At 43.2% G+C, this 121,896-nt stretch overlaps 1 protein-coding gene across 1 annotated transcript; it reads left to right on the top strand.

Annotated features, from left to right (window-relative positions):
* The first annotated feature begins 5,705 nt into the window (after nucleotides 1-5,705).
* MAPRE2 (microtubule associated protein RP/EB family member 2) lies at nucleotides 5,706-101,980 on the top strand. The gene is made up of 7 exons (XM_032311553.1): nucleotides 5,706-6,004; nucleotides 36,726-36,853; nucleotides 64,588-64,733; nucleotides 67,552-67,765; nucleotides 90,563-90,702; nucleotides 94,839-94,997; nucleotides 100,502-101,980. Exons 1-7 carry the CDS (start codon nucleotides 5,886-5,888, stop codon nucleotides 100,574-100,576), a joined length of 981 nt encoding a protein of 326 aa, XP_032167444.1. The 5' UTR covers nucleotides 5,706-5,885; the 3' UTR covers nucleotides 100,577-101,980.
* Nucleotides 101,981-121,896: the final 19,916 nt, after the last annotated feature.

The raw sequence follows: 121,896 nt of genomic DNA, 5'->3' as shown, positions 1-121,896 counted from the left end.
ATCCAAGACAATACAAAATCCCTGTCCTAGATGAACTTCACATGTTGGAGCAATAGAGAGACAATGACTTTGGTGGTGCTCACTGACTGAAGTCTCCAGAGAAATGTGATTGTGCTATAGCCTAGAAAGTCTGAAAATTAGAATCTGTGTTGGTACCTAGTTCTGTCCTCCTTGAGTCAACCTGTGTGTTGAGACTTCTGATGGTTTCCCTTTTTTCCTTGTTGTTCTCATAGTTCTGTATCCTCTGGGTCTGCTCTCCAAGCAATCCTGCTCTCCAAGCATGCATTTTAAATATTTGAAAACCAATAGTGGTGGTGGGGGGTCAATAGACCCACTAGAATGGGAGCTCAGAAGAAGGGTCAGTTCATCTGGTGCCTAACAGGTGCTCATTAATGAACATATTGAAGGGATATTTCTGGGAACTTTTTTTCCCAGTGCAATAAGTGCAAATACTTATTCTGGGTAGTTGCCAATACTGTATATGAACCTTGATTTAATATCTCCTCCTTCCTCAAAGATCTTAGATGAGTTGGAATATGAGTGATTTTGCAGAGAATTTCAGTTCTCCCTACTTGAATAATTTATTTATTTTCTTCAGAAATCATTGATGGGATCTGATCTGAAATCCAACCTCTTAAAAAATATATTTGAAAAAAATATATATTTGAGAACACCTCTCTAAATCCAGGAAACCCTCCTCTGACCTTATATGATTCAAACTTTATGACATTTGGCCTGAGAGACTTTCTCTCTGAAACTTCTTTGTCCCTTGGGCAGAGCGAAACTATTCTTTGATTTGCCCCACCAGGCAAAAATCCTCCTCAGTAGTTCTTTGCAGGCTTGTTTTGTATCCCTAAGCTTCTAAAGAGTTCCATGGCAAGCTTTTTCTCTCTGAGGGCACGAACACCCACCACTTCAGTTATCACCTGTGAGATAATTTCCTTCAAATCCTGTGTACCTCTAAGTCAAACACAACAAATAAATTCAAGGACCCATATATTCCCTTAGTCAACAAATACTTAATGAACATCTACTATATGTGAAGCCCAGTAACTGCTCATTCTCACCACTCAGATATTCTAGAAGTACTTTTTTTTTTTTTTTTTTATGTCCAAACACATTGAGAACCTTTCTTCCAGAAGGGCAATTCAATCTGTATTTCCTAGCTTGATAAATGATACCATTATTCACTTGGCCACCCAAGCCATAAACTTGGGATTCATTTGAAATGTCTTTCTTTACCACCCACCCATAACTTCCATTAATGATGGTGCCTACATCCAGTAAGTAAAAACATCCTAGCCGTTACACCCTCAGAACTCAGATCTGTGCTTTCTTCTATAGCCCCTTGGCCACTGTTTGAATTTAGGCCTTCATCACTGATTAATTTTAGACTTCTCTGATATATTCTCCACACTACTGGCATCAGACCTTGGTGATAAGCAAATTTCACCATTAATTTCTCTCCCTAAAGTACTTCTTGGTTCTAAAACACCTTCCAAATTAAGGTCAAGCTCCTTAGCAGAGCCATGGCACTCTTCTGTCCCTGGTCCTTGCCTGATCTCCTGTCACTCTGTAACCTGCTCTTGGTCCATACCAAACATATTGCTGTTTCCCAGAGACCCCACATCCTAGCCTACCTCTGTACCGAAGTATAGCTGCTTGAGAAATCTTTTATCTTCCCCCCACACTACCATTTCTATTTCAAATACCATACAGCCTAATGGATGAGCATCAGAACTTTGGGGCCAAGAAAACCTGATGTCCAATACTAGACAAGTTGCTTTTCTTTTTGCCTCAATTTTGTCATTCGGGGTTTTGTGAGAATCAAGTTAGGTATTTGTTGAATAACTGAATGAATGGTGTGTTCATTTAGTGCCTGCTGGCTTCCAGGCTCCATTTTAAGAGCTGCGGAGATAGCAGTGAACAAAATAGTTGGATCTCCTTCCCTAAAGGATCTTATATTCTAGCTTGCACAGAGGAAGTGAAAAAAATAGTTATAATTATTACTCATTAGGCTTCGGTGATAGTTCCTTGGGGTAACTTTTCGGACCCACTTCCTAATTTTCTTCCTGAATTGGGTGTTCCTCCTCTGTGGGCCTATGTCACCCTATATGGTGCTATGATTACAGCATGACGTATCATAATTGCTGGTATTTTTATCTTGCTCGCTACAATCCTATGAGTTCCTCAAGGATCAAGCCTAGGACTTCTCTTTTTATTGTACCAGCTTCTGATACACAAGACTATACCTTAAAATAACATTTACCACTAAAGAGCATTTGTCATATGCTGGACACTGTGTTAGCTACCTTAAATATATTCTGTAACTTAACCTCCCAGCAACCATATGAAACCAGTGTCATTACACCTCCTTTCTAGGTGAGGAAAGTGAAGAAACCAAATCTTGCAGATGCAAAGTAACTCGCTCAGGTCACACAGCCAGTGTGTAGTGAAACCCAGCGGGGGACTCCAGTAGGCTCTATAGCCCCAGTTTTAATCATGATGCTTGATGCTTGATGAGAAGAGCCATTTCTCCATAGGGCAGTTGGAGATTTATTGTCTGCATGTATTTTATTTTAGAAACACTTATGCACATAGGACAAAACCTCAATCCAGACTTGGATATTCATAGATGCTTTAGCAAAGGTATTCTTTTTTCTTTTTTTTTTTTTAAAGATTTTATTTATTTATTTATTTGACAGAGAGAAATCACAAGTAGACAGAGAGGCAGGCAGAGAGAGAGAGAGAGAGGGAAGCAGGCTCCCTGCTGAGCAGAGAGCCCGATGCGGGACTCGATCCCAGGACCCTGAGATCATGACCTGAGCCGAAGGCAGCGGCTTAACCCACTGAGCCACCCAGGCGCCCTAGCAAAGGTATTCTTTTCTATAATTGATCTATGTGACTGTCCTCACCCTACTGAGAGGTGGGGAAACAAATGGTTTTAAACTTGCCAATTCATAGAATTATAGTCTCTTGCAATTTTGACTGACTTTGAGTAGTTCCAACTCTTGGGTAATGGTCCAGTTTTTTAACTATCCTTGCCTCTCCCTAACCCTTCTGCCAAGCCATACCAAGCCACTGATTTTAGTCTTTGTTGTGCTGGAGCTAACCTTGCCCAGTTGGGGAGGGAGGTGATGGGGAGACACTCCTTGAGGTGTTATTTCTCAGAGTCTCAAATGGGAAAGGAGGTCAGAGTAAGTCCGCAAGCCTGCGAACAAAGCTAAACCTCTCTTAACATCTCCCTTGGAGACCTGCTTTTTCCACCTTTCATCTTCTTCCTACACTCAGTCGGATTTGGAAGGGGTAGACTCTTTCCTCCCCCTTCTTGCCTTTTCTGCATTTTCCCTGTGTCCTACATCCTCGTTCCCAAAGTGGAATTTGCCCTCTCCTTTTCCCTAGGGCTAAACAGGAGAATGGCTGCCAGCCTACTTGATTTATGGGAAAAGGAATGAAAACACATCTGTTTAGTATTTTCAAATTATTACCCCGGTTACCCAGTGTCTCAGAGGGTCATCACAGGTCTCTGGAGCTCTCTGGGTCCCTCCATAGTAACATGGCTCATGGCAGTCCTAGAGAAAGATTTACAGGAGCTCTTAGATCCCTCTTTCACCTGACTCACTGCCCTTCACCTCAACCCAAGTTCTTGGCCATAGTCCTCTCTCTTCATGAGCAACTTAGACACGGTGGGAGTACTGTCTCCACAAAATAATTTGATATAGCCAATGAGCTATACATTCAAATTCTGACAAATTTAGTCCCTATGATAATATCAGTTTTGTCATATGTATTACTTAACTATGAGATCATGGAGAAGTAAGCTGTACTAAAGAACACAAAATGAGAGGATGTACTCTGAAAACATTAAATACTTCATTTGTAGACTGCTTTTCACCTTCAGACTATCCTAAAGAAAGGGGAAGCTTTTGTGAAAGGGAACAAATTAGTAAGGAAATTGACAACCATGGGACCAGTAACAGAAATAGAGGAACTGTAATCTTTGTAGTGATGACTCTTTAGTTCAGCGTGCAATGTATCTTTTACTTACATTTGTCTGTATATCTTGCAAGTCTTAGGTCTGAAGTAGATTCTTACTGTATGAGGGGGGAAAGTCTCAGGTATGCTGAGATATAGATTTTAAAAAATCAACTTGTACACTATGAGTTCACTGGAAAGACAGAAAAATAAAACTAAGATGCCCAAAAGAAGAATATGAAATAGGAAAAAAAGATCCCCTTGTTTGATATTATCATTACCATCTGGGTTGTGAACTCTCTGATTCTAATTCTAGAAAGTTGATGCCAGAAATAACTTATTACCAGGGAGATAGGCTGGAGAATTGTCGGGAATGACAAGGTTGTTTTTTGTTTGGTTTTTTAAAAATATCTATACCACAAAATGATAAAGCTGATAAACCACACAATGATGTGAAGAGATGAGCCCATATAGCCTTGTACTTTCTTTTATACCCCAGTTCTTCCCTTCTCACCCAACAGAAGGTCAGAGACCACTTTTGATAAGCAGAGAATCCTTTAAACTCTCTTCTCTCTGGAGGAAAGAAATGGATGCATCTGGGGTCTTTTGAGAGTTTATAATCTAATCCATCGACGTTGCCTAGTACTAGCAATTCTGTTCACAGCTCTTTTCACAGTGGTCATGTTGGGAGTGTACATAAAGTACTTGATTCTTACCTTGATCTATATTTATGAGCTCACATTAAATATAGATCAGTACTGTCCAATCACATTGAAAAAAGCATGTCATTTTGATGTTCCAGTTCACCACTTCCTGGCTCTGTGACCTTGAGCAAGTTACTTAATCTCACCAGTTTACTCATTTTAAAATAGGGACGATGCTAATAGTACCTGCCTCATGTCCAGTGTATTTGAAAACTACACTGCAAGGATATAGAACAGCTAGAATGTTGAGAGCTTCCAAATACTAATTGAATTTGGGCTGGTTTAATTCAAATGAAAATAAAATAAATGGCAAGGAGTTAATTATCTGTATCAAGAGGCAATTTAAGAATTTGAATGGGAAGTCTTGGGTAACCACCATCATGTTCTAAAATGGTGGCTATTTTTTATTTATTTTTTTAAAAACCCTTTGAGGATTCTTTTCTGCAGAAAATCTCATTTGCAATCTTTAATCTTCACATAATTAAAGTAAAGCCTGCACTGATTCGAAGGAAATACAGTTTCCTCTTAGGTCTTCAGGTTTGGGGCTTTTTTTGGGGAAGAGGATGCTGCTGTTGAGGGGATGGGGAGGAAGCTGGAAATCTGAACCCCCTTAGTCTGGTACATTTTCTGGAGCAGCCCACCAGGTCTTTGTATATTTTTTTGCGACCAGACCGAGTTTAATTTGAATGCTGTAAGAACTTGGTATTGAAGGAGTTAAAGGGTCTCCCACACCCCTCTGCCTGAATCGTTCTTTTGTGTACACAGCTGCAGTTGGAGCACGGGTCGAAAAGGAAATGGTTAGAGGAAGAGCTGGTTTTCAGACGAGGCAAGTCTGTAAGGGGGGCCTGGGGTGGCCTGGGGTTTTACATGCCAGATGTAGGCCTGCACCGGTGCCTGCCTGGAGCTGCTGGCATGGTCACGCCTCGGCCCTGTGCGGATTGAGGCGAGGTGATGAGTTAGCGGGTTGCTATGGTGACGGGGCCCGACCACGTGACCCGGGGCTGCTGCCGGCGCTTTGACGTCAGCAGCCGGGAGGGCGGGACGCAGGAGGGCGGGGCGGGAGCCGAGCTGGGAGAAGGGAGCCAGCGAGCAGGCGGCAGGCAGGCACGGTCAGCGCGAGGAGCAGGCGAGCGGGAAGACGAGACGCAGCCACCTTCCTCACCAGCCAGCCCTCCGCGGTTTGTTCCCTTCCTCGGGAGTGCGCCAATGCCTGGTCCGACCCAAACCCTGTCCCCAAATGGCGAGAACAACAACGACATCATCCAGGATAACGGGACCATCATTCCTTTCCGGAAGCACACAGTGCGCGGGGAGCGTTCCTACAGGTAATGGGGCTGGCACCGGGCGCGGCGCCGGGCGGGGGAGCTCGGCGGGGGCGCGCGGAAGTCCGGCCCGTTATATAATGGAGCGGACACTGCGCCCGGACCGGGCTGCAGACGTGCGTTCGCCCCGGCGCTTGTGATCATTTGCTGTCTGTTTCCATGTGTCATGTTGGCTATGCGCTGAGGCTTCACCAAGGCAGATGGAGAGCATTTTGTGAATAGGTTTGCTGCCTCCGAGGGGTCTCCTTCCATCTCCTTCCTTCCACGCTGATAAAAATGCAAGCAATTTCCCCCCCATCTCCAAAGGGAGACAGGCTGTAGCACTTCCTTTCCTCCTTTCCTTTAGATTTTAAAGGAACCATTGGATAGGCTGTGCCGAGAGGCAGGGAACAGGAGGATGGCGAGAAAAATGTTTGAGCTTGCCCTGGTGTGTGTGCAGGAAAGATGGAATCCTCTAGATTAAGCTGCAGTCTGTGATGTTAAACCGCCAGATTGATGGAGCTTTGTAAGAATTCTGCTCGCTGATTGGTGCAAGGATTGACAGCAGAGGTCACGGTGTCAGACATTCGCCAAAATTTTCTCCATAGAACCCATGGTTTATTAGAAAGAGACTGGACTGCAGTGGACCTGAGGAAACCCGGGTGCCGTTATGCATTTTCTTAGGAGTTTATAGCGTCCGCATGGGTGGGGGAGCCCGCCCTTCTTTAAACAGTGGGAAGGTAATTCCTGCTATTTTGCCGAGGTCTGATTTGAGGATGGGACTGATCTGGTCATTGTATTGTGAGCTTTTTGATTAATGAGTGGGTCTGTATGGTTGGCATCATTTTTACATTAGCATATCTGGCAATATGTTCTAGTAGATAAGCTCATTAAAATTGTTTGCATTGTTTGATAAGGATAACAATGTAATGGAGAATGCAGCTAGAGTCTAATGCAGCTCAAGGCCAGACTTGAAGGGAGACTGATAGCTTCCCTCATATTTCCTCTGAAGTTCTTTTGTACTGGGGTAGTTATTTTTAAATGTTACCTTGATAACCACTAACAATGCTTTTGCTTCAAGGCAGAGCACACATACCTCTAGAGCGCATCCTCTCAGTGAGCAACAGGAAATAACTCTTTTTTTTTCTTTTTTTCTTTTTTTTAATGCCTTCATCTAAACGCTCCAGTGGTATTGTGGGTAGAATATTCAGTGTGGGTAAATATGACATATTTGTAAAATGGGACCCAAAGCACCCCACTTCCTCTCTCTTTGACCAAAAAAACCCTATTTGCTGACTCAAAAAGAAAAATTTATAAGCAACCTTTGCCCTGCCATCTCCGGCAGTTATATAAATACTTGGAGTTAATTTTGGCTGTGCCCATGAGGTCACCAAAATCTCATGCCTTATGGTTCCAACTAATATGTTGACATGGCATCCTTACAGAGTCCAAGCGCTTGTTATTAATATGAACCAAAATTGGTCCACAACGTCTGGGACTCTCCTCTTGGAGATCCTTGTAATTGGAACATTGGGTCCCTTCTCTCCCTTACTCATCCACCTTTCCCTGTGAACATTCCAAAGCCTAAAATAGAATTTAAAAACAAAAACCCCGAGTTGCTTTTAAACCTCACTTAGTTCAACTGTCCATATAGGTAATATGATTTGAAGTCTTCATTTTGTCAGTGATTTTATCTCTGCCACATAAGTAGCAGTTGTTTTTAAGACGGAGTTCGAATTTTACCACATAGGCCAAAGGAAGTTGCTTAGTTGGGTTTTATTAGTCATATGAACAAACTTGAAATGGCGGTGGAAAATGACGTGGTTGGAAAGGTTAAATGCTACCTTTTGGTGATAAAATATTGCTTTAAAGTAAAAGCTTAGTTATCTTTTCAATTCAATCTAAGTTATTTTCATTTCCTAAATTATATCCAGTTTGTTTTCTGAGTCCCTGTAATGGTACCTGAAGTTATATGAAAGGGAAAAAAAACTGAATTTAAAGAAAAGACCTGACTGGAGAAATTCTTAAGTCAGTAAGAGCATTATTTCATTTGTATTTTATGTAACAGGATTACTGGACACCATAGTGAGAGGTGTCATAGGTTAAATGAAGAAGGAATCCTCCAAAGTTTTATTGGTATTGTATTACACAAAGGGTGTATGCTGAGACAGACACACCTTGTGTTTTCTTTGGTCTGCTCTGCTTTCAAAGTGCATGGCCAACGTAGTATAACTACCACTTATTTTTTTGAAGGGGCGTGGGGAAAGGAAAAATGTGAGACCTGTTTCTATCCAGGAAGTGTTCCATAATTATTTTGACAGCCTGAGGCTGGAATAATATTGCCATTTAATTGCTGAGGAAACTTGGAAGGTACTGTGAAAGCCCAAATAGAGAGATTTAACCAAATAAATTTTGCTTAGGTGGTGGGTCCATTATAACCCTCAAAAATGACATGTGCTGAAGAGTTCGGTTTGAGTTCCTTGGAGGGGACAACCCAGAGCCCTGGGATGATCGGAGGGAACTCTCTTCCTGATTCCTTCGCTGTGTTGTAGGTAGGCCTCAAGCGGGTCTTTACCTTTGGCCTTATTTTCTACAGTTGCTCATGGCATGTAAGATTATCTCCTTGCATTCTTACAGAGTCACTGTGAGGTTAGCTTCAAACATTTAAAACAAAGACTTTCATAAACGATCTACATAGATACAAGAAGAATGCTGTTATTACTCTTCCAGGAGGTAACAGGTGAGGAGAGGAGAGGACACCTAGGGAACAGTACTGTTCTTTCTAGTAATGTCAGGTGACCACTCGTCCCAGCAAAAGACCTTCTTGTCATGCCATTTGCACTAGATTGTTCATGGATAAGGGTCAAATATGGTTCATGACCATATGGTTCACATATCTCACTCCAGGTATCTCTTTGTGTAAACTAAGTCCATTTGTATAGTCTGGACCAGAGAGGGTGGTTCACCATTATCAAAACCCATGCTTACTTTGATTAGAAGAGCAAGTTACCTTTAGGAAATTATCCTTCTAGTAGTAATTTCAGTCAAAGGAGGCCAGTGCAAAAATGGCTCGGCAGAGCCATGTGGATATTTCTACTGTGTGATTGCCTTCTTGGACCCAGCTTCCTCATTGCATTTATGAGCACTGGAAATCCATATATTTTAAGAGGTGCTTAAAAAACAAATGTGGCTTGGGCCATCTGAGGTGATAGTGTTTAATTCACAGAACGAATGAGTCGGGCTCTGGCTCTCCCTGGAGAAGCTACTCCCTATAGCTCTGTTTCATGCAGATGCTTGTAGGAAATGAGATTTATTAACTGGCCCTCTGCCCAGTGCATCCTTGTTTGCATACTCCAGTCTCTTAAGAATGAATGTATAAGTCCAGGGGACTATTTCCACATGGGTGTTTGAACATGCAATACAGTAGAATATGTTTCTGAATACTAAAAACAAAAACAAAAACAAAAAACAAAAACAAAACCCCAAACCAACTTGGCCCCAGGAAATGGACTGTAAAGAAAGGCAAAACTAAAACTTAAGCCTAAGACATTGGCTCTCCCACCCAGCTTGGCCAGTTTTGAAAAATGAACTCTTAAGAAAAACAAAAAGAAATACTGTGTGTGTATAAAAGACATTTGTGAAAGTCTGTCCCATTTAACAGAGGCTGTTGTAAGGTGGCTTACTGTGATGAGAGTGTAGATTTCAGATCCCTTGCTCCCCAGGTCAGCAGCTGCAGATGGGGGGAAGTCTAGCTTCACTTGTATGTTGCCTACATATTAGTATCATCTAGGTTTGCTGCTGTCATAGAAGTTACTAAAAATGGTGATTTTTTTTTTTTAAGATTTTATTTATTTATTTGTCAGAGAGAGAGGGAGAGCGAGCACAAGCACAAGCAGACAGAGTGGCAGGCAGAGTTAGAGGGAGAAGCAGGCTCCCTGCAGAGCAAGGAGCCAGATGTGGGACTCGATCCCAGGACACTGGGATCATGACCTGAGCCGAAGGCAGCTGCTTAACCAACTGAGCCACCCAGGTGTCCCTAAAAATGGTGATCTTGTCCTTAATATTTTTCTTTGTATTTGTAAAAATCAAAGGATTATCTGATGCTCATTAGGTGCCTATTTTTTTTTTTTTAAAGATTTTATTTATTTATTTGACAGACAGAGATCACAAGTAGGCAGAGAAGCAGGCAGAGAGAGAAGAGGAAGCAGGCTCCCTGCTGAGCAGGGAGCCCGATGTGGAGCTCAATCCCAGAACCCTGGGATCATGACCTGAGCCGAAGGCAGAGGCTTTAACCCACTGAGCCACCCAGGCGCCCCTAGGTGCCTAATTTTTAACTTCTTCTCGGGGTCCTTTGTCAGAACTTCTGTTAAGGGGTTGGTCTTCTGGGCACATGTGCTGAGATGCTCACCCCTACTCAGCAGTGGTTGTCACTGGTTATATCTTTTTACAGTGGGTTATCTTAGCATAATGGTGGCTTGAGATGGTTCTCTCAATTTAGGAGGTTGATTTCCATCAGCCTTATCTTTTCTGTATTGATAGGGGACTCCCTAGAGCTGCAGTGAGTTATCACTTAGATTAACAGAGGGGGAAATATAGAGGCTAATCTAAATATTCCATTTGGTTTAGAGAATTGGACCAATTTTCAAAAGCGTACTCTGAGGGCGCCTGGGTGGCTCAGGGGGTTAAGCCTCTGTCTTCAGCTCAGGTCATGATCCCAGCGTCTTGGTATCGAGCCCCACATCTGGCTCTCTGCTCAGCAGGGAGTGTGCTTCCTCCTCTCTCTCTGTCTCTCTCTCTGCCTACTTGTGATCTCTGTCTGTCAAATAAATAAATAAAATCTTAAAAAAAAAAAAAAAAAGAAAGCGGACTCTGGCCAAGGTCTGTACTAGATGCCCCATAAGGCCCTTGAGTTCCGGCGAAGTCAGATGTATAAGCAACTCCTTTTGTAACAGATTTACCTTGTTGTATTTGGCTTGGCCTAGGAGTAAAAGTGGTTTGCATTTCCTTAGTCCACAGTGGCTCAAAGAAAAGAAGATACCCCCAAGGCCATTATGCTATAGGAAGCTAAACAATGCAGAAAACCAAAAATTTTGGTCTAAAGAGTATAGGCTTTAGAATCAGAATTTTCACTGGCCTAGCAAGGTACATACTGAGCAGGAGTGGAAAATAAAGCAGGGGCATTGGGAGGCAGGCAGGGTAGTCAGAACTTGGAAATTGAAGGCCACTGAAAGTTTGTTAATTGAAAAATAGCATAATAAGAACAGAAGTGCATGCTGGAGTTTATCTCCTGTCTCAGAATAGGCGTTGAGAGGAAAATGAGGGTCCTCCAGTGCCCGACCCTAGAGGGCCGGAATTCCTGGAGAATACTTGATTTGCCATGAGAGAATCCTCCAGCCTTACTCTGGAGATCTAGGCATATGTTCCCGCCTTGAGTCTTCTCTCCCTGAGCAGAAGCCATCAGCGCAGCTTCGCCCCATGACAGGACTTCGGTCAGCCGGTGGCTTCCGTATTTGCAGGAGCCCACTTCGTAGTCAGCTACAGAGCCTCAGGAGGTGGCTGGTGCCTGGAGCTTACGCTCTTCCAGTCCTTCCAACTCAGAAGCCGGGGTATGATACTTCATTGTGAAGGATCCTTCTGAGTCACTTAATGCCATAAAATGTGCAGACGTAACTGAGGAAGCTTCCCGGAGCGCCCCGTGTGGTGTGGTGCCAGTTCTTTATACGGCCAGAAGGTGATCCCCTCCATGGCAGGTTCTGGAGAAGACTGAGAGTTGAATCTGGATTGAGTCGATTTGTTTACTTTGAAATTTTGTCCATTTCACTTCAAAGGAAAAATTGGCTTATTCCTCTCCTGTGAAAACTACCTTTTTTCATAATGAAATGTTAGAATATGTATATGTTAGAGTATATGAATATCTCATAATGAAATATATATTAAGTGAATATAATGTATGAAATATATAAAATTACATAATAAAATGTTAGAAAAAATATATATAGTTAGGAGAGTTTCATTCTTCCTGACTTTATTAGGCTGTGTTTCCACTCTCAGCCTCTGTGATACTGAATTGGCTGTGTCCTACTTCTCTGGAATCTTACACACTATTCCGGCAGCTCTTCTTATAACACTCCTCACATATCCCTATCAGCATCTTGTGAACCTTCTTTCTTTATTTTGTTTTTTTAGATTTTCTTTTCTTTCTTTTTTTTTTTTTTTTAAAGATTTTATTTATTTATTTATTTGAGAGAGTGATAGCATGAGAAGTGAGAAGGTCAGAGGGAGAAGCAGACTCCCTGTGGAGCTGGGAGCCTGATGTGGAATGTGATCCAGGGACTCCGGGATCACGACCTGAGCTGAAGGCAGTGGCTTAACCAACTGAGCCACGCAGGCGCCCTAGATTTTGTTTATTTATCTGACCGAGAGAGAGCAGTAGCAGAGGGAGAGGGAGAAGCAGATTCCCCGCTGAGCAGGGAGCCCAATTCAGGACTCGATCCCAGAACCCTGGGATCATAACCTGAGCTGAAGGCACACGCTTAACTGACCGAGCTACCCAGGTGCCCTGAACCTTGTTTCTTAGTTCATTTTGAAATTCTGATTGTTTATCTCAGTATTTGTACTGTACCCCTTAGAATTTATATTTTTGTTGTTGAGAGGATTCTTTCAAAATGGAAACCTATAATTCACATAGGCAAAAACTGAAATTACACACCTTTTTACCCTATAGCATAATCAAAGAAATTTCTCCTAAATGTGTTTTTGTTAAAAAGCGTCCCCGAAGGTGATTGTTTATTTTAGAGAAAATAAATAGTGGGGTAAAGGTTAAACAGAGTTTTATAGGCCACCAAGAAATAATTTCTTAGTAGGTTACGTTAAAAAAAAAAAAAAAAAAAAAAACTTGTACGTTTTCAGTGTCAGATCTCCCCTGGCTAATTAGAATTTTGCTCACTTGAACCAGGACAGACTTTCTTCTTCAGGCATGATTTTTTTGTTTCTAAAAGAGCAGAAGGTGGTGGTAATGTTTACATAGGATAGTGAAGTTGATGGTTCCTATTAGTAATGCTGTCCTTTGTGTAGTTTATCCGGTAAAGAAAATGCAGCTAGAGCTCAGTCTTTGTTATGTCCAGACCTGACTTGGTTCAGGATGGAAAGTATGTCAAAAGAATCAGATTTTAGCCATGACTTGGAGCAAAAGAGGAAAAGGGCAAGAGATTTGAGAGCGGGAAGTAGGAGTTAAAAATACGTAGTGTGCATTGATAGAAATCTATAAAATTGTGATGTATTGTAGAGAATTGGTCCTGGAGTTTATGGCCAGTGTCGTTGTTGCATAAGCCTGAAATTCTCTTCCAGTGCTCTTCCTCAGATTTCTGCGATCTTTTTTTGGTCTTTTTTTAAAAGTACTGTTTGGTTTGGTTTTGCTTCGCTTTAGAGACATTAATTTTTTATCTAGTGTCAGCCTATCCCAGAAAAGCCCTGAGTGGTGTGGTGCCAGTTCTTTATACGGCCAGAAGGTGATCCCCTCCATGGCAGGTTACCTCCCTGAGAGGTAACTTGTCAAAATTGTCAGAGGCATGAACATGACAGGCAAGTTCTCTCAGGGTCACAGTTTTACTTTGCTTATAAATACTGGTATCCCTTTATTAAGAGCCCCCATTCCCTTCATTCCTTGCAGGGTTTGTATTTGGTGGTCAACAGATCAGGAGAAAGGGAAGCTACCGGAGTGGGCTCCACCCACCCCCCACATCTGTTTCCTTTTTGTCGTTTTGAAATAACAAAACATGTTTTCAAGTTGTTGCTAATGTAGCTTTTTAAATTCCCACTTCTGGATTTTACACAATAATGGAGATTTAAGCCCAAATTCCCACAGTCCTTTAAGATTTCTATCCTTTCAGCAACCTTACTGAGTTCCTTCTCTATGCCATGCCCCACTGCTGGGCCCCCAGAGGGCAGAGATAAATAATGCCCAGCCCCTCCTGGAAAAGCCTCTGGGGTACTTGACAGGAGGCATCTGAAAGGGGGGAGACCCACACCTGACCCTGAGAAAGTAACTTTGTTCATTGATCATTTGATCATTGTCCTAATACCCCAGCAGGGCTGCAGTGATTAGTCCTGTAATTTTCAGAAGCTTTCAGAAGTGGAGCATGTACCAGAAAACTGAACCTGTGTGTCCTCTGAGTATAAGTTCTCACGCAGCCACAAGGCACAGGTTGCAGCATTGCTGAGTGGCCTGCATGGTCAAGTTCCTTCACCCTGACAGGAAGGCCCTTGAGAAGAGTAAAAGGCTCATCTGTTGTGATCCCCAGATTTTTATGATCTTTGGATTGACCATCACTAGTTAAAAATAGTACATATGCTATTATGCAAAACGGAAAATGAGAATATATATTCCCATTTACTTGATGTGCACAGAGAAACTAAGGATATAAACTAGTAATGGTGGGAACTAGACAGATAAGTCCGTGTATACCTTTTTGTTTTGTTTTGTTTTGTTTAAACTGACATTATGTAAGTGGATTGCCTAGTCAGTGGTGGTTCATTTAACACTTTAATAGCACGAATTTTAAAAATCAGATGAGTTTGAAGTTTAACCATGAGGTTTCCATGCTCAGGTATGTTGGAAAGCATCTCCACATATCCACGGACTGACTGAAGTCAGAGAGATGATTCTAAAGTTCGGCCTAGGGGCGCCTGGGTGGCTCAGTGGGTTAAACCTCTGCCTTCGGCTCAGGTCATGATCTCAGGGTCCTGGGATCAAGCCCCACATCAGGCTCTCTGCTCAACGGGGAGCCTGCTTCCCCCTCTCTCTGCCTGCCTCTCTGCCTGCTTGTGATTTCTCTCTCTCAGTCAAATAAATTAATAAAATATATCTTTAAAGCTCGGCCTAGTGCGGGTACTACTCTCAGATTGAAACAACATCATGGGCACAAGTAAAATGTGCCCCTCCAGCAGCTGCCCCAAGAGGCGCACACACAGCAACCCTCAGTCCGGATTTTGTTTCATTTTCTCCCGGGTGCACTGGAACCGCTGCCTGTGTTGATCTGTGATGTGTCCAGCCTGCTCAGTATGCTCCCTGAATATTGCACTAAGTGCAAAATAATCCTCTGAGATTTCTTTCTTGATGCCCTTTTTGAATTTTTGTTTCCTTCTCCTTGTTGGAGCACCGGCCCTGCGCATCAAGTGTGGGGCAGACCCTAAAGCTGCAGGTTACATGTCCGGGCCGTCACTGCCATGGTCCTCCAGCCATCCCGGCTCTTCGTCCAGCCTCCCCCCTTCTGGAAATTATTGAGCAGTATCTGGCCTTAACGTGACCCCTGCGATAGTGCCACGCGGGCAGGAAACAGCCATCTGCATCCACAGTCCCCCCCTGCCCTGGGCCCTCACCCGCCAGTCTGGGTGAGGGCTCCGGGAATCCCCATGGAGACTGACCAATTAAGAATAAACAAAAGGGGAGCTTTGAATGCATTATCCCAGCTATAGGGACCTGCTCACCATCAATAACCATGAAATAGAAAGCTTGTGGGGCGTGTGGGCTCAATGTCTTGCTAGCAAAGGAGGATACGGGAGAGGGGGTATTTAGCCCATGTGGTGGGGAGGGGTGCAAACCAGGCGCAGGGGGAGGGCTTCCCAGGTGGCTGTGCTAACCTCCTTGCTCCCTCTCGTCTCTCCTTGCTCCCAGTTCCAGCTACCCTGTCACCCTTTGTCTGTAATCCTCTATGACCCTTGTGGCCTCAGCCCCCGGCACGATACCTGGCATGCAGCGGATGTTAGTTAAATGTCCAAATGGAATGTGGAAAGAACTTCAGACAGATGATACTATAGCCTTCCCCCTTTATCAGCCTGATGATTTAGCTTACATACAGTCAGCTGCATCCTTTTAGCGAGGTTTGGCCGTGTATATGCTCTTGAAGCCTTCGCTCCCAGAAGACGCCGGTTCTGTTTGTCCATTGCCTCAGGCAACCACTGCTTCACTTCGTCTCACATGGTGGTGGTAATCGCGTGCATGGTCACCATACAGTAGGTCACACTGGACATAAATGGAACCATCCAGACTGTGTTCTTCAGGGTCTGACTTCTTTTACTCAGCATCATTTGGAGATTCATCCGGACTGGGTTGATCAGCAGTTTGTCCCTCTTTGCTGTGAAGTAGTCAGCCATTATCTGGCTACCCCGTGTTTGGTGTATCATTCACCAGTTGATGAACATTTGGGTGGTTTCCAGTTCTTAGCAATTAGGAATAAAACTTTCGTGAATTTTCACATACTAGTCTTTGTGGGAATATATGTTTTCATTTCTCTGGAGTCGATACTGGAAGGAGACTGGTGGCGTCCTAGTCCTAGAGTCCTACTTGAGCAACTACAAATGGCCAGCGTGGTTGTGCCGTTTCACGTTCCTGCCCGCGGTGTGTGAAAGTTGCTTCACATTCCTGGCAACACTTGGTATTGTCAGTGTTCTAGATTTGGGCCATCCTCCTTACAGATGTATGGAAGTAGCACACTGAGATTTTGATTCACGTTTTCCTGGTGATGAAGGATGTTAAGTATCTTATCTTAGGTGCTTATTGGCCTTTTGTGTGTCTTGAGTGAAGTGTCTGTAGGCAGTTGCCTATTTCTTAAAATTACATGTTTTATCCTATTGTTATTAAGAGGATTGTAAAAAATTCCGGATACTGTAATCTAGTCTTAGATTTTAAGGGTTGTGGGTCTTGTGTTCTTCTTAACCTCCTTATAAACTCTTCAAGAAAAAGACTATTTGAGAGACCTGGTCCTTGTCTACAGTGCCTTTCAAGCAGTTAGTTTCAGCTCCCCATGAGTGCATACTCGGTGATTCTATTAAAACAGATTGTTAAAAAGTAAAATAACAGGATCATTCTTCTAGTTTAGGGGGAAAGAACAACCACTATACGTACTTTAAAAGTTGCATATGAACGAGTTAACAAGTTAATAAGAGAGCTTGGTTTTCTTTGGCATTTTGATAGCTAGGGGACGCTTTTTTAATTCTGTGGAGAAGAACCCAATAATTACGTGGATACTTTTTTCTTTATATTGCATGTCCCCTTAATGCTGGATCAAATTTTCCACTCCTGTGTTTGAGGAAAATGTATGTTGAAATGTTTTCTTCTTCAAAGGTAGCAAGGGACAATTTTCATACTTAAAGATTTTTGCCCAGAGTAGTGTGTGTGTGTGTGTGTGTGTGTGTGTGTGTGTGTGTGTGTGTGTTTGAGAGAGAGAGAGGGAATTTTGGAGGCAGACATCCCCCAATTCTTCCTCAATGCATTCTCATTCTAATTTGGCAGCTTTGTGTTGCCAGTCTGACTCCTAACTTCTGGAAACCCCTAAGGAATAAATGCCTTAAGTAGAACTGAGAAACTGGGAAGCTAATTCCTGATTTCAGGTTTACCTGAAAGGGTCAGCTGAGGGCCTTGTGATTTTTGAGAGAGTGGGGATGCTTAACTTCCAGAATCGTGGCTGATGAAAGCCAAACTTCTTAACCATGTATGTTTCAAATCCAAAGATACTCCAAAATAGAAGGTCGTTGATGATTTCAGAAATTCCCTAGGTCTACTAGTAGATTTTGTGAGTTTAACTTATCTCATCTGTCATTTATTCATCTCATTGCAAAACCTTTGGGCCAATTTCCAGTGGAGTCGAGGCTTCCATGATGGCAGTAACGTCTTGCAATCTAGGTTACAGATGATTATTTTCTGTGTGCTGGTTGGGACTGAGCGGGTCACAGCCACTCAGATATCACTGGAGAGTTGAGTGTGTTCTTTTCACTTTAATTGAGGTTGTTCCATGAAAGGAAGCCAAATACCATTAGACAGGACATCCTGTGATTCCCTTAGTTTACGATGGCCAGGGCCAAGGACAGGATTTTTTTTTTTTTAATATAAGATGATTTCTTATTTCCTTTTCTGTTAAAGTGGGAGAACCAGTGATGTTCATCTGTCTGTGAGAAGTCTAACAAACAACTGAACCTCTGCCAAAAATTACTTGAAGAGTTCTAGAACGTGAAAAAGTGTCTATGACTTTTTATGTGAGCCAACAATGACTTGGTCATTATTAGCATTTAAGTGACCACCAGTTCTGTTGTCCTAAAATAATAATTAACTGAAAAAGAGGAAATGGCCACATTAGAATTCTTGCAATTAAACATGCTACTGTAAGATTTGTGGTATCGGGTACATTGTGTCACCTCCCTATACAATGAGACGTAGTACAACTCTTACCCAGGAAGAAATAGCAAAATGTTCACAGGGGCGCCTGGGTGGCTCAGTTGGTTAAACGTCTGCCTTCTGCTCAGGTCATGATCCTGGGGTCCTGGGATCCAGCCCCACGTTGGGCTTCTGCTCAGCAAGGAATCTGCTTCTCCCCTCCCTCTGTGCTCACTCTCTCTCACATAAATAAACAAAATCTTAAAAAGAAAGAAAGATGTTCACAATATGTTAAGAGAAACAAGCTGACCAATACCAAAGTATATATGTATTGTATTGGTTTTCCAGGGCTGCTAAAAACACTATTGCCACAAACTAGGCAGCTTGAGATTTATTCCCTCAAAGTTATGAAGTCTAGAAGTCTGAAATGGTGTTGGAAAGGCTATGCTCCCTCTCGAGGCTCTGAAGGGGAATCATTCTTTGCCTCTTCCTGTCCAGTGGCCTGTGTGTTCCCTGTAGCTACCTCACTCCAGTCTCTGTCTCTGTTACCACATGACCTCCTTCCCTTTGTGTCTGTGTGTCTGTTTCCACATGTTCTTCTTAGAAGGATGCTAGCCATTGGATTTAGGGCCCTAATCCTGTATAACTTCCAACTAATTACATCTGCAAAGACTGTTCCCCAATAAGGCCATATACTAAGATTTCAAGTGGACATGAATTCTTGGGGTGGGGGTGTCACTATTCAACGTATCGTGTGTGTGTATGTGTACATATACACCATTTTTATAAGTCTGTAGAAAATTCATACACCTACTCCATACTCCTTTATAAAAGAGGTCTTTAATTTTATTTCTTTGTACTTTTTCTATAGTGAAAAACATTTAATATAAAAGTATTTTTTGAAATAGCACTTTGACATCTACCTTTAAAAAGTTTTTTTTTTAACTAAGCTATTTTGAGCTTGTTTTCTTTACCTCATCAAACTAAGAGACACTTAATCTCAAAATAATCTTGTAGCATATGTACACACATAAATATGTATGTGAGTCAGTATTATATGGTATTGGGTTTTTTATGCTTAGTATACTCTAACAATAGCTAACATTGAAATAATGTAATGATTTGAGTAAACCAGTCTAATACTTGGTGTCTGAGTTAAGTCTGAGGAGGCAAGGAAAAAAAAGTTATACTCAATTGTTGAATTCAAATCTAATTTCTTAAATGTTTTAAAGTCTCTAAATCAAATTAATCCTAGAAACTAAATCTAGGAACTAGGCATGGGGACAGGACGGAGAGGGACTTGACCAAATTTCATTTGTTCACGTTGGCTCAAATACCAGGTACCTCCTGGCACACACATCTACTCTAGACCTCTCTTCATCCTCCCTTCTTATTCTTAAGACTTTTTTGTCTGTAGTAGTAACTCTAGTTATTTAGCCAAATGGTTCAGAAGGGCTTCTCCTAAGTAATTTCCTTTCCCTTAGTTAGGGCTGAATGCTCATTCATCACGTTATTTTTCTGTCTGTGAGCATCTCAAGTTTAACAAAACATTCTAAACTCAGTAGAGCTCGTGATCCCCCACCTGTGTTAGATGACAACAGTATATTAAATTTTGTCATTTGTTCCTATAAGTCCTCTCATGCCATAGAACTGCAGAATCAGAACGGGAGGCTTCAATTCAAGAAACTTCCTCGCTTCCACTCTTGACCAAACCCAAGGATTTTACCATGTATCTGATCCTGTTATTTCCGTACCTGATTCAGTTTGGACATTGTGCAGTTTTTTTATTCAGTCTTGACTCAAATGCTCACTATCTGTACTTCCCTTGGAGAATCATAGTGTCAACACACTGATGCGAGAAATGTTTTGACTTTTGACCTGTTAAAAAGCAGTAGACAGGGAGGTGGAGGGGTATTGCGAGGTGTGTATGTAAACTGATTTTTGCTGGGTACCTAATGATTAAAAAAAAAAAAGTCCGTTGGTTTCTTCATTACAATAAATAAATGGTAGATGAATTCATTAATTTAAAAGCAAAACAAGGGGGATGCCTGGGTGTCTCAGTTGGTTAAGTAGCTGCCTTCGGCTCAGGTCATGATCCCAGCGTCCTGGGATCGAGTCCCACATCGGGCTCCTTGCTCGGCAGGAAGCCTGCTTCCTCCTCTGCCTCTGCCTGCCATTCTGTCTGCCTGTGCTCGCTCTTTCTCCCTCTCTCTCTCTGACAAATAAATAAATAAAATCTTAAAAAAAAAAAAAAAAGGCAAAACAAGGGACACCTGGGTGGCTCAGTCAGTTAAGTGGCTGCCTTTGGCTCAGGTCATGATCTTGGGGACCTGGGCTCGAGCCCCATGTGGGGCTTCCTGCTCAGTAGGGAGTCTGTTTCTCCCTCTGCCCTTCCCTCCCTACCCCCACCCGTCCCCCGCTCATGTTTGCATGCATGTGCTCTCTCTCCAGTAAATAAATCTTAAAAAAAAAAAAAAAAAAAAAAGCAAAGCACAATAACATGTACCTCTTCTACTCCAGTATACAAGGAGGATAGGGTTGGTGTCTAGTTGCTGAAAGGGTCATTAGGGAGGAGGAGAGAAGGAGGCGCTGTGACTCTGCGATGGAACTGCAGGAAGATGGGGGAAATCCATTCTGACCAAAATGAATCCTTTCACCTGGGAAAGGAAGTTTTGGGGACGATGGCCTGGAGAACTGGTGACAAAATAGTGTGCCTCGTTTTGGTAGCATTCCCCTATTGTAACACCAGTTTGGCTGAATATTACTAATTTAAGGTCAAAATGACTGATATTTACATGTCCTGTTCTAATATGCAGCCGTCTTCTATGTAATTCACAGGTTGTTCTCTAGCATGGGGAGTAGGTTTGATATAGAAGCTCACTAGTACCTCGTCGTTATTTATGTAGTATTTATGGAGTTGAATGTCATGCTGTTCCCCCAGTTGGGCCATGTTGGTTCTGTGTAAGTCTACTGTGAAAAGAATTAAAAGGAAATAGCATGAACAGGGCTGGAAGGATGTGGATGTACATTACCCATTTTGGAGTCAGAGTCACCAAAATCTATTTTAACACTGGCCTGCACATTGCTCTTCCTTTTAGGCTTAATTTTATTGGTATTTCACTTTCCATTTCAAAACATGCTCATGAGCTTAAAAATGAATTTTAGGGGCTCTTAGGTGGCTCAGTTGGTTAAGTGTCTACCTTCAGCTCAGGTCATGATCTCAGTATTCTGGGATTGAGCCCCGTATCAGGCTCCCTGCTCAGTGGGGAGCCTCTTTCTCCCTCTTCCTCACCTGCCACTCTCCCCTGCTTGTGCTCACTTGCTCTCTCTTACTCTCTGTTTGATAAACAAGTAAAATCTTTAAAAAAATAAAAATGATATTTACTATAATACAGACCTTTGGATAGGCACTAACCTCAAAGAATGAGATCGCAAGAGATTATTTTTTAAAAAAGATTTCTCTAGGGGCGCCTGGGTGGCTCAGTGGGTTAAGCCGCTGCCTTCGGCTCAGGTCATGATCCCAGCGTCCTGGGATCGAGTCCCACATCGGGCTCTCTGCTCAGCGGGGAGCCTGCTTCCTCCTCTCTCTCTGCCTGCCTCTCCGTCTACTTGTGATTTCTGTCTGTCAAATAAATAAATAAATAAATCTTTAAAAAAAAAAAGATTTCTCTAGACATATAGTCAAGATTCCCATTTTATTTCTTTTATTAGAGTTAAAAGAATTACAAGCAGTAATGTATGTATGTGGTCTCTGTGTATTTTGACTAATATGAAAGCCTATTGAGAAACCGGAGTCCAAAATAAGTAGTAACTAGAAATGTAGAATATGGTGATTCCTAAAATATTAGTATTGCCTGTATGTTATAGCTGGCAGGTTTTTGAGCCAAAATTCATTCCCAGCAATAAACTAAGTAGTCACCCGAATCTCTACATTTCAGACTCTTCTTCAGGAAAACTCATTGGGTTGAAGTGAAAATGTACAATGAGGCCTTGGTAGAACTATAGAAAGGAAAAAGGGTTTTATTGAAGAGCACAATTGTGTCCCATTTCGAGTTCTTTTTTCTTCCCACTTACTCTAATGACATAGTAGAGTAGAAAGGGGCTTTGTTGAGAGAATCAAGAATCCTAGAATCAGCCGTAGCTCCAAATCCCAGTTCTTCCACTCAGTTGTGCCTGGGTGCAGGTCATTCGCTAGACCTGAGTCTGTGTCTTTTCCCACATAACTGCACAAAAGCAGTAGCTATTGCATAGAGGAAATGAAAAACTGTTGTTACCTACTTCCATGAAGAAAAGGATGTTCAAGGAGGTGAGGCACATGTGTCCAAGTTTACGAATCCGGCTGAGAGTTGCTCTGATTCCTAGATTAGTGCTCTCATGAAGCTGCAGTATAGTTCCTGAGCTTTTCATGTCCGTGTTGGGAGACCTAAAAATTGGCACATTTCTCTACGTGATTCTTGTTTAGACCTAAAAGAGGTCTTGAATCTATTCAGCCCTAATGTGTTCCCTCCAAACTATGACATACTGGGCGAGAGGCCTACATAGGCTCCTGGTTACATGGTATGATTTCAGGCACCTCGTGAATTTCCCCTCCCCATGAAACTCTCCCCCACATACATCCGTTGGGCATTTTTTATTGTGCACCCACTTCATGCCAGGGACTGCGTTAGACAAAGGAGAGGCAGCAGGTAACAATATATATTCCATAAAGTTTCTGCCTTCATAGAGCTTACATTCTGGGGGCAGCAGGTGGTGTCAGACAACAAAGAAGTGAGATAAGAATGGACTGTGTTAGGAGCACAAAGAGGGAGAAGAGTGTGATGTGATAATAACGGAGGAGGCCACTTCAGAGGGTGGACAGGGAGGGCTTGCCGGGGAGTTAGCATTCGGACTGAACCTGAAGCATGAGGTGCAGCCAGCGGTGCCAAGTGCTGGGAGAAACCTCCTCACCTGCGGCCTTGCTGGAGTAACCTTGAAGCTATCATCCCTTATTTGTTTTCTTGCTGTGACAACGTTTTGAGAAGGCAGACAGCTAAACATGCTAAGTACCTGGTGAGGAATCCGCACTACCGAGAGCAACAGTCGCTCAGAATCAGGATGGGGTGCGGAGGTGGGCGCTTCCAAAAAAAACTCACCTACTGCACAGCTTGGCCTAGTGTTGCCATGTTCATTGGGCCATCACATCCTCTCCTGCTTTATCTTATGCACCTAATTTATGCATGATGGGTTAACTACCGAGCATGATTGGGTGTAACACCTATGCCCTGAAAGGTTGACCTGGGGTCCTGCTGGGGGTGCAGAGGCTTGGAGCCTGACTGGAAATGACTTGGATCATGGGAGAGAGCTAAGGTCAGGGTGAGAGGGAACAGAGCCAAGTAGGACTGGGAAAATAAACAGAAGGCATATGGTCAAGAACGAGTGGATGTACTGGGAGCCAAGTTGGGGGGCGGGGGGAGGGCACTGACAAAAGTTGGTGCCCTGAGGAGACCAGCCAAGCCTTGTGGCATGGGAATGAGCTCTGGGTCATGGAAATTATTTTCAGAGCATGGATTGAGCCACCCACTGTTTGAAACAGATGGACGTTTAAGCAAATATCATCAGCTATAATCAGCTGCATTTCTGACCATAAGAAGAAATGTATGCCTCTGTGTGTGTGTGTGTGTGTGTGTGTTTATGGCCTTAGCCTTTACTCTTCCGTTATATGCATCTGAGTTTCATATCAGTGAACACTACAAATGCCACCAAGAACTGTTTTAGAATTCAAAAATTTCTTCATTCTTGGGATAAAAGCCAAGTTTCCAAGTCATTTCAGGGCCATCACTATTGACTCATTAATTCCGAGTTTGAAAAAATCAAAACCTATGTATGTTGTTTTGGAAGTTGCATTTGTTTTTTCTCCTTACCGTATTGTGGGCAGGCCAGCTAAGGAAGCACCTTCTGGAAAGTACCCGACAGGACTGACACAGAATGACGAGGATGTTAAAATAGAGGTAGATCTTCAAGGCTAGCTCTAGAACCTCCTTTTGCAGGTGGTTGGAGAAATCTGTGTTTTCATCTTCTTGTTTTTAAAAATAGTACTTGGAATACATGGTGGTACGGCCAGAGCAAATTTAATCTTTTTTAAAAAATAGATTTTATTTATTTATTTGACAGATAGAACACACAAGCAGGGGGAGCAGCAGAGGGGGAGAGAGAAGCAGATTCTCTGAGCAGGGAGTCCGATGCGGGGCTCAATCCCAGGACCCTGGGATCATGACCTGAGCCAAAGGCAGACGCTTAACTGACTGAGCCACCAAGGCACCCCAAATTTAATCTGTTTTTAAAAGTAGCAGTTAATGGTAAAAGAGATGAGCACCTTGGACAAATATTTTTGGTTGATTCCCTCTGAGAGAGAAATCTCTCTCTCCTTAGCTGGAATTAGGACTTTGGATTGTCACACTAAATGAAACTTCGGATGCATGTTAAAAGCATTATCATTAAGCAGTGACTGATATACCGAAGAGCACATTAATAATTGCAGTGGTTCACAACATCTATTTTGACAAAATAGACATGTTTTGTCATTGTGGCCATGTCCTGCTGTCTCTGCTGTCCCTCTCTGAGGTCAGTCCTGCTTTCAGCTCTGCTACCCAAGGAGGCCCTTCCGCTGGCCGGTGGTGTTCTCCAGGGAGGGTCCGTGGCTGGAGGAGTGAGTCTTTCGTTGTCTAATCCCATAGCAGAGTCACAGAGCCCTGTAAAAATAAAACAGATGCATGTCTGCGCACAGCAGCTTAAGTGTGTTCTTATTACCTGAAGACAATAAGTGACCTCTTAAATTCTCATCCCGGCCCTACAATCCATGCATACATCAATTATTCCACAAGTTAAACGGAAGCCTTAATACCCAATTTTAAATGAAACTCAATATGGTTTCTGTGATGTCTCTCCAGGGAGATTTCATCCCGTCACAGTTTGTCTTTCAGAGATACCCACTTTAACTCTGGCTTCACTGGGTCCTGATCCCCCTCCTCAAACTAATACTGCCCCCCCCCCCCATTTCAGGTCACAAGTAAAGAGAAAGTGATGAATTGAGAATTATCTGGAGATAGTCTTTCCTTGGTGAAATGTTTAAATCCCACCCCTCACGGTATTGAATCTAGAGAATGAATTATGCACAGCTGAAAAGCAGGGAAGTTTCTGGTTCAGGGGACACATTGACTTGTCACTCCCTGCTGATGCCCAGTTCATTATGAGGAACCACCACAGGAGACTTCACATCCGCCTTTTGTTAGGGAGGGAGCCAGGAAGGAGGCACTCAGGCAGAATCTAGTCGTGTTGTTTCAAGGCTTTTCAAAGGAAAACTCCCTCGTTTAAGTGACTGTCTGCTGTGGGACCGAATCTCTTCTGTGCCCCTCAGATGGAGTGGATAACCTAGTTTCCAACGCAGAAGTCATCTTGGAGAACAACTTTCGGGGTTTCTTCCTTTGGCTCGGTATTTGATCTGCTGCTGCTTCAAAATATTGATCGGTTATTTTAGAAAGATGCCGCTTATAAGAGAAGGAAATATTCAGTGTTATACCTATGTTATACCTAAATCTCTTTTAAAAATCTTAAGAGTTGTGACTGATTAGAAGTATTTGCAAAATGTCCATTTCTGTTAAAATGGCAAAAAATTATTTCTAGGGAAAAAGCTATGTTTGCAAGTCTGTTTGAAATAGTGCCCCCCTCCCCCAACCCCTGCTTCATCTGGTAGGTAGCATAGGTAGGTAGGTAGGCAGGCCAACCTTGACAATCCTAAAAAACTTAAGGCAAGCAACACCATGTGAGACAGGAACTAAAAGTGAGGCCTTGACCTGGACCAAGTGTAAATCCAATGACTGGTAAAGGAAAGGTGTTCTTCTGGCTCACGGGTGTTTTTTCCTACCTTGGCATGTATGGACACGTGGTACATACAACTTCTGAGATATTCTGAAAGGAATGCTAACACCTGATCAGCAGGACATAACTTCCTATGAAACACTGTTATCTTGAAATATTACTGAAGAAACCACCCGGGCCATGGATTATTATAAGGGCTTCAGAAATCCTTCATGTGCCTCGACTCACGTCCGTTTCTCAGGTGAAAGAGAAATTGCATTATTCTTTGGATGACTTTTCCAGGCGGCTCTTTGTTTTCATCTGTGAGAAATTGGGTGAAGGGTGGACTGCATATATTTATCTTAAGACTGGGAGAGGGATATTCTCCCGTGATGGGGGAACATGTGGAGAAGAGGGACCTGTTAATGAGAGCGAAGACAGAGAGCCACAAATATGGGTATAGCTGTCAGATGTCGGGGTAAAATGTGTGAATGGAATGCACTGGCACAGGGCAGGTCGAATTTTCAGAACGTTTTGTGTCGAATGTTTCCAGTTGCATCCAGGCTCCTTTAGGGAGTGGCATAAAGAAGGTAACTTACGTCAGGAAGGTATTTTAACAGTTCAGCTTCAGAATGGGTTTGGGGTAAATTTAAGCCAAATGGGGCCTTCCTACAGAGCCGCAGACAGTAGTCAACCACTTCGGGCTGTACTTCCGCAGATGGTCGTGTCTAAACTTGGGAAGCCTGGCAAACTGAAACGTTAGTTGTAAGGGGAAGAAATCAAAATGAAAATAAGTTCCACATGCCTCATTCCCAAAATTAATTTCTCAGACTCCTCTTCTTATAGCCACACACCCAAAACAGGACCGGAGCCAGGATCCTGCGACACCTGGCCTGTCGTGAGCCTCACTGAAAGAAACCGTTTCTTTCAAAAGGAGTGATCAAAGTGTGAAGAGAGGAAATGAGAAGTAGCTGCCTCCCCAGACCCCATGTATGGCTGTGATTTATTTGTAAGGGTTAGGGTGGGGCAGAGAAACAAAATGAGTTCCTTAAGAAAGAATTTCAGTTGAGGGCCACACATGATGCTTTACTAGCTAGGATAGCTTATATATTTGTCAAATTTTGGAGAGACACTCCAGAAGAGTGTCTCTCCAAATTCACAAACTTGGCCAAATTTGTTCTTGGACATCAAAATTGCAGAATATTTTGTAATTGGTTTAGAGGCCCATGCCTTGGAAGGTGATGAATTCATCCTTCGGTTTCCGTGGTTTGGGGCTTGCCAAGTCTTTATCCGGGCTTTGCTCAGTAGGCAAACTCCAGTCTGTCGCATAAAAATTCCTTTTGTTTTGGTAAGCAGAAGTGCACTTTCTAATTTATATGGCTAACTGCTGCAGAGCTTAAACTGGCTGAACCTCTCCCCTTCCCACCGCCACATGTTGATTACGGAGACAAAATCGACACATGGGCCCCCAGCCTGAGGCTGTCCTTTTTTCTGAAGTCACTATCCATAGAAAAGTCAGAGTCGTGACTTTGCTTGCTGGAGGTATGAAGGGATTTTTGTTTTTCTGTTCTTTCTCCTGTTTGCAAAATATCTATATAGCCGGCTTTTCAGAAAGACATGCAGATACTCATGATAACCGTGTATAAATATATTGGTGTTACTGGTATATTTTTAAGTGGTAACAGTGAATGCAAATTCATTTGAAAATAAAATTTAAGAGGCACCCGAGTGGCTCAGTGGGTTAAGCGTCCAACTCCTGATTTCAGCTCAGGTCATGATCTGTGGGTCCTACGCTCTGTGGGGAGTCTTCTTGAGGATTCTCTCCCTCTTCTTCTGCCTCTCCCCCTGTTCAGCTTGCAAAAAAATAAAATAAAATAAAATAAAATAAAATAAAATAAAATAAAATAAAATAAAATAAAATAAATACTGTGTCAAAATACAGTGGCCCAGAGACCTCATGATGGGGAGTTGTCCTTAATCTTCTTTCAGTGTTGCCGTACTTATCAGGTCTTAAACACCTACGATCTGGTTAAAAATCTGGCAGAAAGCTGAAAATTAGAGGGCAATGCTTTGACTTCCTTTTTTTACAAAGGTGGCACTGAGAGAAGTGTTTATGGCCCAGAAACGGGACTGCAGGTTATAGCAGAATAAGCTGTTGTTTCCATGGAAAAGACATGCTGAAGATCCAGAGTGAACTTTGCACAGTGTGTTCCCTGTGTTTTTATTCTGTAGAACTTGCTGTTACTTACCTTTCTCAGCCATTCATTCTTCTTGGCTGAGTCTTTGGAAATTAATAAACTTAAAAGTTAGTATTTTGAGGGGTGCCTGGCTGGTTCAGTGGGTGGAACGTGTGACTCTTGATCTCAGGGCTGTGGATTCGAAAACTATTTTGGGTGTAGAGATTATTTAAAGATAAACTCTTAAAAAACTAGTATTTTGAAGTTTTCTTAATGGAAGCATAATTGACATGCAATATTCTACTGGCTTCATGTGTACAACATGGTGCTTTGACACGCACTGTGAACTGATCATAATAAATCTAGTTACTATGTCACCATACAGAGTTAATACAACACTATTGACTATATTCCCCATGCTGTGCATTATATCGCCCAGACTTACTTTATAACTGGAAATTTGTATCCCCCCTCCCCCTTGCCCCTCTAGCAATTGCCACTGTATTTTCTCTATCTAGGAATCTGGGTTTTGTTTTTTTAGATTCCACTTATAAGTGAAATCATGTGCTACTTGTCTTTCTCTGTCTAGCTTCACTTAGTGCAAAATTCTCATAGTCCATCTATGTTGTCCCATGTCACAAATAACAAGATTTCCTTCTTACGGCTGAGTAGCTCTGGTGTGTGTGTGTGTGTGTGCACGCGTGTGTGCGTGTGCGTGTATCACATCATCTTTATCCATTCATTGTTCATGCATGCTTAAGTTGCTCTGTATCTTGGCTACTATAAATAATGCTGCACTGAGCGTAGGGGTGCATATATCTTTTCAAATTAGTGTTTTTGTATTCTTTGGATAAATACCCAGAGGTGGAATTGCTGGATTATATGGTAGTTCTATTTTTAATTTTTTGAGGAACTCAATATTCTTATCCACGTTGGCTGCACCAATTTACATTCCCACCAAAAGTGCGTGAGGATCCCTTTTCTCGACTTCCTCACCAGCACTGTTGTTTCTTGTCTTTTTGATGCTGGCCATTCCAACAGGTGTTCAGTGATACCTCACTGTGGTTTTAATTTAAATTTCTCTGATTCATGATGCTGGGCACCTTTTCATGGGCCTGTTTGTCTTTTGTATGTCTTGGGGAAAAATGTATTCAGATCCTCTGTCCTTTTTTTTTTTTTTTAGATTTTATTTATTTATTTGACAGAGATCACAAGTAGGCAGAGAGGCAGGCAGAGGGGGAGAGAAGAGGAAGCTGGCTTGCCGCTGAGCAGAAAGCCTGATGTGGGGCTCGATCCCAGGACCCCGAGACCATGACCTGAGCCGAAGGCAGAGGCCTTAACCCACTGAGCCACCCAGGTGCCCCACTCTGTCCTTTTTTTAATTGGATTACTTTATGACTGATTTGTATGAGCTCTGGATGTATTTTGGATGTTAACCTATTGGTTATATGATTCGCAAATGTCTTCTCCCAGTTCTTATTTTGTTGATGGTTTGCTTTGTTGCGCAGAGGCTTTTTAATTTTATGTAGCTACACTTAGATATCTTTGCTTTTGTGACCCTTGCCTTTGACGTCCGATCTGAAAAAACATTCAGACCAGTGTTGAGGAGTTTATCACCTGTGTTGGAGTTTCATGCTTTCACATCTTAAATTCAAGTCTGTTATCCGTTTTAAGGTAATTTTTGTATATGGATAAGTTAGTGGTCTAGTTTCATTCTTTTGCAAGTTGCTATCCAGTTCTCCCATCACTATATATGGATGAGATGGTCTTTTCCCCATTGTATATTCTTGCCTCTGTTGTCTTAATTGATCATACATACATGTGTGGGTTTATTTCTGGGCTCTCTATTCTGTTCCATTGATTTATGTGTCTGGTTTTTTTGCTAATACCATACTGTTGTGATTACTATAGCTTTGTAATATAGTTTGAAATCAGGGGGCATGAGACCTCTGGCATTATTCTTTTTTGTCAAGATTGCTTTGGTTATTTGGGGTCTTCTGTGGATCCATACAAATTTTTATATTCTAGTTCTAAAAAAAAAAAAAAAAAGCCATTGGAATTGCACTAAATTTGTAGATTGCTTTGGGTAGTGTGGATATCTTAATATTCTTCCAATCCATAATCACAGAATATCTCTCCATTTATTTGCGTGTCTTTCAGTTTCTTAGATTGATGTCTTATATGAATTATTTTAATTCCTCCCCTCCTTTCCTCACAAGATTCTTTCAAGGATCAAAATGGAAGCATGAAATCACTTTAAAATAAAAGAAAAAGTCCTTGTGTTATCCAAACATTTCTGAATAAGCGGAGGCTGGTACTTTTCTATTGTAAGCTATATTGGCACCAAGAAATTATAATGAAATTTTAGGATTTTAGAATGTTTCCACAGAAAAGCAAAGATTGTTAAAATATTCTTTTACCAGCCCTGAGTTTAACTTTTGAAAAAGATCAGTTTTCTTCTGGGAACCATTTAGTCACCTGAATGCTTTAAGCTTGAATAGATTGGAGTTGCCCTGGTACAAAAAGTGGGAGTTGAAGGATTGGGGAAGATAAAAGCATGGATGGCAGATCAGGAATAGAATTCTTTTTTTTTTTTTTTTTAATAATTTTTATTAACATATAATGTATTATTTGCCCCATGGGTACAGGTGTGTGGCTTATCAGGCTTACACATTTCACAGCACTCACCATAGCACATACCTTCCACAATGTCCATAACCCAATCACCTAGGAATAGAATTCTTCTTTTGCTTTGGCTTAACCTGACTTCCTAGAGGTTAGGAAGAGCACCAGCCCTTCCCAGAGAAGGGCCCAAGACCCAGTGCTCTCTGTCTAAAATCAGAAGGCGTTGTGCATTTGGATGGGAAACTAATAAAGAAAGCAAGGGACAGTCACAAAGTGAAAGACTTGCAAGTACCTTGGTGAAATTTAGAGGAAGGTTGATAAGAATATTCTAATCAGCATGAATTATAATTAGAAATTAACTATACTGGTTCCATTGCTATTAGTGCAAAGTAGGTATGGAAATCTATTTAATGTGTTGTTGTTTTATTTTAGAAAACGTAAGAAACTAGGGGCACCTGCTGGCTCAGTCAATAGAGCATGATCTTGGGTTCATGAGTTCAAACCCCACATCGGGTGTAGAGCTTACTTAAAAAAAGAAAGAAAGAAAGAAAGAAAGAAACTTAAAATATTCCTAACCTTCTTCATTCACTCACCCTCCTCTTGGTATGCCCTCCATTCTGGTTTTCCCACAGGTCCCCTAAAGCAGGTTACTCTTATTGCTGGGGTTTCTGGGGACTGCAGCTGCGTTGGGTAGAGAAGGGTTGTGGTAGAGGTTAGAGGGGTGAGTCTCGTAACTAATTAACTGGAATTTTTCTAAAGCAAAAATCAGGTGCTATTTCATTGTTTCCTGGTCTTCCTAATGAGCTCCTTCAAGGCACATAGTGCTTTACCTGCCTTTGTGAGCTGAATGTCTGTTTGGATATGGAAAGATTGTTGACCTTAGGGGGTGTTATCAGTAAAGACCAGAGGAGAGTGTGGTTCATTGGCGGACCCTCCAGCAAAGGAATGACTAGCTTCTCTGTCCTCATGGATTTCTTGAAAGCCATTGTAACCTGTGCCTTGGTTGCACACTTTTTCTATTAGGAAACCACAGAACATCTCTACTCACTTGTAATGGGATTATCTTTCTAAATCACAGACCTGATTGGATCTCTTCTGCTCTGTGGTTAGTTGTCTTTAAATCATCTGGACAAAAAATTTCATTACAATTTGGCTGAACGTCATGTAGCACATCTCTGGGCCTTGCGCCTTATCCTGCAATGATGCTTGGTAGAGCAGAGCTTTCCAGAATTGCCTGAGGAAGAAACCATCAGAAGATTACTTCAACTGCCAAAAGTTAGACCAGCAAGTGAAAATTACTTCAAGCATTTCAAAATGTTCTAAGTCTTGAATTATCTTTATCAAGATTTTATATCATTTCCATAGTCACACAAAGTTTGATTAGGTATTAAAAACAAATGGTTTTGTTTAATAAATGATGGCTGAAGAAGACAGTGCATGTTATTAACCAGATATTCAAAAAGCTCTAATAGTGTTGTAGAAAAGAAGCGAGAATGGTGCCATTATCTGAAATGCCAGTACTAGGAGGGTTTTGTTTTTGTTTTTGTTTTTAGGTCTTCAGGGGAAAAGAACTTAGAGATAAGGGTGCTCTTAGGGATAGATGGATATTTATTTTATATTTATAAAAAACTTCGGGGTACCTGGGTGGTTCAGTCAAGCATAGGATTTCAGCTCAGGTCATGATCTCAGGATGTTGGGATCCCCGCCAAGCGAGGTGTCTGCTTCTCCTTCTCCTTCTGCCCCTCCCCTCCTCATACTCTGTCTCTCTCTCAGACAAATAAAATCTTTTTTTAAAAAATCTTCATTTAGCACGGGAGGTAGAAAGCAGATTTTTATTGCTATAGACATAATAAACATTCCAAACCTAACTCTCTTACAAATATGTAGATTTTTGTGTAAAACAAGATTTTTCTGTCCTATATAGCCATGCTTAAAAATATTTATTTCTAAATACTATTTGTGACTAAAGAAGTAAGGAACCTATGGAGAAATAACCGTTTTTATGTCTAAGGCAGGAAATGTTCAGGTTGGGCCTGGAACATTTTGTCATACCAGAAAGCAAGGAAAAGATCAAAGACTACTGGGACCTTGTCAGAAGAACTCAAAAAACAGCTTGAATAAGTTCTTGCAAGCTCACACCAGTAAAGATTTAAACTGTGGTTGGTTGAGACGTGGATTGAAACATACTTGCTATGAGTTCATAATTCTGCTTCAAAAAAAAACCTCATTACTCATGTTTGGAGAATAGTAGAGAACTACCTCATTATTTTGAAAAATGGTAAAGAAAGCAAATCAGGCATCTATCCTGTCTTTGTTACATGACGAGTACCTCACAGGGGAAATTTCTCTTTGTAAACTAGTCTTGGCTCAAAAATGAATGATAGACTATGACTCTGAGGTCTAAAGAATTGGTGGCTCTGAACAAATAGTTAATAGCTAACAATAACCCAAAAGGAGTCAGACAGGATGTGTCTCCTGATGGAAGTTCTAACACTGCAAGGTAATCCTGTCTCCAAACCCTCAATTAGAACTTGAATCCTATCTGGCCTGTGGATCAAATGATCCATTTGTAGGAACCCAGGAGATAGAGGAATATGTCAGACCACACCCATGGGATGCAGTGAGCAAAATCCAGATTGTAGTAACTGTCTAAGAAACAACCCAGTTTCTCCAACAATTAAAAAAAAAAAAAAGAAAAAAAATATAGATTGCAAAGAAAATATTAGAAATGAAGAAGAAATCTAAAGATAGAAAATATTTAAAGTACACATCAAAGAAGCACAATGTATGAATCTTATTTGTCCAGATTCAAACAAACTGAAAAAATTAACATTATAATGCCTGAATTATTTTTATTTTCAGATGTGGTAATGCTATTTGAGTTTTTTAATGTCCTTATCGTTCAGACACACATGCTGAAATACCTATAGGCAAAATGATGAGATGCTTGGCGCTTATTTCAAAATAAACTGGCTTCGGGAGCAGAGGGTAGAATCTGGGACAGAGTATGGACTAGTATAAATGGAACAGGATTGGCCAATATTGACAACTGTTGAAGCCAATAAACACAACTGGTTTTCTTTACGTATCAAAAACTTTCAAAATAAGTTTTATATATATAAAATTTGGGGGGTGCCTGGGTGGCTCAGTCAGTTAAGTGTCTGCCTTCAGCTCAGGTCTTTATCCCAGAATCCTGGGATCGATCTCTCTGCTCAGCACCGGGCCTGCTGCTCCCTCTCCCTCTGTCTGCTGTTCCCCCTGCTTGTGTGTGTGCTCTCTCTCTGTCAAATAAATAAAAACCTTAAAAAAAATTTTTTTAAATAAAAGTTGAAACATTTTACATAAAAATATGTAAGTAGGGGCACATGAGTGTCTCAGTCTGTTGAGTGTTTGACTCTTGATTTTGGCTCAGATCATGATCTCCTCTTCGTGGGAGAAGAGAAGCTCAGGGCGATGCCGCACTGAGCACAGAGCCAGCCGTGGGGCTCCTTGAGCTTCTCTCCCTTTCCCTCTGCCCCCTCTCCCCTGCATATTCTCTCTTTCTTATGTATTTATAAACAAATACATACTTTTTAAAAAGATTCAAGTATTTTATGTTGCACAGAACTAGTAAAATTACAAAGTTTCAACCAGGTTTAAATGTTTAAAAAAATTTTTTTTTTTACTAGTGTGTACCTGTTAGAATGGCCAAAATGCAAAACACAGACAAAACCAAATGCTGGTGAGGATATGGAGCACCAGAAACTCATTCATTGCTGGTGGGACTGCAGAATGGGTACAGCCACTTCGGACAGACACCAAAGACAGTTTAATAACTTCTTACAAAATTCAACATACTCTTATCATACAAGCCACCAATAGTGCTCTTTGGTATTTACCCAAATGAATCAAAAACTCACATCCACACAAAAACCTGCACATGGATGTTTGTAGCCGTCTTATTCATAATTGCCAAAACTTGGAAGCAACCAAGATGCCCTTCATTAGCTGAGCGGTGCATTCAGACAGTGGAATAGTCAGTGCTAAGAAGATAAGCCATGAAACGATTTGGGGGAAGCTTCACTGCACAGTATTCAATGAAAGAAGCCAACCTGAAAAGGCTCTATGCTGTAGGATTCCCCGCATGGCATTCTGGGGAAGGCAGAACCATGGAACAGTACAAAGATCCGTGGTTGCGAGGGATTGCTGGGAGGAAGATATGAAGCAGCGGAGCAGAGAGGATTTTTAGAGCAATGAAACTACGCCGTATGACACTACAGTGGTGGCTTCCTGCCATCGTGTATTTGTGACAACTCGTAGAATGTGTGACACCAAGAGGGAACCCTACTGTAAACCATGGACTTGAGGTGGCAGAGCATCAGTGTGGGTTCATTGATTACAACAAATGTACCAGCTGGTAGGGATGTGTATAGGGCAGAGCATGGAAGTGGGGAAAAGGGGAAGGGTCTATGGGAAAACTCTGCTTCCATTCAATTTTGCTGTGAACAGCTCTAAAAAATAAAGTTTATTAAAATAAAAAAAGGAAACCAGTTACACAGAGCTTCAGATAACAAAATATTTAAGCAAAACTTTTTCTGTGTATATCACTCTGGTGAAAAGTTGGTGAAAGGTGTCATGAAATGCTCAGAAGGAGTATATTAATTAAAGGGAAGGCTCATGCAATTAGTACGTGTCTTTCAGATTATTCAGATGTTTTTATATATTTTTTATAAAAGCTCTGTCCAGAGCTGTTAGAAGTAGAGAATACCAGGTTAAGGATTTCTTTTTTTTTCAAGAGAACGTAAATGAAGCCCATTTCTAAAGTGGATTTTCTCCAAAGCTGATTAAGTAAAAGTGCGAAGCTTACCTAGCTTATCACTGCCCTGCTTACCTTACATGGAAGGGGGTGGGGGAGCACACGTCTCTTGCGGCATTTTATTGAGAGCCTACTCTATGTCTGGAACTGAACTAGACACCAGGGATATACAAGAATAAAATGGACAAAATCCCTTTCCCCATGGAGCTTCTCTCCTAGGTCTGTGAAGAGGGAAAGAAAGAGATAAGGCTTCCTTGATGAAGGAGATGAGGGCATGCCCCTTAAAACTGGGTCAGGGTCCAAAGTGAAGCCACAGCAGTGCAAAGGCCTTGAAGAGGAGGTGAGCTGGAGGAGTTCCAGAAACAGCCGGGGGGCTGTTCTGACGGCCTGCAGTGAGGGGGCGGGTAGTAAGGAAAGGTGTCAGAATATATCAGGCTGCCTAAAGCTTGGCAAGAACTTTGGATTTTACTGGGGGATGAGCCACCCTTGGAGAGTTTTAAACTACAGAGAGAGAGCATCTGATTTTTGTCTTTGCCTGCTGTGTTGAGAATACATGGTGGGGGGCAAGGGTGCACCTTGCGTGACCCAGGAAAAGACTAATATTGCAGAGCACCAGGTGAGCACTGATCAAAGTTGGAAAATACTTTGACAGTAGAGCCAGTAGAATTTGCTGGATCATATGTGGCGGTGAGGGAAACAGAGGAGGCAAGAGTGGGCATGGTGTTTTTTAGCCTGAGCAGCTGGATACAACGCAGCTCCCTTTCCTATCTCCAAGCAGTGTGCAAGGGGGAGCTGTTGGCAAGTGATGGAAGTATGACGAAGTTATGTAGAAAGATGAAAGGTGACCCCAGTGCACACGTGACAACTTTTTAATACCACACATAGATTTAAGGATGAGAGTGAGACCGAGTTACATGAGAAAATAGGTATCTTAGAACCTAAAAACCTTGGGAGGACAGCAGAGGGAGACGTGAAGTGGTCCTGCATGAACAATACGTGGCATTTCATTGTATCTAAGCAAATACATGGAAGAGGGAGGAAAGAAGAGAAAAGGCTCAGCCGAAACAGTCCTTTTCCATCCCATTAGGGTTCTGCCCAGGGTCCTGATCTTGAATAGGTATCTTTTATGCTCTGGAGTTAATTTTTTCCTTACTTGTCTTTTTCTAGTTGGGGAATGGCGGTCAATGTGTATTCTACCTCGATAACCCAAGAGACTATGAGCAGACATGACATCATCGCATGGGTTAATGACATAGTATCTTTAAACTACACAAAAGTGGAACAGCTTTGTTCAGGTAAGAGATTCTTTTTTAAGAATGTGTTTACCTAAATGTTTACTGCATATCATGTGGAATGTTATTTTATGAACCGCAGATGATGTATCTTGGGTAGGAAAAAATACTTATCGGTATTGATCTATAATTAAAGAGGGAAAACTCAGATACAACTAAAGAACCTGCAGAGAGAAATGATCGTGGGCATCTAAAAGCATAGAACAGTCCCAACACATATTATGAACAGTCTCCATAATGCTGCCTTATTGGTCTTCTCAGTCATCCCGTCAGCCATCGCCCTTCTGTTCCTAAAACACAGATTGGGTCTTGCAACCCCTTCTTAAAAAACCTCCCAGACTCCACCTTGTCCTTCCTACAGGATAAAGTTCATTCTTTTTCATGGCTGATAAAGTTTTTTCTGTTTTTGCTGCGTTGTTCCTCCTCAGTTTCTACATCTCTCCCTGCACCTCCCTGTGCCTCAGTCCCACAAAATCCTCTGTTCCCCACAGACTGCCTTTTGCATTCCATAACTTGTTTCATGCTCCTCTTGCTAAAAATGTCTTTCTTCTTTTCATTTGTGTTATAATCTCTTTCACACTTAAAAATCTGACTCCGTTGTCGCCCCTCTGAAGAGTTCCCCAGATCTCCCAAAACACTGTGCCCACTCTTCCAGAGTAAGACTTGACCACGCTGTGCTAGAAGGTCCAACTCCTTCTCGTCTGAAGGCCCCAGAAGTCCTTGAAGACAGGACTGTGTTTTATTCTTCATCAGATGCCCAGGGTGGCACCACGCCTGATATCAAGTAGGTTTGTGGGGAATGCATGTTGAGTTAAAAAAAAAAAAAAAAAATGAAGATTTGATCAGTGATAAAGTAGGAGCATGTTTTAAAAACATGCCACTGGTAAAGTAATTCATCTTTAAAGTGTTTATCACAGAAGGTCTTCCTTTGGATGTAGGAAGTATTTTCTTCTTGTGAATTATGGGTAAGAGTTTTCCTCTCTGGCTCAGACATGAAAATGGTAGTAGGGAATATTCCTGAAGTGTGTTTGCATGAAATTCCACAAGACATGACAGATAGAAGGGAGTTAGCAGATTCAGCTGGCACAGCGGGTACACCTCCTGTCTTCCCTAGGGGAGGCCTGTGTGAAGAGATTTCATGAGGCGTCATCAGAATTTGGAAAGCCCCAGGAGACCCCTCAGTCCAGCACCCACCAGTGACTGTTTTCTTCTTTGCCTAGGTCAAGATTTAAGAACAGATTCTAGAGGACAGATTTTCACTTCTCCTGACACCTTTTCTCCCATGATAGTTTGTCTCCCAAGGAACAGACTGGGGTTGGCTAAAACTGAGGCATTACCTCACTCACCTTCCTTGCGCCCAGACCTCAAACACAAGTCCTGTGATTTGTGAGGTCAGTAATAGATGCTCACCAGCCAGTTCTTTGCCCTTGAGTACAAGCTACAGAAAAGCTGGCATAGACTGGCATAGACTGGCATAGACATGCGAAGCCTATATTGTTGGCCTATTGCAATGACTCCAGTAGTCACTGTCGGAAACAGTCACTGTTGCATCTCATTCAACTATAGATTCTACACAGTCACATTTTATGGTACTGTTCTTGCTATGCATTCTAGAGCACTCTAGTATTTTACTTTGCCTGGGGGAGAAACCCAGAGTTTTCTGTTGTTAGCAATTCCCTTGTTAAGGCGCATATCCCTTCAATATCATAATTTTTGGTAATTCCATTTCTCCACCGCACCCTACACATACTCTTCCCTCAGAGATCCTTGTTGCTGGGTGAATGAAAATCCGCTTGCAACTGCTAGGGGCAAAGACAGAAAGTGTATCTTACTCTCAAAGTGGGTGTTTGCACCTGCAGATAAGGGGACTGGGGCTGGTTATCAAGAAAAGAGATGGGAAGAAGGAGTTCAGTGGTGGATGAGCCCATGAAGAGCTTTCTCGGTAATAAGCATGGAGAGTTTTTGCTAGCGAATGCAGTGAGAAGGCAATTAGGATTTTTAGATAGAGTAGTAATAGATGTAATAAATGTTCGGATGATAAATGTAATTTTTTTTTGCCGATCTTTCATGTTTCTAATAAGGCAAATTCAACAAAATTTTCAGCGACCTTTGTGAAACATTCTTGTACCGTTCTCTTAAAGCATTGGTATGCATTTTACAGCTGCTTGCAGCTGGATGAAACCTGCTAGAAACCATTCTGGTCACTACTGAACAGATAATTTTTGTTAAGATAACTCATTGGCTGCCTAAAGTTACAAGGTTGGTGATTCAGAAGAATAAGGTTCCTTTCCGCTCTGAAACAGTTTTTTGCTCAAAAATACTGTAGTACAGAGGTTAACTTTTTTTTTTTTTTTTTTTTTTGGCCTAAATCATGTTAATCCATGTAGTACAAAAACAGGTCTTTAATTTTAGACAGTGGTTTCCTCAAACTGTAGACCGTATGCATTGATAATCTATGGGGCTCCTTACAAATGCACGTTCTTCGGATCCTTGAGCTTCTAAATCCGTTTCTCTGGATGTGAAGCCTAAAAACTGTATTTTAACAAGCACCCCGGGTACCTTATGCCATAGCCAAGACCTTGCAGTGCATTTTAGAGAAACCCCAAACCACTAGAAATGAAGTTAAAATATCCAAAACCTATCGGGCATAGTTTCCTTATTCATAATTTAGTCTGTGACTCCTCTCCTCAGCAATGGCATTTCACAGGAAGATGCCATCTTTCTATTTATTTATTTATGAGTTTATTTATTTATATCATTCACTGTTCTAGAAGGCATTTAAGGCAGCTAGGACAGTGCTATTAGGATAAGAACAAATCACTAAGGGATTTCTCCTCCTCATACTTACAGGTAGTCAAATTCTTGGATAATACTTTTTTCCTTCAGCTTTTATTTTTTTTAAGATTTTATTTATTTGTCAGAGGGAGACAGAGAGAGAAAGAGCACAAGCAGGGGGAACAGCAGGCAGAGGAAGAAGCAGGCTCTCCACCTAGCAAGGATCCTGATGTGGGACTTAATCCCAGGACCCTGAGATCATGACCTGAGAACAGAGGCAGCCACTCACTGAGCCACCCAGGTGTTACTCAGCTTTTATTTTAATTTTATTTTAATGACTTCAGTTTACTGTGTGATTGTATTTTAGTATGCTGTGGGAAAACACACAAAATAACTTCACGTATTTATTTATTTAGCTTCACATATTTAAACTGATTTTTTCCTTATTTAATAAAATTCTTTTTGCTAAAGACTTAGGCTCTAATTCTGGCAGTTCCCCTTTGGCATTTTCCCCTCAGTTGCATTATTTTCTTTTTTTATTTCCAGCCAAGAGATCTCCATCCAGCTAATACTAAACCTGACGTCAGCTTTTCTTCATAGCTCATAGAGGAGTGACCTACTGCTTCACATTTGTCTTCCTTTTTCTTCAGAATTCTCTGCCTTTATATGACATTCACTTGTATAGAAGCATTTTTTTTTAAGATTTTATTTATTTATTTGACAGACAGAGATCACAAGTAGGCAGAGAGGCAGGCAGAGAGAGAGAGAGAGAGAGAGGAGGAAGCAGGCTCCCCACTGAACAGAGAGCCCAATGCGGGGCTCGATCCCAGGACCCCGGCGGGATCATGACCTGAGCCAAAGGCAGAGGCTTAACCACTGAGCCACCCAGGCACCCCTGTATAGAAGCATCTTAAAAGAGAGGTGGTGTGAGAAGACCTAACACTTGGAGATAGATTGCAGTGAGTTGCAAAACAATGAAAATGACTCACTCTTACCTCCTGGTATTTTATCCCAAGAATGTAACCTTATGAAAATCTCCTTTGAACAGTAAATCTGGGCCATAGAATCCTAGGCATATTTAGTGTGCATTCATTTCTTGTGAAAAGCAGCCTTTACGTTTCAGGTGAAAGATGGGGTTGGTAAATGGAAAGCAGTTTAACAGGGATGGGCACATGCCCCTGTAATCACAGGACACTGTATAGCTCACCTGAATCTGTTGCAAAAATGTGCAGTATCTGTGGATTTCCCACGGTTGAAGTAGGGGATTGAACCCCATGAGGCACCAGACCGATTCAGCTTCAAAATACTAAGTTATAGTTCAGTTGCTTCCTAAAATTCCCATGGCTTTTTGTGGGGTCAGATACTTTGTTTTTGCTCCTGGACCAGTCCAAACCGGTGAATATTCTGTAAGGTACTCAGAGGACGGATGGACAGCATGGTGCTAAAAATCCGGGAAAGGAAAAAAAAAAAAAAAAGAAAACAAAACAGATTTAACAACTTGAGATACCATGTTGGAGATGATAGGAAAGGTAGCAGACTATGTGGAGAGGAACGGAAAGAAATGGGAAGAGGAATTTGATGGGGGTGGAAGAAATGTCCTTTTCCTTTTCCTCTGCACCCTGCTTCCTGTTCCAATACGCCACATCTCCTTTGAAACTTTCAGCACCCATTTTTGTGTCCTCACCCTCTCCTGCTGGCCCGGATCTGAGCAGCAAAGCCACTGGGTCTGCTGCTGAGTCACTGCGGGGGCTTGGCCAGCGACCTCACTAGCAGCCTCAGCACCAGCGGCCCTCCCATTCTCCAAAGCCTAGCGCAGCCTGCCTGTCCTCTCTGTGCAACCTTCCCTTCCTCCTTCCCACCCACTCCGCAGGACAGGCCAACTGGGGACTTTATACACCTTCAGAGATACAAATTGTGTGTCGGGGTGGCAGGTGGGGCACTGCCTGGACTATCCTGTGCTGGCTGACAGCTCAGTTACCTTCCTGAGCATTTTAGTATTTTAGTAAAATTTAATTGGAATTAAACTATTTTTTCAGATGGAAAATCTAGGTATTTTCTTCACTAGCTTAGAAAGAAAGAAACATGATCAGTATTTGATTCAGTTTCAATATGTGCTTCTCCAAATTGTTTCAAGCTCTGTCTTGGATCAAGTTTCTGGTATTGTTTTTTTTGTTTTTTTTTTTTTTTTTTCTTCCGGGAAAGCTTCTAGATTCAGCTGGTCCTAATGCAATCACTGTGGTCACATTTACAATTCTGGGGCCTTGATGGCTCTCCGGAAAGGAACTAGGTTTCACAGAAACACTCTTGGGTTCACAAAGGTGTGGCTATCTGCCATGCCCCGGGGCCTGGACAGGTGCTATGAGCCCCGCAGAATATTCTTTGTGACCATTTCTGGCTGCAGTCTGTGCCTCGTAACTAGGTTAATCCCGTCCTAGTGTGTTGTCCCTGTGCCGTTTTTCTTCTGTCCGCAGAGACCTCTTTCAGGACAGGTTAGTGATGAAATCAGCTCAGTGTCTAAATTTAGCAGACGTTCTCCTGTTGGCTCTCTTGAACTGAAACCAAGTAAGGATGTTTCATCTGTGTCTGTCCGCTCAAGAGCTTACTTAGCTTTATAAAATCACACTGTTATTTGTTATAAGAAAGTTAAGATCTCTTGGGTTGTGTTGCTATGGTTATAGATGTAATCGTATTACAGTGGAATATTATTCAAGTTTGTGACCTATTATGAAGAGAGGTAGGTTTTTGTTTGTTTGGTTTGGTTTTTTTTTTGGGGGGGGGGGGTTTGGGGTTTTCTTTGGTGACTTTTTTTTTTTTTCTCAAGTTTTATTTTAAAATCCATTTACTTGTCTTAGTATACCGACTAATTGAAGGGCAGGAGGCCAAAAAGTCGGTTGGGTAATGAAGGGAGTGGTCCAGCCTCAGATTCAGTCACTGCACTGGGCAGTATACTCCTGTGTCCCAACTAATGCACAAGATGAAAGGGAGTTTCTTTCTTGAGCAGCACATGGAATACAGTAGGTTTTTTTTTCCCCCTTCTAAATTTATTTACGTATATCTTTTTTAATTCTTTATTTAAATTCAATGTAATTGACATGTCCTGTATTACCAGTTTCAGAGGTAGAATTCAGTGATTCATCAGTTGCATGTAACACCCAGTGCTCATTGCCTCAGGTGTCCTCCTTCATGCCCGTCGCCCAGTTACCACATCCCCCCTCCAGCTCCCCTCTGGCAACCTTGTTTCCGAGAGTTCAGCATCTCTTATGGTTTGTCTTCTTATTTTCATCTTATTTTATTTTTCCTTTCCTTCCCCTCTGTTCATCTGTGTTTCTATCCCTTGTGCTTTGTTTCTTAAATTCCACATATGAGTGAGATCATATGGTATTTGTCGTTTTCTGACTTATTTCGCTTAGCGTAATACCCTCTAGTTCCATCCACATCGTTGCAAATGGCAAGATTCATTCTTTTTGGTGGCTGAGAAATACTCTAGTGTGTGTTTGTGTGTGTGTGTGTGTGTACATACACACTGCATCTTCTTTAGCCATTCGTCTGTTGATGGACATCTGGGCTCTTTCCATAGTTTGGCTATTGTGGACATTGCTGCTATAAATATTGGGGTGCAGGTGTCCCTTTGAATCACTATATTTGCATCCTTTGGATAAATACCTAGTAGTGCGATTGCTGGGTCGTATGGTAGCTGTTTTCAACTTTCTGAGGAACCTCCGTGCTGTTTTCCAGAGTGGCTGCACCAGCTTGCATTCCCACCAACAGTGTAGGAGGGTTCCCCTTCCTCCGCATCCTCCCCAACATCTGTCATTTCCTGACTTGTCAATTTTAGCCATTCTGACTGGTGTGAGGTGGTTTCTCATTGTGGTTTTGATTTGTATTTCCCTGATGCTGAGTGATGTGGAGCACTTTTTCATGTGTCTGTTGGCCATCTGGATGTCTTGTTTGCAGAAATGTCTGTTAATGTCTTCTGCCCATTTCTTGACTGGATTATTTGTTTTTTGGGTCTTGAGTTTGGTAAATTCTTTACAGATTTTGGACACTAGCCCTTTATCTGATAAGCCGTTTGCAAATATCTTCTCCCATTAGGGAGGTAGGTTGCCTTTTAGTTTTGTTGACTGTTCCTTTGTTGTGCAATACTGAAAGTAAACATAAGTTGGTGCTTTGTGGTTTTTTTGCGGGGGGGGGGGGGGGGGGGGGGGGTTGTTTACTGCATTTTGTAATCCTAAATACCCTAATGGGAAAAAAATATGTATGTATTCACTTCATTGATCAAACTGGCCCTGTAAAATTGGTTTTTATGTATATGGATAATACATCTTTGAAAGCAATCAGCCACATCTTCCTCTAAACTCACTACTGTATTCAGTTCTGATAATCAATTTAGTTTTATTTGGCACACATGTTTCCCTTGGGCAGGGCCCTGGGAACCCAGATAAATAAAACACAAGTCAATCAGACGAAGACAATCACTGTATGATTTCACTCATATGTAGAACTGAAGAAACCAAAAAAGGATCATGGAGGAAGGGAGGGAAAAATAAAATAAGACAAAATCAGAGAGGGAGACAAATCATAAGAGAGACTCTTAACTATAGGAAGCAAACTGAGGATTGCTGGGGTGAAGTTAGGGGTGAGGGTAACTGGGTGATGGGCATTAAGAGGACACATGATGTAATGAGCACTGGGTATTATGTGCAACTGACGAATCACTGAACTCTACCTCTGAAATTAATAAGATGCTATATGTTAACTGAATTTAAATAAAATAAAATTTTTTTAAAAAGACATGGCCATTGTCCTCTAGGAGCTCAGTGCAGCATGGTTCTGTCCTTGCAAAAGACCAGAGACTGTGCTGCTTTGGAAGAGCTTTGGATATACTAAGGAAGGAGGGGATGGGATCATGGAGAGTCTGCAGAAAAGGACCTTCCTTCTGGTTCTTCGGGAGTTGGGTGGGTGCTGCCTCAATAACTTAGAATGGCCGTAGCTTGGGAAAGACCTTGGAAATCCTCCCTCTTGAGTCAGATGATGTGACCAATATGTAAGATAATATGTGTTTTATTAGGGACAGCCCTGAAATACATGAAGCATGTTGTTTTCTATAACAGAAAGACAGTTTTTCCTCATGATCTCATCATATAAGTATGTGAAGATTGATTTTACTCTATTTGAAGCAACTGTGCATACATGGGATATCATCAGGAAACCATAGAATTGCTCATTTCTTTTTGAAAAATGCAACAAACTTTTTTTTAAGTTTTATATATTTAAGTAATCTTGAACTCATGACCCCGAGATCAGGAGCTGCATGCCCTTCTTACTGAGCCAGCCAGGTGCCCCACAACAAATATTTTTAAATTCCATAAAACCAGTCCTCCGTGATAACTGCTCAGGTCCCTAACTAGATAAGTATCATGTGACTCCATTAATTTTTTTCACAGGTACACATCTACAGATGCGTCCTTTCTATTCTTACTCATTTCTATTGGAGTCCTTCGTAGGTAATGGTGAACACCATAAAATAGGGGAGATAGGCTAGGAAAATATATCACCTAGAGTGTGATTATTTTATTGAAGACTGGCAGTATTTATACTTAATAAAAAACCAAGGAACATGTAATCACAAAGAACTAAATATAATAATAGTACCTTAACAGAAACAAAGCTAATTAATGACATATTATTAGAAACTCAAATTAATACCTTTGAGAATTCTCCATAAAATCACAAAAACTGATAATAATTGTATGAATTTGTACAAAGCAATCCCTTCAATTCTAGAGTTTAGTTATGTTCCCTTATCTGGGAAAATTCACAAATGTCACAAATGAATGCCATTTTCAGGGTTCTAAGTAGAACACTAATTCAGAAATCCATTATCACACTTTTTGGGGTTCAGTTTCTTTTTTTTTCTAATCTATAGCAAGACCCTGCTGAGTTTTACTGGCTCAGAAACCATGAATGGGGTCCATGGCTGTGGGTCCCGAGGTGAGCACTGTTGTACTGTGGTGGGTCTAGGTGATGAGGCTCAAAGCAGAAGTATAGGGCCGAGGCTAGAATGCACTTGAGAAGCCCCAGCATTGACTCCACCAGCTTTGCTGCCTGGAGTCCTGACTCCATGGTCCAACGAATTTTGGTGAAGAGTTGGGGAGACATCAGGCTAGAGCCCAAGGACATGGTGGATTTTAAGACTCATTTGTTGTTTAAAATTCTAATTTCAGAAACTGTTAGAGCCCCTTCTCTCACTTTCTCTTTTATAAGCTGCTTACTTTTAAAGCATATATGTTTATTTTGAAATTATTCACCAAGACCTATAAAAACAAGTATCTGAAGGGGAAATAAAAGGGTGTTCCAATATATTGAGTTGTTTGGATTTTTCTAAAGCTGTCATTTACTTTACACTGTGGATTTCTTTCTTATAAAACATTACTTTGTATTCATATTGCTTTTTCTTTCCCTTTTCAGTTTAAATCATCTAAAGACTTTAACAGGAAGAGTATAAAATTGGGAGAAAAGAGCCATTTCCTTTCATAAATGAACTTGTGATTACTTAAGCACCTCACATGTTTATCTGGGGAAAGACTTGAGGCCTGGAGAAGCCCTCAGATGTTTTTCAGTAGATAAATCGGAGGATCTCAGGAATGTACTCACAGCCTTTCTCTGCTAGTGGGAGACCAAGGACCTCCTTTTGTTCTTTGCTTCTTTGCCCTTTGAATCTAAAACATGCATTTTGGAGATTCATATTTCATATCTGAAACAATCCAGTTCAATCCTGTTCATTCTTACAGCTCTGATTCTTTTAACCAGGCACATGGGACATATCCTCCTACTTGAGGGGCATAAAAATGATGTCATAAGGACTCAGCTTCTATTTATTGCTCTTTACCATTTCCATTCTGCTTTTATGTGTATTTACTTTAATTCTTATAACAGCCATGTATGGAAGACTAGGAGTTTTTAATTTGTATTTTATTTAAGAGGATAAAAGCTCAGGGAAGCCAAATGTTCACTGCTGACAGTAGAACTGGCGTCTCCTTGGGTCACAGCCTTACGCCCCTCTTGCTTCAATGTATGGCAGCTGTGGGTGTGGCAGACCGCTCCCCGTGTGCACACGTGTGTGTTGGATTTTTTTCCATACCCGTTAATCAGGAACCCACTGAACATCTCCAGCATGTTAGAAGAGGAGGAGCTAGAAGTCTGTATCCTCATCCTTTCCATTACATTGAAGAAATGAGATGTATCTGGTCATTCTTTTGATGACAAGGGTGTGTGACCCAGTGGTCTCATCGAGGCCTCTCTTAGCAGAGGTGGTGAGACACTAAGAGAAAGACACAGGCACTTGCTCCCGGTCTTAGGATGATTTTTCCCTGCTCTACTTATGGTGAGGATGGCGTAGAGAAAAAGCCTTTCCTCTCCGCCTGTTCCATTTGTTCCCTCTCCTGCTCTGAATGCTTTCCCTCTAAGCAAGACAAGGTGGCTCTGCGATTTCGCCCTCCTTGGAAGAGCTGTTCAGCTGTCTCCAAATGATTCTTGGCCAGGGAAGCTATAGCCAGGATAATGCCTCCTTTAGAGACAGACTTAAGCACGTGGGTGCCCTGTCCACTGTTTGAATCTCAAGACTGTAGAGCTTTCCCCACGTTGAATCCAGGCTTGCTTTAACAAGCTTGTGTCTGAGAGGCTTCATATCCTCCTTTCCAGCTTTATGTGCTCTTGAGGAAAAGTAACATCCTGAATCATTTAACAAGTCTGGTCCCCCCAAAGGGTATCAAGGTATCACTGTTTCCTGGTTATTTCTTTCAGTTCAGTAAACCCAGTGGCAGTAGCTGTGCCAAGACCTCTATTGGTCCTTGTCCAACCCCTTCAGCATGAAAAGTTGCTTTTCTTAGCCTCCTGGGAAGGACATGCTAGTGCAATATTAAAGAGAATTCACCCATTTCCCATCCAGTTCTGTCCCCTGATTCCCATATCTGTTTCCCAACTCCAGCCAGATACAAACTCTGGAGCCATGAGTGTGGTCATTTTAGTGGACACTGTGCTAACACAGTGGAGAGGTGGGTCGGGTACCACCTCCAGTCTCAAATGGGTTACCAGTCAACTAGGAGAGAGACAGCTAATTAAAATACAAGGCAGCCCACTTCTGGGCCTCCATACCCATTAGCTTGAAATAGCTAATTCTGTACAAAGAATAGAGAAACATCATAGAGGAAGTGCTATTGGACTAACCTTTAAAGAACGAGAATTCTCTACTCAAGTGTAAGTGTCAAAAGGACATTTTAGGCAGAAAATGTTTGCTGAAAGCAGAGAGAAGATGCAATGTTTTATGCATGTACATGTGTGCGTAAGACTGGGACGTACATCAAGATTCAAGGCGGCAGAAGAGGGACATTAATGTTTCAAATAATAAATGCTGTAGTATTCAAAGAAAGATTATTTTAGTCTAGAAAAGGTTCTTGTCTTAGCCTTACTTGGATCTTTGGCCAAACAGCCATGCAGATTTAGTGGACGGTGAATAAATATTTATAAAGCATAATTTAATTGAAATGCTATTCAAACTGGATTTTTTAATGTGGTTAAGATTCAGGCCAAGAAGGGGAAGATGGAGATTTTGGATAAAGGTACCGTTCAGATGTCCTTCTGATGTTGTATGATGTCTGTAGATACTATTTAGGGCCTACTGTGTGTCCAGTGATGGGCTAGGAGCTGGGGATGCAGTTACATAATAACAGATCATACCCAGTGGACACCTGTTCATGCCTTTACTACTGAAGTTCTCCTCGATCCTTGGATCCAGATCATTCAGATTCCTTTTCCTCTGGCTTCCCTAAATACAAAGCAGAGGTGAAACATGGTCCCTGCACGTAAGTAGATGTCCAGCTGATCTCCCCATTCGGGTGGCCTCTAACACTAACAGGCACTTTGTGCATAGGAATATCGGAAACATTAACAGGCCATCTAGTTTTCCGACAGTTAAGATAATCAAGCCTGTGGGGTGCCTGGCAGAGATCCAACTCTTGATCTCAGCTCAGGTCTTGATCTCAGAGTCATGAGTTGAAGCCCCATGCTGGACTCCTACCTTAAAAAAAAAAAAAAAAGTTATTAAAAAAAAAAAATCCAGGTGCCTGGGTGGCTCCATTGGTTGAGCAACTGCCTTTGGCTCAGGTCATGATCCTGGAGTCCTGGGATTGAGCCCCTGTCAGACTCCTTGCTCAGCGGGAAGTCAGCTTCTCCCTCTCTCTCCGCTTACCACTCCCCCTGCATGTGCACTCTCTCTCTGTCAAATAAATAAAAATAAAGTCTTTAAAAAAAAAAAAAAGATCAAGCCAAGCAGCTTTAAATTTTCCTGTTCTTCAAAGGAAAGTACTGTTTCTAACTTTTTTTTCTGAATTATGTTCTTGAATATACAGTTTATCAGCCATGTAGACACTATAAAAGAGGAGTGTCAGAAGTCACTGTCAAATGCTTGGTCATGTCAGAATTGTATACCTGGAAAAAATAATTGAAGTACTTGGCAACTCTACACCATGGCTCTGCAGGTTGGGTTTTTTCCACCCTGTAACCATTACGTAATTCAGACAGATTGCAAATTACCTCTGTGTTTGTTCCCTCCCTTCCAAAGGTTTGATCTTGCCCAAGTATTAATACTCATAAACTTTTATGACCAAATTATTTGACAGTAAGAAGCATGTAAATAGGAAGCTTATGCCAACATGATTTCCTGCAGTTTCTGTTCTCCCTAAGATCATTCTCCACTTTGATTTCTTCTAGATTACATTGTCTGACAATTCGTAGAAGAACATTAGGAGACCAAATAAGGCACCACATTTTCATGAAAATGTGTATGTCAACTCTAAAATTATATGTAATTGTGTTTACATCTAATGTTCAAAAAAACTCTTTTCCTGTTTTTTTTTTTTAATTCCTTTTTTTTTTTTTCCCCATTTCCCCTAGGGTCATATAATTGAATCCCTGAAGTAAATACTCATCCATTCATCATACTAATTTAGATTTCTCCTAATACTAGAGTCATGCTGAGAAAAGCAACATGTTCTGGGATTACCCTGTGAAATATAAAGAAAACGGTTCATTATGGAAGAATATTCTCTCATGTGTCACCGCCTGCATGCATGTCAAATGGTGGTTCTTCCCAAAGTGTTGGGGACTTTTTTGGATACCACCTCTGGCCTTCTGGGCTTTTTCTGGCCCCCAGACCTCTTCTCTGGGAGGTGTGGGGAAGAGAGCGCTCTGGCAGGTAGAGGGTGTTACTGGCATTGGTGAGAGCGGGTGGACTGCATGTGAGGGGGAGCGGTGATAAGTAAGGAGCTGTCACCTGTAAGCCTTGGAGAACAGGTGAAGTAACATGGATCTAGAAGAGCCCCCAGTTCCAAAGACTGTGACCTCAGCCACAAAAAGATCAGCTGTAGAGAGAGGTCCACTGCATAAAAGTGGACTGTGGGTTTGTTCTGGGCAGTTCATACCACTATATCTTGCACTGTGTGAAGAGCTTCTTCGTCAGCTAGAATACCAAGAGTTTACATAGTGGCCTAGCATGGCCTGTTGGTAGAGTGATACAGTAGACATTCCTTAAGAAACTGGGAGGAGTGCATAGGCTTTAGGTCTCTTGCCATTATCTCATTTTCCCTTAAAATAGATATATCCTAAAAATTGGAGCTTCAAAATGGTATACTTTAGGGGCACCTGCGTGGCTCTGTTGGTTATGCTTCCAATTCATGATTTCATTGCAGGTCATGATCTCAGGGTCATGGGTTCAAGCCCTAAACAGAGGGTGGTGTCTGTGCTCAGCAGGGAGTCTGCTTGAGATTCTCTTCCTCTGCCCCTCCCCCCACTCATAAGCTCACATTCTCTCTCTCAAAAGAATCAATCTTTTTAAAAAATGGCATACTTTAGGCATTTTTCTATAAAGACACTTGTGCCCAGAAATAAGCATATTTATTAATAAGCAAATAACCAAATTAATTTGCCTCTCTTCTTGGCTTATAAAGCTTTGAGCAGTTACTGCAACCAGTCTTTCCAGCATCATTTCCATGACCCACTGCCCTTAGCCTACATTTGCCCTAAATCATTGTTCACCAAATGTCCTAATTCCCTCTTTGCTTGGAATGCCTTCTCTGAAGGCCATCTCCAATGCCAGCTTCCTTCCTTTCTTCCAGATGTGAGCTCTCCCTGTTCTCAAAGTTCAGATTTCTAAAAAGTCTTAAGGTCGTTAAGTACCTAAAATCTCAACATCAGAGGTTATGAAGCTCCTTGAGGAGCAGAAATGACCATGCAAGTTGAACTTGAGTTAATCTGTTTGAGAATATTGCTTATTCTTTTTTGGCATTTTCTTGGGCAGAATGTTGAACATTAATGCCTTTAGATTTATGTGTCTCTGCCATATCCTTGTGCGCTTCTAGTTTTGTGTGTTTGCTGATTTTCCTATTTCTCTGAGCTCTCAAAACTAAGTTACTTATTTAAAATCCAATTCCTCAATAAGTACTGGTGGTTTATTGGTTTTTCATTGATTAATAAAGGGACATCCTTATATGTCTCCTTCAGACAGGCATTTCTTTAGCATAACCAAAAAATTAGAAACAATCCTTTTTTTTTTTTCCAGAATCTTGCCACCTCCTTAAGCTTTCTGTGATGAAAATACTCCCTTTTTACCTAGTCTTGTAACTTCAACACTTAAAACAAAATTGTTCGTTGGAGTAGAGAAGGTAATACAAAACAGTGGGAAAACACCAAGTGCAAATGTGAAAAGACTTTGTTCCCTGATGTCACAGCTTTATAGAAGCTGGTGCTGATGAACGAAATAAGAAAACTGACTCCTTCAGACTGAGCTTCATATATACCTCTCTAACTTGTTTTTCATTTGTAAGAAAAGCTTTTTGTGCTTTTTTTTTTCTCCTCTTTCTGGAATGCCAGATTCTAACTTTAGTTCTATTCTGGGAGTCAAGCCTTTGGGACATCTCACTGCCAGTTTCGGTATCAGACTCTCTGGAAGCCAGTGACCTTTTGTCCTGCACACCACGCCTGCCTGTGCTCCAAGTGCTTCTACTTCCTTCATTCCTGATGCCCTTGTAGAAGTCAGATCTTTCTGTACGAAGCTGGTTAGCTTGTACAAGACAGCTTGTTGTGGTAAAATTGGAGCCCATTACTCTAAAGGACATCACTGGTGTTAGAAGCTAGAAGTCAAACCAGGCTCCCAGCACTGGATTGTCCATTAGCAGATGTAAAGAAGTTTTTTTGTTTTTTTGTATTGTTTTGTTTTGTTTTTAAGATTTATTTATTTTAGCACACATGTGGGTGCATGCAAGATGGGGAGAAGCAGAGGCAGGGGAAGAGAAAGAATATCCTCAAGCAGACTCCACACCGAGCACGGAGCCCAGGACTGGGCTCGATCTCATGACCTTGAGATCATGACCTGAGCCGAAATCAGGAGTTGGATGCGTAACAGACTGAGCCACCCAGGTACCCCTGAAAAGAAGTAGTTCAGACCAACAAGATAACTCTTCACCTTCCACTTCTTTTAATTGGTTGAATCTTTTTCTGTATCAATAGGCAGATTTGAAGTTTTGTATTGTTTCCTAAAAGCATTAAAATAGAAGATGACAAGTTATAGGGTTACTTGCCATTTAGTTGGAAAAAACAAAACCAACTAGAAGTAGTCTGGTTATACTTCAGTTTTATATTCTTGTTTTCAACTGAGAGAAAAGTTTCTATAAAAATTTCCACAAATACCTCTAGTAAGATACCAGCTCTCTTCTGTGTATTATAGATTTCTATCCGTTATAATCTCTAATTATTGCTCTAAAATTTACCTTTTATCTGAGAACACTGATACCTAAATCTTTTTTTTTATTTTATTTTTTATTTTTTTTCTTTATTTATCTGACAGAGATCACACGTAGGCAGAGAGGCAGGCAGAGAGAGAGGAGGAAGCAGGCTCCCTGCAGAGCAGAGAGCCCGATGTGGGGCTCGATCCCAGGACCCTGGGATCATGACCTGAGCCGAAGGCAGAGGCTTAACCCACTGAGCCACCCAGGTGCCCCCTGATACCTAAATCTTAAGGGCTATTTCACATGTAAATTTTTGCTACATTGACATTCCTTTTGAAAAATATTCTTTAATCTTCCATGATTTTTTAGAAGCACCTTTAAATCAACTCAGTACACCAATCTTACTATCTGATCAGTTTTTTCTTAATGGCAGATCTCACTTTTAACACTGTTCTGCAATTTTCTTAGTTAAAAACCCAATTTAAGGGTAACATTACCTTTCTAAAAGCATTCTTGCTTCATGGGGTACCTGACAGGCTCAGTCGTTTAAGCGTTTTACTCTTAATTTCGGCTCAGGTCATGATCTTGGGGTCATGAGATGGAGCCCTGCGTCAGGCTCTGTGCTCAGCAGGAAGTCTGCTGAAGATTCTCTCTCTCCCTCTCCCTCTGCCGCTACTCCTGCTCACACGCACTCTCTTTCTAAAATAAATCTTTAATAAAAATGAAGAGTATTCTAGTTTCTTAACGGCAGGTTATAAGCACAGAATGTTAGTGCCTTTAGCTACAATTTGCTGCAGAGTTACATGATTTTAATTTTTTATTTTTATTGAATTCTACAGTATTATTTTCAGGCATACAACATAGTGACCAACAGTTATGTACATTATGAAATGCTCACCATGGTAAGTGTAGTTCATCTGTTACCATACAAATATTACTCTTGGTATTTCTTATACTGCACTTGTCATTTCTATTACTTATTTCATAATTAGAAGTTATAGGATGCTTCAAAAGGTTTTATATCCTCTGAATTAATAAAAACCTGAGTGTGCATATCAGATGAGAGCCCAGCCACATGGTTTGGCAAGGCCTTATAATATATCTGCTGCTACTCTTCAAAATCCGTCTGCCTGAATAGTGATTGCTGGCACATTTCTTTCTCTGTAAAGGAGGAGATGAAAATGTCCTGTGACAGCTTGCTCTTTATGTGGGAAAGGGAAAGGATGGGGTGCTTTTCAGCACCCTGCACCATTCACCTGAGCCTGCTCTGTCTATGTCTGTGGGAGCTGAAATCTTCCTGCTGGTTATTACTCCTTTTCCTCTTTCTAAAATCAGTTTGAAAGTTACTTGTCTTTGGGACTTGTTTAAAATATGAATAAAAAGTTTGACATAACTCCAAACAGTGGGAAGGAGCAGGAAGCTGAGTGGAGGACCGTGGGAATTCCAGAGAACAAGTTCCATGGAAGCTAGATTTCTGCACTCTGGATCTTTCTTTCTGCACTTGTGACTCGGGGCCGGTGAAACAGACAGCGTCCTAAGTTCACTCTAACGGCGGGAAATAATACCGTGGTAACCAGAGCTAGCAAGCTGCTGTTCATGCCAGGAATGTGGGACATGCCCGTAAAAACAAAAACAGAGCTACTACTAACTTAATCATATTTTTGTTGGATTAGGAAGATGCAGCTGAACTTGAGGATTTTTAAATTCCTATAAGATGTTAATGTTTCAAAGCATTATTTCACAGTGGCCATTAAACTCAAGCCTTGCATTTGTGTAGGGAGGGAGAGTTCTGCTGATGTCCTGGAAATCTGTGACCCTGTGTTCTGCAGCCTCAATTCCCTTGATAAGAAGCCCTGACTTCCCAGAGGGGAATAGGATGCTGCCTTCAGCTAGCGGTGAGAGCTTCAGTTACAAACTGAAGTCACACCAGATTAAGGAATGACAGGGCCGAATGCAAAAATAGAGCTGGAATGATCCTGATTATTGTGTAAAACAATATTCCAATAGGAAAGATCTTTACTAAGTCAACCGTGGAAGGTGCCAGAACATGGAGTTCTGTTGCTGAGTATGTAAATGTCCAGAGCTCCTGGAGGAATACACGGGAGAGCCGTAATCCAGAAGGGGCGTGTGTGCCCCCACCTTCCAGGAGCACGAGTCCAGACGCAGCCGTGCCCCTAGTGTCTCTTCCAGCAGCTAGGACAAGAGATGGTGATGGCTAGAAGCAAGAGTGCTGGCAAAGTCTTAGTCATTTGAGAACGAAGCATTATTGTCTCCTGATTAGCAGAAGTATCAAGTATCCTTGAAAAGAGACATCGTGGCAGAGAATTAGAGAATCATCTAATTTTAGAGCTTATAGTTGTATCCAAACCTGACGTTTTGCAGATAGGAATATTGCTGGCTTAGAAAGGTTTGACCTGTCACAGTCCGTTCAGGATGATTAAGGCTTAGATCCAAGGACCAAAAATTCAGTTCTCTGTTCTCCTCTGCCTACTTCCTGGGCAAGAGACACTACAAGAGAGACTAAGGGTAGCTTGAGAGAAGAAGCTTTGCCACAAATCATTCACCTGCAAAGAAAGATATAATTGTGTGGATATGTCTGGCAAATTAAAGTTGTCATTCTTCCGACCCTTCATCAGTACCACTTAAGATGGTAGAAAGTTGTAATTGAATCCAGTGATACAGACATTTCTGTGTAATTGTTCCTTGGTGTGTGAGAACATCAGGTGGGCAAATTGAGTAGCTCTTTTGTGGCAAAACCCAATATAGCGGGGCACCTGGGTGGCTCAGTGGGTTGGGCCTCTACCTTCGGCTCAGGTCATGATCCCAGGGGCCTGGGATCGAGTCCCGCATAGGGCTCTCTGCTCAGCAGGGAGCCTGCTTCTCCTCATCTCTCTCTCTGTCTGTCTCTCTGCCTATTTGTGATCTCTCTCTCTGTCAAATAAATAAATAAAATCTTTAAAAAAAACAAAACAAAACCCAATATAGCTTAATGTCTTCAGCACAGATGATGTCACATTCCCGGGAAAGGGCTTAGAGATTTTGGCAACAATAATACATATGTATTAACTTTATATATATACACATCACATAAATAGATAAAACTAAATTCTTACCTGTGTACATATACTGGAATACACGGGAACAAACAAATGAGCCACCCATCCAGATTGTCCCAAGATTGTCCTGTGACGAGGAAAGGGATCATTGACACTCCACCCCTGACATCACCTTGAAAGGTTCATGGGGTCTCTTGCAGTTTATTTTGTGACTTCTTATTGAATTATAATCTAGAAAAATTTCTGAACCTTGAGATTTCAGTTATCATTTCCTAGAAGCAGCATATGAGAAGAGGAAATATTTAGGAAATAGAAGTTCAGATCAGAGTATAAATTCCACTTCTGTTATTTTTATTAGATGGATGACTTTCTGAACTTTGTTCCCAAATCTCTAAAATAGGGTGGTGGTGATGAAAATACCCGGTGAGGGTCCAGATGTTAAAAATAGATGTGAAACCTTTAACAGATTTCACATAAACATGGGTATTTTCATTTCTTACCTCTTTGCATAATCTATAAACTAATATTTCCTTTTTCATTTTCTGGACATTTCCCTTTAAAAATATCAATTTATCCTGATATTAATGTCATGTCAAATCCTGGAATCTGGTAGAAATGAGCTTATCTTCTCATGCTTTTCATGATTCCATGACTTAAATCCTATGGCCTTGAATCTTTTGAGTATAAGAAGTCATTTTTGAGTTCTGGCTTCATACCATGCCTCATCTAGTCATTTTGGATCCTGTCCCCAAACTTTTTAGCTCCACTAGGTTCCTTCTGATGTTTAACAACTGAAACCATTCTCATGGCTGTAGGTACAAGCATAGCATAGCACTCTACAAAGAATATTTTCCTTTTTTCTATTTCCTCATCATTTTCAAAACTTGTTGACCTTCATGACTGCAGAATACCTTGAGTTCATAGGCTCAGAGCATGACCCCTCAATCTTGTTAATAAGCACAATATCCTAAATTTGGATTGCTTCTCCCAGATGTATCATATTTAGCCTTTTGAAGCTTGTCTTTCCCCTTTCTGCAAACTTGGGTTCCAGAGTGCTTTTTGTTTAGGCTGCTTGTTAATTTTTTACCCTGTCAGTTATTAAAATATATAGCAACTCTCCCTGTACTCTTATTCGGGACTTTGGTAACATTAGAATTTTACCATCAGCCAGCCCTTGCTGCGGCTGAACTGCTGTAACCTGTAAACCTTGATTTGTTGACCAGATAGTTAAGTCCACCCCGTACCAGGGACTGTATTAAAGGCTTGTATACAGAAGGAAGCTAGACAGATGAAGAGTTAGCACTCTTGAAACTTACATAGCAGTGAAGGGAAGGGAAACCACAGACCAATATAAGAATTAGTAAAATAGACCTAAAATAAGATGACATGGTGGAGAGTCACTTCAAATAAAGTCAGATGGAACTAGAGCATAGAGAAATTGACACTGCAAGAGAGACTAAGGGCAGTTGGAGCCACGACTTCAGTGAGAAGGTGAGAGGAGATGCAGAGCTGGAGGATTCGCGTTGGATAGATGGCAGAATACAACAGCCTTGTTCAAGTTATGCCTTGGTTATAGTTTCCTACCCCAACAGGAAGTCTTGACCATGTTCTTAGTAGCAACAATTCACTTCAAAGTATTCTTTCATGATGGTTCTTGGGCACTACAGATTTGGGGAACTGGATGTTGAAAATACCTAGACGGATATACCCAGGGGCAATCACAACAAATCTTAAGCATAGTCCCCAAAGTCAGTAAGCTATTTCTTTAAAATTTTCAGGGGTTCCTTTGACTCTAAAGAATATGACCTATGATAGAATACCTTAAGTGATCAACTAATGTACCATTTACTGGAGATGCTCATATGATCTACTCTTTCTGCATTGCTTGTTGGATAAAAATGACCCTGCTTGTTTGATGCTCATGTGATTCTGAAAGCATAGAGGTAGAAAAAGCTGAGGATATAAAGAGAGTAAACTGTGCCATTGGCAATCTAATAATTTTTTTTTTTTACTTTAGTGCACAAGCTTTTAGACACTCAAAAATAGGAAAATGTTCCCAACATATTTTTTAAATTTAAAAAATCATAAATAGGACAAAAGCTCACAAAGTTTCAGCCTCATGAGTATAGATGCAAATATCATAAAGCCTTTGTGAGTCTAAACCAGCACTGTAATAAAAACTTAGTAAACATTCCCACGTAGGACTTATACCAAGAATGCAAAGATGATTCAACTTTAGGAAATGGAGAATGTGATTGATCAGTTAATAGATCAAAGGAGAAAACATTTTTATTGTCTCTGTGGTTGCTGAAAAGGTAGATATCGGGACCCTTTCCTCATACAGCTATTGGTAAAACTCAGAAAAATATTTACATAGTATTAGAAATCAGTGGCCAATGACAGACTTAAAGGAAGAAGAAGAGATATTCTCACTAAAGAAAAAAAGTGTATATATAAACAAATATACACACATAAAAATATATTACAAAATATCATTTTATGTCTTATTTGTCTCTAGGAAACTGAAGGGAAACAACTGTATTAGAACTCATGAGTTGGAAAATGAATATTTAAAAACCAAATAGCCTAGATAAAATGGTTAAACACCTAGAATGACATAACTACTGAAACTTAAAATAGAAATTCTTAATGGACCTATATAATAGGAAATGGAATTAGTAATTTTTAAAGAATCCCAGAAAGAAAAGCCAGAGCACAGATGACTTCAATTGTGAATTCTACCAAGTGTTTAAAAAAAAAAAAATTAACACCAATCCTTCCCAAATCCTTTTAAAACACAAGAGGAAGAAACACTTTCTAACTTATTCTTTGAGGGCTAGTATCAACCCAAACCAAAGCTATAACAAGAAAACTACAGACCAGCGTCTCTTATGAATAGACATAATTTCTCAACAAAGTACTAGCAAAGTGGATCTGGCAACATGTAAAGAGGATTATGTGCCATAATCAAATGAGATTAATGCAAGGTTGGATCAAATGGGAGTAAAGAAACCAATGTAAAACATCATTTAATAGAATAAAGGACAAAAGCCATGTGATAATAGATGCAGAAAAAGCATTTGACAAAATTCAACAACCTTTTGTTTTAAAAAATACTAAAGGAGGGGTGCCTAGGTGGCTCAGTGGGTTACGCCGCTGCCTTCGGCTCAGGTCATGATCTCAGGGTCCTGGGATCGAGTCCCGCATCGGGCTCTCTGCTTGGCAGGGAGCCTGCTTCCCTTCCTCTCTCTCTGCCTGCCTCTCTGCTTACTTGTGATCTCTCTCTGTCAAATAAATACATAAAATCTTTAAAAAAAAATACTCAAGAAGAAACAGAAGGGAACTTCCTCATTCTGATAATGCCATCTATGAGAAACTTGAAGCTAACATCCTACTTAGTGGTGAAGAGCTGGATGCTCCCCCTACCCTCAAGACCAGACCAGGATGTTCGCTGTCAGCACTTTTTTTGACATTATGCTAAAGGTTCAAGCCATGGCAATTGGGCAAGAAAAATAAGCATTGAGTTTAGAAAGAAAATAAAATTGTCTCTGTTTATGGATGTCATGATCTTGTATGGGGAAAAAAAACTCCTAAGCACCAAGCACCAAGAAACTATTATAACTGAAAAATGAGTTAAGCAAGGTTGCAGGCTATATAAGATCAATACCTGAAAATCAATTGTATTTCTTTCATATTAACAATGAACAATCCAAAAACAGAATTAAGAATACAATTCCACCTACAATAGCATTTTAAAAAATAAAAATTTAAAAGTGGAAGGCTTATATACTAAAAACTAGAAAATATTATTGAAAGAAATTAAGTGGAAAGACATCCCATGTTCATGGATTGGAAGACTAACTCTTGTTTGGGCAATATTTTTCAAATCTCTAGATTCAGTCCAATCCCTATCAAAGTCTTAGCTGCCTTTTTACAGAAATTGATGAACTGATCCTAAAACTAATAAGGAAATGCAAGGAAACCGGAATACCTGTTTGGAAAAGAAAAGCAAAGTTGTAGGACTTCTGCTTTTGGTTTAAAAACTGAGTACAAAGCAACAGTAATCAAGACTATTACTGCATAAGGATAGATATATAAATAGAATTAGGAGCCCAGAAATATACCCATACATTGATAGCTAATTGATATTCAAACAGATGCCAAGGCAATTGAAAGTATAGTCTTTTCAACAAATGGTGCCAGGACAACTATCACATGCAAAATTATGAAGTTAGACCCAAATGTTACACCTATATATACAAGAAATAATTCAAAATGGATCATTGACATAAATGTATGAACTAAAACTACAACTTTTAGAGCAAAATGTAGGTGGAAATCATTACGCTCTTGGGTTAGGCAGTGGTTTGTTGGAAATGACAAAGGCCCAAGTGACACACACACCCCAAATTGTGCTTCATCAAAAGTAAAAGAAAAAAGTAAAAAGTAAAAAAAAGTGTGTTGTGTGCCTGGGTGACTCCATTGGTCAGGCATCCAGCCCTGTGATTTCAGCTAGGGTCATGATCTCAAGGCTGTGGGATTGAGTCCCATGACTGCTCCATGGTAAATGAGGAGTCTGCTTGAGATTCTCTCTCTTCCTGTCCTACCCCGTTTGCAAACTTGCACTCTCTCTCTCTATCATAAATAATAAAATCTTAGAGCAAAAGTAAAAATGTGTGTGCTTCAAAAGATACTATCAAGGGCACCTGGGTGGCTCAGTCAGTTAAGCGTCTGCCTTCGGCTCAGGTCATGATCTCTGGGTCCTGGGGTCAAGCCCCACGTGGGTCTTCCTGCTTAGCGGCAAGTCTGCTTCTCTCTCTCCCCCTCAGCCCCTCCCCACTGCCCATTCTCTCACTCGCTCTCTCTCTCTCTCTCTTTCTCTCAAATAAATAAATAAAATCTTTTTTAAAAAAAGATACTATCAAGAAAGTAAAGACTATCCACAGAAAGGAGGAATTATTTGCAAATTAGATACCTGATAAGAGACTTGACCCTAAAATGTAGAAAAAACTTTCATTGATAAAAGGAAAAATAACCCACTTTATAAATGAGCAAAGCATTTTGCATAAACATTTCTCCAAAGAAGATCTATAAATGGCCAAAAAGCACATGAAAAAGATGTTTAACATTATTAGTCTTCAGGGAAATCAAATCAAAATTTAAACCAACTAGGATGACTAGAATCAAAAACACAATTATGATTGGTGAAGATGTGGAGAAACTGGAACCCTCATACATTGCTGGTGGGAATGTAAAACACAAAACAGTTTGGCAGTTCCTCAGATGTTAAATATAGAGAGAAATGTACCACAGCCCAAGAGAACTGAAAACTTAAGTCTACACAAAATCTTGTACATGAGAGTTCATCATAGCTTTGCTCATAATAGGCCAAAAGTGAAAACCCAAATGTTCATCAGCTGATAATAAATCAATAAAATGTGGTATATGCACACAATAGAATATTTTTAAGCCATAGAAAGGAATATAAAGTTCTGATACACACCACAACACGGATGAACCTTGAAAAGATTTTGCTAAGTTAAACCAGACACAAAGGCCGCAAGTTTTATGATTCATTTATATGAAATGTCCGGAATAGGCAGAACCATAGAGACAGAAAATAGATTAGTGGTTGGTTACCAGGATCCGGGAGTAGGGGAGAGAGTGGCTGCTAATGGATATGAAGTTTATTCTGGTGATAATGAAAACCTTCTGGAATTAAATAGTAGCGATGGGTGCATGATTTTGTGAATAACTTCAGTGCCACAGAATTGTATATAATTGACCCTTGAACAACATGGGTTTGAACTGTCCCTTTCCATTGATATGTGGATTTTTTAAAAGATAAGTACAGTACAGTTTCAGAAATATAGTTTCTCCTGTGGTTTTCTTAACATTTTCTCTAGCTTGCTTTATTATAAGAATATAGTATTTGGATAGAATACATGTACACATACAAAACGTTTTGACTGTTATTGGTAAGGCTTCTAGTCAACAGTAGGCTCTTAGTAGTTCAGTTTTTTGGAAGTCAAAAGTTACCTGCAGATTTTCAACTGTGTGGGAAGGTCAGCACCCCTACACTCATGTTGTTCAAGGGTCAACTGTACTTTAAAAAGCTGGACTTTGATATGTGAGTTATATCTCAAAGAGCTGATATTTAGTAAATTTCTACTTTTTTAAAGAAAATTTATTTTCTGTATGCCATGAATGACAAATATAAAAATAGAAAGGCAAGAGTAAATGGATGATGAAATCTAAGACAATTAAATTTTGAGAAAAAGGGAAATTATACTGCAGATAATAGTATATATTATAGTATTTGATTAACAGAGTATGAACTTAACCACTGGGACAGACCAAAATAAATCTAGAAAGAGACCTAAATGCATGTATTAGGAAACCAATATATAGTAAAACTAATGCTTTTCCTCAGTGGGAAAAATACAGTTTATTCATGAAATGTTGACATTCAACACCTAGCTGACTTAACAGTTGGCATTTGCCGTTGAAAATAGCAAAAAATAATCCTGGCAAGCTTAGGCAGAGACACATTTACAGGAAGAATATTTGGTAGCTCAGTCAATAGGAAATCAGGCTAGAAGCTGGGAACAGAGCCTCCCTTGTGCCACTCGCCTAGGATGCCACTGTGTTGCTGTCACAGGACTCTAAATCCCACCCATGCCACCATGACTAAATTCTAATAGTCCCTGTCTGTGTATGTCTGCCACTATTTAGACTGCGAGACCTACGCGGAGCCCAGGACATAGCCCCGCATCTTTCCTGCTGGGGATGTTGAAAAGGATATGTGCTCACCATCAGTACTGTGGTGGGACGCAAGGCACTGTCGCATCAACCCAGACAGGAAGGTGCCCAAATGCTGGTGAGCCAAAAATGACGGATTTCTACTAACATTTGGAGTAACTAAAATTAGAGCCATCCTTTATGATATGGACCAAAATAAATTCTACATGAATTCAGAATGTAAATGTGAATCTTGAGACCATAAAATACTTGAAGAAAATATATGTGAATATTTATCTAATCTTGGGTTGAGAAAGTTACTTAGCATGAAAAAAAATCAACCATTAAACATGTCAGTAGAGAAGGGAATCAGTCTGTTAGATTAAAGAGGGGGAAAAATGGTATATACCAGAACATTAACAGTGGTTCTCTCTCTTTTTTTTTTTAAGATTTTATTTTATTTATCTGATAGAGATCACAAGTAGGCAGAGGCAGGCAGATGGAGAGGGGGAAGCAGGCTCCCTGCTGAGCCGAGAGCCCAAGACGGGCTCATCCCAGGACCCTGAGATCATTACCTGAGCTGAAGGCAGAGGCTTAACCCACTGAGCCACCCAGGTGCCCCAGAGTGGCTCTCTTTAGGTGAACTAGAAATTGTTTCTCCTTTTTTCCTGTTTCAAGTTTCAAACCTGAAGCTACTTTTTAAATTTGGGAAGTGAGTGAGTTGGTTGATTGCTTTGTAAGAATACATAGGTGTCTGGATCTTTAGAAGTACATTTCATGCTAAACACCACTGAAGGAAGAATAACACTTCCAAAAGTGGGTAATGAGACAGTTATGTTTAGACATCCCATCTCTTGTTTAAAAAAAAAAAATGTTCAAATGGCTATTGAAATTTGTTCCATGTGGGGGCACTTCAAAAGGAAGTCCTGAATAATTGAATTATGACTGTAAGAATGCCCAAGATCATGATGTTTCTCTTACCTCCTCCAGTGTTTGTTTTTAAGGGAGCCCATTTGCTTGCATAGGAATATACTAGTTTGTCCTCAGGGTATTGGAGTCTAAGGGGAAACCTCACAGATGCCAAGATTCTGGAGGTGGTATTTACTGTGGTCTATATTTCATTACCTTATACTCTTACCTACAAACAATGAGCTGCCTCACCATTTCCCATTGAGGCAGCTGTTAGATCCCCAGTACCTTGTTCAATCTTGGATTCCTGTCTCAGTAAAGGATGCTTAGTATCTTTGGCCTAAGAGATGAGTTGGTTTCTCCCAATGTGAAGGTGTATCTCCTGAATGGAATAAAGAGCTTCTCACAGAAACCTTGATACCAGAGCATGAGGGGAGCCTTTCATGTTCCAGAAAGGCCATCCCTGGCACATTATAGAGACAGACCAAGAGATCTGGAGTAGGAAAGAGAACACAGAAATGCCAGCTTGTTCCCCTTCTTGCCACTCAATTGCTTTTCCTCCTTGTAAAAGAAAAATAATCATTCTGGCTTTGAATATCCTTTGTAAATGCCTATAGCCTTAACTATTAAGAAGATGTGAATCAGTAAACATGATCTCTCTGGGATTTTTTAGTGGAAATTGTCATGATGTAAGAGTTCTTCATAAATATATATATATATATGTCTTACTAATCCTTTTTTCTAGAGCCATTTCCTCAGGGGGCTTATTGAACATTTCTGTTCTTTTTATTCCTCGGTCATAAACAGCATGACTCTCAGCTTCTGTAAGTTTCAAAGTCTCCATGTCTTCATCCTTCATGTGAATATAGGACCCCATCGCCCTGGCCTGAAATTAAATCAGGATACAACTGTTTTTGGCATTAGATGGTTTAGTTATCCAGTTTCACCTCATTTTGCAAGGTGGATCTAAAACAGCTTGGGCATATTTGTATTTTCATGTGTATTTTTATGAGCTACGCCTTTCATGAGAAGTTTAGCAGTTTTCTTGTGTTTAAACTTTGTCTTTCTCTTACATCTATATATTTGGATGCCTTGGAGCAGGAGCATCTAGATGGAAGAACAAAATGTTTCTTTTTTTATGATAGAAGCGAAGAACAGTTATTCTGACCCTGATTTCCTTGGCATTAATGTATTTCTGTCCACTGTTCATGAATGTGGTCATGCTCTGGTGAATCCAGTGTCAGTACCACAGTGGTTAGGAATGGGGAGAGTGGCAGGGGCTGCCTGGAGTCATGGCCCTGCACCCCGCCCATCCCCCTGCACTCCCCTGCCCCCACCCCCCATGCCCCGCCTGGATGAATGAGGGAGGTGCAGCACACTGAGGGGAGCACACAGATCCCTCCAGCCTGCCCAGCAGTCCTCAGTCACACCTGGCTACAGTCAGACTGACACCAGCATTTCTCTCCTCTCTTTTCAGGAGCTGCCTATTGCCAGTTTATGGACATGCTCTTTCCGGGCTGCATTAGTTTGAAGAAAGTAAAATTTCAAGCAAAGTTGGAGCATGAGTATATTCACAATTTTAAACTTCTGCAAGCATCGTTTAAGCGAATGAATGTTGATAAGGTAGGAAACTAACTTAGACCTCCATAAAATGCATGGTCTTTCCTCAAAATTGTTTTTGTGCCACGATGCAGAAATGCAAAGATGTATCCATGGTGTATATATCTTGATCTTGTCAAAGTAGTTTGGGGTCTGTGCCTAGCATAAAGTATCAACCCTCACTTCCCTTATTTGTAGGAGGCTTTCATTGAAGGAAGTCTCTAAACTTAAAGCTGAAGAATATGGCTGAAGTCCACTCAGTCTCCGCCTACTTCCTGTTATGCAAATAGGCGCATAAGCCATAGTCCGCATCTGCATGCTTTCTGTTACGCAAATACACACATAAGCCATATTCTGTATCTAGGATCTATTTCTTAGAGGGAATAGTTTGGGAAAAAAGGAATTTTGAATAAGGGGAAAGAGAAAAAAAAAAAGAATAAACAGAAAACTTCTTGGCATCAACAGTAGCTATAACTAGGCCATGGAAATCAAAAATGTAAATACTGTTACAAGAGACAGGTTAAAGGAAAAGAGAAAAGTTTTCTAAACCGTATATGTTTTTAATGTAATATCTTCCTAAACCAAAGCATTCTTACCAAATATTAAAATCTTTGCCTCTGGTTTTCTCATAATTTTTTTTTTTCAAGAGACTTACCTCTAACAGCTCAACCTTTTGGAGTCATTTCAACTATGTCCTTTGCTGTGGTTAATTTCCAGTTAGCTCCTTCCATATGCATTGGAAACCAAGCTACATAGGTTCTCCTTACTTATTAACAGTATTACTTCTCCATACATGCTCCTAGATCATAAAGGAAAACACTCACTCATAAATAGCTATGCAACAAATTAGGGCGTTCTACTTTCTGTGGAAGCGTAGACAGAGTGGCTGAGCCATTGTTAAGAATGTTGAAGATAAAATTCTGGCACAGGGAGACTGGCCTTGATCACCTTTGTTAGCCTCTCTAGCTTAATATGCTATGATTCCACCCAAGGGTCCTTGGAGAGGCAGTCGTCCCTGTGAATGCTTGACAGCAGGTGGGAAGTGTCTGTGTGAAGATTTGCTTGCCACCCCAGATTTTGAACTTTTGCCCCCCAGAACTTATATTTGGATAGGGAATGTGAAATTAAGGCAATAGAAGTGAGTGCCTACTTGGAACAGTTAAGGTAGTAGTCTTGCCATCATCTAAAACTGGTTCTAAATGTTCACGTTTGGCAGAAAACAAAATATAGTAGCATGTTAATTAAAGGGCCGTATTCCCTAAGGAGGTATTTAAAAATGATTAACTGGCATAAACAAAAGTTATAAATCAGAAAACATGAAAATCCTCAGCACAATAAAAAGTCAGCTACTAAGTGCATGTGTGGAAGGAATTCTTCCGTGTGGGCGGGATTCATTGAAGCTTGGGAGGAGAGAGATCCGCATCCAAGTCTTCCTCACTGAAGAGTCTTCATGAAAAATGTGCCCCTCTCCCAAAGTTTGTTTCTCTTTATTTTGCTCCATAACTTGAGTTCTTTTCAGTTTTAGCTTCAACAAACATTTTGGAAAAATCCATTGCTAATGATTTAGTTTAATGGGTGGCCTAAAATGCTTCAGGTGTTTTTTTCCTTACCATGGTCTTTGATATTTGAGGTCTTTCTCTATTTTTAAGTGGTCCTGATCATCCATTTTAGGATATCTGTGGTATCCAGCCCCTGAGGTGGCAAAGCCTTGCTGAAAATTTAATTTATATGGCTTCTGTTCATATTATTACTTTGTGAAGCTGTGTGCTTTGAATGCTGGGTTTGTGTCTGAATCGTGTAGCTGTGATCGGACTCACTCCCCAGCTTCATAGCTCTCGTGGCCTACATTCAGCTAGGATTCCCACTCAAAAATGAGAAAGTCAGAACCTGGTAATGGCACAATTTGCATAACTAAGTCCTTTTTTTCCATTTTCCTTCAAAAATAGCTGCCCATCAAAGTAAAGCTAATGAGTCACCCCACATTTCATCCTGTCCATAATCCTAAAAGTTCCTGCACAACTTCTAAAGGGAATACCTATTAGCTATCTAGGTTGCCAGTAGAGTTCCTCCATGAAGAGCCAAGATCTGTCTCAGAAGCTGAGTTGATTATAGTGCAGAATGCCTTCAGTGACTCCCCCAGTCAGACCCCATTTCTGTCCTTCTGTTCCTCCATGGCACATTAGCTGTGCGCCTATGTAGCCGATCTCACAACCTAGAGATTGTGACCTGAGCCGAAATCAAGAGTCGGACGCTTAACCGACTGAGCTACCCAGGGGCCCTGCAGGCAGTTGTTTTTAATGCCCTGTATCGTGTAAAAAACAAAACAACAACAACAACAACCAGGAAAGTTTCTTTTGCTTCATATGAACCATTCCATAAGCTTATGTTTGCACTGATTTAAGCCTTATTCACTCTGCCTGGTAGCTATAATCCTTACAGGAGTTCGTTCCAGCACTGCTAGATCAAGTGTTTGCAAGAAATATGGAAAGCCCATCAATCTTGAAACAGCAGAACATCCCAGGCCCATTTTTGCAGGGAGATGCTTGAGTAATTAAATACATGATGAGGAGGATCAGCCCCTCTTGACAGCTAAGGGTATTCCTTGTTTCGTCTCATTTGTTCAGAAGTGTGAAATAATTCAAAAGAACCACTTAGAGCATTTTAGTTTAACTTTTCTTTAATATGATGGGGAAAAAAAAAAGGTGAATTCTAGAACGTAGCTAGCCAAGAAGCTGTGGGGAGACCAGTAGTAATTGTGGACATGTACGAAATAGTTATAGGGAGCTCCTTGGTTGTGGTAAATACACACAAGGTCATGAGTCACGGCGATTTTGTATTGCAGGTGATCCCAGTGGAGAAGCTGGTGAAAGGGCGTTTCCAGGACAACCTGGATTTCATTCAGTGGTTTAAGAAGTTCTATGATGCTAACTACGATGGGAAGGAGTATGATCCTGTGGAAGCGCGGCAAGGGCAAGACGCAATCCCTCCCCCTGACCCTGGCGAACAGATCTTCAACCTGCCCAAAAAGTCTCACCACGCAAACTCCCCCACTGCAGGTATGGGGACAGGGAAGTCCAACAGTTGCTTTCCTTTTGGGAAATGGCTCTGGTTCATCTGCGCTCTCCTGTGTTGGGTGGATTCTTCCCAGCAGGCTCTTTATGCCTCTGGATTTGACCACATTATCTTCCCAGCAGTGCCTTATCTGTAGTAAGTCTAATGATCGTGATTTAAACTACTAAAAAGGCAGAGTTACTCACTCTTTATCTGTCAAGCTGCATGTTAGGATCATACTCCAGGGGTCGATTTCATTTTCTTGGTATGTTTTTCTGAAAAATATCAAGTGTCTGTTTAGATTTCAACTGAAATATTTTTATGACTTAATTGCTGGCTGTAGAAACCAGGATGTGAACCAATTTATGCTTTTAAATATGAATATACTCTTTCAAAGGAAAGTCATGAAATATGCATCCTATCTCCTGTATGGCTGGTGCCAATTTTTGTGTGATAATATTCAGCAAGACCTCATTGTATCCAGCTTGGTCCAAAAGTGAAGTCATTGGGGATGGATACCTAGAAATTTAAAATCTTTTAAACTTCTGTGGATAAAATCTTTCAAAGATATAAACATCCTTCCATAAAAAATAGACTTTATCAAGCAGGAGGGTGTTCTTGTACAAATTGAGATCATTATTACACAAGTTGCAGTCCTGGACAGTTAAACGATGAAATGCTCAGAAACTACTTGTTCCATCCTAAAAACCAGTGTTCATGCTTGTTAAACCAATAACCTTAATTTGGTAAACAGTACAAATTCCTTATTTATGCCCAATCAGAATGGATAAGAGGTGGCCGGAAAAATACTAATACTGAACAATACAGGCATCTTGTAGAGGCCAGAGGAGGTCCCTCTGTGAGCCTCCCACATGTCCATGTCATCGAGGCTGGCAGTGTGCCCTCAGTGGGAAGGGGGGAGACTGGTTTGAAGAATGCTAGCATTTCGTGTTTGGGCAGACAAGGAAGGGTTTGCACAAGAGGAGGGAAGATGCCAAAAAGATTAAAGGAAATGAAGGAATGACTTGTCAAGGAAGCAGAAGGAAGGGAACAGAATGGCCAACAATGTCTCAGTTTGTGGAGGAGTCAAGTAAAATGAGGATGGGAAGAGTCCATTGGATTTCTCAACTTAGGGGTCACTCAGTGGAATGATGGGACCCAGATTGGTAGAGGACTCAAGGAAGGAGATTAAGATAGCATAAAAGTCCAACTTTGGAGCCATAGAGTGAATGAGTTTATATAAAATAAACTAAGCTAAGCACAGATCTTCTGGAAAAGGGAAAAAAGGAAGCTGAGAAAAAAAGACATGAACATCAGGGAGAAAACTAGGAAGACTCGGCATCAGAGAATGAACAGTAGGACATTTCTGGAAAGAGGGATCACCAGCAATGCAGAATATTAATTGTGGAGAGATCAAATAGGATGAAGCCTGAAAAGAGGCCAAAGATCCCGGGCTCCCAGGAGGTGAGGAATAATCCTTGAGGGAACAGGTCTGTTAAGACGCTGAGTGCATAAACCTAAATCCCAGGAGACTGGATAGGAGCGTGGCCTCACTCACAAATGGTAAAGTCACGCAGTAAGAGTAGACTCCGCCTTCACCAAATTTGTCAGGAAAAAAAGTTGAAAAACGTTGAGTTGTTGTGGGAAAAGCTGACAGTCTCAAGAGGTGAGATTGGAAGGAGCATGGTGTTGTCCTTGCTCTGTTTTCGTTTGCTTTCAGGACAAGGCACAACGGGCAGTTTTGTAAAGTGAGAGAAAGTTCCATGGGAGGAGAAATATTTGATGATAAGGAAAAGGCAAAATTTGTGGAGCCAGGACCCATAAACCAGAGGGAGAAGATGAGGTCAAATGTGTTGATACAAACTTAGAAAGGAAGGGGAATTTTATTTTTATTTTAACAAGTGCTGGGGAGAGAGCGGTTGGGTGAAGCCACAAGGAGTTTGGGGGAACAAAAATTTACGGTGGTTCAAATTGGACTTCAAGTTTGGTCTCAGAAACTTGATCAGTACAATAGATGTGGGTAGAGAAGAAGATGGTGTGTTTTGTCCAGCGTGGGGGATTTGGTGGCAAATGGAATAGGAGGACATGGGCAGGAGGGGAGACTCAGGGCACCTGGCATTTCTCATCTTAGGGTCTTTTTCTAGAGCTCTTAATGGTGTACAGATCCATCTTAAAACTCCACTGCCACTTTTTTTCCCCCCACGTTTTTTAGTAGTGAAATCAGACAGGCTTCAGAAATTTATTTTTCTTCCACAATCACAGCGTGTCCTTGGATTGGCACCACTGCTCCTGCTCCCCCAGCCCCACCGCCCGTGCTGCTGCCTTGGCCTTATTCTCTAGCAGCTCCCCCATTGGTCTTTCTCAGAAGCCGCAGAGAAGTGTGTGCTGTTTTGATAGAATGTCCGTGAACCTGAAACAGAAATACATTTCTTCCAGAGCTTAACCTCTCCAGTGACAAAGCTCAGGAAACACATTAAAGTCAACAGGTAATAAATAGGGTTTTTAATGTTCCAGAAGGCAGTAGTTCTTACGACTTATGTTCCTAATACCTTGACCATGTGCACCTCATTGGTCTTAATCAGGAGGAAAGGGTATTTTCTTTCTTTCTTTTCTTTTTTTTTTTAAAGATTTTATTTATTTATCAGAGAGGAGGGGGGAGAGAGCGAGCACAGGCAGACAGAATGGCAGGCAGAGGTAGAGGGAGAAGCAGGCTCCCCACCGAGCAAGGAGCCCGATGCGGGACTCGATCCCAGGACGCTGGGATCATGACCCGAGCCGAAGGCAGCTGCTTAGCCAACTGAGCCACCCAGGCGTCCCAGAAAGGGTATTTTCAAAAGTCAAACCAATCATAACCTTTTTATTAAAATGGGTTCTGTCTCTTGGACATTGTGGGATGGAAAAACTATAGTGTGGAAAAAATTATAGCAAGGTATACACCACATGTAGAACATTGTTTTAAAAGCTATAGTAAGTGAAAGGCTCTTATAAAAACAGTAAGATCTCATTTTTCTTGAGGTCATGTATCCAACTCTTGGGAATACAGCCAAGAAAATGTAAGTCAACATGTCTTCCAAGAGTCAGAATAGGTATTGTCAAATCTGTGATGTAAAATGTATAATTATGGGACACCTGGGTGGCTCAGTTGGTTAAACGACTGCCTTCAGCTCAGGTCATGATCCCAGCATCCTGGGATCGAATCCCACATTGGGCTCCTTGCTCAGCAGGGAGACTGCTTCTCTCTCTGTCTCATCCTGCCACTCTGTCTGCATGTGCTCGCTCGCTCGCTCTCTCTCTGACAAATAAATAAATAAAATCTTTTAAAAAAATGTATAATTATAACAAACATGGGGGTATGGTTTCTCCACACATCACGTGTCAGGGCAGGGAGGCCACTGATAGCAATAGAAAATGTAAGCATCAGTAAAGGAAGAGCCGAAAGACTTCAGAAAGCTTGCTCAACAGCCCAACAGCCCGAATGCCTTATTAGAGAATCACATAGCTCCACACCTCTCCGTAGCCCTCAGGGTCGGTGGGACACCAGCATGTACTAATTGATACACTCAGAGCCCCCCCTTCTAATTCTTTTTTTTTTTTTTTTTAAGATTTTATTTATTTATTTGACAGACAGAGATCACAAGTAGGCAGAGAGGCAGGCAGAGAGAGAGAGAGAGAGAGAATTAGGCTCCCCACTGAGCAGAGAGCCCTATGCGGGGTTCGATCCCAGGACCCTGGGACCATGACCTGAGCTGAAGGCAGAGGCTTTAACTCACCGAGCCACCCAGATGTGCCCCCCTCTTCCAATTCTTAAGATTCTGTTTAACTTTCTGTTAATCATCTCTGCCATGAACGACTTACAGTCTCTAAAGTGGCCTCCTGCCTCTGGTCTGAAACCATTCAGGGCCATCTTCTCTGTACACAAGTCTGATTTGGTCCATCCGAAGTTGAAGACAATGTGCGTGATGCTGAGGTGAGGGTCCTCTCCCTGGGAATTCTCCAATCCACGTCACAGTGATGCCGTGTCGGGGACGTTCAGAAGTCATTTCTGTCCCGCCTCTAAACCTTGTCCTTTCTCAACCATCCGCATTAGTGGAAGTAAGCAATGGCTGCTATAATCAAAAGCAGACGATCACCCTTGTCTTTTTGTTTTGCTTTGGGATTCTTCATTTCGCAGTAGATCTTTCTCCCCAGATACCTCCTTAGGCCGATATTAAAAGTAACTTGCATGTCCTGACTGTAATCCACGAGGAGCAGGAGGCGCTCGGAGCATCTTGTGCCAAAGGGCCCATATGTGAATGGAAATACCATCATGGAATGGATCGTCCACATGTTGATAATTAAGTGCTGTCTACCTTGGCAAAAAAAAAAATAAAAAATAAAAAATAAATTTTTTTTTTCATCCTACAGACTTCCATAGCCATGCTCCATGGGTTGTTTGCTTTTGTATAAAGCACACACTCGGTGCATTCGGCTGTTGTGAGAACATGCTGGATTTTTCTGCCAGTTCATTAACAGACACAGAATATCTTTTGCAGCTTCAGAGAAGCCACAGAGCCCACTGGTGTCTGTGCGGTTGGGTGACTTTCCTGCACCTGCAGCCGGGCTTTGGCATAAGCAGAGGCTGCCCGGCAGTTGTTCTCTCCACATTCTGCAGAATCGCATCTCTAATTGCTTGTGATCTACCAAGGAGGAGTAAGTGTTAGAAGAGACATTTTCACAATGGTAGATCTCTGTTGAGTGCATATATCAGTGTGAGTCAGGATGTTTGTAAGAGCATTGCAGTGAGCTTAATCTGCAACTCAAGAGAGCCATCAGGTTGGGGGGATTGAGCTGTTAAGTGTGAGTACTTCCTAAACTTGAAAGGAAATGGAAAGTTGCGGTTCCTATAGCAACCACAGCTCAGACACATTGCAAATTCACATATATTAATGTATTTAAATCAAACTCTCATATACAAATATAGTGTGATGGATTTAGAGTTGCTATGGAAATTGAGTCTGTGCTTTCTCTTTTCCTTGGGGACTTGAGTGTTCCAGCCTTAAAATGAGATCAATAGAAATATTAGATGGTTTCAAAAAGGAACAACCTAAGAAGTATAGTGGGATAAAGGATTTGAACAGTCATACTTAAATCCCTAAATGTAGCTATAAGGAAATCCTAACGGTATTTTTCCAAATTTATGAATATGTGACTGCTTTTTCAATTATCTTTAATTTGGGTTCTCTATGGCTGTTCCTAGGATCTTAACAAGGTGACCAGGTTAATCTAGTAAGCATTATCTGTCACTTTTGGGGGGGAAAGAAGAGTTGCTTTTACTTTCCCAAAAAGTTTGTTCTGTGTGTTTTTAGAAGAGGCAGTGAAATGGCAGTTTCGTGATTTTGTCCTTGTTCTGATACAGATTTTATGGCCCAATATATGGCGCCTCTTAGTACCATGTGCACTTGAAAAGAATATGTATTCTGCAGTTGTTGGTTGGTTAGTGTTTTAGAAATACCAGTTAGATCAAGGTAGTGGATAATGTTACCCAAATCCTCTATGTTTTTACTCATTTTTGTTTTTGTCTAATTCTAAAAATTGCTGTGAAGAGGGTGTGACGTCGATTGTGGAGTTGTCTTGTCTCCCTTCAGTTTCTCTTCATTTTTGTCTTCTGTCTGTAAGGCTCCATTATTAGATGCATACAGATTTATGATTAAGTCATTCCAGTGAACTGACCTTCAGATTTTATGAGGTATCCTTCTGGATCTTTGTTAAAACTTAGGGGGTTTTTTGTTTGTTTTAAAGATTTTATTTATTTGACAGAGAGCCAGAGAGGGAACACAAGCGGGGAGAGTGGGAGAGGGAGAAGCAGCCTCCCCCCCGGAGCAGGGAGCCTGATGCGGCCTTTGATCCCAGGACCCTGGGATCCTGACCTGAGGGGAAGACAGACACTTAATGACTGAGCCACCCAGGCACTCCAAAACTCTTAGTTTTGAAATCTATTTTATCTGATACTAAACAGCCACTCTACCTTTCTTATGCTTACTGTTTGCTTGGTGTATCTTTCCCCGTGATAAGTTTAATTTCTATCTGTCTTTGACTTTATATTTGAAGTACCTCTTATAAAAAACATATAGTTGGGTCTTGCCTTTTTATTCGTTCTCATAATCTCTGGACATTGCAGTAGCCAGTCCATTACAATTTAATGTAATTATTGATTCAGTTGGATTTAGGTCTACCATATTATCACTTGTTTTCTGCTTGTCCCCTCTGGTTTTTGTTTCTCTTCCCCCAAACCCCCCCCCCCCCACACACTTTAAAGTAGGCTCCACACCCAGCTTGGAGCCTAACATGGGGCTTGAACTGCCAATCCTGAGATCAAGACCTGAGCTGAGATTGAGAATCGGATGCTTAACCAACTGAGCCACCCAGGGGCTTCTGTTTCTTGTGATTTTTTTTTTGTCTTATTTTACAATAATTGACATATATCACTGTATGAGTTTAAGGCATACAGCATGATGGTTTGATTTACACGTATTGTGACGTGATCACCACAATAGCTTCAGCCAACATCCATCTTCTCATAGAGATACAATAAAAAGAAACAAGTCTCTCCTTGTGGTGAGAACTTTTCGGCTCTACTCTCTTAATAACTTTCCGAGAGATCATACATCAGTGTTAGCTGTAGCTGTCATGTCGTACGTTACATCCCTAGCACTTACTTATCTTATTACAGCTGGAAGTTTGTACCTTTTGCCACCTTCTTGCAGTTCCCCCTGCTCTCTGCTTCTGGTGACCGCAAGTGTGATCTCTTTTTCTGAGTTCGGTGGTTTGTTTGTTTTAGAGAGTCTACCCGTGAGATCTTACAGTCCTTCTCTTTGATTTATTTCACTTAGCGTAATGCCTTCAAGGTCCACCCATGTTGTTGCAAATGGTAGGATTTTGTTGTTTCTTTTATGGCAGAAAAATATTCCTATGTGTGTCTGTCCTACAATTTATCCATTTATCCATCGATGGATGTTCAGATTATCTCCCTGTCTGTCGGCCATTGTAAATAACACTGCTGTGAACATGGGGGTACAGATACCTTTACGAGTTGCTCTTTTCATTTCCTTTGGATAAATAACCATAAGTAGAAATGATGGATCATATGGTAGTTGTATTTTTAATTTTTTGAGCATCCTCTTTATGGTCTTCTGTAGTGACTGCATCAATTTCCATCCCTAACAACAAGCAGGGCACAAGGGTGCCCTTTTCTCCACATCCTCACCAGCATTTCTTCTTTCTTTTCTTTTGCTGATAGCTGCTCCGATCAGCATAAAGTGGTATCTCACTGTGGTTTTAATTTACATTTCCCTAATAAATGCTTATGTTCAGCACCTTTTCATGCACCTGTTGGCCTTTCATACATCTTTGAAGAAATGTCTGTTAAGGTCCTTTGTCCACTTTTTTAAATGGAGGTGAGTTGCTTGCTTTTTTGTTATTGGGTTATATAAGTTCTTTATTGTATTTTGGATATTAATCTCTTGCCAGATACATGGTTTACAAATACTTTGCCCACTCTGTAGGTTGTCTTTTCACTTTGTTGAGGGTTTCTCTTGCTAAAGCAGAAGCATTTTAGTTTCATGGAGTCCCACTGACTGTTTTTTGTTGCATGTGCCTTAGGTGCCATATCCGTATTCTGGAATATAAAAAGTATTGTACATTCCTTCCAAATTTGTTGCCTCCCTACCTATATCTCTTTGCATTGATTTTTTTTTTTAGTGGTTGCTCTAAGAATTACAATATATATACTTACCTTTTCACTGTGGACTTAAAAATCATATTTTATCTCTTCATGTAAAATGTGGAATCCTGGCAGCCCTTCCTCTCACTGTCCTTTGTTATACTTGTCATCTGTCTATTACTTCCACATGCATCATAAATCCCGCAAGGCAATGTCACAACTTCGGCTTTAAGGCGGCATTGCTCAGTTCATGGCTTCTGAGCATTTCAGATGTGCTTGTTCTGCACTGAAATGTGCTGTGTGTGTAAAAGGCTTGCTGGCTTTGGAAAACTTAGTGTGAAGAAAATGAATATAAAACCTCTAATAATTTCATTGATCACATGTAGAAATTATATTTTGTATATATTCTATGTATTTGCACATATGAAATAAATGTCCTTAAATTTTTAAATTACAAGATTAACATTCCTTTCCTATGAGGCAGTACTATTATAACCAATCATATGTGTTTTAAAGAAATTAAAAGAAAAAATAGGGGGCTTTTCCCCCAAAGTTTTTACCATTTTCCCTTGTCTTCAGTCATTCCTGTAGACCTGAGTTCCCTACTGATTTCATTTCTCTTCAGAGCAGGTCCAGTGGCAACGAACGAATTCTTTAATTTCCTTTCTCTGTAAATATCTTTATTTTACCTTCATTACTGAAAATTTCCATAGATAAAGAACTCCAGCGGATCATCCTTTCTTCGTGCACCTCAGAGCTGTTGTTTCAGTGTCCGTGGCCTCCAGAGATAAGAAGTGCTTGCTCATTCTAGTCCTTCTTCCCCGGCAGGCAGGAAGTTGGTTTTCTCTGGGCGCGCTCCAGATTCCCTTTATCTCTGGTTTCCAGTAGAGTGCCCAGGATGTGCCTAACCATGGTTCTCTTTGAGTTTATCTTGTTTTGGAGTTCGTTTAAGCTACTCTAATCCCAAAGCTTATGTATTTTACCATATTTAGGAGATTTTCAGCCATTTTTTCAAATATTTTTTCATCTCCATTCTCTCTGTCCTCTCCTTCTCGGACACCATTTATCCATATGTTGGAGCTTTTGAAATTATTCCTTAGGTTCCTTAGGTGCTGTTCACTTTTCCCCCAACATTCTTTCTCTTCTTTACATAATACAGTTTCAGGTTACCCTCTTTTTCCTCTGTCCCCTCTCTTCAAGTGAGCATTTTAAAAATTTCAACTATTGCATGTTTTCAGTGGTAATTCACTTTTTTCTTTCTCTGTTGATATTGGCAGCCTTTCATTTATTACGACCATCTTTCACTGGGTGTGGTTATGTAGTTGCTTTAAAGTTCATGTCTGCTGATTCCACCATTCTGACCTCCTCACGACTGGCATCTGTCGACTTTGAGAACATGTCACATTTTCCTGGCTCTTCATAGGTTGATTAATTTTGGATTGTATCATAGACATTGTGATGTTTTGTTAACATTGCAGCTTTTGGTGTCTTGCTCCAAAGAGTGTTGATGTTTTTGGTTTAGCAGGGACTCAATTAGAGAGTCCAAGTAAAAAGTACTCAAGAAGTTAAATTTCACTGAGCGGGTCCAGAAAGGCCTGTGCCTTCACACAGGACTTCCTTTTCCTCATTACTGACAAAACCTATGTCTTCACTTACCTTTTGGGGAAAAGCTGCCCTTAAACACAAATGTTGCTCTCATTCCAAAGCCATTATTTATTCCAAGAAAGGCGTTTTCCCATTTCTGCTCTACAGTCCATGGTGGCATTTGACGTCTGAGCCTAGGGGAAGCTTGTCCCTTCCTGGTCTCCGTCTTGTCCCTTCATGTTCTCCCCATCAAGATGAGTCACATCTGTTTATTCGTACTCCTGCTATTATTAACTCTCCTCCCAGCCCCCCATCATCTAACCATATACTGTACCGCCCACACACCTGCTCCCTTCTTCAAGGATCAAACATTCATCTTAAGAGCTCTTGTAATACCAACTCAAACAAAGAGGTGCCATTTTACTAGTCCCATAATCAGCAAGAATTGTTTCCCAGGAACTGCTAGCACGTCTTGTTACGTGACACTCGGTATTAAGTAATTACTTTCACTCCTTCCCTGCCCTGTTAGCGCTGCGTCCCTTGGTCTCCTGCTAGTACAAAACCACCCAGTCACTGAGCTACCTTCCAGGTAATGGCTGCTCAGGGGAAGGAGAAGGGTATTGGTGGTTTTGTTCCTGCAGTTACACATCTGTCTTGTGTAAGATACATAAGGTGCACCACTGGGCACCGGGATACATTTCTCCTCAGAGAGTAATTGAAACTGCGTTTCTCAACCTGTAATGATAAAAGCACGGCACACAGTATGAGCAGGGCCTTGCCAGGATATGGACTGTGAGTTTGGAATATTGAGAGCAGAGAGGACCAGAGACATGAAGAATGCAGGAGCTTCAGATAGGAATCTTCTGGTGGTATCTGAACCCAAGGCCGAGAACCTTCTTCCTAGGAGCAGCCATGCATTTTTCATTGCCATCTCAATGTGTTTGCTTACTGAGACAGCATCTTTGACGGGTATTTACTAACCCAGTGTACAACCTTTAGTTATTTTGGCTTTTTGAAATCAAAATAGGACCTAGTTTTGCATAAAACTAGAGTTATTGAAAGCTTAGAGATCAAAACCTATAACCATCATCCCTTTCTTTGAGGTGAGGCAACTGCGGCACAGAGAGGGTCTGTAACTTGCCAGGGTCAGACACTAGAAATGGGGGCCTCAGAATTTAAAGTTTGACCCTGTGATTCCAGAGCCTACACTCCTAAACCATTATACTGCCTCTGAAATATCATGGCTACAGTCTTGTTTTATGTTCTTATCTCCTCCTCACACTCTTCTGAACTGCAGTAAATTTTCACAAACCACATTCAAATTGCACAGCCTAGGGAGGACCTAAAAGACTCTGCCGTGCCCTGAAGGCTTGAAACAGAGCACATGCTGTTCAATTTGAATGGTATTTGTTTTTTAAAATAGCAATAATTTTGAAGTTTATAAGTGGTCTCATGCATCCTTGCAACAGGTTCTTGGTGGGCGTTCCTCCACCTTCTGTAAACTCATCAGTGCAGGAATCACTGACCCCCGAGCAGAAATGTGTATGAAGCCTGGCGTACTGAGCCCCCGATGAGTGGGATTACCAGTCTTGGATTTCTTAATCCTTTGATTAAAATCCTTTTCTAAGTAGATGGTCTGGGTGATTTCAGAGGGAAGAATATAGTGCACCCCTCAGACGAAACCGGCACATGTTTCGGCACGCCGTCCCCTGCTTCCCTGCCACGGGTCTCTGCCAAGGACCGATGGCCGCCTTTGTTGTCCCACCGGCAGCTGGGGAGCCAACCCTCCTGGTCCTTCTGTAAACAGCACTGAGCCCTTTCATAACCAGCATCAGGTCATTTTTACTGCTTCCTGGCTATGCTGAAATACTAATTGGCTTTGCACTAAATTCCACAGGTTACTCTGCTCATCCGTTTTCTCTCCAAAGGAATAATAACTTGGTGTTTGGCTTCTTAACCTCACAATAAAACTTGCATGACCTCAAAAAGCAATGACTTAGCATTTATTCTCAGTTTTCATAAACAGAATATCACTGGTCACCCATGCACCTGTTTTTCTTCCCTTTGTCACTTGGTTTTTTGGGCAGGAATAGAGAACAGTTTTGACTTTGAAGAATTTTCTAGACTCCCTTTGAATTGGGTGAACTAAACTATCAGCCAGTTCTGTCTTGCTCCGTCATTTTCTTCTCCATTTGCCTGACACATAGAAGGTTCTCATTTAGAATTTGTTGAATTGATTTAAATTGAATCACTGAATGTTCATTTGGATCCAGGAAGATGCAATCCGTAAGCTGATACATGGCTGTTCTTGACATTTTCCTGTCACTTCCGTCCCTGAGGAGCCCCTGTATTATAGCTCAGGAAATAGTGTGGTGCCCTACACAGTAGCTCCAAAAATAATTTCTTAAGTAGCAGCTCCTATTTAATGGACTCTTTTTCTTTTCTTTTCTTTTCTTTTTTTTATGAAAGCTTTACTTAAATTCCCATTCATTCAGTCTCTCAACATGTATTTTAAGTCACTGTAAGAGGTTCTAGAGATACCTGGATTCTGGAGATACCGTGATTCAAGGAAGGTACAGTCTTGTGACAAAACATGGCAGTAAATAGGCAGTAGCTGTCAAGTGAGGTACATGCTTTCAGGGTGTGTAGGAAGACCCCGTGAGCTGGTCTTGCATGTTCTAGAAAGACTTCTCGAGGGAAGAGTGAGATCGGACTAAGACTTGCTGAAGGAGTAGAAGTCAGCCAGGTCAAGAGTAGGACAGGAGCGCTGCAAGCAGAAAGAGCAGAATGTTGACGTCAACAGAGAACATGCCTATTGAGTGAATGGCACGTTGTTACGCATCAGTGTTGAGATTGTAAGGCTGTGGAGGTGAGTGGGGCCCTCATATGAGTTGAGAGGTGGTCTCCATGTTGTGTTCCTGCAAAACAGCCGCTACAAACTACAAACACACGTATTGTCTTCCACCTGCTGAAGTCTGGGCCCCGCTTAGCTGTGTTCTCTGCCTTAACACAGGCAGCAGTTCAGGGGTCTGCTGGGGCTCTGGTCTAACAGAGGCTTAACCAGGGTGCACTCTCTTGGATTGTGGCTGTTGCTTTCAGGCTGCAGGACTGAGGCTTCAGTCCCTTGCTGGCAGCTGCTCTCAGTTCCCAAAGGCCGCCTGCAGTTCCTCACCACGTGGACTTCTCCAGCATTCAGGCTTCTTCAAGGCCAAAAGGAGGATTCTTGCTAGCAGGTACGCTAGCCAAGCAGAGTTCTGTAGATGCCATCATCATGAGAGTCACCTCCCGTCACCTGTGCCCTATTCTCAGAAGCTAGAGGCGAGGGACTGTACAAAGGTGGGAATACGAGGTGAAGCTCATTGCGGGGAGGGCTCACCTTGGGTTCTGCTGGTCACAGAGTTTTGTACTTTAAAGGGGGCAGTTGGGAGTCATTAAAAGGTTTTAAGGACAAGTTTGCTGTTTAGTAATAGAGAATCCATGCAGGGTGTAGAGTTACAATCCAGACGACTAGCTAAGAAGCTGTTACAACAGATGATCCAGGGCAGGAGGTTGGCCAAAGGGATGGTCATTGGCCGTTTGGGTTACGGAGACTTTCTAAGCAGATAGAGTTGATGAAACTTGACCATTGGATGTGAGAAGGAAAGGAGAAGGGAAGCCAAGGGTAAGTGATGCACACGTTTCTGGCTTATGGCTGGTTGGTGGAAGCAGAGAGCCGGGGGCAGGAGCCACGTGCCGAAGAGGAGAATAGAGGACTGCGGTAGGGCTCAGCCCTGGTTCTCACCCCGCTGAGCTCCAGCTGCACCATGGCCTCAGACCCTGACTGTCTGTCTCTCCTGTTGGCAAGAGAGTCTGGGTAAGATAGTGTTCATGGAGCTCAGCTGACTGGCCACCATTAGGAAAACAACCTCAAACACTGGTCTTGACCATGGAGTCAGTAGGTCTGTATCTACACACTCAAGTCATTGTGTTCCCCCCAAACAGCCGTCTTAATTTGTAACCCTTTGGCTCAGAGGACTGCTGTCTGCCGGGAGCGCGGGGATGCTGCGAGGTCACAGCGATGCCTGTGTGATTTCCTTCTTGATGGTGTGGCTGCGTTTGCTGGGCTGTGTCAGCCTCGAGCTTTTCTCACTGCTGCAGGGAACAGGCAAGGGGGTGTTCGCCTAAATGGCTGGGATTCTGAGGTGATTGTTTTCATGGGAGTCTCACCATTTGTAGAGAGAAACTGCTCCGAGGACAATTTGAACTAAGATAGTGATTGGTTAGCTCCTCCTGTGTTTAAAAGCACACTTCATTGTCTACCGAGATCTGAGAAGTGAGAAAAGCCAGTTCATCACAAACACACACACCACATTTAGGTAACTTTTCAAAGGTTTGATTTTTTAATAATTGAGCCGTTTGAAGAGGAGGAGCTCTTTCGTGTATTTTTCCCCACTATGAAAAGTTCTCTGAAACCATAGTGACTCAAGCAGAGCCTGGAAAATACTGGAGAATCACATGATGGCTAAAAATAATCACATCATCTCCAGCAGGGACAGTAACCAGGGCAGAAGTAACTCGGTTTTGTGAACCTCACACTGGCTGGACGCGCTCGGGCCCGCTTTCCCATCCCAGGGCCAGGCTTTGTGACCCATGGTGGGGGAAGGGGCGCCCCCAAGCCCCTGGGGCTCTGGGTCAGGGTGAGCCACACCCTCCCCAGGCCCTGACTCTCAGTGTAGCTCCTCTGCATGCGCTCCCGGGGCAGAGCCAATTAGCAGACTGTGATGACCCCTGAGCAGTGAGTCGGGAGGGACACAGGCTGACTTGGAGCTACTTTTCTTCAGCCTCCTCCCGCCCCCAGAATCAATAGCAGATGCCATTGATCAGAGCAGGGCCTTTTGCTACTGTTCGGATGGCAGAATGTGAGTCGTATGCAATGGCCAGGCGTCTGTGCCTGTTTTAGAGGGTACGTGATAGGCTTGTCTTGGCTGGAGCATTGGAAATGACTTACCCGAGAGAACACGTCTTGAGTGCTCCCTGCTCACGCCCAGGAGAAAGCGTGCAGCGGCCGCCTCAGTGGCCACTCGTCTGCTCTCCACACAGCCTGCAGCCCGCGGCACCCCTCTGCTCGGCAGCCTGCGCTGGTTCCCCTCTTCCCTCACAAGGAAAGCCCACGTCCTAAGTCCTAAGCCCAGCCTCAGAGGCCCTAATGATCTGTGCCCCGGGCTTCCTGGGCTCTGGCGCCCACCTGGCTCCTGGACAGATGAGGCCGGGCCTTTGCCTGGAGTGCTTGGCTCCTGGCTGTACGCGGGGCCGCCTCCTGCCTCTCAGGTCCCTGTGCACACCTCACTTTCTCAAGGAGGCCCTGAAGTAAGGGTTACTCCTGTAACTGGCATGTCCCTTTCAGGGATCCCAGAAGTTGCGACTGTGGAGTTGTCATAAGAGCTGTAGGCTTCTTTGAGGAATGGGACTTCTGAACCAGGCAAACCCCCCCGACACACGTGCGTCACGTCGGTGCTGGACTGCCGCAGGACCTTCACCAGCAATGAACACTTAACTGTCCTTCCGAGGGGCCTGAGTCTAGTGAGGCCCATGGAAGGCTTGTGGGTCTGAGAGGAGTTGAGACTGAAGAGAGATGAGTGGTGGACAGTCCGGTTCCCCGAAGAGGGTCCTGCAAATAGCTGCTCACCCACCCCACCCCTGCACTGCTCACCCCTGCCCTCCTCTACCTTTCTCTTTTCCATAGCATTTACTTGCTAGTTTAATATGTTATTAATTATCCAGTTCCCCCTGTTAGAATGTAAATTCCACAAAGACCAGCATCTTGTGTTTCGTTCACTGATGTATCCCAACTGCCTATAGCTTGCCAGGTACACGGTAGGGGCTCAGTAAACCTGAGCTGCGTGAATGAATGAGTCAAAGTAATTTAAGAAGGAACACAGAGACTTGGGCTACAGCCTGCTGCTTTTCAAGATAGAGAGTAAATGGAACAGGAGAACTTATACCTTGGTGCCCACTGGTGGTTTATGGATTGAAATTTTTTTATAGAGGTTCATAGAGATTTTTTTGACAACCAGTTGGATTTTCTTATGACTTTAGCAGTTTCGTTTTTATTTTGTTAGTCTAGAAATGGGAAACCTGTGTACCTCATCATTAGTTGAATCACCTTTCATCTGCTGAATAATAATAATGTGAGCTAACATTTATTGAGTACCTACTATGTGCCAGGCTCTTGTGTAAGAACTTTCCATGTATGAACTCGTGTTGTTCCCAACTGCAGGAAACAGGCACTGCTATTCCAGTCTTTAACATAAGTCCCGGCAGCAGCCCAAGTCACACCACTCAGCCAGTAGCAGAGCCAGGACTCCTGGCTGTAGGTGCCCCCCACACCAACCCCCGAGCTTAACCATTGCCTCCCTAAGGGCAAGATGAGGGATAGCCATTTCCAGTCCACTCCCACACAGTTGATGTGCTTCGTGCCAGGCTTCAAGGTGCTCAAAAAAGGAGCTGCCCTCTTTTACAAGCTGACACTAAAGTAGCAAAAAGAACCCAACTTTGCCGCTGGCCGCACTGGTGACAGATGCCTGAAGGGCCATGAACTAGTAATTTCCGAATCAAAGAGCCAGCCTCTTAATAATCCCATGAGTCGGAGCCTCCCGGAACCCCAGCTACTTGTTTCTCCTTTTGGGCTGACCTCTGGCCACTGAGGTGCTTTTCTTTTTTCGCCCTCAGAGAACAGACGACAGAACCTACAAAGGGAAGGTATGGAGCCATTTTTGAAGGAAAGGGTCAGCTCTTGAATTTGCACTGATCATAATTGTGGGGACTACAGTGGGACCACTCTGGTGTCCATTTTGTCACTGAGGAGGAAACCCTCTTCCTGTGGGAATCAGCTCTTCTCAGTCCAGCCCCATACTCTCTCCCCAGCAGTGGCTTTATTTACTTTTATTTTAACCAAGTTCATTATCTCGGTTAAAAATCAAAATCTATTTGCCAAGGTAAAGGGGATAAGGGCATGAGGTCAGATCATCCACAGATAACTGATCAGTGTAGGTACAGTGTATCTTCTGTCAAGTTTCAGGTCTGTGGGAGTTTGTTTTGTTTGTCTTTTAAAGGTTTTATTTACTTGTGGGGAGAGAGAGAACGAGCACCAGCAGGGGCGGGGGCAGAGGGAGAAGCAGGCTCCCTGCTGAGCATGGTACCAAAAGTGGGACTCTATCCTGGGACCCTGGGATCATGACCTGAGCCGAAGGCAGATGCTTAACCGACTGAGCCACCCAGGCGCCCAGGGTTTTGTTTCTGAGCTATAACTGACATTCTGCGTAACAGTTTCAGGTATACGACATGACTGAATATTTGTATAGACTGTAAAATGGTCACCATGTCTAGTCAACATCCATCACCGAACATAATCACAATTTTTTTCTTGTGATAAGAACTTTGAAGATCCACCCTTTAGCAACTCTCAAGCATACAGGGTATCTGATGCCCCCAGACTTGTGTTATAACCGGAAGTCTCTGCCTTTTGACCGCCTTCACCCGATTCACCCACTCCCCAGTCCCCGCTGCTGTGGGGTTTTTACTTGAGGGAGAAGGACCTGGGGGTGGAATGTGCTCTCAATGTAGAGAAGCAGCTGGGGATGACCAGAAGACTAGTTGCTTTTTGAGTGTGTGTGTGTGTGTGTGTGTGTGGTGGGCACGCACACGTGCACACGCGTGTGCACATGTTTTTAATGTCTCTGTGGTTCTTGTCAACAGTATTAACGTCATATTTTTAGCTCCTCTGTTTATGATTTTGGCAGAAGGAATACAGCAGATTAAGTGAGAAGAATTTTTAAATTCCATCAGAGCTCCGGCCGTGAAGGATAAAGCCAAGTAAAGTGCTTTTCTTTGCTTTAGCGTTATGAATTCATTGGGCCTCGTATGCCCAAAATGTAGCATTTTCTATAAACTTTAAGCTACTAGTTATTGACATTAGACACAGTGATACTGTGGCTTCACTAAGGCAGTGAATAAGGCCACTCGGTTTTGTTTTGTTTTGTTTTTTTACAACTATGGTTAAAATGTCTTAGAATCATATTTATACACCAAATCCTAAAGGCATTAATTAAGACACAACTGCTCAAAGACTAGCATTGTAAATCATGTCCATATCCAATGAGTAAAAGTGGAGAATTACAGGGACTTGCACAGAATTTATGTCTATTTTCCTCCACTTCTGAAACTCCTTTTTCTTTTGAAAGGGGAAATTAGGGAGAGAGAGAAAAGCTTGAGGGAAAACCAATTCTTGTAAAACAGGGCTACCACTAATTATGTTTTCAGGACATCACAAGCAGCTTGAAAAAAAATTGTGGAATGGTTGATAGCTGCAAGGAAAAAAAAATCTCTATCTGCATTACAGCTGAAGTGCTGCCTCCCTTTAAAAGCTCTTCTGTAAATGTTTTTCGTGGAAGCATCCTTGAGCCAGGAGGCATGGGAAGGCACAGAAGCAGAGTCACCCTGAATTAGGGCACGTTCTGGGCAGCAGGAAGGCAGCTACTGAGGACCCTGATCTCTCAAGGCAGGATTAGAGGCTACTAAGGACAGTATTGGGTCATTTCACAAAGTTGGAATATAAATGGCAGTTTACCTAAAAGTGACCTACCAATGTTAAATTTGCTGACACTGATCATTATAATTTTCTCGGCATTTCTATTTCTAGCAGCCCAGCACCCCAGAGAAGCTGGGAGATAGCCCGGCACCCCAGAAGCTGGGTACTCTTCAAGAGTACGGTGGTTTGAAAGGAAGACCGTGAGACTTTTAAAGCAAATAAACAAAAACAGAGTTCTTAACAGTCTAAGGAGTGTGATCTACTTTAGGATACTGTTTCCTCTCCTAAAAAGTAAACCATGAAATCTTTAAACAGAATGAATGAAAGACTTCATTTTCATTTTTGTAAGTTTTATGATTTGTTATTTCTCTAGGTGATAGCCGGGAGGGGTAAATGACTTCTATATCAAATAGCAGCTCAAGGATTTAAAGAGCTCACTTTACATTTTTTTGAAAAATGAGCTTTTACTTTAACCCTTTGTGTAGTTTGTTGTTTTTTTCTTTTTTTAAACTTGGAACCTCTGAAGGCACTAAACTCTTCCACGCATCTTTCCTGTTCTTTGATTTCTTCCTTCCTTCAGAGGTCTGTAAATGCACAGGTGGCTGGCCCTGCCCTCTCACGCCCTCCGTCCACAGACATTTCACTCCCTGTGTGATCACTTTCCAAACAACTGAATCAGAATTTCAAAACCCCTGACTTTAACTTTCAGATACTTATTACTTCATCTGTAACTAAATTGTTCCAATTCATTTTCCATGCCTTTGTCGGGCCTGTGAGTGACCGTCCAGGGCAGGGTGGGAGCGATTCTTCCATCCCACATGTAACAGGTACAGATGCCAGAGGGCAGACCTCCTGCCCCTGCCCTGCAGCAGAGGATGCCAAGTCTGATTTTCTTTGTTTTCATCTTTCACCTCTCGGAGAGATTCACCAGCCACGTGCGAGTGTACCAGGTGAAAGACGGGGACTCCGTGCCCCAAACGGCCTGGACAGGATCCATGAAACACAGGGGGCATTTTAGGGCCAAGACCCTGACCCAAGGTGAAGTTGGGCTCTGCCTGGAGCAAGTGATGTGGTTCCTTGGGAAGAAGCTGCTCCTGGGACAGCATCTGTCCCTGCAGCCACTCCGGCCTGTCCCCCAGGAGCTGTGCTGTGTCTGCTGGGGCGCCCTCTTCCTCTGCCCTCCAGCTTCCGTGTTTATTATAGTTCTCTTTTCTGTTGGTATCGTGGTCTTGCGGGAGGCTTTGGCTTGTCTGTGAGCCTTCCTCTTTGACTTCATATCTAACATTTTAGGTTTTCTTCAAGCTGTCTTTGATGATGTCCTAGAAATATAACACATAATAGCTTTGTTTTACAAGCAATCAGCTTCTGTTCTGTCCATGCTTTTCTTTCAAAATTTGCATGAGACTGGGTAAGGCAGGGTACAGGAATGAGTGATGAATATACGTCCACTACTGTACCTGGCCCCATCGTGGCTGCTGACCTGCCTGGGGAAAAGCACCCAGCGTGGGTCAGGCACACTCTTGGGGAGCCCCTCCTGCAGAGTTGTTTCCTTCAGGAGAGGCCACAGAGAGTTGGCCCAGCACAAGCTAGCTTGTGCCTCTGTACTCAGAGTTAAACGCTCACAGTGACGTACAGTGATGTCCCTACTTGTACTTGGTCCTGATCCCAAGCGATAGCCAAAGGTAATCTTGAAACCAAGTAAGAGCTCGCCTTGTGGGAGGCCGGTGATGTTTTCGTTGGGTGTCCTGCATGTGTTGCCAGCGCGTGCTGTCAGCGACTTTGACGTTGGCATCAGCTCCGCGAGCTGTCGCTGGTAGGTTTATCCTGGATGGCTTTCTCTCCTAGGAGTTGTTTTAATGTATTCTAAAAGCTTGTATTGAGTGTTGCCTCTGGGTCAGGCATGGAAATTGGCCTTGGGAGCATAAAATGGTAAACAAAACAGATGCAACTCCTACTCGGCCGTGTTTAATTCTCCTGGGAGAAGAGGCCTACGGCGAGGGCCACAGCATTGCTGGGGACCTGTGCTGCAGCCTCCCAGAGCAGCAGCATCCAAGCTCAGACCTGTGGGATGCGGCGCTTAGTCACTCAGAGGTGGGGAACAGGAGTGATTCTGGCAGAGGGCTGCCAGCCCGAATCCTGCTGTGTGGTCTGTATTCAGGAACGCTGCCTCGTCCCTGAGAAAGTTGAGTGTGAGCAGCCTGGCCATTCTGACTCCGCTGTCACTCCGTGAAACCCCATGAGCTCCCAAAGAGCAGGGCTCTCTGGCACGACGTGCTTTGTGGTAGGCCCTGGATAAGCGTGTATTTAGTACATAAGAGTTGTTGAACATTGTCTTGAAGCTGCTTTCTGTTGGACTTTATTGGTATTAAAATATGATATACTGCTTATAAAAAGGTCTGAAGTAACTTGATTTTCCAGAAGCTTTTTCCCCAGCGAGGCTGGCTGGTAGCTGCCCTCGGAGGAGGCCCTTGCCAGGTCAGCATGTCCTTCCCCTGTGTCCTCTGCTGTTAGCCACATTGTTTTCTCTACTCTGTTGGCATGGTCTTTAGTGAGCCTGGCCAGTCGGCCTCTAGAAGTGGTGCTCCAGAAGTATCTTCTGTGGACTTCTGCAGAGATAGAGGATCCTTGCAGCCGAATGGGAGTCACAAATGAACCAAAGCCTCAGCTCTCTGGAATCCTTGGGAAGGTCTTCGGCATGGGCGAGGTTTTCAGCTCCCTGAGGATTTACCTTCGGATACTTGAACTGTTAAATTAAGTCGATTCTCAATTTGATTTTCATATTAAAATGTAATGGGCCTTTTCCTAGAAATTTTTAGAAGAAAATTCTTTTTGCCCTTGTCACAGATTCTAAAGGGTGTGATATTGCCAGTGCTTTCTGAGGGGGTGTATGATTTTGCCTTTATACCTGAACTCTTGCGGTTTGCTACGTTATTGTTAGGAGATCGGTTGAAACTTGTAACTGCTGTCAGCACACTTGGCTTCATTAGCCCCTGCCTCTTTCTGATCTGTTAGTACTGATAAACTGGGAAACTAGAAACCACAGAACCAGGTTGTATTTACTTGTTCACGTGTTTATTTCAACATTTGTACCTTCAGAAAATATACGTTCAGCCAGGCGTGGTGCTAAATACTGGGCTTACAAAGGTGAGGGACGCTGGTTCCTTGTGCTCCAAGAGCCTTCTGGAGAAGCAGGGGGTGCGGGAGCATGGCGGGGGATCGGGTGGAGCACCTCCCCACCAGGCTAAGCTGCGTGTGGTGGAGACCAGGTGGGCCCCCGGTAATGGCGCTGCCTTTCTTTTCTTTTCTTTTTTTTTAAGATTTTATTTATTTATTTGACAGAGAGAGAAATCACAAGCAGGCAGAGAGGCAGGCAGAGAGAGAGAGAGGGGGGAAGCAGGCTCCCCTCCGAGCACAGAGCCCGATGCGGGACTCGATCCCAGGACTCCGGGATCATGACCTGAGCCGAAGGCAGCGGCCTAACCCATTGAGCCACCCAGGCGCCCCAGGCGCTGCATTTCTTAATGCACGAAGTGTGTAAATGTCGTTGCACAGTTTTGGCTACAGAGGCCACTTCCTGTGCCTGTCATGTTCTAGATTTTGAGTACCTATTAGGAGCTGAGCTTCCAGTGGGCACGATCTTACCTGACATCAGTGACCTCCTGCTCCGCTCAGTTTCTATCATTATTAGTGGTGCTGTTGAATCACTTGGTCAAGGTGCTAGTTCCCAGACCTTCCCATTGTAAAGGCAAAGGCGTATCTTTTTTCCATTACAGAAAGTAAATTTTAGGACAATACCTTGACATGCATGACTGGCTTATTCCCCCCAAACTTCTCACTTAATGTTTTAGAGTCGGTGAGCCTTTCCTGGACCCGTTACCTTTGTTGCAAAATGGTGATTTTTCCAGGTCTAACGTTTCTTCTGCATTTGCTAGCTGTCCGTGTTCTAGAAAGATTTTCATATCCTCCCTCCCTCCTTCCCTTCCCCCCCTTCTCATCATTCTCCACTAGATTTTTATTGATTGAATGTATTACAGTCCATTAGAGCCATTATTCTTTGATATATAAAACTGCCCTGAGTGTGGCTAAGTCGGAGACATTTTCCCACGGGCCCCTGTGCCTGTTCACATGAGACCGTGAACACATCCTTGCTTCCTGACATGAGGTGTCCCGCCCTGTCCCTTCCCTGCCCCTCCCTTGGAATCCGCCCCCCTCAAGAAGCTCTCTCAGTCCCAGTAAATCCAGACACCAGAGCGTATGGAACAGGGGCACGCGCTGCTCCGGAGAGGTCATGGCTCCCGGACGCTGTCAAGTGGCTGAACCTAGGAAATGGGGCAAAAATAGGCCCTTGTATTGAAGTTTTTCTAAAGTGTTAATCTATCATAAGCTCTTTTTTCTTGTTCATTAGAAACTCCATTATGGTGGTACTTCAAGGTTATCGAAGAGCATTTCCTCTTAAAAAAAAAATCTTAAAATCTTAGTACGAGTCGTTCTTATCTCTACAGAGGGAGAAAGGACAACTTAATCTCATGGTGAAAGGAAAGAGTGCTCAGAAATATTAAATAATTTGCCCAAGTGGACCCTGTCTTTGTACTTTGTGTACTGTTTTTTCCTTTTTTAAAAGATTTTATTTATTTGAGGGAGAGAGAGAGCATGAATGGGGGCAGAGGTAGAGGGAGAGGCAGGCTTCCCACTGAGCAGGAAGCTCAACAATGGGCTCAATCCTGGGACCCCGGGATCATGACCTGAGCCAAAGACAGATGCTTAACCCACAGCCACTCCGGCGCCCCGGTGTGCACTTTGTCTGTGTGTGTGTGTGTGTGCTACTCCTGTGATCGGAAGGGATCATTGGGGCTACCTTCTATACTTTCTGGTAGGCTTTTATATTGTACATTTGTGATCTAAAAAGCATCCTTAATGTTGCCAATATTTGTAATCTGTTCTGCTTACTTTCAGGTGCGGCTAAATCCAGTCCAGCGTCTAAGCCGGGATCCACACCTTCTCGTCCCTCATCAGCCAAAAGGGCTTCGTCCAGCAGCTCAGCATCCAAATCTGATAAAGATTTAGAAACACAGGTCATACAGCTAAATGAACAGGTAACTCATCAGCCCTGGCCAGGTCTCTGAGAGGGGAGGGAGGGAGCAAACACCTAGGTCTGAGGTAAGGGAGCGGGGGCAGTAGTTTCAAGCAAGTAGGGATTAAAGAAATAGTTCAGGCAGATAAAATCAGTGGCCCACTAGGAACAAAAGATGTTAATCAGAAATCAAAGCGGTACATTAATACAGAAGGACTCGGCCTCACGTAAATGCAGGTCCACAGGCCAACATCTCTCTCCCCACCTCACCCCCCACCACACACACACCACCTCAAGGCCCAGTCACCAGCTCCAGGCTACACCACGGCCTCTCTGCCCACTTCCGGCCAGGCTAGATACCATTCACTCTTTCTCCTTCCTTTATATGGCAGCAGCTATTTGTCAGGCCTGTCCTCTGGGACAGACCCCATGCTGGGTGCTACTAACATAATGGGTAGTGAGAGAGAGACCTTTGACCTTCCCTTCCCTTGTAGGACTGAGAGCAGTGGTCTGAGGTGGGCGATTATGCCAGCAAAGTGAACACAGGACACTTCCCAGAGGTTGGATGCCACAGAAGCACCAAGCCCAATACTTGGGGGTTAGAAAGGCCCCAGTTGTGTTTTAAGTTGAAAAATGTTCTTTTTTGTCTAAATCTAGCTCTCCTATCATGGAAATTTTCAATATAAAAGTTTAGGTATGATGTCTACCTACCAGTAGCTAGTTTTGCCTAGGATTAGATGTCGTTGAAAGGTACTAAAACCACTGGGAGCACAAGGCCGCCTACAGAAGACGCCTCCCCCGACCTGAGTGAGGAGAGAGTCCTGTATCCTGGCTGCTCCCACCACTGGGAGAGGAGCCTTTATTCATGGTTCTTAGGCTGTTCCCAGAAGAGTGGCCAGGCCATTCCTGGTGATTAATCTGATTCCTGATGAGCCAGCACGAGTCTGGAAACAGTTTTGAGATAACTGTATATTTGCAGTCAGGAGTCTAGTTTGAAAGCGGGGGTCGCTTAGGCGCATCTCTACAATTCTGATCACTTTAATGAAAATGGTGTGAACCCCAGAGTCATCCAGTGGGTACGACTTTGATTTGGAAACTGTGGAATGTTCCAACTACCTGCTGATTCTCAGTTTGAGCCTATACAGAATTTCCAGAAGTAGGTTCTTCTTAAATAAAAGGCTGGTGGTGCAGCCTCAGTGAGCCGTGGGCCACATACCCAAGTCTCCGAGCAGATCCGAACAGACCTAGAGAGAATCAGGCATGGGTCTCAGATGCTTTAGATTTATAACCCTTTCTCCTTAGGAACCCAAGTCCTTTTGGTATCTTTATTACCTCTCATTCTGTCACCATCTCTTTCCTCCCTGTGGTCTCCCTCTACCACACCCAAGTTTCCAACCTTCCAACCCAAAGTATAACGACACGGAAACCTCAAGATCCTTCCTGCCCTTCTCCCACTTGGCCTTAGCCAGACAGACCCCCTTCCGCTCCTTGGGGCTGGCTCCGTGCTCCCATTAGCTGTCCAGTTACTCAAAGAGCCTCCCATCCCCCAGAGACCCAGAACTCATCTTCTCGTCCAAAAACATCACTCTAACGGGGAGAGGGAGAAGAGTGAGAGGAGCTTTCCAATGAGCTTATAATTCCTTTGTTGCTTCCAGAGGGCTTCACTGCCCCTGTCTGCCCCATGCTCACCAAGGAGGGCTATGTCCGTTCGCCTGTCCGTTGTGAGCGTTCTTCCAACTGTTCACTGAACACGGACTCTGGATCCATAGCCCTGTTTCTGTGTTCTCCCTCCGTTTTCTGTCCCGGGGAGCAAGGGGGCCTTGCTGATGCTGGCGGGGAGCCACAGGGCATCACTGTGCAAGGACGGAGGACTCCGGGACGAGGAAGGGCTGGGTGGAGACGCCTCGGCTGCAGAGTGAATTACAGTCGTAATAGGGCAAGTGATGAGTGCCATAAACTTGAAGAATTCTCATTTACTTGGCCTCCTGCCTCTGTTCAGGCGGTCTCCCATGACAATTCCAGCGGTAGAAACGAATCAAAAGACAGAGGGGAGGGACGCCTGGGTGGCTCGCTTGGTCCGTTGAGCGCCCGACTCTTGCTTTCAGCTCAAGTCTTGATCTCAAGGTGGGGAGACAGAGCCCTGCGCTGGGCTCCTGCTGGGCACGGAGCCTGCTCAAGATCCTCCCTCCCTCTCTTCCCGCACCCCTGCTCACTCTTTCTCTCTTAAAAAGCAGGACAAGATGACAACTAAAATCCTGAGGGCTGTGTGTGGAGCGCGGGTCAGCAGACAGGCAGTGGGCGGCGGGGGGGGTGTCACCGCCGTGCTCAGGGGCCCCTCGGGCTGGAGAGTGGGCGCTGGTTGGCCCCGGGCAGACACGGGGGGCGGGGTGGGCAACAGAGCTGGGAGGTCACTGAGAGGGAGGGGAGAGGACTTGCCCTTCTTGTCTCTTCCTCTGACATACTCAGGGGTCCGTCCCCAGTGTCCCTTCCACCGCTTTGGCCTCTGTGGTGATACCTCAGGTTTGGCCTGGCATCAGCTCCCGGGACTGGGACTGGGAACGTGGACTTTGCTTGGCCACTTCACCTGTCCTCATACACTCCAGCCCCTGTTGGTCTTTACTGGGGATGTTCACAGCTGTGCCTCCGTTCCCCAGCGCATCTGGAGAACCACCAGAGGCCAGCCTGGGCTGGAAGTTTCTCCAGAAGCCTCAGCCCCTGTATGCTGTACAGACCACAGCTCTCTCGAGAGGCAGCAAACCTGGTTTCCATGGGTTGGATGCATCCAGAGACCCTTCTTGCCTCATCTGGGGAGAGCTGGCAGACTCAGACACCTGAAGTGCCACGGTCTATCTGCTGGCACCACCGCGGGCTGCAGAGGGACCCCGTGGCCCAGCCTCAGGAAGGGGTTGGTTTGTTTTACAACAAGGAACGATTTCTGGAATAAGGGAAGTTTTCTTCTTCCTCTACTTAAGGCTTCTGGTGGCCTTCAGGTTTTACAAATAACCCAACCATCTTATCAGAAATAAGAGGGAAAGCTAGTGAGACACTCAGCGGCCTTGAGAGCCGCGTGGGAGGGGGTCTGTGAGGTGAGCTCTGCGGGGCCATATCGCTGGGTCTTGGACCCAGTGTGCAGGAAGGGGACGGATGGACCAGTAACTCCAGCCAGATCAATAGCAGTACGAAAGCCCAGAATTATCAGAGAAGAAAATTTCCCTTCCAAAGGTAATTTTTAGAAATTCTGTTAGGGTGATTTTAGTACACTGAATGAGACTTCACCTTAGGAGCATGAGCGATTTAATTTACCTCCTAAAGGATATTGTCTACGTAAATCTAAACACACAGGGGCTTTAAAAAAAAAAAAAAAGGATTCCCAGGAAGCAGGCACAGTGTGATGGTTTGGGCCCGTGTGTACCTGATGTGCCCATTTAGGATTGGACACCCAGTCTGTTGACGCCACTGTCCGTGTTCTTCAGCCCAGGTGTTGCCTCCTTCCTACACCATCTCTGTCACCACTGTGAGAGGCCGCACAGCCCTAGTGGAAGGTCCTGGAATCGCATTCGGGAGGAAAAGGGAATGAAGGGCTGCTTGGCTGAGGGCACGGGGCTTCCTCATCTTCTTCCCCCTGCACTCCCTGCAGTGGCCCCAGAGCCAGAACCAGAGGACTTCAACCTGATCCACTCAGCCAGGCTCTCCGTCTCACCCAGTTGTCCTTGTGTAACTGGGACCCCGTTTCTCCATAGAAAGCATCTGTCTAGGATACTCAGGGACATTTATGAAGGGCTCCAAAACAAAGGGTGGCTCTTCTGAAGAAAGGAGGGTCCTCAGGATACATCTAAACTCACCACAGCAGCAGCCTCTCTGCCCTGCCTCCCCTCAGAGGATGAACAGGGTAGGAGAAGGATGTGCTGTAGCCCGTGTTAGCAGGCAAGGAGGGGAACTTGCTCGGAGCCCGTATGCCACCGTGTTGAGCAGAAGAATCCGTTCAACAGTGGTTATGAACATCAGTTGGCAGAGGGCACGACTGGCCTGCTGGCGGAGTTGACCTTGTGGCCAAGGCTCGAGCTCCGTTGCACGTCTGTTGTTTCCCGTCTATATAGAAAGGCGTATTCTTACACTGTTTTTTGGGTTTTCTTTCCTTCTACCCCCACTCCCTTGCAGGTACATTCATTAAAACTTGCCCTCGAAGGTGTGGAAAAGGAGAGAGATTTCTACTTTGGCAAGTTGAGAGAGATTGAGCTACTCTGCCAAGAACACGGGCAGGAAAACGATGACCTCGTGCAGCGACTAATGGAAGTCCTCTATGCTTCGGAAGAACATGTAAGTGTGAGGAGAGCCCTTGACTGCTGCGTTCTAAAGCGATGTCGTTGGTCAGGGCAGTGATCAGTGGGCCTTCAGATGCCCTGGGACCTCGGAGAATGAGGACTCCATGCATTGGTTATTCCCAGAGGAATAAGTATCACTATCATCGCGATTTTTTGACCCACGTGTATTCATGAATCCATCTGGGAAGAGATGAGTGGCCAGGGCTGGGGGAGAGGAGGAGGTCTGACTGAGAAAAATAGGTTGATGCAGCCAGGTACCAAGTGGTTTTCAGCTCTGAGCAGCGGAGCAGCAAGAATGTGTGTAAGATTCTTCCTGACAGAACAGAGTATGGTTAGAGGAAGAATTCGTCTAAATGTTTTTCCCATCCCCATCAGCCTCACAACTGCCTGTTTTTATTGCAGTGCTGGTTGTCTTGGTTCCTCATTGGCAGTGCAGACCAGCTCTACGCAACAGCTCTTAGCTGAAAAATATTTTTAGAAGGCCTCCTCTGGGGGTGTCTGGCTCACTCAGTCGGAAGAGCCCTGCAACTCTTGATATCTGGGTCATGAGTGCAAGTCCCATGTTGGGCAGAGAGATTATGTAAATCTTAAAAAACAAAAATTAAAAAAAAAAGAAAGACGGCCTCCTCTCTGGGCAGGACTAGCAGGGCTTCTCCTCAGGAGTGGGAGGGGGAGCGGTGGGAGGGGAATCCCAGCATGTGGATTCCATCCCGGTGATGGAAAGCAGGTGTGAGGAACAGCCGAGGAACGAGACTCAGGGGCAGAAGGGAAGAGCGGAGGGGGGGGGGGGGGGGGGGGGGGGGAGATGAGTGAGGGGCTGGGCAGCAAGGCAGGAGTGGGAGCCTGACCAGGAGCCCCCCCCACCCCCGTGGAAGGTGTGAAAGAGGGGTCTGGGCTGGGGTTTCGAGCTATTCCCTAGGCCAGGCTGCAGCTGGTGGAAGCGTCTGAGGCTACTGAACTTGGACACCCAGGGCCCCTCCCAGGGTTCTGGGGGTGAGCCGTGTTTGTCACTTCCACCCACTGGGAACAAGTCACCGGCAAGTTTACTTTAGGACTTATTCCAGCCCAATACCAGGCAAATGTTTACTCCTTGCTAGATCTGGAATCCTAGAGATGAGATTTTCTAAAACAGCCCAGGGTTTGAGGCCTCCTCGGCTACATTTTTTGTTCCCTTCCCCCAGCCCATATTTTTGTTTTGTTTTGTTTTGTTTTGTTTTGAAGCCTCTTTCTCAGTTATCATTGGCTCAGACTGTAGATCTTGAAGCACCGAGAAGCTTCCTGTCCAGGTCCCAGAGGCAGAGATGGCTTCACAAAATACGGTTCTCAATGTTTTCAGATCTGATGGCAGAAACGTCCTGATTTCTAGTGTGCCAGCAGCAGCCGGAATGCTTGTGGCCCGAGTGCTTGCTTGCTTATTAGAGGCTAAAGCCAACCGGTCTCCATGGCGCCCCCTTCTGAAGGACCAGGCTCACTGACAGAGGAAGGCAGTGGCAGCATCAGCACGTCCCAGCCCTGTGCTGTGGGCAGGAGGAGAACCCTTCCGACAGCCACCTCACTCGGGTCTTGTCCCAAGAGGGAGTTCTTGTGCAGGACCTGCTCAGGTGCCCTCCAAGCTCAGAGCTGACATGGATCCCTGAGCTCTGGCTCACAGCCAGCAGGGCCGCCCTGGGTGAGAGTTCCTGACTTCTGAGTGTGACCTCAGGGGATTCCGCCCCGTGCCTGTTGTTCAGTTAAATACAGACGCACCCTAAGTTGCGTTTCAGGGACAGGTGTTTGCCGGAGAGGCTTCTTCTCTAAGTCTTTATTTGGTGATGGCTGGTCTTTGATTCTTGGGAGTCAATCCTAGAATAGAATGTTTGGAAGATGTGGAAATCCAGATGGGAGTTTGCATACAGAAGTAAACAGGGGTGGTTCAGTTCACCGTTGTAGAAACCTAATGGAAGTTTCCAAAGCAGATCACCAGACAGCCTTCTCGTGCCCCTCTTTATCATCCTCAGGATCTTTTTCCCTTTGGGGCCACAGGTATCTGGACTTAGTCATTGCTTAGCTGCTGCCTTGTCCATCTGTCAGCTGAGGTGTGCCTGCTTATATAAACAGGCACTTAATTCCCAAGGCACTGTCACAAAAGTCACTGTTGGGTGATCTAAAGATTCCTCTCCACGCAACCGAGAGCTCTGGGGAAGAGCCTGTGTTTCTGTCACTGGACTAAGGCTTGGGTGGACAGAAAGGGACAGAGGCACTGCCTCAGCGAGGGGCCACTGACTGGACTATGTCAGGTGTGACCCATGCGGTAAGAGAGGCATAAACTTGTGTGGCGAGCCTACGACGACAGCCCGGAGTGACAAGCAGATACTCTAGAGAAGAGGACGTTGGGGTGGGTGTGAAGAATGACGGGGAAGAGCAGCTGCACAGAGCTAGGGAAGGGAGAGGATTGTGCAGGCAGAGGAAGCCGGGTGGGCACAGCCCTGAGCCAAGAACGGCCAGATGTGGCCGGTGTGACCGGGCACGTGAGCCTCCTGAGTGCCCCCAGCCCCATCGAGGAAGTCGGGAGCCGCCGTTAACTGTCCTCCTTCCTTTGCCCCCATTTTCCTCCTATGGCAGGCAAGAGCCTTCCCACAGGCTTCCAACTTGCTGCTCTTTCCACTGAGATCATGAGAATGATGAACTCTAGGCTCGCTCACAGCCAAACCTTGAGAAAGCTCTGATGATAGGCAAACACTAGAATTCAGCCCGTAGTGCTCCAGGGCATTGTCTGGCATAGGTTTTGCCTGGCTTCCACTTCCATGCGGGTTTCAGTTGTTCCTTTTCATGGAGGGCATCAGAAAATTTTTCTTCCTGGGAGCTTACCTAGGCTGGTGTGAGCTGGGAGCACTTGGCTGTGATACGTAGTCCAACCGCCTCAGCCTTCCAGATCTGTTCTGCAGACCTTCACACCTTAACCTGCACCCCTAGCATTAGCAATTGCATTAGCAATCCCTTGATAAGCTGGGAGGTTTGCACTTTATCCTGGTAAGAGTCTGGAGTCCACAGTTCCCGCAGGCAGATGACGTCACCGTGAGAGCTCCCTTGGCCCGCTGCAGACAGCAGTGCCCCCTGGCTTGCCAAGTAGGAAGGGGAGACCAGTGGTGAGGTCTGAACTCATGGGTTCCTGGTCCCACAACTTGTTACAGGCCCATGGTGTGGTATCCAAGTCTTTGACTTTCAGTCCTGGGTTAACCCCACTATTGCGCAGTTAACTCCCAACTGTGCTGTAAGCAAATGCGATCTTCAAAATGTCAAACAGATCCTCAGGTCTGAGACCTCCCGTGCACCTAACACACACTAAACAACTAAGGAACGCACACTTGTGGCCTGCTGCAGTCCTAGCTGGAGGAAAGGCAGGTACCGCACTAGCAGTACAGCGTTAGGGTGATGGATGAAATAGCATCCCTGACCCCACTCAGGGCTGCGGTGCGTCGCCTGACCGAAGCCGAGCCAGGACGTGAAGCTGAGAGTAGTTGACACTGGGGAGAGGGTAGGAGAGCGGCATCAGGAAGGAACATGTGGCAGAATGGACGCCGGGGAGTTCCCAGGCTCCCACTCCTGGTAAAGACCCATGACCACTAGACTTCTTTTTCGCCCCTAGACAGGAGGGAGAACCCTCACTGGGAGAGGGCAGTGACTTGCGCGGTCTTGTACTATGCCCACAGATACTCCCCTGCTCCCCTAGGAATGCCACTGTCAGTTGAGGTCAGTTGCTCTTTCGGAGCAGCGAGGACCACCCTCATCTCACACAAGGCTGTAGGCCAGGCTGCTGCCCCGGAGGCTGCACTGAGGGCCCAGGGGTGCGGGGCAGGGGGGGACATTCTGAGGCCAGAATCAAATACGGTTAAGCCATGAAGGAGTTGGGGGGCCCCGAAGACAGAGTGTGGGCAGAGCAGGATCTTGGGCCTTGGCACATCGCGGTGGAGTAGTTCCGGGGGATGGGAAGAGGGATGGTCCTGGGCATGGGGAGAGCTGACTGTTACTAAACATTATGCCTCTGGACCCCGAGCTGTAAGGGATAGGGCTAGATTGGAACCAGGGTCTTCAGTGTGATGTTCCTTTCTACTGTTGTCACAGAAAAGGTTACATTTTTAAAATCTTTCCACTTCTAGAATATATTTCAAAGAATTCTCCCACCATGAAATATTTGCAGCTCACAATAGGTGTTATGAACAGCCCAACCTTGTAGGCACCTTCCCTTCTTGAATTCCTTGACTCCTCTGTTGAATTCAGGGACTCCACTGACTCACCGATCAGTGAAGCTCTTGGGAAACTGTTAAATGGGTGCCCCTGTTATAATTCTCCATTGTAGAGATGGGAAAACTAAGGCACACGGTGGTTGAGTAACGTGCTCATCTGTTCCTGGGTCCTCAGGGATTTCTTCCTCTCAGCGCAACCTGTACCAAGTTGGGAAGTAAGCAAGTGTGACACAGATGGGTGAGGTCCCATCCCTGACTTGAGTAACCTGAGGCCACCGTGTTGGAGACACATGAGCTTCCATGCCCAAGTTTTGTAGCTAAGGAGGAAACTGAGTGCTGCCGGCCCAGGGAAAGCAAGCACCGGGGCTCAGGGGGAGAAGACCCTACCGTGGCTAGGGGGCTGGGCTTGTCCGGGGCTATAGGGCATAGACCTGGCAGGAAGGCGGGTGGGGTACTGGGGTTGAGAAAGGAGCGAGTGTGGCGGGTGTGAGGCCGCCAGCACTCCTGTGGGTCCCACGTGCGTTCCTGAGGGAGCAGTGGCCCCCTTGGCTCAGGTGATAAGAGCCGCTTGCTTCCTGTGTCAGAACATAACAGAAGTTGCAGATGCAGCCAGCCAGGGCTGATGTTCCCTGGAGCGGTGCTCACGGGGGTTAGAGGAACGAATGAAAGGGTTCTAGAATACCTCCACCCTCTGGATCCTGTCCCTGAAGTACTTAGGTTCCCAAAGCAGACATCCCAAAGTCCTTGAGCCATGGCTGCTGACCCCCCTGCCGCCCTCCCTTGCCTTATGACTCGGACGGGGGCATCTCCACAGCCGAGGAGTATCCGATCTCCCACAGGGTCTGTTTCAGTAAGAAGAGTGACAGGGCAGGAAAGGAAGCCGAAGTGTTGCATCACCTGCCGGCAGGGTGGGGCTGACCCTCCACCACCCACAGTGGCCCAGGGCTCTGCCTTTTCACAGCATGTTCTCCTGCGTGGTCATGATGCTTTGGAGACTGTGCCTTGGTTGACTCTTTCACGAGGGTAGGAATGTAGAAATGTGTCCCATGAAGGAATGTTAGGTGCGTCACACCTGACCGCTGTGTTCTAGAATGACAAGTCCTTGGAGAGAGGAAGCAGTGGCATCTGGGGGTGCATCGGCTCGGAGAGTGGGAGAGCCCTGGCTGGCAAGGGGGGTCCTCGCACATGCTGTCTGGGGAGAGGGAGTGCTCTGGACGCTGCGGGGCCTCCAACCCAGTCCATAGTTCCAGCTGAAACCTCTCCCCCTGTCTGGCAGGAGGGCCACCCGGAAGAGGCCGAGGCTGAGGACCAAGTCCATGACCAGCAGCCCCAGCAGCAGGAAGAGTACTGAAGCGTCCTGGCCCCTTGCGCCTTCAGCTGTGCGTGGGAACTTTTCTTCTGGAGAAACGTGTGGCCTCAAGCTCAACAGAAACCAGTCGTTCCCAGTCTGCCGTTAACATCAACGCACTGTTGCATCCGCCAGCCACCGCGCTCGGTTCCCATTTCCTTTGCCAAGACCCGTTAGCAGCCGGCCGTTGGGCGGCCTGAGAGGTCACGGGGTCACATACCTACCACTTCACCACTTGGCTGCTTGGGATTGATTCTGCTCTTCTCATTTCTTTCCGGGACAGCTCTCCCCACCGCCCCCCCACCACCCCCTTTTTATCCTGGTGTGAAACAATGGTAATTTGATATATGGTATTTATATTGGCATTTCTCAACCAGTGTCACTAGATGTCACACATTCGTGGTGCTTTGATGTTTGCAAGTCTAACCTCTGAACGTAAATTTGGTCAAATGATAAATTGGAGCAAAGGGAAAGAGATCCTTGATATGAAAGCCATAAGGACAGTGACTTGTTTTATAGGGAAAAAGTTTCCCCCTCGACTCCCAACACTAAAGGGAAAAAAAAAAAAAATGGAATCAAAACTAGGACTTCAGGGCCCAGCAGTATTTCTCCCTGAGCACAGCAGACGGCCACACAGTGAGTTTCGAAAGACATTCACTCGAGGACACCCCCATCCCCACTTCGCCCTCCGACTGCTTGCCCTCCCCTCCCCCACCCGGGTTCTCATGCTTTTTTCTTTCTCAGGGTCCTCTTTGGTGGGCAGCCACTCTCCCCAAAAGCTGTCATCAATTACCTACAGTCCAGAGGGGGTCTGCGTAGGTGCAGGTCCTCCTGCCTCTCTCTGGCTTTCAGCCCAAAGCCTGTCCTCCATGTTAGGGGACTCCTCCTCCAGAATGACTTCAGGGTGTGCGCCCCTGAGGGGCAGGGCTCTGCGTCGTGCTGCACGCTCGCTGCCAAGTGAAGACCTTCTTACTAGGAGCGTCATTCCAAGGGAGACTCCGGATTCTGAAGTCTGGTGTTGACACTGGAATGACAGCACAGGAAAAAAAATCTATGACTCCCCATACCTTCGGGAAAAGGAATTTCCCTCGTTAATACTCCGGCCCTCCTTGTCATTGATAACCGTGGCAATTCGCAAATAGAGGAAACATTAATGAATTAAAAGCATTCCTTATTTTTTTAACTAATATTTGCACATTTTCTTAGTATCTTTCCAAATCTCTGCCTCTCTTATTCCTCTGACAGATGGTATCCCTTCCTGGATCATTCATTTCACTTGGTTTCCTAACTTTAGATGTACTTCACTTGTTATTTGACTTAGCAGGTGCAAGAACAAACAAGTGTGCCCGCCCCACTGGCCTCTTAACTGAAAAGCTTAAAATAAATTTCTGAAATATGTATCCGAAAGCTTTGACATTTCTTTATTAATTGATGGAATACTAATTCTAAATTCTAGCATTGGAGCTTGCCACCAAAAGAAGTCTTCCCACAATCTCTCGCAGCAAAGTGGTATTTGAGTTACCGGTGAACACGATGGCTTGTATTTGTGAGGTTATTACAACGCACTGTGCATAACTGGACAGACATTCTGTGGTGTTTGGTTTCCCTTCCTTCTCTCTCCCGCCTGCTTTGCGCGGCGGCGGCAGCTCCCTTCTCTCGGGCTGGACAGCCTGGCTCTCGGCAGTGACATCCTCCCACACCTGGGTACAGGTGGTGGTTGTGCTATGCTCGGCCGCACGCTTACCGGTGTGGTCCCTCCCGGCTGTTTGTACGAACTTTCCTTTTGTAAAAATCGCTCTTGTACAGAGGCACAGTAAATAACTCCACGCGCAGAGCATGCTTCGGTGGTTGCTAGGCAGAGACATCTCAGTGATGCCCAGTGCCTGGTGGACCGCGGCCGGAATTGCCGGCATGGGGGTGGGTGTGATGTGATGATGGCGGAAGTTGCCTCAGCCTCGCGGGGGACAGCTGCTCTGCCTCCCCCTGGTGCCCCAGCCTTGTCAGCTAGGAAAGCTACTGGCCAGATACCTTCCCTTTCCCAGGTGGTCATTCTTGATTCTCCATCCCAGGTCTTAGCACCAGCTCCTCACAGATTTAGAGAAGCGTTCCACATCCTTCTTTCTGTCCGCATCTGACCCCTCTTCCAGCGTGCCGGGTGGCGTGCGACATCACGGATATTTGGGGGAATCTTGAACAGCTAGGAGTCTCCGTCGTCTTGGGCCGCACCCCAACTTCTGTGCAGACCACCTCCTTCCCCAGGGCCACTCCTTTCTCCCCGAGGCCCGCACCCCATCGTCCTCCCTTCTCGGCATCCAGGGCATGCTTTCTTCCATGGCCACCCCCATCACATGTCCTCACGCCGGGCTGAGAAGCATCCCTTTGTGGGCTCTGCCTGCCCTCGCAGAAGCCGGACTTCATTCTTGGCCACGCAGCTGTGGCCGGTGATAGCACTTCCGCTGCTCGTGTCAGATAGGAAGTGATTGAAGCAGGGGGCAGAGAGAGAGCCCGTCTTCTTTCTAAGCAGAAAAAAACCAGAGAAACACCTTGTTGACCAGAGAGAAGTAAACTCCAGAAGGGAACCAAGAACTCCTCCCTTCCCTGGTGAGTATTTCCATTATTCCGTTAAGGTTTAATATGCATTCAGATTACTTTTACTAAATAGTACACCATAAAGCTTTTGTTATATATTCAATGTAAACTGAAAGGAATGTAAACATATGTATTGTTAATTATAAATAGATAAGTAATGACATCATAGATGAAAAAGTCTTATTCAGATGTATCACATTCATTTTACATTACCCTATTGTCGCATGGTAGGATAGTTTTTTTGTCTCTGAATATGTGAATAACTTGACTTGCGTTTATCTTTTTACATATTTAATAAAAAAAAGTATATGTTAAAAGGACGGGACTTACAGATTCTTACATTTTTATGCCAAGGGTTTCCTTCCGAGTGAGCATGTGTGTGTGAATAGCTTGTTTATTGGAACCCCATATCTACTTACATTTTCTTATGATTGACTGGGACATGGTAGGGGGGGCGGCTTGCTTTTCTTGATGGCAAATGTTTTAACAGGAATTAAAGATCAGTATCTGATTTCAAATGTAGCAGCTGTGATACCTTTTTAAAAACTTTACCAAAAAAAAAAAAAAAAAAACCAAAAAGACAAGCCATCCACTTAGGGAAGATTGCTCTCCCAGACGAACAGAAGCCTCGTTCCTGCAGCCCCAGCCTGCTGCACATGGGCGAGATGGGGCTATGCAGGCAGGAAGCTGGGGGAGCAGCAGGCAGATGTTTCGAGGCTTCCCGGCAAACTGACCTGGGATCAGCAAACACTCTCAGGTTCAGCGCATTCTTGCGCTCTAGTTTGACGATTTGGACCAAGTGATGGTTTAGCCACATCAATTGAATACCAACTCATAGGCACAGGAATAGGTGGAAAAAATGTCTTAGAAGTGGCCCCGTGAGCCGCCCGGAGAGGCTGGAGAGCAGGGGACAGCAGCGTGTGGGACTCTGTGCCCAGGAGCTGTCTAGGTACAGAGGCTCAGCCGGGGCCCTCTCCACCCTACCAGACGCCAGTTGGCCCGAAACTGCTTTCCGGCGCCACCTAGAGGCCGGTTTGGTTTCTAGACTATCCCTCGGAGACGATTTTCCATTCACTTGCTTCTAGGCCCTTTTAAGAGCAGAGAAGTGGGAAAAGGACAGAGGAGAAAGAGACTACCACCCTTCTCCATCTACACTCATGTCTGCACCGGTAAGTGTGTGACGGAAGTCGGAGCCCTTACCTGGGTTGTGAAAGTTCCTGCTCAAGACGCATGTGTGTTTGCATTTCATTTGCCAGCCCTGGGGTTTTAAACACTAGATTTCACACTTAGACATCTGCACACGCACAGTCCAGAATACGTGTACTCCATCTGACTTGAAAGGCACACCAGGGGACTCTAGGAAACACATCACTAATGGTACAAAATGGGTGGAATAACAGGTTTGCTCCATTTATTAAATCTGAGATCATCTCTAAAAATTGAACATGTTCCTACTGGGACTGTGGGATTATGGGTAGGCCCATGAGTTGGGGGGAGGGGGGCAGAGGACAGAAAGGAATTCATGTAATTCCACTGAAATTCAAGTTCTACAGTGTCAGTTCTCTAAAATGAAACCGGTGACTTCATTTCTGGCCTTCCTAGCCTTCCTCTTCCCTGCTAGACACAGTTCCTGTGATCCTTCCAGCCACTATCACGCGCAGACACCACCAACCCAGCCTCTTGGCCCTGACGCCATGTTGCCAGACCGTGTGATTGAGACCGCAAGGCAGCCCCAGTTTTGGTGAGCTGGGAACTCAGATTTTCACCACTCACTGAAAGAGCTCTGGCTTTATTGCCTAATGGAAGGCAAACCTTAAAATCCACCGAACCCTAAAAGAGTCCTCACATGGGCACCAGAACTTGAGATCACAGGACTGCCCAAGGGTAGGACCCTCCCTCCCCAGCCCTCACACCCTGTACAGGTAGGACTGACACAGAAGGTTTGCTGAGGTCTCCCGCCTCCTGTGTTGCCATGAGGATTGTGGAAGGCCCAGCCAAAGCTTCTTTGTTGAATGCACTTTTCTTTTTCACTGAAAATGTTGACTTTTTAGCTAGTCAAGCTTTACTTCTTAAACTGGTCGCCTGTGGTATTTTGTAACTATTTTCTTAAGACTGAGTGTAAGTGAAGTGTTTTTAAAATAACATATCAACGTATATCTGAACTTATGATATTCAGTAGAAACTAGTCCAGTACCTGAATGGGTTCGTTTTTCAGAACAAAGTACACGTTTCCTTCTGTATACCAAAGGTCCCTCATTTTTACATTATATTATGTCTTGAAGGTTATCTGTATAATTTTTTAGGTGTGTTTATTTTACTAAAATGTTTTAGTCAAATCTGATTGCCCTCACACATTAATTTCTAACCTTTAGAAATTAGAGAAGTTTTGAACAAAGAGTTCCCATAAATGCACTCACAATTTTAATCTGATCGAAACAGCTTACCACTAGGATGCTCTCTCTTCCAATCTGACGTATTTATTATAGAGATGAAATATGACCTTCTCCCAATGAAACCTTTTTTTTTTCTTTTTTACCAGCTTCGAAGTTTTTCCAGAGAGAAACTATAGAAAATCACCTTAAATATCAGTCTCTCAGAGGCTAAGCTCTCTCAAAGATAGGTTCAGGGATCATCCTGTCCTGCAGACACAGACACTGTCCCATCACATGAGCAAAAAATGGGGGAGGGGGCCAAGAAGAAAAATGTGAATTTTACCTCAGAACATTTTCAATTTTTCTTGAGAGAGATTTTGAAATTAGTGTCCCAGAATGCTGACTAGTCACAGCTAAGATATTATCAATACAACATCCAAGGTCATCTAGCTTTCTTTTTGAATTTTGTTAACAGTTACTCTAAGATGTAAAACGTAATTCCTTTTTAATAGGCACAGAATGAACCATTGTATGTGCCATACGTATAGATCTAAAAAGGCTCCAATGTAATTTTCTCTTCTGAGAACATGATGTGGGAAATGGTAGAGAGGTGGTTTTATCTCCCTGTCTTCACTAAGCAAAGACTTGACAGTGTAGATACTCCCTTGTCAGAACACAGTTTTGTTAGCCTCTGAGTATTAAAAAGATGCTCCAAACACTTATTTGAAAACACTCCTAGTAGCCGTTTTACATGCAATTTTAAAAGAGTCTGCCGAACTACACAGCCATAAAGTCAGCACATGACATGATGAAAAAGCCTCATGTAACCCCTGGCTCTGCTAACTGAGGAGAAAGTTGGCCGTGCTCGAGCTCCCGTGCTTTGATGCTCTGTCACCCACACTGGTCTGTTACCCACACTGGTTTGCAGGTCGTGAAAGGCCTCTGCCATCTTCTGTTGGGACTATGTTCCCTTCCACAAAGAGAACAGAGTGATGCGTTTCTGTGGAGAACTCCCCCAAAACCTGATGTGAGTGTGCCTTGGGGCTGAACTTACTGACTTTTTGAAGACCTAGGAGGAGGGCTCTGGACCAGTGGTGCCTGTCAGAGCAGAGCCTACAAGAGCTTTCAGCTCCCTCCTCATTCCCTGCTTGTCCAGCTCAGTGGCAGTCCCCTTACATGATTTTCCTACTGAAGGAAAGAGCAGGAAAGACTGCAAAGGGGACAGTGGTAGAAGAGGTGATCTCTCTTCCTTTTTAAAAACATCTTAAGAATAATCCAGTATCCTTCAAGTCACTTGATCCTATTTTGAGAATAGCATGGGTGGGGGGCCGGGCTGGGGGGTGGGTGGTGTGAGGTGGATTTGATCCTGTCCTCAATCCAGGTTCGACTCAACAAGAACAGATTAGCTTGAGGCAGGAGCTGTGTGCTCACTTCAAAGAACAGGCAAGGTAAGAACCCAGGCCCTGGGGAGGGGGGCCCGGCAGCCCAAAGCCAGCTGAAGTGGGAGGGGGCAAAAGGCCGGCAAGAGGATTTCCGCCAAGGCTGCAGCTTTAGCAGAAGAGAAGCCCACAGCTCCACGTGTCTTGTCCATGGAAGATCTTCGGTCATGGATTCCATTAACATTGCTCCTCTGGAGAAACCATGCCCTGGGAACCAGAGAAGGAACCAGCGGCTGCTTCCCAGAAAGGGTGTCTACTCCTGGTCACATTTCTTTACTGACAAGATTCCTATGTTTAAGTATTGACTCAACTATGCTCCCAAGAGGAAATAAGAGGGGGAAATTACCAAATGTAGACACTCTTTAAATTTAAAACATGTATCCAGAAAAGGTTAATACTACCTCAGAAAGACCCAAAAGAATTTTTTTGGCTAAAGAAAGGGGGGAGGGGAGAGTGTTTTTATTTTCTCCTCTCATTTAATGGTTTTAAAAGCTGAGCACAAACCATGGATAAAGCACAAGTCAACAGCGACTTTTCACTCCTGATATCACATCCGTATCCCTCAGATACTCCAATGGAACTCTGAAAGAAGAGCGTTCTGCATCCATCCCTGCCTCAGTCCAAAAAAAAAAAAAAAAGGTAAAGCGGTTTTTTTTTTTTTAAATCATACACTCCCTATAGAAGTGAGGAAATCAGAGCAAAGGGAAATGAGGGAAAAGCAAAAGCAGAAGTACGGTTGGTATCCGCACAGATGCCCTGAGGTCTTCTAGACTTTACTAGGAAGAAGAGGGAAATTTACCACTGAGCTTCCTAGTTGCCAACATCAAGAGGTAAGTAACTGTTACTCAATTTAAAGTCCATAACCTGCAAACAGTTACTTAAGAGTGCAGATACTTAGATCTTAAGAGAAATGTCTGTGGCTCCTAAGAAGAAATTAAATGATGGAGGGAGCCCGACCTTTACCGCATCTCATAGCTAATACAGTGATGTTCTGGGAGGCATCAGGACTATCCCTGATGACAAAATGGCAAAATGCAATTCAGTAAAAACCAGTCTACCAGGGACCTAAACTGTCTATGCACAGAAATCGCTCTAGAGTGTCAGGCTTCATCCTAGGAAAAAAGCAGGGGGAGGGCATTGTGAGCACCCCGCTGGTCCCAGGTATTTCTGTGCCTATGGGAAGTGGCCTGGACCAGCTCCTTTGTTCCTGGAGGGGTCTTCCGGTGACTTCTGTCCCTCCAGTTAAGCTCTGAGATTAGTAAATAACCCTTGCAACATAAGCCCCGGGTATTTTTCAAACTGCTACTTTTGTGCTATATTTCCATGAGCTGTTTGTTACCTATTTCTTTAGGGGCAGGATGCCTTTTCCTTTCAGAGCAGAGCCCACTGATTTTTAAAATTCCACGATTTAATCCTGCTGGTTTTAAGAGCTCATGAAATTTGGCCCTTCTGGTTCTCAAAGCCCAAGTTTACCGGGCTTCATCGTCTCCATGCAGGCTCCCCCATGTGACTGACTTTCTCTCCCTTCTCTGTGCCCACGGCTCCCCCAACAGGGGACTGCCCTGCAGGTCCTTTTAGCTCCCCTCCACATCCCTACCATTCCTTACCCTCTCCCATGTGGTCTCTTCTCTACATTTAGCTGTGGAATTTATCCTGACAGTCTTGGGGTCATTGTAAGGGTCTCACTGAGGTCTTCCACTCTGAGTCCAGTGAGTATCTTCACGACCCTTACTTTAAATTCTCTATTGGGCATATTACTTCTCTCCATTTCACCTAGGTTTCTTGCTGTGATTTCATCCTATTTCATTTGGGGCATATTTCTCTGTCTCCTCATTTTGCCTAACTCTCTGTGTCTGTTTCTGTGCATTAGGAAAGTCAGCTACAGGGGTGTCTGGGTAGCTCAGTCAGGTAAGTGTCTGCCTTCGGCTCAGGTTGTGATCCTGGGGTCCTGGGATTGAGTCCCATTTCGGGCTCTCTGCTCAGCAGGGAGACTGCCCAACCACTCCCCCATTGCTTGTGTTTGCTCACATGCTCAAGCTCTCTCTCTCTGTCACTAAATAGATAAAATCATTAAAAAAAAAAAAAAAGTTTAAAAAAAAGTAAAAGTCAGCTACATCTCCTGCTCTAGAAAGCCGTAGCCTTGTGAAGAGGTCCCATAGTGCCCTGCAGTAATGTCCCCTGTTCTCCAGAACCTGGCACTTCAGGGCTGTCTTCTACATGTGTTGCATGCCCAATGGTTGTTACTGAGCCACCTTTTCCTTCATCCTGTCTTCTGAAGTAGCTCTCTTGGCCTGTTGCAGGCAGGGTTTAGTCCCACTGTGCAAGTGGTCAAATCTGGAGCTGCCTTGGGCTTGAGTTGGTGAGACCAGGTATTTGCCAGAAATGCATTAGCATCCAATGGTGGGGTGCTTTCCCTGTGTTGTCCTCTGAGAAGCTTTCATGGGTGGACATGGCTTGCAATTAGATTAGCTGTCTGCCCCCAGCCCGCTGCTGGGTTTGCAGTCTGACTGGTATATGTGGTTATCTTTCCCTCTTCCCAGGACAGTAGGAGTGGTGCTGGCCCCTGTTGGGGCTGCTTGCACACTGCCAGGCCTGTGGCACAGTTTTGGATGGTCTCCAGCCGACAGTGTACTGGGGGAGACAGAGCTAAGTGTGCTTGTGGGAGGGGTGCACAGTGCTAGCAGGGCTTGCACACTGGTCCCCTGTGGGAGGGCACTGGCCACCACCAAGACTAAGGCAGGCCTGGCTGGAGGGGTTGAATCTGCTACAGTGGGATGCTCTATCCAGAAAGGCCATCATTCAGAAGATGAGATAATTTCCCAGATGAGCAGAAGTTAAGGGAATTCATCACCCCTCAACAAGTCTTATAAGAAATGGTAAACAGGGTTCTCTGAGTGGAAATGAAAGACCCTAAGCAGGAATAAGGAAACCAGGAGGCACAAAAGTTGTGAAAATTAAGTATCTATAAAAATCAGTCAAGGCATTCACAAAATAAAAGTATATAAAGTATGACACCATATGAAACAATTAACGGGTTGCAAAATGGTTGCACAAATAACCATTGTAGTAGAGATCACTGGGAAGATGGCAGAGTAGATTTCCCAAACAAACAAAAGATGAATCCACGACCACCAACTAGTCCTACAAAAAATGTTAAAGAAAACTGCTTGAGTGGAAAGGAAAGACCATAAGTAAGAGTAAGAAAGTAGGAAGCACAAAAGCTATAAAAATAAGTATAACTAAAAAAATCAGCCAAGTGACTCACAAAATAGAAGGATGTAAATTATGACACCATATGCCTGAATTCTGGGGGAAGAAGAGTAAAGAATGGGTTCAAACTTAAGCAATCATCAACTTAAAACAGCCTGCTATATGCAGAAAATGTTCTATACAAACCTAGTGGTAATCACACACACACACCAGTAATAGATATGCAAAAAATAAAGAGAAAAGAATCCATGTGTATCACTCAAGAAAGCCAGCTCATCTTGAGAGAAGAGAGCAAGGGAAGAAAGGAACAAACAAGAACTATGAAAACAACCATAAAACGAGGAACAAAATGGCAATAAATACAGACTTATGAATAATCAGTTTGAACATAAATGGACTCATGCTCCACACAAAAGAATAGGGTGAAATAAGTAAAAAATAATAATAATAATAAGACTCATCCATATGAGTCTCATCCATATCCACAAGACTCATTTCAGACCTAAAGATACACCAGATTCAAAGTGAAGGGATGGAAAAGCATTTATCATGCAAATGGAAGTGGGGAAAAAAAAAAAAGGCGGTACATTATAGAATCATAAAGAAAACAATCCAACCCGAAGATGTAACAATTATAAATATTTATGCACCAAACATGGGAGCACCCAAACACATAAGGCAGTTAGTAACAAACAGAAAGGAAGCAATCAATAGTAATACAGTAACAGTAGAGGACTTTAACACCCCACTTACATCTATGAACAGATCATCCAAACAAAATCAACAAGGAAACAGTAGCTTTGAATGACACATCATACCAAATGGATTTAAGAGACATATCCAGAACATTTCAGCCTAAAACAGAATACACACTCTTCTCAGATGCACATGGAACATTCTCCAAATAGACCACATATTAGGCCACAAAACAAGCCTCAACAAATTAAAAAAGATGGAAGTTATACCATGCAACTTTTCTGACCACAGCACTATGAAACTAGAGATCAACCACAAGAAAAAATTTGGAAAGGACACAAACACAGAGGCTAAATAATATGCTACTAAACATTGACTGGATCAACCAAGAAGTCAAAGAGGAAATTAAAAAATACATGGAGACAAATGAAAATGAAAACACAATGGTCCAAAATATTTGGGATACAGCAAAATCTAAGAGGGAAGTTTCTAGCAATACAGGCCTACCTTAAGAAGACAAATCTCAAAGAAACAACCTACACTTACGCCTAAGGGAGCTAGAAAAAGAAGATCAAACAAAATCCAAAACCAGTAGAAGAAAGGAAATAAGGGGCGCCTGGGTGGCTCAGTGGGTTAAAGCCTCTGCCTACGGCTCGGGTCATGATCTCAGAGTCCTTGGATGCCTCGCATCGGGTTCTCTGCTCAGCAGGGAGCCTGCTTCCTCCTATCTCTCTCTGCCTGCCTCTCTGCCTACCTGTGATCTCTGTCAAATAAATAAATAAAATCTGAAAAAAAAAAGAAAAGGAATAATAAAAATTAGAGCAGAAATAAACAAAATAGAAACAACAACAAAAAGAACAGATCCAGAAGCTAGTTCTTTGAAAAGATCAACAAAATTGATGAACCTATAGCCAGACTCGGTGGGGGTGGAGGGGAGAGGATCCAAATAAATAAAATCAAAAATGAAAGAGGACAAATAACAAACACCCCAGAAATACAAAGGATTACAATACAATATTATGAGAAATTGTATGCCAACAAATTCAAGAAGTTAGAAGAAACGGACGAATTCCTAGAAATATACAACCTCCCAAAACTAAATCTAGAAGAAACAGAAAAGTTAAACAGACCAGTTATCAGCAATGAAATTGAATCAGTAATCGAAAAATTCCCAACAGGGACATCTGGGTGGCTCAGTCAGTTGAAGTGTCTGACTCTTGATTTCAGCCCAGGTCATGATCTCAAAGTCATGAGATCAAGCCCCATTGGGCTCATGCGGAATGTGGAGCTTGCTCAGGATTCTCTCTCCATCTCCTTCTCCCCTCCCCCCCAAAAAGCATTCATGATGCTTAAGTTAGATTTATTCTCAAAATACAAGTATGGTTCAATATTCACAAATAAATCAACATGAAACATCACATCAATGAGAAAGTATTTAAAATATGATTATTTTCAATAGATCTAAGAAAAGGGATTTGAGAAAGTAAAACATCCATTCACAGTAAAAACCCTCAACAAAATAGCTAAGTTTAGAGGGAACATACCGCAACATAACAAAGTCCTTATATGAAAAACCCACTACTAACATCACACCAAATGGTGAAAAATTTAAAGCTTCTCCTTTAATATCAGGAACAAGACAAGGATATCCACTCTCACCACTTTTATTCAACCCAGTACCAGAAGTCCTAGCCATAACAGTCAGACAATATAAATAAAGAGCATCCCAACTGGTAAGGAAAAAGTAAAACTTTCACTATTTGCAGATAACACAGTACTATGTACAGAAAACCTAAAGATTCCATCAAGAAACTAGTAGAACTGATAAATGAATTCAGTAAGGTCACAGGATACAAAATCAATATACAGAATTCCATTGCATTTCAATACACCAATAACAAAGCAGGAGAAAGAGAAATTGAAATAATCCCACTAACAATTGGACCAAAAATAATAAAATTCCTAGGAATTCAAACAAGGAGGTGAAAGACCTGTACTTTGAAAACCATAAAACATTAATGAAAGAAACTGAAGATGACACAAAGAAATGTAAAGATATTCCATGCTCATGGACTGAAATAAATATTATCAAAATGTCCCTATTTATCCAGAGCAATCTACAGATTCAGTGCAATCCCTATCAACATATTAACAGCATTTTTCACATAACTAGAAGAATTAATCCTAAGATTTGTAAGAACCCTCAGAAGACCCCAAATAGCCAAAGCAATCTCTAACAGGAAAAAAACTAGAGGTGTCAAAATTCCAGATTTCAAGATGTACTATAAAGCTATAGTGATCAAACAGCATAGTACTGGCACAAAAACAGACACAGAGATAATGGAAAAGAATAGAGACCCCAGAAGTAAACCCATGCTTATATGGTCAGTTAATCTACAACAAAGGAGACAAGAACATACAATGGGAAAAAGTCAGTCTCTTCAACAAATGGCGTTGGGAAAACTGGAAAGCTACGCGCAAAAGAATGAAACCAGACCACTTTCTTACACCAGAAACAAAAATAAGCTCAAAGTGGATTAAAGATCTCAATGTGAGACCTGGAACCATAAAAATTATAGAAAAAGCACAGGCAGTAATTTCTCTGACATTGGCCATAGCAACATTTTTCTAGCTATGTCTCCTGAGGCAAAGGAAACAAAAGCAAAAATAAACAATTGGGACTACATCAAAATAAAAAGCTTGTGCACAGCAAAGAAAACCACCAAGAAAACTAAAAGACAACCTACCAAATGGGAGAAGGTGTTTGTAAATGACATATCTGAAAAAGTGTTACTACTCAGAATATATGAAGAACTTATACTACCCAACACCAAAAAAACGAATAATCCATTTCAAAATGGGCAGAAGACATGAGACCTTTCTGAAGAAGACATACAGATAGCCAACAGATACATGAAAAAATTCTCCACGTGATTCATCATCAGGGAAATGCAAATCAAAACTACAATTAGATCTTACCTCATTCTGTCAGAATGGCTACAGAAACAAGTGTTGGCAAAGATGTGGAGAAAAAGGAACCCGCCTGCACTGTTGATGGGAAGGCAGCCAATGTAAAAAACAGTAGGGAGGTTCCTCACAAAGTTAAAAGTAGAACTAACATATTATGACCCAGTAATTGCACTACTGGGTATATATACAGAAGCAGCCCAAGTGTCCATCAATAGATGAATGGGTAAAGAAGTGTTATACACACACACACACACACAATATTATTCAGTCATAAAAAAAGAATGAAATATTGCCATTTGCAACAACATGGACAGAGCTACAGAGTATAAATGCTAAGTGAAATAAGTCAGTCAGAGAAACACAAATACCGTATGATTTCACTCGTAGGTGGAATTTAAGAAACAAAAATGAGCAAGGCAAAAAAAAGACAAACCAAAAAACAGATTCTTAACTATAGAGAACAAACTGGTGATTACCAGAGGGGCTGGGAGGTGAAGTAGGTGAAGGGTTAAGAGTCCACTGATTGACACATCACACATCGAACTGCTGAATCACTATAGTATGCTGAATACTGTAGTGGAAACTAGTAACATTGTATGTTAACTACATACAGTTAAGATTAAAATAAACAAAACAAACAAACAACAATGTAGAGGAAAATGAGACTAGGCTTTGAAAATTCACTGACCTGGAGCCAAATCTCAGCCATGTAACTTCTAGCTGTGTGATTTTAAGCAAATTGCATATTATTCCTTAACCTCCATTTCCTCATCTGAATATGTAGATTAAACCTACCTTGCAGGGGAGCCTGGGTGGCTCAGTCCTTCAGCATCTGCCTTTGGCTCAGGTCATGATCTTGGGGTCCTGGGATCAAGCCGCACATCGGGCTCCCTGCTCAGCAGGAAGCCTGCTTCTCCCTCTCCCACTTCCCCGCTTGTGTTCCCTCTCTCACTGTCTATCAAGTAAATGAATAATCTTTTTAAAAAATAATAAAAAATAAATCTACCTCTCAAAGACATTTTGAAGAATAAATGAGATAACATGTATAAAGTCCCTTGTACATAGATTTTTAATAAATAGTAGCTATTCTTAGTGGGTGATATAGGTAGTATAATACTACCATGCCCTGGTGCTAGACATTTATTTCAATACTGCCCATGGCTCCCATCACACCTGCAGAAGGAGTAGCCCTAGGCAGTCCTAGGTTATATGCTAAGATCCCGCCACCATCCCACCACCCCACCCCTACCCAGCCACAGCTGATGGTCCAGAGTGGACAGCCAACCCAGGGACAATCAATCTGGGGTGGCCAGTAATCACACAGCATGACTCCACAAGCGGAGCCCACCTGTCTCTGGTATTTGTACTAAGGACTGAGGACTGAGCCGAGCAAACTAGACTTAGATGAAGAATGAAGGGAACCCTGAGGAGAGATCACAGCAAAGCAGATGTTATACATAAAGCAGCTGTTCTGAAACAGAAGAATGAAGAAGCAAAAGGAAAAGAAAATAGACACTCAAGCAAGAACCAGGGAATAACATTTTAGCTAAGATCCACACACATCGGCTGCTTTCTTGAACCCTGAACACCCACCAGTTGTTTTTATCCTTGAAATCCAGTAGGTCAGTTTGGTTGATATGATGTGTTACGTAATCTTAAAGTCAGAGAAGCCACTTAAATGAATGTCCTCCTTGCAACCTAAGACATTCTCATGAAGTGAGTCTCTTTGAGAGGGAATAACTTGCCCAAGTGCACAGTCAGAAGAGACCTTCAAGACAAGCTGGTCCAAGCCCAGCTGAGCTTCAAGCCAAAAAGCCAGCCCCACCGGCAGCTGTGTGTGTGACAAAGCATCCTGGATGTCCAGCCCCTCTGAACCTTCTGGGCACCCACACGACCATGGAGAGACCCCAAGCAAGAGCTGCCCAGCCATTCCCTAGAACCACCGAAACAACAAGCTAGTGTAACTCACTAAGTGTAGGGCTGTTCATGACACGGCAACAAAAAACTGGTATGATGGAGTTAATAGTGAGGGACATGAGGTGTGCTCCATGCACACCTCATGCAGAGAGAATGAGATCTCCATCGCACACTCATTATAACTGCTCTAAAATAATTCGGCACATCGCTTTGTTGAGTTTCATAAAATAAAAATATAAAATGAGAGCATGATCTACATGATCTTTGAGATCCCTTCTGGTTCTTCAAAATTCTGATGGCCAGCCAACACCATCCAGACATGGCCCTTCCCGAGGCTCAACGGCTTTCCTGCCTTATAAACTGTCCAACAAGAAATCAAACTGATTTTAGAACAGCGTTGGTGCTTACAATTTGTTTGAATTGAAATATCACTTTCATAGGTACTTTGACTTAATTTCAGCTATTTTTTCCTCACTCACTTGACCTGAGGTCACTTCCTAAACCAATGAAGTAAGAGTAAACACAGACAGGTCCGAAGTGAATTGTCAACACAAACTACTATGCTTGTACCAAGGTTCTCAAAGTTTTCCAACCAATGGGGACATCTACCCAACCTGCTGTCCCTTAGGTTATTCCTCCCCGGGCAGCTGAGCCTGCGGAAAATACAAGTCACCCTTTACATATGACAGCTAGCCAACTTTCACAGACGCCCCCGTCCGCAACAGGGACATGGCCTCCACCCTCTTTCTGGAACTTTTTCTTTCATTCCTAAGAAGGAAGAAAAGATCATATATTCACCACACCCTCTGCAGTGAACAAGACTCAGCTTTTGACACAGTAAACAGGACAAGTGTCAAAGCCTCCAGGCTTTCCAGAAGGCTGGCGGCTGCTCCGTGAAGGAAGACACAAAACATGGCGGGTACCCAGGGAGCCGGCTCTGGCTAAAGGAGGCTCATTACAAGTCACTGTTATCTATAAAAACTTCCTCTTCCTCCTGCCCTGCTCTCTCCCCCAAACTTCCTTCTCCCAAAGCCAAAAAAAAAAAAAAAAAAAAAAAACCTGGTCTATTTCCAAAGTGTAGTTTATGGGAAACACTTCCTTCCTTCCTTTGGATAGATTTCTTTATTGGTTGTGATTTTAAAAACAGCTCAGGGATAATTTTAAAAACATATTTTACTGGACATGCCCTTCACTTTCATCATAAAAATCACACTGGCTATTTTTTTCTGTATTTTTTTCTGTATTTTTTTCTGTATTCCCAACTTCCGAATATCCAGGGAAGAACCCTAGCCACAGCCACCCTCACCAAGACACTAGCTCCCAGTGGCATGAGGAGACCACACCGCACATTCTACTTTTGCCACCTCTGATGAAGAAAACCACAGCAAAGGCAATGAGCCCGCAGATGGTCTGTCCTTTGACTGGTCCAGGTGTGCTCAGTGACTTATCATCAGCACGATGCAGAAAGACCCAACCTGGCAGTGCACATGCTGTCAGGCAGTTTGCCAAAACTTACTCAGTTTGCTTATCTGGAACAGGGATAGCAAGAGTGGCCCTGTTAGATGCCCACGGTCTAGTACATCACAGGTCCTCAAGCAGTAATAGTTACAGATATGCACGCAAACCGCTTAGCACTGTGCCTGGGACACAATGAGAACTCGGTACATTTGTTGGCCACTGCGACTAACAGAATGAGGAACTGTGGTGGTAGCAGTGGTATTATTTCTCTCAATCCGCACCTGAACTCAGGTGTGTGTAAGAGAAGATACTCTCTGCTCCCCAGAGAGGCTGCTATCCAGAGCCAGTACGCACACAACCGCTCATCTTCAGACCCCCATCACCGCCATTTTCCTCCTGGCTCTAAGTGCCTGCCTCCTCCCCCCACAGGCCACCCCCCGACTAGCAGCTCTTCTGGTTTATGTTCAGTCCCAAGAAGAATAAAAATGTTCAGAGTTAATGGGAAGAGATATGCTTTCTGCTCAATACGTAAGATCCAAAATCTTCGGACCTTACATGTTCTCAGTGGTCTCTTTGGGCAGAACGGGGACTGGAGATCATTGGTCACCTTGCACTGTATCAGCGCAGGTTTCTCTTAAAGGAGTTCTCTGTTAACACGGTATATTGTGATTCCTGGTGTTTAGGCTGCTGTTCATACTATGGTGTGATTTCAGGGATGGGACCATTTTATCTACGAATTTAATACCCTCAGCATCTAGGATTTTGAGCACCTAGAGAAACACAGTATGTCTACCAAATAAAGGAAAAGCAAAGTACAATAATGGAGTTTAGAGTTATTTCCTATATATCCATCTTGCTCTCCAATAACACAAGCAACAGAAATTTAACTTTTTTTTTTAAGATTTTATTTATTTATTTATTCGATAGAGACACGGCGAGAGAGGGAACACAAGCAGGGGGAATGGGAGAGGGAGAAGCAGGCTTTCTGCTGAGCAGGGAGCCCGATGTGGGGCTCGATGCCAGGACCCTGGGATCATGACCTGAGCTGAAGGCAGACACCTAATGACTGAGCCATGCAGGTGCCCCAAATTTTAATTTTCTACTAAAGAACATTATAGTCCATGTGACCAGAACTAGAGAGATGAGAATACAGAACTGGAGAGAACGATGAAGCATGGCCTGATATTCAGGAGCATGAAAGTTGAACATCATGATTTTTATTTCATTTTTTTTGACATCATGATTTTTAAAAAGCTACCACTTTATCATAGGATGTGTTTTCAAGCCTTGGAGACTGAATGTCATTGGTAAATATTAGATTCTGACTACATGATTGTGTTTAATTTTGAACTTGCCTAATATAAACTTCAAAACCAAAATTGAAAGATCAGGAACAAGGATAAAATGTTGAGGGACGCCTGGGTGGCTCAGTCGGTTAAGGGTCTGCCTTCAGCTCAGGTCATGGTCCTGGAGTCCTGGGATCGAGTCCCACATGGGGCCCTGCTTCCCCCTCTGCCTGCTGTTCCCCCTCCTTGCGCTCTCGCGCGCTCTCTGACAAATAAAATCTCTAAAAAAAATAAATAAATAAATAAAATGTTGAGTTAGAAAATGACTTAGCAACCCTCTAGACCACTGATGCTCTAGAATGTGGTCAGGGGACCTTTGGAGACCCCAAAACCCTTTAAGGGAGTCCTCAAAATCGAAGTCATTTTCCTAACGATACTAAGGCATTATTTGCCTTTTTTCCTCTCATTCTTGCACCAGTGAACAGTGGATCTTTCCACAGGTTACATGACATACGATATCACAGCAGACAAATGCAGAAGCAGATCTATGAACCCAATTCTCTTCTATTTAGCCAGACCTTAAAAAAAATTTACAGAAATGAGGGACGCCCAGGTGGCTCAGTTCATTAAGCGGTTGCCTTTGGCTCGGGTCATGATCCCAGGGTCCTGGGATCAAGTTCCTGCTGAACAGGGAGCCTGCTTCTCCCACTCTACTCTGCCTACTGCTCCCCCCTGCTTGTTCTCTCTCTCTCTCTAGCAAATGAATAAATAAAATCTTAAAAAAAAAAATTACAGAAATGTAAAATAATATTACTCTTCTGAGAGTTTTTGTTTTAAAACAGTTATTTTTCATAAAAATATGCTAGGTTCATATATAATGAACTCACTGTTTTTTAAGAAGAATGTTTTTAATTTCCCAATTTTAATTTCTACCATGACAAATATTAATAACTACAGCCCATATAAATAAAACTTCAAAAGGGTCTAAATAAGAGTCTAGATAGGGTCTGAGACTATACAGCCTAAGAACCACTGCTCCAGACCCATGGTTTTTAACCTGGGATCGGCATTCAAGTCTGCAAATCAGGTGCTGGCTTTTTTTTTTTTTTTTTAAGATTTTATTTATTTATTTGACAGATCACAAGTAGGCAGAAAGGCAGGCAGAGAGAGAGATGGGGAAGCAGGCTCCCTTCTGAGCAGAGAGCCCAATGCGAGGGCTCAATCCCAGGACCCTGGGATCATGACCTGAGCTGGAGACGGAGGTTTTAACCCACTGAGCCACCCAGGCGTCCCAGGTGCTGGCTTTTCTGTGTGGTTACTAATAAAGAGGGCAAAGAAGCTCTCTAAGCTCCTTGGCGTCACGGTAAAAAGAGAGGGCTGGGACCAAAAAAATTGTTGTGAATTAGCGGCAATCATTCGTAAGAAACTAGGTGTAGAACGTGAAAAAGAAATGAGAGCCAAAGATTCAAAGGTTCTCAGTCAGGCTAGGCAACCAGCAGGAGAGCCTCTGGTGGTCAAAATTAGCCAGACTGGAATTGAGGGACAAGGTAGGAAGCCAGTGCGAGCCAGCAGATCCTGCAAGCGGAGACGCCCTGTGCTGTCTCGATCTCTACCAGGACACAGAGAACGGCGGGTGTGAGCAGCCAGGCCAGTGACAAGGATTTGAGGCTCAGGCCTCTCTGGTGACAGGTGGCATCCAGAGAGTGAGTAAGCCCGTCCTGTCGAGGAAGTGCATGTGGAACATGGAGCTGTTCAAGGCAGATCTGGAGGTGAGGGGCTCCACTTGGAATAGGAATTAAAGCAGAGTCCGGGAAATGCTGGGAAAGCCTCACTTAGAGACCAGCACAGTGCAGGGCCTGGACAGAATCTCGGCAGGACATCCCCAATGGATGGGTGGGAAGATGAAAGAAAGGACCAAAAAAGGGGGGGGGGGGGCGGAGAACAGAACAGAACGAAAGGGAACAGCTTCGAGGAGGAATGACTGCCCAACCAAGCCCAGGAAAGACACAAATGCTAAATGCTGAGACACGAACAGATTTGACAAGAATCGGGTCATTGCTTCAGACAAATTTAGCAGAGTAGTGGGGTCCAAACAATACATGAAAACTTAGTGAAAAAAACCTAAATACAAAAGAAAGGAAATAAAGAGGGTGAGAGAAAGAAAGGAGGAACTAATCCCGCAAAGGCTTCTGGTATGTCAGCCACGAAGACCTCGTGTAGTCCCGATGGAAACAGCCAATGACCTCAGAGCCCCTGCAGGCCCTAAAGGCAAAGGGAAGGAGGGGGGGCGCCGGACTTCCAGGATTTCATCAAACCACCCTGTTCAAACGACCGTTTTCTGATCCACCCAAAATACAATCCTCAGAAATCGCATAATTCAGAGGTCAAAAAATATTAGAATAATAAGGTGAAGGTTAAAAGACCACATCTAGTCAGATATTATTTAAAAGGAAGTATTTAGACTTGACTAGATCTTGAAAAGGGACGCGAATAATAAAAATCCAAGCATCCGAGCTTCATATGTAAGAAGGCATTACTATGACAACCACCACTCAGCCTCCACAGAAAATATAAATAGGAACCAGAATGAGAAAATTCTAGAGATATGTGGCTTTTCTGACTTGGAAACCATTTCAACTCCTATTCTTTAGTGCTTTGCTCATTTGGCTCTGATAGGAGAACATGAAAATATTCCCCCATTTCAATGGCTTCTTTGTATTACAAATTAAAAGGAGCAAACCACCATTTAATGAAATGAAACTGGAAACCAAGACCACCGAATGATTTACTCCACTAAGATGCCTCTGTCCTCTTCACTGTCAACTTCCTAATATCCAAAGGACCACACCAAAGTTAAAGAGGAGACATACATTAAACGCATTATATCACGGGCCGAATAGGAAAAGCAGAAAACAGGGAACGCAGAATCAATACCTCTTCAGCTGCCAGAGTGTAAAGCTTCAAACCGGTTTTAAAGGGCCAAAGTTTCCTACCTTTTCTCCAGCATTTTCCTTTAACCCTGACAGTGCCTGAGACTACCAGGAGGTTTGCTACTTACTGGATTGCTGACAGAAGCTAGAACAGTGCAGTCAGATATCCCCAGCTTCTCTTAGGATAGCCTAGCTGTTTTCTTGAGCTCTCTTCTTCCGAAGCCAGAGCAATCAGATCTATAAGCTCAGGGATCCTTAGGATACAAGGTTAGGGGAGCCAGTGATCTGATCTTTTGCACAGTGCTTTTACCTTAAGATGTTTTCACGGTAAAGTAAGCAAGCTGGTCACAGCTGGACAGCTCTCCAGTGAACTAGATCTGCTGGACCCCAACCAGGGACCTGTAGTGTTGTGCCTCCTGCCCTTGTGTCCTCATCCCTGGGTATAGTGGCCTCAGC

This window comes from Mustela erminea, chromosome 13, assembly GCF_009829155.1.
Source record: "Mustela erminea isolate mMusErm1 chromosome 13, mMusErm1.Pri, whole genome shotgun sequence".
NCBI lineage: Eukaryota > Metazoa > Chordata > Mammalia > Carnivora > Mustelidae > Mustela > Mustela erminea.
The sequence above is the reverse complement of the archived record's forward strand: the minus strand, read 5'-3'. Positions and strand labels throughout refer to the sequence as shown.

Coding starts and splice junctions, on each gene's coding strand:
- MAPRE2 (XM_032311553.1), top strand. CDS start 5,886: ATGCCTGGTCCGACCCAAACCCTGTCCCCAAATGGCGAGAACAACAAC. Junction 6,005..36,725: donor CGCGGGGAGCGTTCCTACAG/GTAATGGGGCTG, acceptor GTCTTTTTCTAG/TTGGGGAATGGCGGTCAATG. Junction 36,854..64,587: donor AGTGGAACAGCTTTGTTCAG/GTAAGAGATTCT, acceptor CTCTCTTTTCAG/GAGCTGCCTATTGCCAGTTT.